Below are 134,132 nucleotides of genomic sequence, written 5' to 3' on the forward strand. Positions count from 1 at the left end.
CTGCAGTGTCTCTAGGTTTTGCTGGAATTTTGTGATAACAAATATTGATTGAAGTTGGCGCGTCGCTGGCAGGGTCTGTCAGTGTTTGATTTCTCTGTGAACTCTGACAGGCTGTAGTGGGGAGAACGGATTGGCCTCTGGCCCCAGGTCCGTTACTGACCATCGGTGTATCCTTCCATGACCTTGTGGACTCACGGCCCACCCACCCCCTTTCCACATTTGTAGAATGACTACATCCTGTGACGTAGACACAGGGCTAAAACCATCCAATGATAATTTGGACTTCAAACCCATTCAGATAAGTGTTTTCAGGCTCAGGAGGTAGCCTCAGGTGCACTTTCAAAATCCAAATTGGTCTCTTCCCTGAAGCCTAAGTCAACAGTTGGTGGCCTTTGAGAACTACTTGGCATCTTTGGGCAGGGCAGGTCGTATGGAATTTTGGTGTCATTGACAAAGTTTGCTTTATGTCTGCCTGGATCCTGCAGTAAAACCGTGTCAAGGTTTTTGTGCCCCCATTCCTAGCTAGATACGCACAGTTCAAATAGGGCTGAAAACTTCAAGTGCGAGGACAAGCACTTTAATTACAATCTCTGAGGAGCAATAAGACCCTTTTACGGGGTACTGTGACCCCCAAATCCTACTAGCACAGGGCAGTTCCAGCAATGAGATGATTCTCAAGCTGCAGACACTGGAGAGAGATACGGCAGCTTCTACACGTGAACCCTAAGAGGAAACCTGGCTGCGGCAGGGTCTGGCCCTGTCTAAACATACTCGGGCGCATAGCCCCACACCCATGTGCACGTGTGGGCAGAGCCAACCAGAGCATGAAGTGAGGGGGCAGATGGAGTGACGGTAGGGGGTGTTGAAGGAGGTTGGGTAGATGGATATGATCAAAATATTTATATAAATGCATAACACTTTCAGAGAAGAGTTTTTAAAAAATAAATGTACCCTAGGGTATTTCTCTCTTGGAACCCCTCCCATTCTCTGGAGTTCTTTCTCACCTTTCCTTAATAAATGTGTAATCACTCTTTTAAATAAATAAATAGGCATGTTTGTTCTCATCAGGTGTGTACCCCAGTTCCACTAACAACACCCACACTGTGGCACAAAACCTCTCTAGAATGCTTTCATCTTGCAAATCAGAATTCCCCCTTCACACAGCACTTCCCTGTGTCCCCTTCCCACACCAGTATCCTGTGTCCCTCCTCCCAGACACCGGATGCTGCATTCCAGCTGTTTCCATGACCATTGAGAGGTGACACTCAAAGTCTCAGAGTAAGTATAAGATGAAGTTGTTGTCATCGCCATTGTCGTCATCATCATCGTCACCGTCATCATCATCACCACCACCATCATCACCACCACCACCATCATCATCACCATCATCATCATCACCATCATCATCATTATCACCATCATCATCATCACCATTATCACCATCATCATCATCACCATTATCATCATCATCACCACCATCATCATCATCACCATCATCATCACCATCATCATCATCACCACCAACATCATCACCACCATCGCCATCATCGCCATCATCATCATCACCATCATCACCATCATCATCATCACCATCATCATCACCATCATCACCATCATTTCCATTTCACTCCTGGGCAAACTGAGGCATTAACAGCTTATTTGTCCACTAGTTAAGTAAGAGCTTGACCTTGAACCAATACCTCTAGATTCCTAGGATACAGAGTTGGCCTTTTGCTATGCTGTACTGGGTTAAAGAGCAGCAAGCACACACACACACACACACACACACACACACACACACACACACACACACCTCTACCCAGAACCTCAACATATGAAAGGCACGGGGAGTGAGGCAGGAGGCAGCGCTCCTCCATGGCTTCAGCTCCGGTTGCCGGCTTCTTGCCTGCCTCCAGGGTCTGCCCTCACTTCCTGCCCCGACTTTCTTTGATGGCAGAATATGACGGGAGGGTTGTGAGCTGGCACAAACCCTCTCCTCGCCAAGCTGCTTTTGGTCATGGTGTTTCATCACAGCAATGGGAGCCCCAACCAAGACACACAAAGGCACCTTCCCAGCTGAGCCGTCTCTCAGGCCCTTTGTTTGTGGTCGTTCACCCCAGCGTCTCCAGGAGGCTCGCACAGGTGTGCTCTCTAGTGACTATCCTCCCTAATTGCTACAGAGTGGCCTCTAATAGTGGGCCGAGATCCAGCTTTCCACTCTGCCTTAGGTTAGGGCCTCTACTTCCTGTTCCTCCAGAGGCTCCATGTAGAACTCAGTGTTTGCCCCTGACGAGCACACACCCTGCCTTCTCTAATTCTGAAGCCACAGCCAGGCCTGGGGTAAGAGAAGGGACACCGAGGAGTCGTTTCTTTGATCCCAGAAGATAAACATTGCCGGACGCAGGCTTGGTGACTTGAGGTTTTCTTTCTTATCCCACGTGGCAGGCCCACGATTAAAATCTCTCTGCCCTTCTCCCACTCGTGTTCTTGAACTTGAGTGCTCTTGAGCAGTGTGTTCTGTGTGTGTCCATGTGCGTGCGGTTTTCAGTGGTCCCTGCTGCCCATAATTGAGCTAGCTTGTAGTAAGAAGCCGAGGTCAAGGTTCAATTGGAGGAAGGGTGTGGTGGGACTTCTGCGGGACACGCCGTTCTGTGCATCCAAGTCAGCGGGTCCACGATGCTGTACAGAGAAGAGGGAGGCTAAGAGGTGCGTGCGCACATTAGTGGAGCTTTTGAAAAGCAAGGATTTCCTCTTGTGGGAGGGTGCACTCACCGGGGCCCAATAACTGAGAATCCACAATTTTGGTCCGAGGTGCTGTTGAATGGAAGGAATGTGAGGGATGTGCCCAGCACAGGCCTTGAGCTGAGTGAGAAGGTAAGCGCAGAGATTCTCTCCAGGCCTCCCCTGCACACTGCCTCACCCCAATAGACCTTCAGAGGGCTCTGCTCTGTCTGCCCCTACGTCCCCCTCTGCTCTCCTCTCCCCAAGTTGACCTCTACCTTATCCGGTCTTGACCTCACATGACCTGCACTTTAAATTGTGGGTTCCGGTAGGCTGTGACTATCAACTACCCACACATCCTTCCGTCCGCTTGCATATCAGTGATCATTCATTTTAATTGTCAGTTTGATACAACATAAAACCGACTGGGAAGAGAGTTCAATGAGGGAATCGTCAAGTTTGGGGAATTGCCCTGGTTGTATTAACTGATACAGGAAGGGAAGGCCTAGCCCACTGTGGGTGCCACCACTCCCTAGGGCACTGTGTAAGTGTTGAGAAGGGGGCTGAGCACAAGTGGACAAACGTGCATTCATTCTCTCTGCTCTTTCCTGTGGATGTGACGGGCTGCTTCGAGTTCTTACCTTGACTTCCCCACATCGGTGGACGGTTGTCTGCAACAGTCCCCTTCTTTGCTGATTTGCTTATTACAGCCACAATGTTTTATCATAGCAAGAGAAATGAAACCAGGATACTAGCTATCCGTCCCATCCTCACTGAGCAGGCAGCTTTGGGCACACCAGTACCTGTGATGGTATCTCTGATGGATGCAGAGACCATTAGGACAAGATCCTAGCTACCAGGGAAACGATAGTCGAATCAGAGAGGCAAACTATTTGTGAAATTAAAGTCACAAACCCGAGCCTACAAAGCAGTACCTCCCCATTGAGCAAAGCTAGAGAGTCCTTCCCCGTTGACAGGCTGGAGAAGCCATTGTTGGCAGAGGGAGGACACAGGCAGGTCCGTGAGCAGGGCCTGTCTACTGACCTAGATAATTGGAAAAGTTGGTGAACTCTATATTCAGCAACCGGACATCCGGAATTTTTTAAATAACTCTAACTTAAAATATTCTATTCTCTTTTTTAGTTCATGTGTCCTGGATATTACTCAGGAAATGCTGGGTGATGGGCTACAGGCAGGGCTTTTGAATACAGACTGTCTCCACGGCGCTGTTCAATACGTCAGGCAGACCGAGTCTCCTGCTCCAGTGTATCCACGCAGTGTAGTGCAGCCGTATGGTGGCTATGTCTGTATCAGTCGTTAGAAGCACAGACTTCCACAGGATGCTGAATATGAAGGGACACGAGCCAGAGAGCTCCGCACTACTGAGCTAAGCAGGAGGTGATGAATGCTGTGGGATAGGCACTAAAGAGAGCTTAGGAGCCTTTCCCACTGGGGCCTCAGGTAGATGCTGGATGCTCGGAGGGCAAGATTTCAGGGAGGTAGGGGAGACTCAGAGGGCTCTTTCCTCTTTACTATTGCTTGCCCTGGCATGAACACTGTTAGCCCAGAGCTCAAGAGATGCGGCCAGGAACCTAAAGTCATTGCAGCTCAGTTTTATTGATAAAGGAATCCCCTGTTTTCTTTCCCCAACAGTTTGGAAAGAAAAATAAGAGAACATCTTTCTTTAGTTGAAAACATCTTTTCCCCCCCTGTGTTTGGAGACGAAAAGCCCCATGTAATCAGCAAGGGATGGTCTGAGGCCACTCAGGACTTCCTCCAGCTTGCTAGCCCTACCTGTGAGGCCAACGCAGTAGCCTCACCATCATCATGGATGCTCTCATCTCCTCCAAGACTTTGCCTTTCTCGGTTCTTAACTGGAATTGTCTAAGTCACTTTGAAAGTATGTTATATGCACACTCCAGGCATAACAGACAAGTTTAGATCGGATCTGTTGAGAACAGACATTTTCCTTAAGAACACTATGTTGCCCAATCAAAGAAATATTGAGCACCAACTGTGTACCAAACACTCCTGTAGCTGGAAGACAGGACTCCTTGGAACGAGACAACAAGGAACCGTCTTCCGGGAATGAGGCCAGAAATGTGCCTCCTCCTCCCTGCTGGGGGGAGTTTCCTCCTTCAAAACAAGCCCCCTGGACCTGAAGTTAATTCCACAAATCAAATCATCAACAGACATGAGGCGAGCGCCTCTAGATTCCCCCAGGAATCCCAAGACACTGCTAAGATGCTTGTCTTGAGTAGTACTATCTGAAGAAAAGCCCAGAGGAAGCGTGAAAGCACTTGCCTGGCACACGCCTTCATCGCTCTGTAGACCATACTCCGCAGCCTGCATCACAGGAGTGTGTCAGCGGGTGATGGCACCATCTGTGCCTGAGAGAGGCTGGAAACAGCCTGCTGTGGGACAAGGCCCTGTTTCCCGCTGAGGGAGCCGAGGCCCCCAGTGGGTTATTGAGCCATGAAGCTTGAGAACGGGAGTCTGCAAGTTGGACGACAGTGCTCTAGGTCTCTGACGGAGCCACACGGGCTCAAGGGAGACACCGTTGGCCACTTTTGGAAAAAGATTCTACAGGATTTGCTTGATGCCCTTCCACTCACAGAGACGACTGAGTCCTGTTGGGCTCTTCATTCTAAGCAGAGGTGATCAACTTTCCCGTTGCGTCCATGGATGCTATGTCCCAGGGCTTCCAAAATGAAGTCTCTACAGCTCCACATCATCTCTCTACTGACTGGACCAGTGGCCCGATCTTTGCTTTTCTGAGAAATTAAATTGGTGTGTGTGTGTGTGTGTGTGTGTGTGTGTGTGTGTGTGTGAGAGAGAGAGAGAGAGAGGGGGGGGGGGAGGGAGGGAGGGAGGGGGAGGAGAGTGTGTGTATTTAATTTTTCTTTCATTCCCACCCCCTGCAAACCACCCCCCTCTATAAGTGCCAGCGTTCCTTTCCGCCTTTCCTGAGGTGTAGAAAGCTCTTATTAGAGTATCTGGAAGTTCATGGCTCTCTTCAGAATCAAGGCAAAGAAAAAAGTGGAGTGTGTTTCTCTTGACAAGACTGCTTAGCTGTAATCATAGATCTGTCACGAAATATGCAGGCTTATGAGGGGTTGTCAAAGTTTTCCTTGAAGTGGGAAATGTTTGGGGGGGGGAAATTAACTTAACTGAAAGGAACAAAGAGGAAAATGGGGACAAAGTGACTTTGTGGCTTTTATACATTGCCATGCTGCGAACCTTGCCTTGGCTAGCGATGCTGCCGAGGGCTTCAGAAAAAGAGAAAAAAATGAAGCTGTGAGCTGGGTGCCCATAGAAAAGGGTGTGGGTGCTGCCTTTCCAGGGGAGTTGAATTCTCTTAGTCCAGTGAGGAAGTTCAGGAGGGGAGTGAGAGTGTCCATTCCTCTTTGTTTCAATGAAGACATCGTTCTGACAGTGGGATATCTGAGCCCGCTGCTTCATAAACGCACAGCTTTCTTTGATGGTAACCTGCAGTGATTTACACCATGACTCCAGAGGGCTTATGGATTCTTTGGCATAAAAAACAAAAGTTCCCAGGGCTGAGAAGAAAGCCTTGACCATAAAGCGCTTGTTGGGTATGTCCGAGCCCCTGAGTTCAAGCTCCAAATCCTACGTAAAAGAGCTAAGTGTGGGGCGTGAAGTTGTAGTCCTAAGGCTGGGGAGGCAAAGACAGGTAGCTCTCTGTGGCTCCTTGGCCAGCCAGCCTGGCTTATTGGGTTCCTTCCAGGCTTGTGAGGTGCCCTGTTTCAAATAAGCAAGGTGGACTGCTTCTGAGGAGCAATACCCAAGACGGACCTCTGGCTGGCACGCAAATGCCGCACACATGCACACGCACACACACATACATGCACCAACATGACCACACACATTGTGTTTTGAAGCTATTTGGATTTACAGCTCTATAAAAAGCAGGGATATCCCCTGGGTTCTGGAGATGGGTTCCCTGGAGGAGGATCCCTCTCTGCACTGAGCCTTTAGCTGCCCCGGCGCACTGTACTGCCCAGCATTTGGGAGTAAGGCTGGTTTTGTGTGCAGGCCTGGGGTCCTGGGCCTTAAGTCTCAGAGGCCCTACATCTAAGCCTTGCTCCCTTGCTTGTTCTTCTAGGTGCTCCGCCTCCATGACTAAATGATGTTTCAAGCTCTTCCTGCCTTAAACTGTGCAGTCCTTTTCCTCCACCCATTTCTCCCAGCCCTAAGTCCCGGATGAGAAGTCTGCCAGCAGGCAAATTTGCTGAACCTCAAGTTGCCCAGATGATACGGTTCCTTCTTCGGGTTCCCCCAACGAACTCCTTCCCCTCCCTTCTTCTCACAGCCAGGCTAAATGAGAGCGCCACTTGGTAAAACCTCCTGAAAACCAGCCTCCCTCCTCTGCGTGAGAAAGCAACCCAGCCCTTTCAACTCCCGGTAATTGTAACAGGATTGTGGCAGATGCCAGTTTTCAGACAAATTCGAGCACCTTTCAAGTGCCTAATCCTATTGCAGACCGAGGCGGTGTTGTTAGGGTTGGTCTTAAAAACCAAGCTGAAGAGGAGTCCAATTAAGTTATGTTGTCCGTGCACACGTGAAAGGAAGGAACATCAAAGGACACATCCATGTGGATGGCAAACAGAAGTCAACACCGGCCACAGCTGTCTGGCTGGTCTGTGCGTCTGATGCTTCTTACTTAGGTGGAGACAGTTGTAGACTTTAATGGGAGCTGGGTGTGGCTTCTGACTCTGCTGGAAATCCAGTTCTGAAGGCTTACTTTAAAAAGAATATCGTTTTATTTTAATTATGCCTTGCAAGGGTGGGTTTGTGCGCATGCGTGAGTTGCCCAAGGAGGACGCGTAGGGCGGTGGGTCCACGGCGCTGGAGCTACAGGTGGTTATAAACGACTCCGCGAGGAATGTGGAGAACCAATCTGAGATCCCTGCAAGATCGAACGCTTTAAGAGCGGAGTCATCAGTCTGCTCTATTCATACATAAGTGCCCTCATCAGCAGAGAAGCTCCTGCAGCAGATGGGAGCAAATACGAAACCCACAGACACTCAGGCAGAGAGCGAAGACCTTGGAACACTAAATGGGATGTCTCCAGCAAACTCCTCCCCTCAGGGGTGACGGAGAACACCAAGACGCTCCTTTTAGATGCTCTGAAGGAAATACACTCTCATTACTTTCAGCCTCCAGCAATCAATAAAGAACTGTTTGGGAGAGGGAGGGATTTAGAGCTTGCTTACATGGAAAAATAACATTTGTAATTAATGTGTCATTTGTCTTTTTATGGGCTGAAATGTTTTGAGTTTGCCTCTTATGTAACTTTTACACTGTCTCTTATGGTCTTTTTATAGTCTAGTTCTATCTTTAAAAAGGCAGATGTATTGGTAATTCTTCTCTGAAAGGCTTAGGTTGCCCAGGTGAAGTGTTATCTGCCTCAGGACTAGCGGGGGTGACTCTGGGCAGCCCTCACCCTCCTTGGGAATCAGCCTTCACTTCCTGCTGCTGCTGCAGAGACAAGTCATGGTGCCCCTTACAACAGCGGTGCCTGCTGCCACCGGGGAGTTCTGAGAAAGGCCAAGGCCTGAGTCATTGGGGCCGGTGTGGAATCTGAAAAGGTCTCCGAGCTCTATACCAATTTTCCTAGGAGGAAACCAGGTGCCGGGCCACCTGCTGCTGTGCCAGCTTTAAACTCTAAGCAGCCGCTGGACTTGTTCTCAGGGGAAGCAAGGGGGTTTTGTTACGGCACAAGCACATTTTATCAGTCCTAAGACTGTAAACAGCAGACGAAAGGACACCGTCCCCACAATTCCTGAGCTGTGCTGGGGGAGAAACTGCACTGAAGTTTCCAAACAGCCTTTCAAGCACCTTCGGGGAAATGGATGCGTCTGCCTGGTGTTGCTGTCAGGGGCTTTCCGGATGCCTGGTTCTAAGTCCAACACCCCAGACCAGGTTGTATAGAAATGACAGAAAAGCATTGCTCACAATTCTAAAGACTAGGTAGTCCAAGATGTCTTGTGAGGTGCCTGGAATGACAGAAGGGGAGAGTCGCCCCACCCTGGGGGACTCTAGACTGTGCCAACTTGACAATTCACCGTCACAGCATGAACTGATTTGACATACACAGACTTTGTATATCTACTACATCCAGGCTAATTAACATAATCACTGGGTGTGTTTGTTTTGGTGGTGAGAGCACTGAGACTCTATTCCCTTGCAAGCCCCCTTACACAAGTTCTAGCTCCATCTGTGGAGATGAAATCGCAGGACTTAACCTCTTCCCGAAGCAGACCCGAGGGCCACTCACTGTAAGTTAGAGATAGTCTGGTCTACTCAGTGGATTCCAGACTAAATCTCAGCAACAGCAGCAGCCACGGCCTGCAGGTATCTGTCCCCTAAGGGATGATGTTTCTAACGTGAGCCCCATGATTTCCTGACGCCCTTGACCAGCCCTCATGGCTGTAATTTCCCACTTTGGAGTTAACAGAGGCTCTAGACTGTGGCATGCGGCCCGTCTAAGAACACCTATCTTGCAGGGGCTTGAGGCAAGCTAGGATTTCCTCTTAAGTGGTCACATCTGTGGGAAAGGCCCCTTCATCTGGCATCTGGAGTGACAGGCAGGCCAGCCACCAGCTCACAGGTCTTTGCCATGTGTCATTCATTGGGGCTGCCATCCAGCGGATGGGTTCTGTGGCTAATGAGGGTGGTGGTAGTGATGGTGGGGAGTGGGGGTGGGGGAGGGGGATTAGAGGATGGTAGGGATGGGGGTGAGGGTGGGGCGGGGACCTTGGAGGTCCTTGAAGAAACAACCCTGACTTAAGCGTCTCATGATTTCCAGATGGCCAACAAAACTTGGCATCCACTGGTTTCATGTGCCGTCTTTTAGGAGGAGTTCTGCCCATATTCAGTTCCACATGGCCGTCCTTGCATCCAGACTGCAAGCAGGGCCAGCTGCCCCTCAGGGGCAATGCATGCCACCATTGAGTTTCTCCAACACCAACCAGGTCATGCATTCTCTCCACCCAAAAGCCACACCCACTCTGTCCCAGCAAGAAAAGCTGTAGAGCCAAGTGCAGATCTCTGTTCGCTGTTAGATGCTGAAGCTGCCTTTGGAGTTAGAAGATGGCTCAACCACTGAGCAGTGAGTCTGATTGTGTTGCTTATTCGTTAAGGTATAGACGATATTTCCATGTGCATGTAGAGGATGAGCATAGTAGCAAACCAGGAGGATGAGCATAGTGGCAAACCAGGAGGATGAGCATAGTGGCAAACCAGGAGGATGAGCATAGTGACAAACCAGGAGGATGAGCATAGTGGCAAACCAGGAAACTCAACACAAAGGTTGCAAGCGCCCTGTGATTCACTCCTCACACAGCTGTCTTCCTTCTCTCTTCTTACCAGGGCTCGAAACATCTGTACCAAGGTCTCCAAGACCTTGAGTGGCTTTTTGTGCTGATGACCTTTCTTCCTGCAAAACCAGCACCCTTCCTCTTGTTCTTTTCATCTGTCTTAGGCTTTACTGGCTGCACAAAGGGCTGAGTTAAAAGAAAGGAGGCTTTATCTGTCTGTCATTTCTCCTAAGCAAAGGCTGAGATGACAAAAGGTAAATAAAAATGTCGCTATAGTAAACACTGAGTGTGGGCAACAGTGACGAGCCATCAATGACTCAGGGACCACGTCTGCCTAGGCCCCGTGTTGGGCCACAGAGTACCTGCCTGGCTTTTGGACTCAACATTGTCAGTCTCCTCCAGGGGAGCAGCCCTGTTGTAATAGTTCGGTGCTGTGAGATGCCACACATCTTAGCTGGCTAAGGACGGTGCGGCTATGAGGCCTGCCTCTCCTTCCCTCCCTGGACCACAGTCTGAAGGGCACCTGAGATTTCCTGGTTCTTGGGTCATAGTACACAGAACACAGGACATGGCCAGTTGTAGAAGTGGCAGCAGTGTCCCTGAGGGTGGACATGCTCAGGGTCCTTACTCATCTTTTCTGCAGCATCCACCTGCCGTTTCCAGTATCTGTACACTGATTTTGCATTTTGGGGAGAGTGTATTTCTGCAGTTAGTCTGTCCCTCACATGTAGCCCTGGTGGAGTCAGTCTTCCTCTCCTTAACAAGTTTTTGTTGTTTCAAACAGTCTCATTATGTAGTCCGGTCTTGCCGCAAACTTGTCATCCTCCTGCCTCAACCTACCCAGAGCTAGAACAGATCACAGGCATGATCCACTACCCCTAGCCCTCCCGTCCTTTTGTAAATCAGAACATCCCACCTATGGTAGTTTTCCAGGCTGCTGTGACAAATAACCATGAACACAGTGACTCAGAACGACACATACTTATTCCTCGTTATAGAAGTCACAAGTCCGAATGGTCCTGAGGGAACAACATCAGGATGTCAGCAGTCATGAGCCTGCCACAGGCTTCCTGGACTTTACCAGCGTCTTGTCGCTCGGCCTGTGGCCCCTGCTAGCAGCAGCTTCATTCCAACCTCTGCTTCTGCGGCTACAGTTCCTTCAAGGAACCATAGTATCTAGGGTCCTCTACCTACCTCGAGGTGTCAGAAAACAACGTCGTAGTTGCAGGTTCAAGGACGTCTTTGAGGGGCCATTGTTCTGCTTATACCACAGAACCCAGTTCCCTGAGCTCTGATGCAGTGGGAAGAGGGCAGTGACGGAAAGAACTGGGAGTCCAGCGCGTCGGCAGGACTTGGAGCCAGTCCGTCGTTTTTGCTTCTTTCGTGTGAAAACTACAGTTCACTGTTGAGTCTTACCAAACCATTAGCTGACATCACAAAGCTGTGTGTGTAACTATGTACAGACACGCATTTCAAAAGCCCCCACGTTGACGTCGGCCCGTCTGGGCCTTTGAGGAAGTGGCTCATGCTTCCACAGAGATAGAAAAACTCCATGAGTGCTTTTAAACACAAGTAAATTGAGTTTGCACCAGGCAACGGAGTGTACTCAGGGCCTGCCCGTATTTACCATTGTCTGTGTCCATTCCTTGCTCTACAGTAAATAAAACCAGGAATTTCCTGGAGTGGACACCATTGTCATATTTCCTTCTGTAAAACAAGTGGCAGCTGAGGACACCAAAACAAGAGCTGTGTAAAGATGTCGACAGAGCTCAGGACAATAAATACCATCGAGGGCCCAGGCTGAATGAGAACCCTGGGGCGGATAAATTTGGGCAGTTGTGGGCTGAGAGCCCCCTCCAGGCCTTTTTCTTTGTTGTCGGTTCTGTAGCCAATCACAGTGCATCCTTAATCTGTGTGTTTGCCCATGGGCGTTTAGGATGTTTAACAGATTCAACATGCTTTCAAGATGAAGACTCTCCACAGAGCACCTCGGTATAGAAGAAAGTATTTTTCTTCCCAGGTGTGGATTCGAGCCCATCCATATTGGATAATACTTGAGGTCAGGAAAGCCACACAGTGACAAGGTCCAATTTGATGTCATTGTTATAATCTTTTTTTTAATTACTAGTTTTCTGAGAGTTTCATAAATGTGTTTGATTGCATTCACCCCTTCATGCCTCCTCATACCTTCTTCTTGACCTTCCCCCACCACCTCTGTACCTCTCTTATTTTAATCTTTAATCTGGTTGCCATATGTTGGTCCCAAGGGATTAATAAATTAACCTTATTTGCTGAACAGGCTTGGCTAACATTAGAAAATTTCCAGAAACTAAGGAAAAATAAATACATTTCTTAGCTATATAAACACCTGAAAAAACATCCATTCTAAAGGTTTTGTTGTTGTTGTTGGATAAATTTTTACTTTATTTTGAGCTTAAATATCTTTATTATTATGTATAGTTAAGGTATACACCTCAGTTTTTTTTTCCTCCTGCTGTGATAAAATATCCTGCAAAAGCAACTCAGGGAAGGAAGTATTTATCTTAGTTTAGCGTTACAGGTGGCTGGTGACATCATTTTAGAGAAGACACTGTGGCAGAAGCTTGATACAACTTGTCACACCACATCCTTGATCAAGAATCCGAGGCAAAGAAGTTAATGCTAGAGCTCAGCTCGCTCTGCACTCAGAGAGCCCAGGGTCCCCTGGCTGGGGAACGGCACCTCCCATGCTGGGATCCTCCATCCTCAGAGTTAACAAAGTCCCCACAGAGAGACAATCCCTCAGGGGGACCTCCCCGCGGATCCTCCAACTCCCGGTGACTCTAGACTGTGCCAACTGATTTGACACTATGTACCTACCACATCCAGGCTAATTAACATAATCACCGGGGTTTTGTTTGTTTGTTTTGGTGGTGAGAGCACTTAGAGTCTATTTTCTTGTAAATCTAAAGCGGAGGGTGTGGTAATGTGTTATTTCTTACATTTTCAGAATCAACTCACACTGCACTAGTGGAGTTTTGTAGTCATGACCAACGCTAGCACTTCCTCTCCCTCTAGGACACAGTGTCTAGCATCCCACTCATGCATCTGAGTGTGATGGCTCCTCCTCCTCTTGGTACTACAAATCAAATCCAGGCCATTTTAGCTGCCACATGAATAAGACCACACAGTCTTTGTTTTTAACGCAGCTGGCACATTTCAGTATCCTTCTTGTGAAAGTCAAATACTGTTCCTTTGAATGAACATATCTCATTTTTTAAAAAGACTTTTTATTCATTCTTTGTGAGTTTTGGAGCAAGCAACCCAACCCAGTCCTGCTCATCCCTGTCCTTTGCCCTTGTAGCCTCACTTACCCCCCCCCCCCCCATTAAAAAACACAATACAAAATAAAACAGCTTGGCCACCAAGACAGGCGTCAAGCTGGGATAAAGAAGGGACTGCCACCTGGCCTGCCCTGACTGGTGTAAGAACACCACCACCACCAAGGTCCCTCTGCTCATTGCCAGAGAGACACATTGTATTTTAAATGCATGTGTTTGCCAATGGATATTTAGGTACTATAACAAAATCCAGTGTCTTTTCAAAATAAAAATGTTCAACAAATTTGGTAAAAAAGGGATGCATCCCAATATGTAAATGACTTATATGATATCTACAAATAACATTACATTCAATAATGAAAGACACATTTTTCCCCCTAAAAGCAATTCCATTCAGCACAGTATGGAGAATCGTAGCCAGAGCAATTAGGCAAGAAAAGGATATAAAAAGCATCCAAATCGGAAAGAAGTAAAGTTTCTGCACATAGTATCATCTTGTATACAGAAAACACGAAGACTCTAGCAAATATGCTAGAATTAATATGTGAACTTAGCTTAATAAAGCTCCAGTCTCTCTCTGGAATGGAAATAGAATGCAGATTTTACACTAAAGTCACCAGCATGTTGTTGTTGTTTGAGACAGGGGTTCATTATTTACCACAGTCTGGCCTAACATTCTCTGTGTGGTGCAGGCTGGCCTGGAACTCACTGCAACGTCCTTGCCTCAGCTGGGGCAATACCATTTCCCCCTTTGAGACAAGGTCTGTGGAGAGCCACAGATAACAGCGCCTCCTGCTGCTTCCCCAGCACAATGCGCCCCTTATGCGCATGCGCAATGCGCCTTTGAGCAAGCCCCTTATGCGCATGCCTGAAGGCATAGTGTGAGGTGGCTTGATCCGAACGCACCAACCAAGAGCAACAACGTGGCAGTCTCTGATAGGACCAGGCACACTATAAAGGTTCTGTGGGAGCTTTTCCCAGGGTCACTCCGGTAGTCAAGGTTCCTGAATAAACTGCTGTGAGAAGAGTTCCCGGTGTTGGTGTCTTTCCTGCTGGTGGGGGCAGCATCGGCAAAGGTCTTCCTCTGTAGCCCCAGCAGGCTAGGAATTCACAAGGTAGATCAGGCCATGAACTCAGAGATCCATCTGCCTCATACAACATGTTTTTGTTGTTGTTGTTTTGTTTTGTTTTTGTTTTTTGAGACAGGGTTTCTTTGTGTAGCCCTGGCTGTCCTGGACTCTCTTTATAGACCAAGCTGGCCTCAAACTCACAGTGATCCACCTGCTTCTGCCTAAGTGCTGGGATTACAGGCATGTGCCACCAAGACCAGCTCATAACTTGCATTTTAAAAAGTTCTTAAAAATTTAATTAAAAGGAAGTCTACTCTGTCCAACGAGACAGATTCCATTCCTCCTGCTGCTGCCAACACAAGGAATCTTTCCCAGCTCTCCATGGAGGGGAATCTTCAGCATTTGTCCTGTGGGCCTCAGCAACCTGTGTGGCTACTGGCTCATTGGCAAGGGTGGGCAAGGGGTCGGCAGTCTTTTCTGTCCAACCCTCACTGGTGGAATGGAGCTCTGCTTCAGAAAGAGCATGCCTGGGAAATGGGGTCCAATTGTCAAGGAAACAATTTCACGTCAGGAGAGGCGAATGAGTAACTAAACCGTGGTAGTTTAGGTAACAGGATTGCTATGGAAGAGCCAGAGCCATGCAAACACCTGGAGGAAGCTCGGATGCGCATTTCTAAGCTCAGGAAGCCAATTCAAAAAGGCTCCGCACCACGTCATTCTGTCCAGCTTTCTGGAAAAAAGCAAAAACAAAAGCTATGGACGCGGTGAGAAGATCAGTGCTTACAGGGCTCAGCGGGGACAGGAGGATGATGAGGTGGCACAGAAGACTTCAGGGCAGTGAAATTCTGTGTGCGCATAATGGAAGACAGCGTACCTACTGAGCTATTAAGTGTACAGCATCGAGAGTGTGCCTAACTGTGAGCCTGGTGTGCCAGCCACGTGAGCAGGATCCTGGGGGCAGGGCACTGCACGTGTCCGGTGAGAAGCACATGGAAATGCCATCGCTTTTATCCTCTGGAGATGTGTACGGAATGAGAATGCTGATGGTCTGAGCCTCTTGGCGGGGGGTGGGGGGTGGGGGGGCTAGGGGGATCGGAGGGAGGTGGGGGGGATGAGGGGTGTGGGGAGTGGGGTGGGGGTGGGGGTGGTGGGGGGCTAGGGGGATCGGAGGGAGATGGGGGGGATGAGGGGTGTGGGGAGTGGGGGGGGGACTAGATCCCTACTTGGAACTGGGCTTAGAATTTCATCCTTGTAGCACACCTGGGATGGACGTCTCGGGAGCAGGGAGTGAGCTGTGGCTGCAAGGGTACAGCCACTCAGGGATTGAAATTTGGTATGTTTGCTTGAATCAACTCATGTTGTGTTTGTTGTCTTCTACTGGAATAATTTGTAGAGAGTTTAAAGGGCTATTTAAAAATAATTTCCAACAGCTATGGTCATTTGCTAGAGAGAGAGGGAGCCCGTTCAGGAGGCACACCTACCTTTACTTCCAACACGGCTGCTCCTTTCTACAATCCCTGCGTGACTCCTGGCCTCACAGCTTCAGGCAGCTGTGAACAGATCGGGGGGCGGGGGGCTGGAAAGAGGGGGTGGGGGGCTGGAGAGAGGGGGCGGGGGGCTGGAAGGACGGCCCAGCAGGCATGCACACGGGGAGTTCCTATCAGAGGTGCCAAAATGATCAGCCTTAAACACATAATGACCTGGCATACGTGTTCACTGAACAAGAAACCAATGGGATCCATCTGACGCAGGGTAAGCCGCTGGGCTAGAACCAGGAACGTCTTCTGGTGGACTTGTTAAACAGTTGGCTGTACTTGCCAGAAGCTTCCAGGATAGCCTTTTAGAGCAGGGTAGACCCTCACCTCTCTGGGGCTAACCTCGCAGTAGCAGCAGCATGCTAGTTCCTATAGTCACTCCCATTCCAGTAGAATCTGACAGAGAGATTTGCTAATGAAATTCCTTAAATAACTGTAGAAATGTGTGTTCACATCCAACCCTAGCCTCCAGCAAAAGCACCCAAGAGTGTCTGAAAGCCAGCAATTAATACAAAATGCAAGAAAAACCAAAGGAGGCTCTGGCCATGAGGGCATTGCTCAGCTCTTCCTCAGGGTTAGATAGAAGCAGCTGTCTTTTCTTCCTTGATTTTCTGTAGGGCTGGTGTGGGCATGCTGCTTGAAGACAGGAGAACATGGCAACCAGCCCCTGGCAACACTTGGGGTTCCGAGGTCCTGTCAGCTCCCTGAACATGACTAAGCCATTGTGTTTCCATTTCCAGGATGGGGAGATAAACTACACTCTAAATATTTATTGTTCTTATCTTGTATATTCTAATAAGGGGTTTGGCTGAGGTGACATTTCAAATAAAATGCTAAATATAGAACAATTTCAATTTACACAGAGAGAAACTGTTCAACGGATGATTCTTTTCAGATTCAGATCATAAACACTCGGGAAACGGGTGCGTCTCACGGGATGGTGGGGGCACTCGGGAAACGGGTGCATCTCACGGGTTGGTGGGGTCACTTGGGAAATGGGGACATCTCACGGGTTGGTGGAGTCACAGAGCTCAGCCTTCTGCAGGGAGTCCCCTCTGCTTCGGGCAGTGCACGGACTTCTTCTATAAGAGAAGCCACCACAGACACACCACACAGCAATGCCCTCTGCTTGCTCAAGACTGAAGTTAAGGTAGCTCACAGTGCTTTACGCTTGATACTTGGAAAATTTAGTTAGGTAGCAGCTGCTTTCTAAGCTGACAGCATTGGACTGGTTGATTTGACTGGAAGCACCAACAGGAAGCCAGAAGGTGCAAACATATATACACACACATGCAAATTATACATACCTGCATACATACATGTCCACACGTGTGAAGATAATCACACAGCTTGCATGTAATTTGTGTGTCCATCACAACTGACATGGAAGCATGCTTTAAGATTCACAGAGCTGTCTTCAAACTAAAAAGCTAAACTCTACAGGAACAAGTCGACCCCAAAGTTCCTTGTTTCTGGGGTGCTGGGATTGAGCCTAGGGTCTGCACAAGTGTGGCGAGCACGTTACTGCCATGCTCCAGCTAATGCCCCTTAGACAGCAAACTGAGTGTCCCTGGTGGGACTTTTCTCTCACTTTAGTTTTATTAAATTGACTTAAAAATGGACACGAGGCAACCCCTTTGTTTATTCTAAGGGGCATCTTCTCTTTTGGAGAATAATCAGCTGGCCTCTCCACGTTCCCGGACGCTGCCGTGGTTTCACACAGGGAATAAGGTCAGTTGCCTGTTGCTCTGCGAGCCTGCCGACTGACTCTTCTCATAGCCACTGACCAGGTGAGCAGTCAGCCTACAACACGACAAAGGTCGAGACGCATCCCTGAGCCTTGCTTAAAAACCAAGCCAAAGCAAACATAAAAAGGAGCAATATGTTCTTCAGAAAGTGTTAAGACTGAAGTCACAAATCCGTTAGATAACATCATATATGTTAGAAATCACATACTTTTTAAGAAAATATTTAATTTCAGCAAACTTTTAAACTACCCTGGATAAAAGATTTTGGTACATAAAGGTATTTCAAATATTTTTATAGGTTATTCATAAAGAAAATAAAGGGAGACAACTGAATGCCTCTCAATATCCTTCTGACTTAGCTTGTTATTGAAAATACATATTCATGTATATCATACAGGATGCAAATGGAATTAGCTGGAGGATGAGGTTACACAAAACTACCTCTATTCATAAGACTTCGCTTAGTTAACAAAATGTACTTAAAATAATTCTGAGTCCTATTAAAATTCTAAGGGTAATACTTGAGGTGGTTTAAAGTGGATGATTCTGAAAAGCGGCCTCTAGGCTTGGGAGATGATGGCTCAGTGGGTGTAGTGCTTACTGTGTTAGCACAAAGCCTGGTGTGATCCCCAGCACCCGGGAGGCAGAGAAGGCTTATCCTGAGCAAGTGGCTGTCTGTACCAGCCAGTGTCAAGTGCTACCCAGTGAGACACTGCTTATAAAGTGGAGTGTGATTAAGGAAGGCCTCTGACCTATACACATACACACACACACACACACACACACACACACACACACGTGCACATGGGACCCTCCAGTCATGTGCACACACAAACCCCCACACCATGTGGACATTCATTTATACACCCATATAACCTCACATGTGCAAGCATGCATGCACTCACATATGCGTACCACACATACACAAACATAATAAAAAAATCTTACAAAATCTTATTGTATAAATAACCAACTACTCTTTTGGAATTTTGCCAAACAGGCTTGTCCTTGTATTCTGCAAAGCACACTGTTCTAACAGCTCAGAACTGAGGTTGGTTGGTTCCACTTCCCAGGTGATGTGGCAAATCCTGAGAGCAACTACAATAGGCTGATGACACTCACTGTCGGAAAGCTCAGTGTTTTGAGCCTCCTAGTTCTTAATCATTTTCTTGTGTAATCATAAGATAATTCCGGGAAGCACTAGCCTATGACAAATCCAGCTGTTGAGGCAGGAAGCTGGCTGCTGGAGAAAGATGGAGAATGGCTCAGGGCCACTCTTTTGTGGCATGGCTGTGGCATTGTGCTGGAGGCAGGTTGAAACTCATTTCATATTGTCTGCAGACATCCATTACAAGGCTGTTTCTCCCCACCACAGGCGTTTGTTCATGTTCTTCCTCACACCATTCTTGCATTATCTCTGGTCCTTTTCTAGGAGCACAGGTGAGCCATGTGACTGTGGGACACAGCAGTTCCTACTTCACTTCATGCTGAAGCCACACAAAGCCACACAGGGCAGCAAGGAATAGTTCCGTGCACTCGGCTTCACATGCTTAGTCGTTTGCTGTGACCTAATACCATTCTGGGTTTTCTATTCATACACACACACACACACACACACACACACACACACACACACACACACACACACATATTCATGCATGTACATATAAACACATACACATATACGTAAATATATGTATGCATATATATTAATTTATGTGTGCACATGTGTATTTTAGCACACTTGCCTACCTACCTCTGCAGGCACTTCTTGCTTTGCACGGCTCTCATATACACAGTTTTTGCTTCTGGGGTGTAAATGACACCCACCAGTCTCTAAGAACACAAACCAAATTTCAGTCGCACGCTCTACTGCTGTCTTTGTCCACAAACCACTCTGTAACATGTGTCCCACAGTCGCAAACTAATTTCTTTTAAATTTTGTTAGCGAGGGGGGTCCCTCCATCTTGGACTCATTTCACTCATAGACAGCACAGTGTGTAGCTGTGTCACCTGTTTTTAGCAATACCTAATAAAAAATGGTGAGTCCGAAGAGGGGATTGGTCAACCAACATAAAACACACTGCAGAGAAAGGCTCTGGTAACTGAGGTCACAGAACAGTCACAGTCCCCATGGATCGCGGAGGGTCTCTGTAGTTCAGATTGCCTGAACATTCGTGTGCTGTTTAAGCAGGGTCTCACTGTTCAGCTACAGTTGGCCTTAATCTTGTGGTTCATGTGCCTTGGCCTCCCATGATCACAGAATTCTGGTGTATGCTATGACTTCTGGCTTGCACAATCATTTTTATAGTCTCGTATAACTGCAAAGCAATGCCTGTTTATGAATATGCATATGTGCATGCATGGTTAATTTTAAAAATAAAATGAAATATTTATATGTATTCTGAAATATGTTGTTGAGTAATGTGAGCACAGACACACGGCCATAGTTATTTTTAATGGCTGTTGTCATCTATTGAATGGATGAGCTGTTGGTATTTAATATCTCACTACTGATGGATATTTAGGCTGTTTACATTGTTGTTGGTTTTTTTTTTTTTTTACCTGTTAACACATTTTAAAAAAAGATTTATTTATTATGTATACAATATTCTGCCTGCATATATGCCTGCCGGCCAGAAGAGGTCACCAGACCTTATTATAGATGGTTGTGAGCCATCATGTGGTTGCTGGGAATTGAACTCAGGACCTCTGGAAGAGGAGTCTGTGCTCTTAACCTCTGAGCCATCTCTCCAGCTCCCCTGTTAACACATTTTTTTGTGTATGTACACAAACATTCTACTGAATGCATTTCCACAAGTGGGATCACTGTATCATTCTAGCTGAGACAGAAGGGGCACTGAGTTCTAGGTCAGACTGCCCCAAAAGAATCTAGTTTTGTTGGTGGTTACAGCAACAAAATCTGCACAATGAGATAACTGAAGGTCAAGAACTCAATTTTGACAGGACAGGGGTGGAGAACTTGAGTACTCATTGGTTCCCATATATGTGGCTAGTACTGGTGTAGTTAATGGGCCCTCTGGATGCATGGCCCAGGATCTAAATGGACCACTCACTGTTCAATTGCACCTGCTGTGCCTCGATGTCCCTGTGTGTCAGGTTAAGGTTACGAGTGTTTGCTATCAAGAGGCTACTAGCAGTAGAGTAAACGTGCACATCCTGACCGTGGAGGGAGCACCACTTCACTTCTGTAAATCACTAGCAGTAGCACGCTGATGTGCCCTGATAACTTTTCAACTGGTATATCTTTATTTATAATCTGTAACTTTCACATATCCTACAATATTAATTCTAGGTCTCTCATGTCTTGAGGTTTACTTTCTTGGATGTGGTGGTTGGCATGAAAATGTCCCCCAGAGGCTCAGATGCTTGAGCACTTGGTCTCCACCTGGTGGTGCTGTTTGGAGAGTTTGTGAAACTCTTGGGAGGTGGAAGCTTGCTGGAGGAAGTGCACAGCGGGGACTTTGAGTGTTTACAGTCCTGCCTCACTTCCTGTTTGCTTCTTTGCCTGTGTTTGCAAATGAGAGTGCGCTCTTAGCTTTCTGCTCTGGCTGCCATGCGTCGTGGCTACAGCGGACTCTTCTCCTGGAACCACAATCCCAAATAAACCCTTGCACTGTTAGCTGCCTTGGCCATGCTGCTTTACCCACACAGCACAAGAGTAACTAGTACAGTTGGCTTTCCCTTGCTGCATATTTGTCACACAGATGCTTCCAGTTTGTATATGGTCATCTTTCCAATCACTCTTTTGGGTCTAAGTAATTTTCAGGAATGCCATTCTCCACCCTAACACTATATTCTTCATCTTCTGCCCTGTTGGTAGTTCCTTTAAACCATTAATTCCTTTCTAATTCTTATACATAGTTTAGGTAGAGATCAAACTCCCCCATACTCCAAGTTTTCCAGTTATCATTTAGGGACTGGATTCCTCTTTCCCAGTTCAGTGTATACAAATCTGCAACTAAAACTGAATGACTTGATTATTAAATATTTGCCTACAGTGGATGGAGATGGCTCAGTGGTAAGAAATGCTTCCTCAGGACAGGAGGTTGGTTCATAGCAACTATGTGGCAGCTCACAGCTGTCTGTAACTGTAGGTCCAGGGGACCAGGCCCCCTCCACTGGTCTTTTGTAGGCACTGCATACACATTGTATACATACTTATGTAGGCACAGCACTCATATACATAAATAAAAACAAGTAATAGTTTCAGGTTTTTTTTTTTAAACTTAGTATTGTCTTTTTTATACTCTCCAAGGTTCAAATAAGTCATGTCTTATAGTTTCTTTTTTCTGCATGTGTGTGTGCATGTATGGACACACATCTGTGTCTGTGTATGGAGGGCAGAGATGGATGTCAGATGTGATGCTTTGAGGGAGAATGGCCCCCTTAGGCTCATATATTTGCATGCTTAGTCATCAGGGAGTATCACTACTTGAGGGTTAGAAGTGTGGCCTTGTTGAAGAGTTGTCACTGGGAGTGGGATCTGAAGTTTCAAAACCCCAAGCCAGGCTCGGTGTCTCTTCCTGCTGCCTGTGGATCCAGATGTTGGACTCTCGGCTCCTTCCTTGTCCAGCACCATGTCTGCCTGCACTCTGCCACGCTTCCCACCATGATGACAATGGACTGACTGTCTGAACTGTAAGCCAGCCCAATGGGGCACTCTTCTCTATTTGAGTTGCTGTGGTCACGATGTCTCTTCAGTAGTAACACTAAGTAAGATATCAGTTACTTACTGAGGAAAGGTCTCTCCCTAAACCAAGAACACCCCAGTTCAGTTACTCAGTTACCTGTTGGCTTGTTCACTAGATCCCCTATCTCTTCCTTAGGATTATAGGCAGGCCACCATGTTAAAAGTACGGGGAAAACAACAACAACAACAGAAAACAAAACCCTAGTTAAGAGAATGGACTCTTGGACTTGGGTAGAGATCTAGCTGGTTCCAACCACTCTAAGGGACCACTCCCAGGAAGGGGCTCACCTTGAGCCATGCTGACAAGATGGACAGGCTAACTAGCTTTTTAATGAGACGCTGTACTGTTTTCTTCCCAGAATTCCTGCACCTACTGCAGCAGCTTATGAGCCACAGCCTTGCAAAGGTCCAAAGTTGGCTTGTTTTGTTTTTGTTTTTAATTACCCAGAAAGGCTAACTTTTGCTTTCCTTCTCCCTTCCTTCACACTTCCCCCAACATTTTGGGCATCCTTGCTTTCTCTAAAGCTCCCCTGCCTCTATTTGGCCTCTTGTGCACCTGTCTGCCTTCCATGCTCCCTCCGTCAGGCAGCCACTGAGATTCACAGCTTGCCTGCCCTGGGGTTTCTCTTAAATGTTAATGAACTTGTCTTTATCCATTTGAGTCAGCTTCAAATTCTTAGACTAAGGAGACTAAGAAGTGCAAGAGAGGACACTGACTTCTGCCGCCATCCACACCTGCTGTTGTTATGGAGATGTTGTGACCGAGACTCCTGCTTCTTCAGCCCCAGCTTATAGGTTTCTAAGTGATAAATTTAAACCACAGAGCATATTAAGGACAGAAACACAACTTTGGAGAGAAAATATTTAATCTATTTCATGAAGAAAAAAAGTACAGAGCTTGGGAAAAGGTTGAGGTTTCCATTTACAGTAGACACACTCACAGTCCCAAGACCCCAGGCGTCACACTTCTCTGGAGCCAGTGAAGGCCGCCATGCTTGCATCCACCTAACAGTGCACTTGGAAAAGCCACTGCAGTTTGGTTTAGAAGTAGATGTAAAGTCACAGTTGCATATTAATATACCAATCCATCCACATTAATCTCAGCAGCTATACAGAGGAAGAAAAACCCATGCATTAAAAATGCACAGCCAGTCCATCCCCTTAGGACTAAGCCGCGTCTAGAAGTATCAGTATCTGAATGTATACTGGGTTTTCATTGCGTTATTTGGCCATGAAGTCATCACAGCAGGTCACCTCTAGGCTCACAAATCAAATGACAAAATTTATCCACACAAAAGGGAAGAGTAACGTGAGCCACGTATGAGACAGATGGAAATGCTACTTACAGAGCTGACATGAAGTGCCACTAATGGTGTCTCCTGCAGAGGGATCTAAAACTACACCATCAGCCCACGTGCAATTAAAAAGCAGAGAAGCTAATTCGAAGTCACACAGTCTTGTTCCCTGTCTTTGAAAACTGAGAATTTACTAGACATTTAAAATAAACAATCATTGCAACAACACTTTCCTCCTTCCTAGTGCTCTGTGGAACCGTGGCCCCACACACTCTATAGAAACCACAGCTGCTTCTGAGGTTGATGTCAGGGGGCTCAGGGGCTCGGGCTGATATTTTGCAGGTACACTGCAAGGATGACATCACAGGCAGGCATCAACAGTATACTCCAACTTTACACAGACAAGACTGTGTTCCTGGTGGAACTGAAAACAAAGACAACTAGCTTCTAAAATTGAAGACAGCTCAACGGCTGTGTTAGGAACTTGCCTATTTTTTTTAAAAAGATAATTTATTGTTTTATTTATCTCAAAATAGAATAAAAACTCTTTTTAAACTCTCCACATCTCAGGGTTGATCTTGACCTTTCTTTTGTTTTATTTCAAGTGGAAAGCTGAAACTAAGTACCCTATGAGCACCATACTTACAGCTTTGGATTTAATATTAAAAGAAGCAATTTTGCTCAGGTCAATTTCTTGGCCAAGACAGCCACAGAATACTTTTGGTACAAGGCTGTGGGCTTGGTGTTCGTTTCTAACTTAAGGCTGATGTGGACACAGGTAGAAGTGTATTTGAAAGTGCTTGCAGAACTTGCAGTGCTTTGGGTCTGGAGGCTACCAACAGCAGAATGTCCACAGGCACACCAGAGTGGCTTGCAGGGGAAGGTAAGCAATGAGTTAGGCACACATTCCACAGGTAACAGGGTTTTAGTTTATGAACTCTAGCCCTTGACAATGATTAAACCAGAGCAGCACATAAGGCAAAAGCTACAGTAGAGAGAAGCCTGCAGGCATGGCTGTGCCCTATTCCTCTCTGGCCTGTGTGCCACAGGGCCACCTGAGAGCTGACAAGTCAGCACATGAAGGAGACAAGACTTACTAGACTGTCACGTACTGCCACGTGGCTCCATTACCCAAGCCTCTAGCTTTTATGACCTTTCTTTCAATTATCCTATTGCAGAGAAGCAGGAGAAAAGCAAGCTTTATTAAGCCAGGGTCCAACAGTGACTCAGGTGAGTGCTAAATCTTCATGTAAGCTGTGTGACGCAGGGAGAAAAGCCTGCTTGGTGGTTAGCACTAAGGTCTACCTTAGGCAGATCCGACAGGTTTTGCATGGATGCCTCACCCCACCACAGTACCGAGCCCCTTCACAAAGGCAGACCCCTGCACCGGGACGCCCCTTAAAAGCCATCACTGGAATCCAGCATTCTCCCTCACAATGCTGCACACCAGACCATTAAGGCTGGGGGAAGGCAGAGGTCTTTATTCTTCTATGCCTCACTTTGGCTCAGGAACACATTATCTCAAATACAAGCAGACTTCTCGAGGTCCCCACCAGGCCTGTTCTTCATGACAAGGCCACTCAAAACAGTTCCACAGGAACTAACTGGGATTTCTGTACATACACCTGCCAAGAAAAACTGTGGCTAATGACAAAAACTAAGGGCACAGAAACCCCTCTGGGAAACAATTACATACACCATTCCAAGGCCCAGGTGATAAGAATCAGTGAAAAGTCAGGTAGGTTAAATGGCTTTGTTTGCATTTCAGAAACAATCATTCCTAGGGATGTTGGAGTTCTCTGGATTGGTAAGTTACTACATGAAGGCACTAAAGGCGGGAAGCACACAAGGGACAGACCACGCAGCAGGCAGGGGGCAGACACCATGCAGATCTGCCACTTCCAGGTGCAGGGTCTGGATCGCTTGGTGACCGCCTTCATCCTCCATCGGAAGGCCGCTGTGAGGTCACCTTTGCTCCACGCACACAGAGCACTTGGGAAGGCACCAGCAGGTGGCACGAACTCTAACGGTGTCTTGACGGCCCGAGTGGTCACAGAAGTGCCCTTTCTTCAGGAGGTCCTCCACTGTGCACTTGTAGGAGCGCCTCGGTCAAGGCCGGTTGCTTGCCAGCCACACGTGCGTCAATCGAGGACACCCGGCTTCCTGACCTCCAGATGGGCCACCAGCATGCCAAAGCAGCTCCCTTCCTAGCCGCACACACCTACCTAGACTATGACACTGCTCTGAAGCCTGCCCAGGCAACACACGGGAGAGCACTTTCAAGATCTGGAGAGCACCACCCCAGGGTGCTTGGGTTACAATTCAAGGATTCTTGTACCAGTTGTAAGACTGTGGTGTGGTCTCCAGCTACGTCTGGATTCTCTATGAAAAAGGTTTATTGGTTAAAGTTTCAGAAGGTTTTTAAATAATTTAATACAATAGAGAGGTGCTTCTCTATGAACAATACTGTTTATGAGACATTAATATACTCCACCATAAAGTGTTCTTTTTTTCTTGAGCCCAGATTCTGTTGGGACTACTAACATGTCAAATGGTGGAGAAATATTTTGCTTTAGCAGCTGGAGTTGTGAAGAAAATGTGGAGCACGTGTCTATGGCCATAAATTATTGTCATTATTAGTAAGTAAACCGATAAGTAACAGTCCATAACTCACTCCGTGCTAATGCCATGTGAGCATTCCACTGGATCCTGGCAGCAAGCCCAGGAGGCAGTCCAGTAGCCTGCTTCATAGGGTCGACTCAGCTCCGGACTTCTCACTCCTGCCACTACACAACAAAAATGCGGTAGTTACCCCTGCCCTGGTGAGCTGGTGAGTCAAAGTGTCCTAGGATGGTCCGATCTTGGTAACAGAGGTGGCTCTAGAAAAGCTATTACATTAGGGCTTACAATTCAAATGATCTTAGTAGCTTTAAAAATAATTAGATTTCTCCCTAAAGTACTGATCATTGAAAAATATAGAGTTAAAATGAAACACCAAGTGATTTGCTCACTTAGAAGCATCAGTGATATAGTCCCCTCTGCAAGTACTTTTATGTCATTGTACACTACAAAATTTAGCTTCCCTCCCCCACCCCCTGAGGACTGCACCCAGGGCCTCTGCACATAACAGAGAAACATCCTCCAACTGTGTTACAGTTCTAGTCTTTGGTGCCTGCTCTTAACCATCATGCCATGGGCAACAACAGCTATGCTGAAAAGTCTTCTCAACTGACAAAGAACTAACAGTCAGCTCTGTGGATGTGGGAAAGTCAGAGTTACGCATTTTCATTATGTTCCCCAAATTTCCAACATTGCAAAAATAGGCCAAACATAACCTCTTGGTGTGAGTCCAAAAGTAGACTGGCCATAGAACAGGTGAAAGGTCCTAGGGAGACAGAAGGCAGCTGCAGACCCACAAGTGTTTGAACTACACTTCCCAGCGTCTCCTCAGAGATCTATGTCACTCACGAATCGAGGAACCAGTGTACACTGCTCAGCTGAGTTTTCTAAGTCCCTGACACCCTACTACCAGTGACACCCCAGTCTAGACAGCAGCACAGAAAGGCAGGGTGAGAGTGGGCAGTCAGACTGTGTGTTCTGAAGATCTACTTAGTCACTGAAGACTAAATTAAACTTCTACCTAAACAATAGGAAAACCAAGGAACCTAGTAAGTATTTTGGTATTTGTAAGGTACATAAAATTACATAATAGATACTTAAGTTTTTAGAGTGAAAAATAAATTACCATTATTTCACATTAGTTAAACTGTATAAACTATTTTATAGAGTGAAACTGTTTATGTTCACCTGAAAACGAGGAATACAGCAAATCAAGTGAGGTTCAGCTGCCCTGTGCGCCCTGCCCACAGATACTAGGCGCAGCCTGGAGCCACACAGCTTTTCTCTGGCTGCCTCAGGAAGCAGAGGTTTCTGTGGTAACCATTTGCCCTTTCCTTTCACATGTTCATTTCTCTTGAAAAATAGCTTCTGCAAGTTACTAATTAAAATCATGATCTATACATTCTTACTTCAGAGTTTGTTTTTTTTTTTTAGCTAACTCAGTAATAAAACAATCAAATATTACTTATCAAAACTACTTCAAAAATCAATCAAGAAATAGGTGTGGAGGAGGGGGACATGCTACACTAGACGGCCTACACACTTAGTGAATTTACAGGGGGGTGGGGTTCAGCCAATGCTTCTGAAATCTTGTAATATGAGTAAATACAAAATGTTGAGTCTGTTTTAGACTCAGAAACAAGATGGGCTTTTAAACAGTTATAATGATAACCCATGATAATTAAAATAACAATGAAAATCAAACCTCTCCAATATCTCTTTCAATGTTAAAGAAAACAAACACCAAGACAATGTCATAGTCACTATGTGATTCAGTAAACCACTGTGTGAGTTAGCCCTAATATTTTAAATGGAAGTATATTAGAACAATTATACCTGTCAATTGCATTAAAATATTTTACATTGAAAACAGAAATGTGAGAATTTACATGTGATTCTTCAAAATCACCAGAATTACTGATCATAATTTAAGTTCTAAATATGGGAACCAAAACAGTAACACAAGTCCCAGACCCAACAAACCTGTATTTAACTTTTAAAATGGAAATGTAAATTTCCAGAACAACATAACACTCATTTACATCAAGTTCAACCATTACAATAAACTGTCACACACAGCAACACAGCCCAAGCTCCGCTCCCAAGAGGCAGCACGTGTCTGGGGATCTAGGCATTGCCTACTATGAATATGTTTATCAAAAAATAGCTAAGAGTGGGTCTGTATGCCCCTAGAAATTCTATATTTATTTTTATAAAGTTATAAAGTATTAATAACGGAAAGTTAAAACAAATAATTTATAATAAAAATAGATTATTAAAACTCTCTTTTAAAAATATCTCACGTGATAAAAACCACAGAGGAGATGAGAAGCCTCCCCCGCACCTCGCTCAGCTGCCGCTGCCTGAACACCTTCGCCCTGGCTTTGGACAGACCTCAGGCGCCGCCAGCTCAGGCTGATCTAACATTACCGTGAAGCTTACACACGAAACGGGCTGATTGCTACTGAGAAAAGGAGAAGAAGTTATTTAAGATACTTGGCCTTAAAATTAGTATTGACTGGAAAGGGTAGTGCTCTCAACACAGCAGGGCCTGCAGCCTTGTGCTGAATAGCACCAACACTCACAGCACTGTGGTTCACATGATGGTTGATGACTTGGCTAGTGCAGAGCTAAAATGAAGGAATTGGTTTAGAATTATAATGTTAATAAGGAGCACAACTTTATTTTTGGTATCAGTTATTACAACTGAGCAATGGGTTTCTATAATGCTTTTGTCCCTAAGTGACAGACAGCAGGATGGACAGGGGCTGTGGTGAGGGGCTGCTGGCTGGCTTTCTAGAATACATGTGCGAGCTCTACAGGAGCTACACAGCCTGGCTGGGTACTGGTTATCTGCAAAGGCTGCCTGAACAGAATCCCCTTCATCATGCAGGCACTGCTGTCTGCACTACAGTAATACAGAAACACAGTGACAGATAGCACAGCTTCAAGTGACAAGCACTCGGGAGGAATCTGTAGGGAAATTGTTGGTTGACTGGAAATATTCTCTATGTTTCCAGATGGGACCTGTTCTTGAAGAAGCCACTCATTGCCTAGAAAATAAGAGAAAGTATTAGTAAGACTATGAAAATACACGAGGCTGGGGCATGGCTCTGGGCAAAGCGCTTGCTACACAAGTGTGAGAGCCAGAGTTCAGATTCCTAGAACCCACGGAAATGCTGCGTGTGTGTGTGTGTGTGTGTGTGTGTGTGTGTGTGTGTGTGTGTGTGTGTGTATGTGTGTGTCACCACCTGTTATCCCAGGACATAGGAGGTGGGGACAGGGCATCCCCACAATGCGCTGTCCAGTCAAACTAGTCACAACGGTGAGCCTGAGGCTAGTAAGAGACCCTATCTCGATATTTAAGGGAGAGAGAGTCTGAAGAAGACACATGGCACAAGCACGTGCATGTATACTAGATGCTCACACATGTGGACACACTCGCATGCACACTATGTACACATATATTTGAATAAAATCCAAGTAGGGAACTAGAAAACTCTAAGAAAAGACGCCCTCAGTCAGCAAGTATTACTGCGAGCCGTGAGTGCCAGGCATCTTGCTGACATCATGAGCGACATGAGATCACCCAGCCTGAGGCCCCTGCACGTCATAGTGCACTCCCTCCTCTAAAACAGCACACACGACTCCAGCTGATCTGAAGCTGCGCACTGCAACCACGGCTCTTTAGATCCACTGCACCCAGCTCAGAGTGAGGCCGACTGTGAATAAATAAGCACAGGGCCTGTGAGACACCGACCACGCGTCACCACAGGGAAACAGTCTCAACACTACGAGATGGGCTCTGGAGGGCACAATGTACACACGACTGCCGTGATGTCCAAGTCCAGACAAGGCGACAAGGGGCGATTTTCATATTCAAATCTAGAAATAACGCCAACTATTTCTTTGTATACTTTTCACAGAGATTACAATTATGACTTAGGACATGTCTTGAAAACATCACAAGTGCTGATCACTCTAACTATTTCTACAGAACCAGTTCCAAAAAAGAAGTGTTCTTTGTCTCCAAGTGTAGACATGGGCTCTGTAATACTTTCAGAATCTCTGCATTACTAGGATTCTTGCCTAAAAATTTATTTGTCCTAGAGTCCTAGAGAGTAAAAACAGAGGCAATGTTTTAGACAAACAGTGACACATCTAAGTATCTGACTACTTCTCTTCAAGGTCATTTTCACTTTACAGGACAATCAGTCAGCAGACAATCAGTCAGCATTCAATAGTTTGCATGTTTAAGAATGCAGAGTTACAAAGGTTAATTGTCAGTATCTTATTTTAAAAACAAATATCTTGGCCTTTACACAGAGAGAAATTAAGTATGTGATCCCCAATTAAAGGGTTGCTTTCATATGGACAGACACAAGCAGAAGAGCTGAAGTCTTTCTAGGACCCCAGGAAGCCAGAGAGGAGTTGTGGGATAGCCGGGGGTGCACAGGCTCAGGGACTCTCCTTGGTCTGGACATCACACTGACAGCTGCAGATCAGCAGCTTCTGTGTAGAGAATGTAAAAAGGTAAGTAGGCACGCGGCCAGGATTAGGGGAATATTGAAAAATATGTGTGTGAAAGGGTATGAGAGAAGGAACTAAGGAAACGGAAGATTGAGTGAGAACGTGTGAAAGAGCGTGGGACACTGGGACAGAGGAGCTCCTCTGAGACAAGACATCCCGCGCTGAGGGTTCTGGACTGCAGTGCTGCTCTTTAGACTTGCTGTCCACGGGACGACAATGCCGGGCAGCACTAAGCAGCAGCGCCCGACTCCTCTCTGTCAACTGTACGAGGAGGAGTCATGTCCACAGGGCCCAGAGGGAAGCTATAGAAAAAAGGCTTAAATAAAGAAGTGCTACTTTATTTCTCCTCTTCAGACCTTTTTTACTTAATTAATTTTGGGTTTTCTGGCAGGCTCCCACTCTGCAGCCCAGATGGTTGGAATTCACTGTGCAGCTCACTAGCCTGGAACCTGTGGCTCTCTACTGCAGTCTCCAGTGCTGGGGTTACAGGGGCCGTTTCAACTTTAAGTGGTTCTGTTAGGGACACAACGACGACGGTAGAATGAGGTGGCCGCGCAGGCAAGCCTACTCCACAGAGGCTGCACTGCTCAGAGCTGCCAGGGGTCTCAGGCGCCTCAGGCTTCAGTGGAAGAGAAGAGGGCGAGGAAAGGCCAAGAGACAACTCCCTGAGTGGGTTCTAGTCACACGCCTTCACAGCATTTCCCTCTAATCTTGCCCAAACATGCAGTAAAATACATAACAGATAGAAAACAGACTAACAGCGGTGATTTACCAACTGTCTATGGCACACACTCCTACCTTCAGCTGTCAGGAACCAGCAGCTGGGCACACCTTCCGTCAGCTTTGTCCCTGAGGGAAGGGCTAGCTTAAGCTGGAGCTGCAGAGTCTGGCCAGGATGCACAGTCACAGGAGGCAGGCTAATGTTTGGGGCAGACTTCGGCACTTTGGGCACAGTCTTCTGTTTTTCTCCAGAGAAGGGGCCGTCTACCACAGCACTGCTAGAGTTGAAGACTGGCAGCTAGAAGACCAGACGATGTGCATTAAAGCAGAAGAACTTTTAGGAGAGGGAGAGGGGGAGAGGGGGAGAAGGGAAAGGAGAGGGGGAGGGAGAGAGGGGGAGGGAGGGAGGGGGAGGGAGGGAGGAAGAGAAGAAATGGAGAGGGAGGGAGAGGGAGGAAGAGAGGGGGAGGGAGGGAGGGACAGAGGGAGGGAGAGAGGGGGAAGAAGGGAGAGAGGGAGGGAGAGAGGGGGAGGGAGGGAGAGACCCCTGAGCCTTAGATTTGGGAAGAAACATGAAGTTCTCCATCAATGAAATCAGCTGCCAGTTAGTCTAAAGACTGTTTGCAGAGTAGAGAGAAAACAGTCGCCTCAGTAGTCAGACCACCTAAGGACACAGAATTAGACTGATTGTCCGAAGGACTATAAATAGCAGGAAGTTAAAGTAAAGCTTTACAAATTTAAGGACACCGGGTATAATACATAGTCATAACTCCAAGAAAAATCTATGCAAGAGATGACACTTTTGATGATATTTGGTGGTTATTTTAAAATAATTACCTTGCAAACACTACTTAGAAAAAAAAAAGCCACCCCTCACAACCAGGCAGCTAGGATACATTAAAAGGCAGTGGGCAACAGACTTTCTACTGATTTGAACTTGGTCAGGTTTTCCCAGACCATTTCCTTTCCAGAGTTTGTGGATCTGGAACTTCTGAAGATGATTTGGTAGTGGATTCACCACAGGAAACAGACAGTAGGCAGTGATCTAAGGATCACAATAAAACAACCAGTCCACACGGCTCATAAATGAAGTGTGTGTCATGACTTCCACACATTTAAAAGCAGACTTGACCTCTATTTTTAGTAAAGGTTCATCCAATTTTCTCTGAATTCCAGCATTTTCCTTAAATGCTCAGAACAGATGGAACTTATATTTTAAGACTAACAGAAGCTCCTCAAAGCAAGCCTGCTGGTCTAGTTATCCTAGAACACAGCAGGGGCACCCACTTCCTCAGACCCAAACGCATACCAGAGAGGCAGCCAATCAAACATGCCTCAAGGCTCAGTGTCACTCTGAAAACCCACATCCTTTGAGCTGTTTTAAGAGAACTCACCACAGAAACTGTTCTTGTTTCTAAATCCATCACTTTGATCTGGTGATTGTTAGTGTCTGCTACATATAACAGCCGACCACTCTCAGCGATGCACAAGCCTCCGGGCTCATTAAAGGCTGACTCTGCAAAACTGGAACTGACGTCCTTTGCATCTCCAGTCCCTGCTAAGGTTGTACAGCCTTTTGTTTTTGGATCCACAACTTTAATCTAAACAAACAAACAAACAAACAAACATTTCCCCTGAGGCCATCCCTATCCATAGCAGTGCCAGGGAAGCCAGGGGTCCCAACTGCCATTAGTAGTCTCAGTAAATCAATCTCAAAACAGTAGATATTTTCATATTTTCCTAAAAACCTCAATATTCAAATTACATCACCAAAGGAGAGAACATTTTTATCCTAAGAGTATAACTATTATAAAATCTTAGTTATACCATGGGCTTTTGTTTTGTTTTGTTTTTTTGGTTTTTGTTTCCAGAATTTTTTTTTTCTGAAATTAAAGGTTTTCCTGCATTACAGAGCACATTTCCACAGTTAACCTGCTTTCCTGAGAGCACTGTCTGAGGACAGCTACTGGTGATGTCACAAGCTTAGTGGGCTGCTCATCACACTGCAGAGAACTCGCAGCAAGAACAAAACAATTGGGCTGGAGAGATGGCTCAGAGGTTAAGAGCACTGACTGTTCCTCCAGAGGTCCTGAGTTCAATTCCCAGCAACCACATGGTGGCTCACAACCATCTATAATGTGATCTGATTGCTTCCTTCTGGCCTGCAGGTGTACATGCAGCCAGAGTAATGTATACATAATATATATATTTTGTATACAGCACGGCCTTTTGCTCGTGCTCACTGACACTAACAGCTCACGAACAGCTAACAGCTCACTAACAGCTCAAAGGTCTTCTGCTAGTGTCCCAGCAAGTTCTAACTCTTAACCTGACACAATCTGGAGCCAACAGAAAAGGGAGTCTCAGGTGAGGAGTTGCCCAGATCAGATTGCCAGTGGGCCTGCCTGTGAGGGACTGTCTTGTTAATTAATGTGGGGAGGCTCACCCTACTGTGGGTGGCACCAATCCCTGGACTGGGTCCTGGGTGACAAAAGAAAGCTAGCTAAGCCTGGGGCTCTGAGTGAGCCAGCAAGCAAGCCAGGCCTAAGTGTCAGCTGTGACTTTCCTCAGTGAAGGACTTACCTGGGAGGGCGAGCCAAACAGACCCTTCGCCTCCTACGTTGCTTCTGGCCAGTTTTGTCACAACAGAATGAAACCTGACCAGCCGGCTCACACTCTCTCCCTAACATGGCTCCTTATTTCCTGAGTCATTACGGAGCAGCTCTCATAGGTCACAGTTCATACATTTAGGTCAGTTCAAATATAAATCTCTGGCAAGCAAGGCCCCGAGTGAGCTGCACACATTGAGCCGTGGTCGCTCTGTTCTTTGCAGTGGTGCTGGGCGGAGCCCACAGTGAAGAGTAGGAGTGTCTTCAGAGAGCCTCACCTTGTGATTGTAGGAGTCCGCCACATACAGCACGCTCCTCTTCTCATCCCATGCGACCCCCAGTGGATGCTGGAGCTTTGCACCGATGCCTACTCCATCAACATCACCAAAAGCAAATAGATTCTTTTATTTTATTTTTTTGAAGAGAAAGAAACAGCAGTTATTAAAATTGTTCAGTGTTTTGTCAGGAGATAATTAGGTCACAGGGTTGCTAAAGCAGAAGCTAACGCTCTGACTTCACGGTAGAGCTGGGCATGTGAACACACTGGAGCCAAGCAGACAGTCTGCGCCCCGGCACTTGCTGCCTTGCTGTTCCACTCACAGCAGTCCCACATCTGGTCTGCACGTCTAGTGCTCATTTTAACCCTGTTGCCAACCCAGCACACTCTCTTCTGGCCAAAAGCAGACACTTCATTTCTCCCTTCCTCTGGAGCCTAAGCTCTGTGGGCGGGGCCAGCGTTTCTTCCTAGAGGCTTCCCCTGTGTTTCCTTCTAGTCACACGTTCTTTGACCTGCCTGCACCTTGTCACAGACAGCCAAGAGAGAACCTCCTAAACTTCACATGTGGCTCCCACCCCAGGGAACTGCTCCCTGCGCACAGTGGTGTCTTTACCGTGGGATCTCGTTCTCCTCCTACAAGGTGCTTCACAGCTCCATCTTTGAGCGAGACGGTTCTCACTGTGCTGCTCTCACTGTCCGCCACAAAGAGGCAGCTCCAGGGCTCTGCGGAGGCGAGAGAGAGACCAGAAGGTTGGGCGAAACCCGCCTTGTGGGGATACGCATTGTTTCGATTCTCTTCATTTCCACTTCCAGCAAAACGAAGACAGGTTCCTTTTTTCAGCTCGCTGAAAGACAAGTTCATAGGTGGATACACACGTTACTAAAGGAGGGTAAATGACCAAACAGACGGTGACAGCACAGCTCAGCAGACGCACAGGGCCACTGCCTGCCCCTGGGCCAACAGTCCAGTCATTCATTCTCCAGGTGACGCTCCTCACAGGGCCCCTCACTTCTCTTTAGCACACTGACTACAGAGGGCAGTCTCATACCAGATAGGAAATCCCTGAGTTACAACAACAACCATCAGGTATTAGGAGATAATAACGAAATGATTTCCTTTTCATTTTAACTTCTTAGTTTTGTACAAAATCGGGAGTTTATCTAGTTTTTGATCATTTAAAGTTTTAATTTGCTTTAAAAACATCCATGTCCTCTGTAAAGCAGAGACTAGATTTAAGGAAGCCAGGTCTCTGAGCATGACCATTTAAGAAAATGACATAATAACTATAGTGCATTAAATGATCAATTATACAAACACCATCTCTTCTATATCCTGGGAAATGTCTACTTAATGCACTGCAGCACAGGACATGGTCACACACAGCTGTCTCAAGTCCAGGGCAGCTACAGATGCAGCAGATTGTGTCTCAAAATGCTGCAAAGGACCACTGCTGATTTCCTTTGTAATGCAGAGAAAGTTTACACCTTGATTTCTAAATTTATGCTAAAAGGATAATAAAGGGGACATGGTACTGAGACACGGTACAGCGGATGCTGACTTCAAGTGCAAAGTGAGAGACGACATGTACACCATCTCCAAAACAGCAGCTCACACGGAAGTGCAGCGCCACCAGCCCTTAGACTGGTACCTTCCCAATGCTAAAGCGGGCTGGAAGTAGGGCACAGAAGGCAAGGACACAGAATGAATGGCCATTTATTCACAGAATCACACAAATTTGATGGCCAGAGAAGTATGTGCAAAACTTACACTGCAAGCGAAGAAGTTAAACCCATTAGAAAGGAATCCTGTGGTAACAGAGCGGGAGATCCGTGACACTAAAGCACTAGGGGTCACCACTGCCTACAGTCTGTATCAGACACTACCTTTGTAGCAATGCACCCACAAAATTAAGATGCAGATCAATGTAACTTGAGCAACCATTTTCCTATTACAAATAGTGACAACCTTTCTTACAATAGACTTAGGCAGCCCTGACAACATATTCTGGCTGCTGCTGTAACTATGCCTTAAGTGTGTGACTGGCAATCTTCCTGCTCACGTCACTGCTGTCCCATGCCTGCACGGCAGCTGCAGCCTCCAGGAGCGTGTCTTGCTCCACTATGAGTGCTGGGAGAGCTCCTTCAGGAACACATGCAATCAAGCCACTTCCCAGCTTAAGATTTTCTCTTGGAGGTGGGGGAAGGAGGAGGAAAGGGTTTATTTGGCTCACACTTCCACATCACTGTTCATCACTGAAGGAAGTCAAGACAGGAACTCAAGCAGGGCAGGAACCTGGAGGCAGGAGCTGGAGCAGAGGCCATGGAGGGTGCTGCTCACTAGCTTGCTTCCCATGGCTTGCTCAGTCTGCTTTCTTTCTTTCTTTTTTAAAAAATTTATTTATTCACTTTACATCCTTCCCTCCTCTCCTCCCGCTCCCTCCCTCCCACCCTCTTACACCCCCACCTGCCTTGTCCTCAGAAAAGGAGAGCCTCCCCCAACAACCCACCCCAGCACATCAAGCTGTATCAGGACTGAGCTCCTTTTCAACCACTGAGGCCAGGCAAGGCAGCCTGGCTAGGGCGAAATGAGGGAAAGCAGGCAAGAGAGTCTATGTCATAAACAGCATCTGTTCAACTCACTAGGGGACTCATGTGAAGATCAAGCTGCCCATTGGTTACATATGTGTAGGGCCTAGGTCACTTCTGTCTCTGTGAGCCCCATGGGTCTAGGATAGTTGACTCTATTGGTCTTGCAGTGTCCCTGTCCCCTCCGGGTCCTCCTGTCCTTCCCTCCTTTCTGTAACAGCTTCTGGAATGCCCAAATCTCTTAAAAGGACTAAAGGTGCGGCATGACCTGATTACTGACAACACTAGCATCAGTTCTGCTTGAAAGACTTCTGCCGCACGAATCCTCCATGACACTTCCAACCCCTTCCATGGAAAGCTCAGCTAAGGACACCGCACAGCCTCTGCTGACACCCGATTCCTCTACTTCCCAGTTTGCTGATCTGATTCTTCTGAGGGTAGGTGTTATCTTTAACACAGAGAGCATTCCATTTCATCCCTACTGTCTAACACTGTGCCTAGTAAAAGAATATTTAACAAATGTTTTAGAGCAGCGGTTCTCAACTTTCCTAACACTGTGACCCTTTAATATATCTCCTCCTTTTGTGATGACTCCCAACCCTGCAATTATTTCCATTGTTATTTCATAACTGTAATGTTACTACTGTTATGAGTCATAATGTAAATATCTGTATTTTCCAATGGTCTTAAAAATGACCCCTGTGAAAGGATCATTTGGCCCCAAAGGAGTCACAGCCCACAGGCTGAGAACCACTGTTTTAGACACATGATTATCATAAAAGACTTGACAACTGTGTCCCACGCCCACCCTGGACATCTGAGATCTTGGACTTGCTGGACAGCTGTCCTTTACTACTGATGAAGATAACTGTGGTAGTACTAGGCCAGGCAGGAGTGGCACACACCTGCAACCCCAGGACTCAGGAGGTAGAGGCATGCAGAGCTCTGAGTTTGAGTCTAGTCTGGAGACACAGTGAGTTCCAGAACAGCCAAGGCTACATAGAGAAACCCTGCACAAAAAATGAAACGCAAACAAAACAGAAAATAACAGTGAAGGCTAGCACGTACTTTCTGTGTTACATAACAATTTTCTGGTCTATGATTCTGTCCTGGTCAGTTTTTTTTTTTTTTGTCAACTTTACATAAACTGGAGTCATCTGAGAAGAGGAAATGTCAACTGAGAAAATGCCTCCATGAGATCGACCTGTGGACAAACCTGTGGTCATTTTCTTTAGTGATGATTAACATAAGGGCCCCGCCCACTGTGGGTGGCATCACCCTGGACATACAAGGAAGCAAATGTGGCCAGTCAGTCAGCAGCACTAAGGGCCCTTCCTCAGGCTCCTTGAGGATGGACAATAAGCTGTAAGTTGAAATAAACCCCACCCCCAGGCTGCTATTGGTCACTGTGCTTATCACAGCGCAGAAGGCTCAGGACAGACCTTCACCTATTTGCTACTCTGTAAGCTTTTACTGAGCTCGTATATCCCAAGCATAGTACAAGGAAGAGGACACAAGACATAAACGGCTGAGGCTCCCTTCTTTAAGAGGTAGTTTAGTAGGAAGGAATAGGTAAACACAGGTGTGACCTAAGACACAGAGAGAAGACAGGAAGAGAGAGAGGAGGTGGGCACATGGAGAATGACAAGCTCTGCCTGAGGCAGAGGGAGAAGGCAGGTGTCAGGAGACCCTGTGGAGAGGCACTCTCCAGCCTCATGTGCCAGTGCTGGGCTAGACTCCTAACACAGCTGCGGGACACTGCCCGCTAAGGCTGAAGTCTGACTTCTCCAGATAGCTTGGCCTATGAGGCTGGACTCCCTGTTCTTAGTGGGGTTCTCACTCCACCTGATCTGGTAACCCCAGATTTTGTAAGGAATGTCACAGCCCTCAGGGAAGATTACAAGTCCACCCTCTCCTGATAAGGAACTTGATAAGCAAATACAGGGAATTCCTGAAAGTACCCTTCCCTATGCTGAGTAGATCCTAGCCCCAGCAAATGGCCTTTAACTGTACCTAGAGGTCATCCCCTCACACATAGGATAATTAAGCACGGCTTCCTCCTTCTTGCCTGGGATGCCCCTCCCCTCCATGACTACTGTATGTAGAATAAACACCCTGGCACCCTTAGCCATATTCACCCTCAAAACTCCTCCCCACTGCCCAAGGTTTATAAAGTCTGGCTAACTTGTGGGGGTGCTCAAGCTCTCTTGCTTGCCACTCCTCCACCAAGACCACCTGAGACCCCCTTTATTCTAGGGGAGGGGGTAACCACTGCTGGACACCTGGTGGCCAGGCAGCAGGGGTGGAACTGCGTTTGCAGCTGCTGGGGCCTGCTCCACCACTGCTGCAGGCTCGGTGCTGACCTCTGGCTATGCCTCAGGGCACCAGCCTGCCGGTGGGTTTCGGATATCTGCCTGCTTCTGCTGCTATGCTTGACACAGTGGCTCAAACAAGGAGCTGTAACACTTGGTATCATCACAGGCTTTGTGGAGTCTCCATTGCCTTTTGAGACCTGCAGTCTCATGCTAAAAAGAGCTAAGCCGTGACTCAATTTCCACTCTCCTCAAGAGGCCGGGAACCTGGCCTAGTGCCCAAGCTATGAGCCTCACCCTAAAGTGCCTTAGCTGCACCTGCATGGGACCTTTAATCTCAAGGTCCATCCATTCTAGTCTGGAAGCAAGCAGTGCCTGGACTGACCCTTTAGACATGGAAAGCCACCTGTGGGATGCTGAACAACACACAGCAATCCCTTGAGGTGACACAAACACGGATAGTGATGGGAAATGGAAGTGAGGGAAAGGAGCTTGCTCTTCTATGCTCACACAGTAAGAAGCAGCTGGGACTGCTAGCCGCTGTGCCATGCAGCACTCAAGCACCTGAAGGAGTGGCCGCAGACACTGCACTATGCTCTTCTGAAGGACTGAAGCCCACCTGGCCTCTGAGTCCTGTCTGGGTGCTCCTCCCTGCCTTAGACAATAGGTGCAGCCACAATACTTAACCAAGGCTGTGGAACACAAATCCAAGTGAGGAGGAACGTCTTCTGAGTGGCAGCCCTGAGAGCCAGCCAGTGAGCCAGCATCTCCTCCTCCCTATCTCTGCCAGAAGGGCTGGCCCAGCACTCCCCAGTGAGTCTACAGGAGTGAGCAAGAAGAAACCAGTTCCATGCTTTTGCAGGGCTGTGAACATGGTGACTTCTGAAAGGGAACTCTGGGGACTCAGAGGAGCACAGGCCTCCCAGGGCACCGCCACGTACCTTTTCTTTGGCAGTGTGCCAGACTCCAGGAGGAGCGCCCATATCTGATGAGTTCCTGCCATGGCTATCCACAGGATGTCATTTCTTTGGACCTCTGAACCTTTATGAAAATAAATAGCATGTATTATATGCATGTCTGAAGTCCACAGATGACACTGCTTTTTATAAATCGACTGTTTTGAAGATGATTCCTAGCAGATTTGTTCCTACAGATGTAGCTCCTCACCTGCAACAGTTTCACGAGAACCTGAAATTGACGATTTTTTAAAAAATTAAATGCAGTGCTGTTCAGGGTGATAATTCAGTACATGTTTACAATGTGTAATGACAAAATTAAAGCAATTAACATTTCCATTTCCTTAAACCAAATCCACACACTCTTAATAGCAATATGTCAATCTGTATCTCTGGAAATAATGTTTTAAATAGTGATTTAAAAAAATTATGTGGCACAAAAAATGGGCTGACATTCTCTAAGAAACCTCTGGTGATTTCCATCAAAGAAATGATGCTTGTAAGAGCAGTGTGGTGGCACATGCCTGCAGTCCCAGGCTGGGAGGCAGAGGCAGGTGGATGGCTGTGAGTTCAAGGCCAGCCTGGTTTACAAATTGAGTCCAGGACAACCAAGGCTACACAGAGAAACCCTGTCTCGGAAAAAAAAAAAAGAGTACAATATATTGTAATATAGCTGTTTGCCACCATAATTTTACCATTCTACTTTTAGACATTGAATGATGTCACACTTACTATACAGGAACAAAGCTATATTTCTCAGATTAATTCTGTTAACATATTTAATTAGGAGGTATTCTGAAATGACTAAGAAATTTTAACAAAAGTTGTCTGGTGAGACATTATCTTATAGAAAGTTATTTTATTTGTAATTTCTTTAACTTCAAGACTTCTGTGATGAGAAGGGTATTTCTTCCTTAATTAGTAATAGTTTTTAAGTGCCTTTCAATTTATTAACAACAGAAACAACCTATAGTGATGATGGTTCTGAAGTAATTATGGATGCTGTTATTCCAAGCGCTTTCCAAAAGCTCACTACAGTTTTCTCAAAGGCCCACAAGAGGCCTAATGAGCACTGTTAGAAGGTCTAATTCCAGAAGTGACCAGGTGCAGGGAAGTCAGCATGCAAGGTCACCAGCGAGCAAAGGGAGGAACTGGACTCTGGGCCCAAGCTAGCCAAGAAAAAACACACCACCTCAGCCTTGGAGGTGCTGGCCCTTTCTCTGCTCTTTGTTGTTGCTGTTGTCTCTGTGTGGCCCTGGCTGTCCTGGGCTCACTTTGTAGACCAGGCTGGCCTTGAGTTCACAGTGGTCTGCCTGGCTCTGCCTCCCAAGTGCTGTGATTTAAGGTATGCACCCCGACCCCTGGTCCTTTCTCTGCTCTTAACTGCTACACAGTAGAAAATATTTCAGTGTATCCTTCATACACAACCATGCCTGCAGATGCCGGAGGTGCTAGAGGGGACTCTGCTGTCTGTGTATTCTGAGGACTCAGCCTCTGCTTTATCACTTTAAGCCCAGATCAAAAGACCTGTACAATTAATTTTTCAACACACATTGCTTCATCAGTTACTCTAGGGCTAGTCTCTGGGACTATGAAAATGACTAAGTCATCTAAGCTAATAGAATATTCCATTGTTTCAGATGTAATGACTCTCAGATGGAAGCACCCACAGGCAGTGATGCTCCGATGCTAGCCATGAGCAGTAGTTCATGGATCTGGTTCTGACCTTCATAGCCTGTGCATGAGGCAAGCAACAACATGTCTACAAACTCAACAGTCTGGAGACAGTGGCGCTGAGGGTAAGGACTATGACAATGTCTCCCACAGGTCTCCCAATTCAGTAATAAGCATTGACTACGCATGTGCTACAACACAAGACAGCCAACAATGTACTCTGTTTACAGCTGCTCACTTGTGTTAAGGCTGTCACAAATCTAGAGTATAAACTCCTCATATCAAACAATGAAAATGAGTTCAAGTTCCTGATTAGATAGTGGTATCATTAACTAAGGAAATAACAACAAAATAAGACAAAAGCTCCAGTGAGTAATATAAACAAAAGGCACAAATGAATAATGCTCACTTTTACAACATCTGGAATGTTCCCACTCACAATATTCCAAGGCCTGTATTTATCCAGTGGCATGTTTGGACTAAGGCTGAGACTGTAGACAATTATAGTTTGAAGCCCACTACTAAACACTCCTAATTCTCCCTGATGGGACTAAATTATGCACCCGGTGTGCTGACAGGCTCTGAAACAAGAGGACTTGAGGAACAGCCCTTCCATGGCCAAGGAGCCTAACAGTTCAGGGTTTGAATCCTGGCTCCAATTTCTGCCCAGTTTGCTCACCTGTCAAATGAGGCTATGACTGCCCATCTCAAAAGTGGCCAATGGCCAAAGGGTGAGCACCAACTCTGGAGGTGAAGCCACTGCTGTCCCTGCCTATGCAGGGTCCTAGACAACACCTGCAGGCCTTCGCTCCCTCCTTCCTTCCCCTAGGACTCACACCCTCAGCCCCTGGCCCAGGACTCCACTTAGACTTCTTTATTACTTCCGACAACACGGCAAACCTGTGCCACTATCCTCCCAAGTCACCACACTGAAGGGAGCAGAATCTCGCCGCTAATCAGCTTTGCACACGCAACTGACATTGCCTTGCATGTACTCAAGGCCAGGCCAGAACGAATCCTTAATTATTAGTGACTTCTTTTTTCCCCTCTATTTTAAAGACATGTAAGTGTAGTTGGATTATACATCTGTGGATTTCACTTTGATTTTTTTTTCAGATAATTTACAACGGGGTTGGGCTTGAGGGTGGTCTAACAGGGCTAAGAATTCACAAGTTACATATGAAAATACAGCCTTTTAATGTTTCTAGTCATTAGATAACTGATCTATTTTGATAAGGAATACTTTCAAAAGTATTGATGGCAAACGTCATATTTAATGATGAAACACACAACATGAATGAGATAAAAGCGCTATCATTACCTCTCTATAGTATCACATGAAGGTCCCAGCTTGTGGAGTAAAAGCAAAAATAAATGCAAATATTATCAGTGAAACTGCAAGTACCAGCAGGTACAGGATTGTATGTGAGAAATTGCTCCAGAAGGATTGGAATTCACATGTGGAAACGTTTAGGGTGCTGTAAACTCTATCTGCAGACAGATGGTGCATGCCTGTGACAGAGCCAGACAACACCACACCACTAAGTGCACATCTACCCAGGGACGCACGTGTCCTCTTCACCAGCCACCACTATGGAGCACTATCAATGGCCTAGCTTCAATGTTTGTTTCTTGGGTTATAAACCCTGCTGTTCCCCTTACCGATGCTTTCTCTCATGGACCACATACAGTTTACTAGCAAATGCTGTTGGCTGCTCGTCTCAAATGGATGAAGAATTTGATCAGTTTGAACCATTTCCACCTTGATCTGAGGTGCCAATCAGGGGTGACTGGAGAATTATATCTTAACTGTGTTACTCTGTTCACATTTAAAATGAGCCTCTGTCCCTTTTGCTGGGTATGTGGCACACACTTGTATTCCCAGCACTCAGGAAAGTCACAGAGTTAGCTCCACCCAGTCAGTTCCATATGCCAGGCTATGCCACACAAGCAAGACCCTGACTCCAAATAAACAAAAAGAAAAGACAGACAGACAGACACGGCACAGGACAGATGAGACGCTCACTTCCAGCTTCAGGAGTCTTTAGAGCCTGCCCTTAGAGGGAAAGCTTTGCTGCTGCACACCTGATTGAGAGGTCAGCGAGGCCTCTGCTTCTCTACACAGGTCAGGATAGCTGTCTCCTGCACGTGCAAAGGTAAAGTGCGCACATGTCTCTTCTTGGCCTTTGTGCACTGATTTCCTTTAGAACCACAAGTTTAGTGCAGATGCACAGGCTGTGCCCGCTCAGGGTCTCGTCTTGTGGAGCTTTTAAGACCTGAACAGTGGTGAGAGACATAAAAAACCCTCCAGACGACACCCTGTTGAGTACGGTGAGCTTGGGAGTCCTACCATGACCTTCATTTTATAAAACAGAGCTTAAGTATTAACATCTGCACAGCTAGGCCTGAAACTGAGCTCCTCTGTAGTGCACTGTGGGGAGAGCTTGTGTGTCTAGTTCTTTGCTCAGCCCTTTCCCTCTTCCCTCCACTGGCCTCTGACCCTTGTACTAGCCCTAGTCAGGGAACCTGGGTTCATTTAATGCTGAAATGCTCAGACGCACTTGCAGCCTCCAACTCCAGGAAGAGAAACTAGTCTACCCTTTCTAATGTCCAAAAAGTTTTAAAAGGTGAAACATAATTATCAACAAAGATTACTAAAATAAATTTAAAAATAGGAATAAACTCAATAAAAGACATCTGAAAAACACCTTAAATCCCGCTTTGAAAAACCTGACCAGCACCCTCCTGCTGGCCACTGTGAGATCTGCAGGGATAACAGGTCAGCTCCATGGTTCTGAAAGAGCCTATAAAGCTGCCTTCAGCCTCCAGGGAAAGTAGCCAACTGGCACCCTAGGGCACAGGAAAAGACCAATTGCAGCTGTGGGAGGGCATCAGGGAGGCTCCTCACAGTAGGGGAGGTCCTCTGTTAGAGGGGCAGGACAGCAGAGCTGTGGGGGAGGGCAGGACAGCAGGGCTGTGGGGGAGGGCAGGACAGCAGAGCTGTGGGGGAGGGCAGGACAGCAGGGCTGTGGGGGAGGGCAGGACAGCGGAGCTGTGGGGGAGGGCGGGACAGCAGAGCTGTGGGGGAGGGCAGGACAGCAGAGCTGTGGGGGAGGGCAGGACAGCGGAGGACTCTTCTTTTGCCACTGGGCTGCTGGTCTCCCCAGGACTTTGGAGCACCTATGACAGCCAAGCACAAAGTAACAAACAGCAAAGGTCTGTCCTGGAGAGGCAAGCACAGAGAGAATCACCATGTGGCCTCTGGGGAGTGGGATGACAGGACAGAACCCCAAAGGATAAGAATGCCACCAAGAAGAACCCCAGGCAGCGAGACCCCACTTCCTACCTTGGAACCACGGCACCAGCCCAGCTAGAGGAACTAGAAGGCGTCTCTGCACACAATCATCTTAGCAGTGATTAAACCAGTCAAGCAGTGCATCCATCCAAAATGACAGTGACCCACGGCAGCCCAGGAGGATAACTCAGGACCAGCAGCCAACCTGCTGAAAGCCAAGGCAAAGGCTTGACAGCTGCTGGGAGAAAAGCACTTTCCACAGAGAAGACCAAGAGCAAGGGCAGGGAAGACTGCTCAGGAAATGCAGCAGGCCCAGCCTTCCTATCAAGGGAAAATGTCTCCTGAAATGAAGGCTGAACATTTTCTCAGCTCAGGAAAAGGCAAGAAATCAGCATAGTTTAAAAAGAAATTTGGCTTAAAATTTTTTGAAGCAAAATCTGGTAGGCAGGGGCAATGATTTCAAGCCCATGCTTGGTCCCAAAGAAGACTGCCTCTTGGGGAAAATGTCATCAATTTCACTCCTAGGCATTTACCCAGAGAAGTGAGTGAGTTACTACCACAAACAATACAAACTACGAATGTTGATGGAGGCATTCTGTCTTTGTAACTTTTGGCAACTAGAGGCCCCTGAATGCAGTGTGCTGAGCCACAGAGTGGCTGCTTCTCTACAAGAAGCAGGAAACTAGAACCAGGATCTTGACAGTGCCATCCCCGCCATCCACAGTGGAGGAAGGCAGACAGGAAGAGCTGCTGTGAGGAAGCACAAATGGCTGCTGCCAGTGGCTAGAGTGGGGGCGCCACAGAACGATCTGGGGTGAGCCTGACTGCTGTCATAGTTATGTGATTGTATACATCTATCAAAAATCACAGACCTACATAGTGAGAATAAAATTTTCTTTGTGTAAATTTTACCTCATTAACTTGAAACAAGACAATTTACCATATTATGACCGAGAAGCTTCCTCCTGCAGTGGAACTAACATAGAACCCCACAAGTGGCTAACATGTAGAGTGAGAGACTTTGGAGCACTCAGCCCTAAATAGATGTCTTCATAAATCCCTCCCTCAGGCCTCAGGGATTTCTGCAGAAGAGAGTGTGGGAAGACTCTAAGAGCCAGAGGGCTGGATGACTACAAAGAGCAGCATCCTCCAGACGCGACAGGGCTGATGCACATAGGAACCCAGAGACGATGGCTGCCTAGGGCCTGCACAGATTCAAACCAGATGGGGAAGTGCACAGAGCCTCCACCCCTAACCAAGAAGCTACCTGCAACTGGCACTTACTTGCCAAAGAAAACTTAGTGTTCTTCAATGGAGCCTCACTGGGTATACAGGCCAAACTTCAGGATGGCCATGCCCAGCAGTAGACGACCAACACAAAGCAAACTCAATGGGACTTCTGTAGACTTTCTGTGTCTTGTTTTGCTCTGTCGGGGAATTTTTTAATCTTTTGGTCTTATTGGTCTTTTGCTTATAGAATATGGTTTCTGATTTTGTGTATTATTAGTAGTAGTAGTATGTAAGTCTATTAGTGTATGTGTGTACAGTCTGTGTCTGTCTGCCTGTGTATGTATATGTGTGTTGTCTGTGTCTGTGTGAATGTGTATGTACATGAGTGTTGTCTGTGTATGTGTGAGTGTGTATGTATATGTGTGCTGTGTGTGTATGTATGTGTGTTGTCTGTGTCTGTGTGAATGTGTATGTATATGTGTGTTGTCTGTGTATGTGTGAGTGTGTATGTAATGTGTGTTGTCTGTGTGAGTGTGAGTGTGTATGTATGTGTGTTGTCTGTGTCTGTGTGAATGTCTATGTATATATGTGCTGTCTGTGTATGTGTGAGTGTGTATGTACATGTGTGTTGTCTGTGTGAGTGTGAGTGTGTATGTATATGTGTGTTGTCTGTGTCTGTGTGAATGTGTATGTATATGTGTGTTGTCTGTGTATGTGTGAGTGTGTATGTATGTGTGTTGTCTGTGTCTGTGTGAATGTCTATGTATATATGTGTTGTCTGTGTATGTGTGAGTGTGTATGTACATGTGTGTTGTCTGTGTGAGTGTGTATGTATATGTGTGTTGTCTGTGTATGTGTGAATGTGTATGTATATGTGTGTTGTCTGTGTATGTGTGAGTGTGTATGTATATGTGTGTTGTCTGTGTATGTGTGAGTGTGTATGTATATGTGTGTTGTCTGTGTCTGTGTGAGTGTGTATGTACATGTGTGTTGTCTGTGTATGTGTGAATGTGTATGTACATGTGTGCTGCCTGTGTCTGTGTGAGTGTGTATGTATATGTGTGTTGTCTGTGTATGTGTGAGTGTGTATGTACATGTGTGTTGTCTGTGTATGTGTGTGTGTATGTATATGTGTGTTGTCTGTGTATGTGTGAGTGTGTATGTACATGTGTGTTGTCTGTGTATGTGTGAATGTGTATGTACATGTGTGCTGTCTGTGTCTGTGTGAATGTGTATGTATATGTGTGTTGTCTGTGTATGTGTGAGTGTGTATGTACATGTGTGTTGTCTGTGTATGTGTGTGTGTATGTATATGTGTGTTGTCTGTGTCTGTGTGAGTGTGTATGTACATGTGTGTTGTCTGTGTATGTGTGAATGTGTATGTACATGTGTGCTGTCTGTGTCTGTGTGAGTGTGTATGTATATGTGTGTTGTCTGTGTATGTGTGAGTGTGTATGTACATGTGTGTTGTCTGTGTATGTGTGTGTGTATGTATATGTGTGTTGTCTGTGTCTGTGTGAGTGTGTATGTACATGTGTGTTGTCTGTGTATGTGTGAATGTGTATGTACATGTGTGCTGTCTGTGTCTGTGTGAGTGTGTATGTATATGTGTGTTGTCTGTGTATGTGTGAGTGTGTATGTACATGTGTGTTGTCTGTGTATGTGTGTGTGTATGTATATGTGTGTTGTCTGTGTATGTGTGAGTGTGTATGTACATGTGTGTTGTCTGTGTATGTGTGAGTGTGTATGTATATGTGTGTTGTCTGTGTATGTGTGAGTGTGTATGTAGTCTGTGTCTGTGTGAGTGTGTATGTACATGTGTGTTGTCTGTGTATGTGTGAATGTGTATGTACATGTGTGCTGTCTGTGTCTGTGTGAGTGTGTATGTATATGTGTGTTGTCTGTGTATGTGTGAGTGTGTATGTACATGTGTGTTGTCTGTGTATGTGTGTGTGTATGTATATGTGTGTTGTCTGTGTATGTGTGAGTGTGTATGTACATGTGTGTTGTCTGTGTATGTGTGAGTGTGTATGTACATGTGTGTTGTGTGTGTATGTGTGAGTGTGTATGTACATGTGTGTTGTCTGTGTATGTGTGAGTGTGTATGTATATGTGTGTTGTTTGTTTTTTCAAGAGAGAGAAAAAGAAAGGGAGTGGAGTTGTGAGGTGGGGAGACCCTAGGAGTTGCGGAAAGGGGAAGCATAATCAAAGGATACTGTATGGAAAAAAGTCAGTAAAATTATTATATAGAAAAAGATTCTTCTGCCAAATTTTAGATATAAAGATACAGCTATTTTTTAAAATGAAAGTGCACAGGCCACAATGCATGAAATTGATCCCTTTAAACATGCCTACATCATTGGATTACACTTATTTATTTATTTATTTATGGCTGTCCTGGACTTGCTTTGTAGACCAGGCTGGCCTCAAACTCACAATGATCTGCCTGCCTCTGCCTCTCGAGTGCTGGGACTACAGGATGTGCCACCATGCCCACCCCCAGCTTGGATTAGAGTATTAATGGCTGTCATGTAACATATCTAAGCATGTAAGAGCCCAAATACATTTTGTTTATTTACAGACTATCAGCTGGACCATTCCTGCTGGATCCTAAGCGTTAAAGGTGATATAGGAAAAGTGGAGTTTGTATCTAGAAAAATGCTGATTAAAGAGTCAAGGAAGGCTAATTGGATTCAGCACAGTACCCTTTCTATAAATTATTCTGAGCCATAGACCATCTGAAACACTCAGCACTCGAAGGGCTGTGGCCTCTACGAGGAAACACTTTACAGGCATGAGTAGAATCAAGAGAGAACCAAAACACATTCAGGAAATGTGGTAAAACAGCTGCTAAAAGATGAATGCATCATAAATATCAGTATCACACACTGACATTATTATCATATTTAAAGTGATAAGGTGAACTTTACTTTTGTAAATTAACTGTTAATTATTTTTACTTTACTGTAGCAATTGTATAATTAGGTGAAGCTGTGGCACTATTTATAAATACACATATTTAAAAATTACATATATATTTAGAATAACCAATCACTTTAAGTCAATTACTTTGTATGAGTGTTCAGTCTACATGTACACTTGCATGCCAGAAGATGGTATCAGATCACTTTATAGATGGTCATGAGCCACCACTTGGTTGCTGGGAATTGACTCAGGACCTTTGGAAAAGCAGCCAGGCTCTTAACCTCTGAGCCAGCTCTCTACCCCCTGAAGTCTATTTCTGCATGTTGTTACTTAGGCTGAGTTCAGGTACTTATTCAAGCTATCTGTCTTTGTTACTTGACATTTTTTAATGTACCTATTTTTTCTTTAATTTTGTATATATTAATTTAACTTTTAATACATTAATACATATGTAATATAGAAAGTTTACCTAACTAAATCCTATATGCACATGTATGTTCAACCCCAAGAAAGAGCATCATTTGAAGATTCTCAGCATTGCTCTGTGATCACATGTCCTCTTCTTCTGTGATCACATGTCTCTCTTCCTCTGTGATCACATGTTCCCCTTCCTCTGTGATCACATGTTCCCCTTCCTCTGTGATCACATGTCCTTCTTCCACTGTGATCACATGTTCCCCTTCCTCTGTGATCACATGTTCCCCTTCCTCTGTGATCACATGTCCTTCTTCCACTGTGATCACATGTCCCCCTTCCTGTGATCACATGTTCTCTCCCTCTGTGATCATATGTCCCCCTTCCTCTGTGATCACATGTCCCTTTCCTCTGTGATCACATGTCCCCCTTCCTCTGTGATCACATGTCCTCTCCCTCTGTGATCACATGTCCTCTTCCTCCGTGATCACATGTCCCCCTTCCTCTGTGATCACATGTCCTCTTCCTCTGTGATCAAATGTCCTCTTCCTCTGTGATCACATGTCCTCTTCCTCTGTGATCACATGTCCTCTCCCTCTGTGATCACATGTCCTCTTCCTCTGTGATCACATGTCCTCTTCCTCTGTGATCACATGTCCCCTTCTTCTGTGATCACATGTCCTCTTCCTCTGTGATCACGTCCTCTTCCTCTGTGATCACATGTCCTCTTCCTCTGTGATCACATGTCCCCCTTCCTCTGTGATCACATGTCCTCTCCCTCTGTGATCACATGTTCCCTCTTCCTCTGTGATCACATGTCCCCTTCCTCTGTGATCACATGTCCCCCTTCCTCTGTGATCACATGTCCTCTCCCTCTGTGATCACATGTCCTCTTCCTCTGTGATCACATGTCCTCTTCCTCTGTGATCACATGTCCCCTTCTTCTGTGATCACATGTCCTCTTCCTCTGTGATCACATGTCCTCTTCCTCTGTGATCACATGTCCTCTTCCTCTGTGATCACATGTCCCCCTTCCTCTGTGATCACATGTCCTCTCCCTCTGTGATCACATGTTCCCTCTTCCTCTGTGATCACATGTCCCCTTCCTCTGTGATCACATGTCCCCCTTCCTCTGTGATCACATGTCCTCTCCCTCTGTGATCACATGTCCTCTTCCTCGGTGATCACATGTCCCCCTTCCTCTGTGATCACATGTCCTCTCCCTCTGTGATCACATGTCCTCTTCCTCTGTGATCACATGTCCTCTTCCTCTGTGATCACATGTCCTCTTCCTCTGTGATCACATGTCCTCTTCTTCTGTGATCACATGTCCTCTTCCTCTGTGATCACATGTCCCCCTTCCTCTGTGATCACATGTCCTCTTCCTCTGTGATCACATGTTCCCTCTTCCTCTGTGATCACATGTCCTCTTCCTCTGTGATCACATGTCCTCTCCCTCTGTGATCACATGTCCTCTTCCTCTGTGATCACATGTCCCCCTTCCTCTGTGATCACATGTCCTCTCCCTCTGTGATCACATGTCCTCTCCCTCTGTCATCACATGTCCTCTTCCTCTGTGATCACATGTCCCCCTTCCTCTGTGATCACATGTCCTCTCCCTCTGTGATCACATGTCCTCTTCCTCTGTGATCACATGTCCCCCTTCCTCTGTGATCACATGTCCTCTCCCTCTGTGATCACATGTCCTCTCCCTCTGTGATCACATGTCCTCTCCCTCTGTGATCACATGTCCTCTTCCTCTGTCATCACATGTCCTCTTCCTCTGTGATCACATGTCCCCCTTCCTCTGTGATCACATGTCCTCTCCCTCTGTGATCACATGTCCTCTCCCTCTGTGATCACATGTCCTCTCCCTCTGTGATCACATGTCCCCTTCCTCGGTGATCACATGTCCCCTTCCTCGGCGATCACATGTCCTCTTCCTCTGTGATCACATGTCCTCTTCCTCTGTGATCATATGTCCCTCTTCCTCTGTGATCATATGTCCCTCTTCCTCTGTGATCACATGTCCCTCTTCCTCTGTGATCATATGTCCCTCTTCCTCTGTGATCACATGGCCTCTCCCTCTGTGATCACATGCTCTCTTCCTCTGTGATCACATGTCCTCTCCCTCTGTGATCACATGTCCCTCTTCCTCTGTGATCACATGCCCTCTTCCTCTGTGATCACATGTCCTCTTCCTCTGTGATCACATGTTCCCTCTTCCTCTGTGATCACATGTCCTCTTCCTCTGTGATCACATGTCCTCTTCCTCTGTGATCACATGTCCTCTTCCTCTGTGATCACATGTCCCCTTCTTCTGTGATCACATGTCCTCTTCCTCTGTGATCACATGTCCTCTTCCTCTGTGATCACATGTCCTCTTCCTCTGTGATCACATGTCCCCCTTCCTCTGTGATCACATGTCCTCTTCCTCTGTGATCACATGTCCTCTTCCTCTGTGATCACATGTCCTCTTCCTCTGTGATCACATGTCCTCTTCCTCTGTGATCACATGTCCTCTTCCTCTGTGATCACATGTCCCTCTTCCTCTGTGATCACATGTCCCCTTCCTCTGTGATCACATGTCCCCCTTCCTCTGTGATCACATGTCCTCTTCCTCTGTGATCACATGTCCTCTTCCTCTGTCATCACATGTCCTCTTCCTCTGTGATCACATGTCCCCCTTCCTCTGTGATCACATGTCCTCTTCCTCTGTGATCACATGTCCCCCTTCCTCTGTGATCACATGTCCTCTTCCTCTGTGATCACATGTCCTCTTCCTCTGTGATCACATGTCCTCTTCCTCTGTGATCACATGTCCTCTTCCTCTGTGATCACATGTCCTCTTCCTCTGTGATCACATGTCCTCTTCCTCTGTGATCACATGTCCCTCTTCCTCTGTGATCACATGTCCCCTTCCTCTGTGATCACATGTCCCCCTTCCTCTGTGATCACATGTCCTCTTCCTCTGTGATCACATGTCCTCTTCCTCTGTCATCACATGTCCTCTTCCTCTGTGATCACATGTCCCCCTTCCTCTGTGATCACATGTCCTCTTCCTCTGTGATCACATGTCCCCCTTCCTCTGTGATCACATGTCCCCCTTCCTCTGTGATCACATGTCCCCTCTTCTTTTCAGAAATCACTAGTGTAGGGTTTTGTCTTTTCCTTCCTTCTTTTTAGGTTTAGGTGTGTGTGGGTGGATCTCCCAATGTCTCACCTGTCCTAACTTTTCCAGGGAGCTCACTGAGTTCCTTCCTCACACTCTGTCCTGTCCACACTGTTGAATGTCTGTGTTCCATTGATACACACTAGACAGAAGCTACTGCTTAAGAATACGACAAAACAACCCCTTTTCAAGTTTTCTTCCTGATAGTTCGGTCTTCTCCCACTTCTTGAGTTAGGGTAGAATTTAAGGAAGTTTTATAAAATTTTGGAGACATTAGAAAAGAACTTAAGGGCTGGAGAGATGGCTCAGAGAATAAGAGCACTGACTGCTCTTCCAAAGGTCATGAGTTCAATTCCCAGCAACCACATGTTGGCTCACAACCATCTATAATGCAATCTGTATACATAACAAATGAATAAATTTTTAAAAAGAAAAGAAAAGAACTTAAGAGGAACCACGTCCCTGGGCTTTCCAGAGTTTCCACTGTCATCTGTTGGGGCCAGTTACATAAGCTTATGATGCAAACACACCCACACTGATCTGGATGGCAAGGCTGCGCATGCTCTGATAGAAGACTACTGTAAAGGAAGACACAATAAAAAGGCAAGTAGCTCAGTCAATGGTTCAATGTATGGACAATATAATTTTTTCAGCCCTCATTTTTATTTCTTTATACCATGGTTTGAGAAAATAAAAGCAATTTATCTGAGGTGGTTAACAAACAAACAAACAAACAAACAGGCCAGTAGGAGCTGCTTAAAGAAAAAGCTCTATTCTTAACCGGGAGACTGGCTAGCTGGCTGTGGTGGTACACATCTACAGACACAAGCACCCTATGCTTAGGTAGCCTAGGCTACATATAAGTATCTGGTGACTGTGTCTTAAAAACTACCAACAACAGAACAGAGAAACTGACTTTGAAATATACATTTATATTTCTTAAAATTATACAAACATGTGCCATCATTTTATTTCTTTCTATCAGCAGTTCTGAACCTGTGGGTTGTGACCCCAAAGGGGTCACTTATCAGACATCCTGCATATCAGATATTTACATATTTACTCATACTGCAAAAGATGTGGACTTGAGACACAGCTCCGGGCAAGTCCAGGCCAGCTCAGGCTGGGCTGACTCCTCCCCAACACCACTTGTGTGTAAGAGACAGAGGCTTAGGTTTGATGAGTCTGCCTAACATGGCATCACTGTGATAATTACTAATAGATACAGAAGACACAGCAGCAAATGTGAACATCAGAAACTCCATCACTATATTAACTACTGGCTATGAATCTGACATAGAACGCATAAAGTTTTCCTTCTCTTGAGAGACAACACTAGCATAGCAAAGCAAGAATTCCAAATGTGCAGCCATTCAAATGAGCCAAGATCACAGAACCATTTAGTTTCAAGTTCCACTTCCCGTGTATCCTGCTTTCTCTATGTCTGACACCGTCAACCATGTCAGCGCTGCTCAGCACCAACGACAAGAACACCAGTGTTTCTCTTAGAATGCACACACGGGCAATAGAGTCCACAGAGACAGCAAGTCTCATTTATTACCAGCATCTGCCTCACTCAGTAGGGTGAGATTCTGTAATTAAGCAAAAGATGCTATCCTATTTGAAAAGTTTTTTAAAAATGAAAAAGATAGGGTGGCTTCCTCTTCGACATCTACTAGAGTAAGCAAGGGCACTGTGAAGCAGTAAGTAGCTCCAGATAATCTCTGCAGTTCCTGAAATCACAATCCTATCTGTCTACAAATAGTTAGTTAGAGCTACATCAATTGAAGATGCAGGTCAGATGAGATTGTTTAAATTAGAACTCTCATCCAAGAGCGGGCCAGCTAACCAGCCATCACTGTCTTTTCTGAAAAGTATAGGATAACGGTATACATAACATGTATTTTATTTGTCTATATTATGGTTCCCTTTGTTTTACACAATCAGGATACTTCAAGCCATTAAGTACAAATATATAAAACAAGTTACATATTACATAATTAATCCAAATAAAAATTTCAAGACTATTTTTCATTTAAAAAAAATTAGAAAAGACTGGGTTTTGGGGGAGGAGGGTTCAAGACAAGATTTCTTTCTATAGCCCTGGCTGTCCTGAAACTTGTTTGGTAGACCAGGCTGACCCCAGACTTAGATCTGCCTGCCTCTGTCTTTCAAGTGGGATTAAAGGCATGCACCACCTTCTGTTGCACCACTGTCATAGAAAGGGATTTTTAAAAATTATTTTATTTTTTTGGCATTTTGCCTGTAAGTGTGTCCGTGTGAGGTTGTCAGATCTTGGGAGAGAACGTTGTAATCTGCCATGTGGGTGCTGGGAATTGAAGGTACTGTGGAAGAGAAGTCAGTGCTCTTAACCTCTGAGCCATCTCTCCAGCCAAGAAAGGCCTTTCTCATACCTGAGACTCCAAGCACGACGTCCCAAGGGGAGCTGAGAGGCTGCTTTTCGCCCTCTTCTCCGCCTTCCGTATCTGTTCCTTGAATGCCGACGCCAGCGACAGTGCTCACCTTCTCAGTGTCCAGGTCAATCTATAAAAATTCAGTACATCTTTTCTTCAACGCCTGTTACTTCTGTTTTCAATATGTGCATAATTCCAATGGAGCATCCAGCATTCTGAAGCAGTGCTTTAGAAGGCTGACGGTGGAGGACTTGTCACTCACATGTATACAACTCTCCCTCTCAGCTCCTAGTCCTGGGAAGGAAGGGTGAGCACACCTTACCCCGCAGAGCAGCCGTGGAGAGCCAAGCAGAGTGAATGCAGATAAGCATATTAAAATGGTTATCTACAGTTTGCTCACGTGAGGGAATAGCTAGGGGAGTTAGGAAAGCGAGCCATAAAGAATCTATACATTAATAAAGAAATTATTCTGAACAAAAGAAGGTGAGTGTGGAACAGCGATGCCTGTGAGTGTGGCTGTAAGAGGTGATGAGCTTAGACCTGGGCGAGTGAGGTCTTCAAAATAACATACAGTGACTATTTCTGTGAAAAGCGAAAGAAAGCTGCAGCTACACTTCCTGCCTCCACAGTCACGAAGTCACGTCACACAGAGGGATACTATACTGCCTTCTATGATTACTTTGACATGGCAGCTTGTCCAGTACAGGGCCGCATAGACTGTGATGCAGGGGAGTGGACACAGCTAGCAAGGGGTAAGTGCTGCCCGTGGTGTCTCAGTGAGTGATCAGATGTCCATGACACGGTGACAGTATTAAGGAGCAGCTCCCAGAGAAAATTACTCAGAAGCACTGACTTTTGAGTTCACTAATTAAAATCACATCATTTTTCTGTACCCTACACACATTAAAGAAGCACTGCCTTAAAAAGGGGGTTCATAATCAATAACTATGCCCCAGCTGTGTCAACAACATATTTGCACATTGAAGTATATAGGAAGAGCTTCCAAGACTCAAGAAACACACACACACACAAAAACACATCCTCTTTATTTCCTTAAGTAACAATATATAATTATAAAAATAAATTCATAAATGTTTCATTAAACATATATAATTCATTAATAAACTTACTTAACAAATATCTATTAAACATTTTAACAGACCAGCTCCTACTCAGCAGCAAAGAAAAAACATTGCTTTACTAAGCTACAGTGCAGTGGATACCAGCACATATATTATGTGATAACTCTGTCGAATGAATGAAGATAAATGTCAATGCTGAATGAAAGTCAACTATCAGAAACATTGTGTTTACATAACAAGGTGCACTACAGGCACTTATTTTCCAAATTGACAACAGCTTAGTGATCAATAGACCATATCAAAATCACTACTGGTAGAAAATGTTTAAAATAACTGTGTTTATCTATAATGAAATATGACAGTCATATCATTTCTGTGATTAATATGGAATAAAACCTGCAAAACACTGTTTTAAAAATTCTATTTGTTTAAAAAAATTATCTAGAAATAGTTTTTGAAGTCCAAAATTGCAAAAGTATACTGATAGAGAATTTTCCTGAAACCTTGCATGTTTTCCTTTCCCTTTCTTTCTCTCTCCCTCCTTCCCTCCTACGCTTTCTTCTTTCTTAGTATTTAGGGCCTGTGTAGGCCAGCCTGGGCCTGTGTAGGCCAGCCTGGGCCTGTGTAGGCCAGCCTTGGCTCCAACTTACTATATGACCAAGGACGACCCTGGAAGTATTAAAACTTTAACTTAAAATGGAAAATTACCTTTCTTATGAGGTGGTTTTCAGTGTCGGCCACATAGATGACATTATTCACTATAGCTACACCCTGTGGAGAATTAAAAGACGATTCTGAAAACATTCCATCTTTCCTTCCAGGATTAGGTCCTAAAAGACAAGATAGTTGTGAGATATTTCTTTCTTTCTTTCTTTTCACATTAAAAAAGCAACTTCAAAGTAATATCCTCCAAATAAATAATTTAGAAACTTGCATTTAAGCTAGGTGGTGGTGTCTCATGCTTTTAATCCTAGCACTTGGGAGGCAGAGGCAGGAGGATCTCTGTGAGTTCGAGGCCAGTCTGGTCTACAAAGTGATTCCAGGACAGCCAGGGCCACACAGAGAATCCCTGCCTAGAAAAACAACAACAAAAAGAAAAAAATTAGTGATGCTGGCATTTAAAAAATAAATAACATAGTAATTCAGTACTTCTATCTGAAATTCAAAATGTGGGGCAGGAGAGACGGGTCAGCTGTTAAGAGTGCTGGCTACTTTTCTGGAGGACTGGATTCAACCCCCAGCACCCTCATGGCAGCTCACAACTAGCTGTAACACCAGTCCTAGGGGGATATGATGACCTCTTCTGGCCTTGGAGGGTACTGCACACACATGGTGCACAGACACGTGCACGCAAGACATCATACACATAAAAAAAATTTAATCATTAAAAATTTTTAAATGAAACTGCTTGCCACCTTCAATTTCTGTTTCCATTGGTTTGGGGCTTATAGTGGGCTCTAGTGAAGTCCAGTAGCATATAGAACAGAGAATAATTTTAAAAGCATTTTAAATACTTGCTACCTAGACTAGAAAGATAAAAATAACTTTAACCTTTCAGCAGCTATAAAGATAATTTTTAAAAACCTGATTTATTTTATGTGTGCATGTTTGTCTATATGTATGTATAATAAGCACCATGTGTGTGCCTGGTACCCACAGAGGTCGGAAGAGGCTGTCAGATCTCCTGAAACTACAATTACAGGTGGTTGTTAACTGTCACATGGTGCTGGGAATGGAGCCCAAGCCCTCTGACAGAATAAGTGCTCTAACCACTGGACACCTCTCTAGCCCCACAGGATGATTTAAAAAACAAAAAACAATTTTGGACAATAGACTCCTGTGACAATAAAAACAAAACCACACTCTTTCTCTAGGAAAGCACTCCTACTCAGAGCTGCTGTCAGTAGCCCTAGCCTTGAGAGCCACGTCTTCTTGAGTCACGAAGCGCAGGTAACACTCCTTCCCTCCTGGGGTTTCTCTGTCATAAAGCCATGTAACATGGCAGGCTTATGGTAAGACAGGCAGACTGACTCTGGCCTAATGGCTGTCCTCTCAGGTTTTGGAACACCACAGCTCCAAGGAGGAACAGTTTGGCATGGTCCCACCCAGCTGCTGCTGCTCACAGGCTCTCAGTCAGTGCTCACAGACTCCTCTGCAGACTATACCTGGAGGCTAGGGCACGCATGCAAGTCCCAGTGCCTCCCTGCGCTTACTCCTCTAGCTGGTGGCCTGGGTACATACTTTAAGTCTTAGGTTCACTTCTGTAAAACAGAACTAACAATGCCTGGGTTCACAGCGTTACAGGAATGGAAATAAGGACATGCGGGCAGTGTGCTTAGAGTGCAGCCAGGGACACGGCTTGCCATCATTACTGTTAATACTATTATTATTTTTAACATTATGAATTTTGCAGAAAAAAATGGATGGGGGAAGAGCTCTATGGCACTTCAGATCTGAAGATATGGAGCACTGCAACCGTCTGAATGCCATGAGGCATTGCCAGAGTAAGTGCCTTAGAAACCTGACAATACTACACTACCACAGACAAACTCTGTCAGTCACATGAAATCAATACTCCTTGAAAATATGTGACCAAAGGATTCTTTTAAAAAACTTATCTGGGGCCTAGCAAGTTGGTTCTCCAAGTGAAAGAGCTTGCTCGCAAGCCTAGCTACCTGAGTCTGACCGTCTGACCCATCTGATGGAAGGAAGACCTGACTCCTGTGCGCTGCCTCCTGACCACTACGCAGGACACACAGCACCCTTGTGCTTCTCAACACACAACAAACAAATACAAGAAGTGATAACAGGAGGCAGGAAGACTGCTGTGAACTCAAGGTGAGACTGGGATACAGTGAGTTCCAGGCCCACTTGAGCTAGAGACAGACTGTCTAAAAACCATCAAGTTCAGGAATATGTCAAGAGACAGCAGTATTCTTAGAGGCATGGTGACACACGCCTTTAATCCCAGCTCAAGAGGCAGAGGCAGGTATAGCTCTGTGAGTTCCAGAGCAGTCAGAGCTACATAGAGAAAGAGTTCCAGGCCAAGCAGAGGTGCACAGTGAGACCCTGTGTCAAAAAGAAGAACACTAACCTACCCCACTTTGAATGGTATAGCATAGCAGATCTGGGTGGGAATGGCTCATCTGGTGAGGTACAGGCACATTACCATGAGGGTCTAGTTTGGACTGCCAGTGTACACCGGAAGTCAAACACGGTTGTATACACTTTAATCCCAGAAGGCAGATTTGTGTGAGCTGAGGCCGGTCTGGTCTACATAGAGAGTTCCAAGCTACCTAGGACTTTAAAACACGTAGACTCTGTCTTAAAACAGCAACAAGAGCAACGCAATGTGGTAGGCTAGAGAGGTGAAGCAAGCAAACCTCTGGAATTCAAAGGTCAGCAAACTGGCCAAACCAATAAGCTTCAGAGAAACCCTGTCTCAGAAGATAAGGCGGAGAGCAACTGAGGAAAACACACACTGTCAACCTCTGGCTTCCGTGCACATGTGCACGTAAGCATATATAGATACCACACACACCAAAACCCATAAGGACCAGTTAAATTCAAGACATTTTTCAAATAACAATTCTCCTACCTGCCTGTTACAACTAAAAATACCAAGTAGCCCAAATTAAAAAAAGCTCCACAAAAACTATATTAAAAAAAAAAAACTCCACAAAACAACACAAACGCTAATAAAAACAATAAACAATGACACAGGAGATGAGAAAATCTCGGCACTACTCCCAGGAGGCACAGGGCTGCCCTCCTCCTGTCAAGGGGGATGGGCTGCAGGAGGTGGTGGTCCTTCGCTCTGACTAACTTGCAGTGTGTCAGTTCAGCCCAGACAAGCAGATCCGGCCGATGTACTTGGGAGATGTTAGCAGTCTGCAGACGGGAGCTAGAGCATGCTCTCACCCACGGCAGGGAGATGTGCACTGAGATGGGCTGTGTGTGCACGGAAAGGAAAGGGGGCCAGAAGTGTGCTGTAGTTCTTAAGGACAAGTGAAGAAAAAAGGATATTACGTACGAGCCTTAGCCTGTTTACTTTATAGTCTGAATATCAAGTTTCTTAGTCACTGTCTTGAAAACTATATGGACATGTTTTCTCAGAGAAAAAAACATGACATTTCCATTTAAGATGAATGTCATTGACCTAAAATCTTGGTATATATTTCCAAAAACAAATAAATGTGACATTTTTTATTAAAAAACAGGATGGAACACACGAATACACCTAAAAACAATATAACTTAATGATTTGCTCCTTATACTGTGGAGCTTCTGGGCACTGTTTGTTCTGAAGAGGACAGGAGGTTAACTCAGACGCAGACTAAATAACAAAATCACTCGGTGATAGAGTCACCAGGCAATTCAGGCTGCCTTGGTGTGTTTACTTGAGCTATTTTTAAAGTGAAAAAGGTCCTGCACAGCACGATCAGAGGTGAGCCTTACCTCCAATACTGCACTCGATCTGCCCGTTCTTCTGAATGACCAAGATCCTGTGGTGCCCAGTGTCTGCCACCACCAATCTACCAGTTGCGTGGTCTGCTGCTACTTTGCCAGGGAACAGCAGCGGTGAAGGCGGCAGAGACTCTTTAAAGAGTTTTATCCCAATTGTTCCGTCTCTGATCTGTCCTCTGTCTTTGTAATACTTTAAAGCAATAGAAGTATATGAAAACAGTTTATCTTTGTGTCCCTCTCCAATCAAAGAAAACAACATGTTCCCACGAGGTCCCAGTATGACCAGTGTTGGCCAGCAGGAGACTTCAAGTTCCTGCCAAAGGCTGGCGTCCCTGTCATTGACCACAGGGTGAGTGATGTCGTATCGAAGGACAGCACTCTTGATATTGTCCAGGACCTTTTCATTTGGAAACTTAGCTGAGTGAACACCGACAATCAGAAGGCCATCTGAAAAGAGAAGGTATATGTTAACCATCACGGATTACAAATCATAATCCACATAATAGAGTTTGTTCATCAGTACAAACCACCTACAGATTAAAGAAAGAGCTGCAATGGCGTATTTAACTGTATTTAAGCATGTGCATACAAAACTAAACCTCAGACATCATTGACTTCTACACATAAACACAGGTGCAGAGTTAGAACTCCATGTTTTTCAGGAAAGCTATTTAAATACGTGTAAGGAGTGAACCATAGATGCCCACTGTCACCAAGCCACAAGCTCTGGTGTCAGCTGAAGCCACATGGGTAGCTAACACTCCAACTGAAACCCCACTGCACTCTAGCCAGGGAGGCTAGAGAGTGTGGGGAAGCAGTGAAAATACGCATGTCTCAACTTACACGTCTCTAAACTATGCACACATAAGGCAAGACCAGCGAAGCGTTGAGAACTGAATTCCTGAGAGGAGAGGAAAGACAGCTAAGGAGGAGCAGAGGCCGGGGAGGTGGCTCGGTGGCTAGGAGCTGGCTCCTCCCAGAGGGTGAAGGTTGGGCTCCCGGCACCCAGTGCTGGCTCACAGCCACCTGTGACTCCAGGTTCACAGGATTCAGTGTCCTCTTTTGGTCTTGTAACCACTGCATGCATGTAATGCACACACATATATGCAGGCAAAACACTCATACACATAAATTAAAAATATTTTTTAAAAGATAAGAAGAACTTATAACTGGAAGTAACTGCACTGAATGTCTACTAAAACAAAGCTAAAAATATCTATCAGACTTCAGTAGAACCCAAGTTCTATATATCACAAAATTCCAATGTCTTGCATAAAATCCCAAACTACTGTTTCACAAAGAATGGTAAACCAGTTCCTGGTCAGCCAGAGCCACAGTGAGATCCCGCCTCAAACAAACACCATAAAGATGGGTATATGGCTTAGCATCAAAGGAAATAAAAAAATAAACAAGATATTGATGCCAAAATAGAATAATTTTAATCAGCAGAGACTTGAAGCAGCTATGAAATTGTGTTCCATGAAGTAAACGAAAAGGTAAAATGAAATGAATGAAAAGACAGGAAACAAACAGACAAGGCTGTAAAAGAAAAACTAAATAAAAATGTTAGAGCTGAAAGTATACTCGGAACAAACACGCTGAATGAGGTCACTGTCGAGCAGTGGCGGAAGACAAGGCCAGGAGCCTCCAGGTGAGAGAAAGGACCCAGCCAAGGAAAGCTGAATGAAAACAAACACAACATCTTCAGGCAACTTGGGGTCAGTTTCATGGTCAGTAAACAACCTATGACCCAAGAGAAGAAAACTATGTCTAGATAGATCATAACCAAATTGCTGAAAAGCAATGACTAGACAACCAAAGGATATCTTGGAAAAAACTTTAAAAAACGTTGTGGAGTAGTTGCCTAGGAACTAATAGGGTGGGAGTGGGCAGGAAGAAGTGGGAAAGACTTGATACTTTGGACAAATTATTTACCCTTTATCGGTTTTCTCATTTGTGAGGTGAGGAAAATATAAGTGAATTAAGAGATAATCTGTGTAGAGAATTTAACCTAGTACTTGGTATACAGTGAAATATCACTTACTTTAACTACTATTTTTTAAATTACAAGAACCACTCTAAATTTTCAAAAGAAATTAGCAAAATCAAACTTCAAAAGTACGTCATGTTGAGAAATGAGAGGGATGCTTCCTAATATACATAATATATATACTCGCATGAGTAAACATGCAGGAAGACTGGACTGCATCCTGTAGGAGGCACAGGCGAAAGGAGTGAGTGAGTGAGGCTAAAACCAAAGGGGACCACCAGAGCCTGCAGCCCAGGCCCCAGCTTCTCTACCCTACAGCAGGCCAGGAGTGAGTTAGTCCCGGAATAAAGGGCACCTGCTAGTCACTTGTTAAAGAAAGCAGAGCCGTCTTCCCTTTGTCTTTCTGTATCCACTGCTCCATCTGCCACTAAGACACTAAGCAGAAGCAAGGGCCCCACGCAGATGGGTCAAGCAGCTCTGCAGTTACGTGCGCAGGTCAGGTCCTACAGTAATCCTCATTCTGCCGTACCCCAGTGGTTCTGGTGTTTCCAGAACAAACCCTGACCATAACATAAGTCTCTATTTACACTACTGTTTTGATCTCAGCTCTGCATCTTTATGTACAGCAGCTTCATCAACCCTGGCAGCTTTCTTACTCACCCAGACTTAGAGGAAAGCTCCTTGTAAGACACTCAGCAGAAAGGCTCACGTGCACACACTCTCTGAACCCTCGGCCTACCTCACTGTTTACTGCAGCCTTGACGCTCGAAGGGCAAATGGATCCCATACCTTGCTTTGTACTCCATAGGAGTGCTGAAAGGTGCTCGACCTTGCCCTGGCTTTGCAATCTATTCTGGGCAGTTTCCACCAATTTAATGCCCATGTTCTTGTAACTGATCTTTTTGTCTGGAGCTCTTTCGGACTTTTTTTTCCCCCCGGTCTGTAAAATTTAAGAGTTTTATTAAGTTGTTCCTTGGACTTTTCTGGGTTAATATTCCCTGGCACCTGATAGGTCCTTTCACGATGAAAAGACAAGATATTCTCTGTCTCTCTAATAGCTCAGGTTTTTTTTTTCTATTTTAATTTCAGGTATTAGTTTGGGTTGGTTGTTTAGCGTTTCTTGAGGTTCTCTGTGAAGTCATGTTGCTCCTTCTTTGCTGGTCTTCTGATTCCATCCCTTTCTCCCTAAGTGTAGTTTCACTCTGCAGTTAGCTTAGTCACATCTCCTGGCGCTCCCCCACCCTGTGCTACACTTCAATGTCACCCACCCTATTACTATATATTTATTTTCCCTCAGTTATCTTAAAATTTAGATTTCTAATATAATCTTGATTTTTTTTTGTTTCTCTAATTCAATCAATATCCATTTTTTCTTTTTAGTTTTAATATTTCTGATCCAGGTTGGTTTTCATTGGTCTTAAATGCTGTTCGAAGATATTACTACAGTAAGGAACACAGGTGTCAACTCTGTGACTATTAATGAGGATTTCCATACACTCTCCTTACTGTAGTTTTATATGGGCATGATCACCTTACCGGTTTGTAAACAAGGTTCCTAGCTTGAGAGCGCCATCTTCTGACAGCTCTGTTTCCAGTGCAGTTTCACTTAGGGACATCACTTGTGGAGGGGATGCTAACTAACTGTGATTGCCCTAAGCCTTCCCTTTTATGTTCTTCCTTCCCTTTGGGGACCCATCCAAAGGGAAGCACACCCTCCCTGCCTGTATATTTGATGCTTGTCCCAAACTTCCCATCCTCACCCATCCTGACCACTCAGGAGCTGTGATACAACGAGGCACCCACATCCATCTATTTTGCACTTTGTATTGGGTGTTTCTTACTAGAGCCAAAGGGGCTGTTCTGTCTGTATTTTATAAGTCTTCAGAATTATTGTATTTTTTCTTTCTTTTTCCCTCAAAACGGTTGTATTTTGTTTTTTCTTTAAACTTTTTATGCCATGTCTACTTATTATGTTTTCCTTCCAAACTCCTCTCACAGCCCCGCCTGCCCCCACTTCATACTCTCATTCCCAAAAAACAGAACCCACAGACAATAATGGAACAACAACAACAACAAAGAATACTAAAAAACAGAACCCCACAAACAATAATGGAACAACAACAACAACAAAGAATACTAAAAAACAGAAAACCATAAGGCAAAGAGAGGGACAAGTAAAGTAAAAACAAGCAAAATAAAACAAAAAGCCCACAAACAAGTGCACGGGGTTTGCTCTGTCTGCCAAGCACTTCTACTTTTCTGGTGCTTAGGCATCTGCTGTCCTTGTCCTCAGCTTGCGCCAGCAGCACTTTTAACCAGAATTTAGTTTATTTCTTGATGGTCATGTGATGTGAAGGCCATGACACCCTCTGTCTAGTAGTATTGTGAAATGTAGGGTCAAATATTTGCTTTCCTTATTATTTTTATTTTTGAGAGGCCAAGTAGAAAGATTTAAGGCGTAGGCGTGTCAGCTACCTTTCTCGTTGCTATGACAAAATACTCAACAAGAAGAGCCCCAAGGGAGGGCTCATTCCGGCTCACAGTTGAGGGCTTAGTCTATCGAGGCGAGAAAGTCCTGGTGACAGGAGGGTGAGGTATCCAGCCAGGAGGCAAAGAGCACTGAACACTAGAATTCTGCACGTTTCTCCTTTTAGTTCAGTCCAGGAAGCAAGCCTTGTGGAACGCTGCCTGTCAAAGTTAAGGTGGGTTTCCACACGTCACTTATGCTAGTATGGATAATCCCTCAGGTGTGCCCAGAGACTGGCCTTCCAGATAATCCTGGTCCTGTCAAGCTGACAGTCTTAACTATCACAGATGCCTACCACTCTCCTTCAAACCTGGAAACAACACAGAAAGATCTTATTTAACATCATGTTTATAACTTACATAAAGGAAGTCTCATTTTCCATATTTTGTTAGTCAATTAAGTAAATGTAATTAAGTCTAATGAGTCTTTAAATGAAGAATGCCGTATAGGACACAGGCAAAGGTGCCTGTTTGCTCTGTTTGATTTCTGTTTGTATTATTGGACAAAAAACTGAGGTACAGACGGGCAGATGGCAAACATGACTACACGAGAGAATCAGTTAAAGACATAAGCACAGCAAAAACATTTGCATGCATGTGCTAGAATCAGTGCACAAGAATACCCTTGAGACTCAATTAAAAAGATTTAGCAATTTTGAATGTAAAATTAACATATGAAAATAGCCTTTATATAGCCAAACAATAATCACTTATTAACTTATAGAAAAAACTGCATGTATGATAAACTGCCACATTAACTACATGGGATGATATTTAGGTAGGTTAAAGTTAAAGCACTTGGCTGAAGCAGCAAGGGGGATAGACACTGTCTCTGCCTCTCTTTCCTCTCTGTCTTCCTCTCTCTAACAGGAATGCAAGTGAGCATGACCCTAGGGTTGAGGACTTAGAAATATGCAACACAATGACTTTTACAATCTCATTTCTAGGAAATGACCCTTACGAGAGCCCACCAGCATATGAAAACCTATCCATCCACAATATTAGTCATTGTAACAACCTAAGAGCCAACACACAGGAAAATGGACTTACATATACATACACTGTGAAATATGATGCTTAAGTACATCACTTTCTGTTTAAGAGAAAAAGTGGTAAGAAATGAAATAAAGTACAAGGCGGAAGCAGGTAAAGAAACAGGTACATGAATGACAAACCTCTCCATTTAGTTCTCACTGTGAATACCATGTTGTTTGGACACACACACACACACACACACACACACACACACACACAGATGGCAAGGGTGCTAAAATGAAATACAAAGAGCCTTCAAATGAACACTGTAACTTCTGGGTGGAGGCAGTTAGAAAGACTAGCCTCAGTAATTGTTAAAGTCTTTGAGAGGGATTAAACTAAAAACAAAAGACAGCTTAGGAATCATGAGCTCCTTAGAGAAACAGTAACTTTGGGGACGGGCTGGGAATGCACAGGAGGAACTAGAAATATTTGGGCAAGAAAGCGAAGCACTCCAAAAATGGCACGAGCACAGGAGGCAGCTTGTAGGGCAAGGCACTGGTAAGATCTGGGACAATGCAAACACTGAAATAAAGAACAGTAATGATTCAAAATTCACCAAATTCAAATAAGAGCCTACAAGTTAAGACCATTTATGTATGAATATTATACAGTTCCCTCAATAATACTCTTCAAAGTATATCATGATACTTCCTACCTACTTCCCCTAGTTAATATAATATATCCCAGTATTTTCCCCAAGAAGAGATAGACCAGGTGACATCTCGATGATAAGAAGCTGAAATGAAGTGAAGAGAGTGGTGAAGGGGATTCAGGGAGAGAAAACAGCAGACAGAGAGGACTGATGCTCAAGATGATAAGAACAGGAAGAAATGGTCTTCAAAGTCATGGCCAGAATTTAGACCTTTATTCAAAGTGCAACTGAAGTTATATGGAAAATAAAATGCAAAAATGCTTCAAACTAACCTTGTGACCTTCCTTCCAAATCTGTATTTTGGCATTTTCTGTTACAGAATTGCATTATATACAGGCAAGAACTCAATCTAGAATGTCTCCATAACAGCCCATGAGCTGTCTTGATCCATATTTAATCCATGACCATGCCCTATTGATGTTACCCTCTACAACTGGTTTCAGCCTGTTACTCTGTCTTACAGAGCAGAACAGCCTTACCACAGACCTCCCATAGCCACATGTAGAGTGCTGAGGGCCTTGTGCTCACAGATAGACCTCCCATAGCCACATGTAGAGTGCTGAGGGCCTTGTGCTCACAGATAGACCTCCCATAGCCACATGTAGAGTGCTGAGGGCCTTGTGCTCACAGATAGACCTCCCATAGCCATCTGTAGAGTGCCGAGGGCCCTCTGCTCACCAATAGACCTCCTATAGCCATTTGTAGAGTGCCCAGGGCCCTGTGCTCACAGATAGACCTCCTATAGCTCTCTGTAGAGTGCCAAGGGCCTTGTGCTCACAGATAGCATGAAAGAAACCAGGAGAGTCACACATGCAGGACTGTCTCAACAGCGATGTAGACCTGCTTTCCAGACAGAAGGCAGGGAGCAGATGTAGGAAATAGCCTGGTGATCTGTGCTATCTGTAGGGCCAGGCCACACCTGAATCCCCCAGACTATTAAGTTTATTACAGACTTGTCCTCCCTAGACCTTTATCTTGAGCATCATTCTTCAGTCAATGATACCCAACCTTATGGGAGATGCTGCATGTATTTTATAACAAGCTTTTATCTTAGTATCCTAAACAACTACCCACCTATTATTGTAAACAGTTTGTAATAGTAGCTTTCAAAAAGACTAGAACTTAGTTTTCTTACAGCCTCAAAAAGAGAACGTTGCCCTAGACATCAGGAAGCAAATTTAAGAGGATGATGCCACATTCCCTAAAAATAGGGCGGGTGGGTTTTGGCTGTTTGGTGGGTGATGGATGTTTGTTATTGGTAAAGGGGTGTTAGTTGCAAGTTGTTAATGGTCTTCATCAGAGGGGAAACAAATTAAAGGAGGTTAGATTCAGGGATCTCTTCTCTTTCTTTTTCTTTCTCTCCTATCTAGTGTTATGGAGAAAGAGGGAGAGAAAGGAGGCAAACATAGGAACAACAGGGTAAAGGGAGTTTTGACAATGGAACATTCCAGCTCCTGGCAGCACCCCCATTCTACTTCAGAGAAGATGAGGGGCATCTAAGGACCTCCATGTGGAGCTTGCTTCAAATGTGGCAAAGCTAGCCACAGCACAGAAAACTGTCCTTGCTTCAACTGTAGACAGCATGCTGTCCAAGTGTGGACAAGCAAGACATGCAGGGAAGTCAACTGCTCAGGTTTGTCATGACAAAGTAGGCAGTCCTTCATAATTCCTGCTTCACAAAAAAAAAAGCCTGTCTTATACTGGGCCAGAAGGCTGAACTGATGTCTAACGTTGTAGAGAAACTTTGGGTAACTTTCCAGGTAGCCAGTAACCTCTGTCATTTCTATAGTTTTAGAAACTGCTTGCTCTGTACTTTGTTTACTCTGGTAATATTTATCCTTCTCAGGTCTCTGATGGGGTTAAAGACCTAAATAATTATATTCTTATAATTAAACTTAAGTTGTAAAGAATCTAAAAAATGATTTAGGTCCAAGAACATATTTTTTAGGTTGATAAAAACAAGCTATAAAAGAAAATGATTTGAGTACAAAACTTTGGACTCAGCAAGATAGGGCAGATAGTGGACTATTTTCTCCAAGTTTGCCAAATACAAATGGACTGGACATTGTGAATGTAACTCTTACCTGATAGCTTTAATGCTTGTTGTTATTGTATATAGTTTATTAATGTATGAGAAAGAGCCTTTTATTTGACTAAAAGGGGGAGACGTAGAAGATGTTTTGTGCACTGTGTATTCAAATGCTGATTTCTGTACCCAGAGATCTGGCTGCAGTCCAGACTTTGGCACTGTCGTTATGAAGCAGCTCCTGTCTTGGTGTGCTGTACACACTGTTCTCCATCCCCTTCTGATTGAGTAAATAAGGAGCTGAACAGCCAATAGCTGGGCAGCAACTGGTAAGGAGGGACTTCTGAGCCCAGGGAGTGTCTCAGGTAGGGACTAGAAAAAGGAGAGGTTGCCAGCCAGACCTGATGAAGAAGCAGGTGCAAGGATGAGACAGGAAGGGCAGGTAACGAGCCATGTGGTTGGGAGGGAAACAGGCCAGTATTGTTGGGTTAGAATAGCTAAAGCATTTGCCTAGCTCTACTGCCTGAAGCTTCTAGTAAATGTGTAAGGTCTCCATGTCATTATTCACAGGAAGGGAGGGCACAGAAAGTCTTTCCTGATGCAGAGAGCTTGAGGAGTCTTCCTGTGGCCTCATAGGCACCACCCCAACCAGGCAACAATAACACAGGGTTAAAGTAATCTGATGTAATACGGGTGGTAGTGGCCATTCCTTTAATCCCCGCACTCAGGAGGCAGAGGTAAGCAAATCTCTGTGAGTTCAAAGCCAGCCTGGTCTACAGAGCAAGTTCCAGGACAGCCATGGTGTGACACAGAGAAACTCTGCCTCAAAACAAAACAACAACAAAACCCCAAAGAACAACAATAACAACAACAAATCTGATGCAGTTAAACATCCATCACATTAAAAATGTAAAAGTTTTTTCTGAGAAAATGCTTTCGTTTAAATCAGGAACAATCTCCCTGTGATAGCAGCCATTGTCCTAAATGAGTGCTATAACAATATACTTCCCAAGCGCTAACACAAAGAAGTGAAAAATCTTAGAAAGTCTCATGTATCAAGCAGAAATCACTTGGACTCTCTGAATTACCATAAACATGTGCTGAATTACTACGAGCTGACGACCTCAGGGCACAGTTACATTTTTTAAAATGTTTAAGCATTAACATGACTCACTACAGTTAAGCATTATTTGCTTCTTGCTGAAAAGAGTTTTTCATATACTACTATAAAAACATTTGGTCACTATTGCAGACCCAGATCTGAGTTTAAACACTGTTATTTATTTATGCTGGTATTTTGACAGGGTCTTGCTACAGAGTGCAGGCTGTCTTAGAATTTATAATCTCCCAGCCTCTGCTTTCTGACTGAAAAGACTACAGACTGCACCACCATGCTGGGCAAGAGTGGGTGTGAAACAGAGCCTCTCCCAAGGTGTTTGAATTAATAAGAAATTCATCATTCTGCTAGGCATCTCCTGTGAGCTGGGATTTAAAATACACTGCTAACCATCAGGATAGGAACAGCATTGCTCCACTGTGCTCACAAATGTATCAGAGAATGGAAGACATTTAGCTGCAAGAAAGCATGTTGACTTTTGTGACAGCTTATTCAACTTCCATTTGATAATTTCTGGATATGTTCTTTTCAACATGAATTGTCTTCAGACAATATAAAAAACTTTTGAGTTACCCAGATTTTCATATAGTAGCATATTATTACAGCAATGTGTCTCTGAAATTACAAGGCTGAGAGTATTTTCCAAGGCTTAAAACTTTATTTCACAATCAATATTCAAAACAGCAAAATGCAGAAACACAGATTAGTCAGTCAATAGCAATGATTCTCAACTTCCTAGTGCTGTGACCCTTTAATACCCTCATGTTGTGGTGATCCTAGCCATAAAATTATTTTATTCCTACTTCATAATGGTAATTTTGTTACTGTTATGAATTGTTATGTAAATATCTGATCTGTGACCCTCTGGGGTCATGACCGGCAGGTTGTTACAGTCTCACAATAAGACATTTGCTAGCAAACAAGCCCTTTGACTTGATGATCAAAAATATTATTTTTAAATTTCCTGATTTGTAGCATTTGTTGACTTTCTTGGTATAAATACTTCCCCTATGGTCAGTTTTGAGTTTACGGTTGGCTCATAAAACTATCTATATACCTAACAAATGGGTCCTGCTAGTCAGTAGTAGGCTTTGGTGCTAGCGAACAGACTGAATTTCTTCTCAAGAGGCACAATTTGACTATACAATGTTAATTTTAAAATTCAAAACAGGAGTTACGTACTCCCTCCCTTGTTTGGAAATGGCATTTTACTCCTCTGCAGTTCAGACTGGCCTGAAATTCCTCAGCTCCCCAACTGCTGGCAGTACAGGCTGTACCGGCACATGCAGACATTTCTGTGTCCACATCAGTCCATGTTCTGTAAATGTTACCACCTTAACAATGTTTAAGTGTGGTTTAGAGCACTAACTACATTCATACTGTTGGACAACTACCTCTAATCACCATCCATATCTGAAAGCTTCATCTTGCAGAACTGAAAATGCCAGGTGTAAAGCCAAGGTCATCCTGGGCCACACAGTGAGCGCTAGACTAGCCTAGGCTAAGAATGAGATTCTGTCTCAAATAAAGCACCCAAGGCTACTAATTGCACAGGAAGTCCTTATTACTCTTTCCACACCAGTTCACCTATCTCATGATGTTTCACAATTCCAGATCCTTCACATAAGTGGAATGAATCCCTCTCTCTTTCTCTCTCTCTCTCTCTCTCTCTCTCTCTCTCTCTCTCTCTCTCTCTGTGTGTGTGTGTGTGTGTGTGTGTGTGTATATGTGAGGGGGGGAGAGACGGGGAGGGAGAGACAGAGAGAGACAGAGACTGGTTTATCTTACTTAGCATAATGTCACATTTCCAAGGGTCCTCAGAGTTGTCAGAATTCCTTCCGTCTTAAGGTTGAACAGTAGCCCCCAGTGCCTATGTCCATTTTCCCTTTCCACTCATCTTGAAGTAAAGTTTGGTTGTTACTGCGTCTTGGCTGCCGTGACTGAAGGTCTGTTCCTTCATGGTTTACTCTTGGTAGGTTTTCACACAGATCCATTTCATCAGTGGCACATAGTTACATACACTCATATAATCCTTAGTTCAATGGACTAAGTAGTAATAGCTTCGTTTGCATTTCTGATTTTAGTAATCTAGCTAAGATTGTCAATTATATTGATATTGTCAAGAACCAATTTTTAGCTTTCATTATTTTCCTATTATCAATTCAGTTCGTCTCTACTCAAACCTTCACTGTTTTGTTAATTTTATTGAGAGTAGTTCCTTATGCTGTTAAGTTTGGTTGGTGTATTTTTTGATGTGTTCATAAGTTTTCTTTCTTATAATATGCCATACATTTTTGTTTCGAAGTATTTTCTAATTTCCTTGTATCCTCCTTTTTTCGTCTGCTAGGTATTTAAAGATGTGTTCAATTTCCACAAACCTTTCATCATTCCAGCTTTCCTTCTATTAATTTCTAATGTTAACTGATAACAGAGAGGATACTTAGTACATTCTTTTAAAAACACACTGAAAAAAACTGACCTAACATGTGGTCTGTCGTAGGAAACGGTCCATGTGCACTTGAAGGGAATGTGTACCCTGAAAGGATTGAGGTGTTCTCACAGACTGCAGATGCAGCTGGCTTACTGTGAGGATCGAGGTGTCTCATAGACTGCAGATGCAGCTGGCTTACTGTGAGGATCGAGGTGTCTCACAGACTGCAGATGCAGCTGGCTTGCTGTGAGGATCGAGGTGTCTCATAGACTGCAGATGCAGCTGGCTTGCTGTGAGGATTGAGGTGTCTCATAGACTGCAGATGCAGCTGGCTTGCTGTGAGGATTGAGGTGTCTCATAGACTGCAGATGCAGCTGGCTTGCTGTGAGGATCGAGGTGTCTCACAGACTGCAGATGCAGCTGTCTTACTGTGAGGATCGAGGTGTCTCATAGACTGCAGATGCAGCTGGCTTACTGTGTGTTTTAGCCCTTTCTTTCCTTATCTTCCATCTGGTTGTAGTATTCATTACTGAGAATGGGTGTTGAATTCTTCCACTATCACCCCAGAATTGTCTACTTCTCTCCTCAATTCTGTCAATAACTTTTTAAAAAGATTATTTTATTTATGTATATAAGTACTCCCTCTGTTGCATGTATGCCTGCATCAGACAGAAGAGGGCATCAGATCACATTATAGATGGTTGTAAGCTACCATGTGGGTGCTGGGAATTGAACTCAGGACCCCTGGATGAGCAGTCAGTGTTCTTAATTGCTGAGCTGTCTCTCCAGCTCCTGCCAATAACTTTCAGACTAATTTTATTATGCATTGTCTACTAGTCTTGCAGGAATCAAGCTACAACATCATTGTTATAATAATGTAATTTTAATAATCATCATGTCTCAGGCTTCAAAACAGTGCCTGGCATCTGTTCCCGTCCACCTGCGAGGATTTAACGCCGGCCTCTCAGTGCTTGCCTGTGCATGTAGATGCTTTCCTTTCCCTCCCACTTGAGAAGCGTAACTTGCAACTGCAAACTCTTGCACAGTGTTCTTCTTTAGGAGTCCCAATGCACTGGCCCACTGCCCTCAGCCTCGGGTCTCACGGAAGGCCAGCCATCTGAGAAGACTGCTGACTCTCCAAGCTCTGTGAACACAACGAGCTGCTTCTCACCTAGCGCTAGCTTCTCTGTGTCCTTGTCGTAGCACTGACTCTGGTCTTGGCATGGTTCTCTAGAATCCACTCTCCTAAAGAGTTCAGTGAACTTCTTGGGTATTTATATTCATGTTTCCCATTGGGGAGGCTTTGTCCATTGCATCTTTAAAAGCACATATTCTACTTGAAGGCTTGATGGTACTTCACATGTCTCCTAGGCTCTACTCCTTTCCAACATTTTATAAAATGCTCAACCATCTCCGTAGCCTTAGCCGTAAGCCAGAGAATCTTCTCGCTGGATGTGTAAGTCTGCCTCCAAATGCTCACTTCACTTGGCATAGTCTTCAGTTCCAGTGTTTGCTTTGTGCTTTTTAAGAGGTTCTCCTATCTCTTTACTGTTTTTTGTTGTTGTTTTTATGTTTTTTCTCTAAAGTTTATTCAACACAACACATTCTCCAACTTTACTGAAGTGGCTGACCATGTCAAAACCAAAGCTGCCTCTAAACTGGAATTCCGTCGCTGAGCCAGCCCCAGCCTTGGCTTTCCGGTCAACACCAGGGGCTCAGCACTCCTTCTGTAGGTGTCTGTCTGCCTCCTCTCTTGTGAATCTCGCAGGTGGCTCACCCTCTGGACCTTTGGGCTGAGGCCTGCCAGTCTCAGGACGGCTGTGGTGCAGGGTGGTGGGCACGATCTCTGGAGGTAAGTGGAGGTAACCTCAGATATACTGGATGCCCTCATTCGTAAGGTACCAATAGAAATGTCCCTGGCAAACTGCTCCTTCATCTGACTGCATGGCCTTCATTACGTGAAGGTTGGGCACATGCTTGTCTGCCGGCTTGGAGTGTTTAGGTACATGGACATCTTCCTTGGCAACCATCACCCCTTCCTTAAAAAGGAGTTCATAGATGACGATCCGTTCTTCTTGGGCATCAACATCGCAGCAGCTGCAGGGTCTCTCTCTCTTTACTGTTATTTCCTTTTTCTTGTGTATTGTTTTATCTTCTACATCTTCCTCCTGTTCTTTAAGCATCTTTAATATCTGTTTTAGAGAGTCTTACACAACTGCCATTTGGTCATTTAAAGGGACAGTTTCTGTGGTTTATATTTTCTTTGAATAGGCTACTACTCTTCCTTGTCTTTTTTGTTCAGTTTTTAATTATTTTAATGAATTCAGCATCTCTGCCTTCAACAGAAGAGTTCCACCTCTGACAGAGTCTGTCTAGACAAGTACCTATGCAACTTCACTTCTGTTGCTTCTCACTCCTCCATCCTCCTGGGCTCCTTTCTACACTTTTCAGAGGCTTATTTATATATACATGTGCTGTAAAAGAAACTCCACATCAACTGGCAGAAGACACAGATCCCCAGGAGGAGGTGACTGAATTTGCTCTGGGCATGGGGTCAACCAATTAAGTTAACTGCATAGTCATTTAGGGGTGGCCTTAGGAAGGAAAGGGTCAGCATTGGGATTCTTAACATAGTATGTTCTAAAATACAATTCTAATATGTCTCCTTTTACCAAAGCCAAAACAAAGGGAAAAATAAAAAAACCAACTTTCAACTTTGCCACATTCTCAATGGAAGACAGTCTGAATTATCAGAAATGCCCTAAATAGCACTTTACAACATGGCCTTAAATTGTTGGGCCTTGTCTCACTTTATTAATTTATTTTTTTAAAAAAGATTTTTACATGTACACTTATAGGCCATTATAGATGGTTGTGAGACATCCTGTGGTTGCTAAGAACTGAACTCTGGAAGAGCAACCAGGGCTTTTAACCCCTGAGCCTTCTCTGCAGTCCCTGTCTCCTCTCATTTCTGTCACAAGCCCTGCCACAATAAACTCTTGGACAAGACTCCTGCTTTTTCTAGCATCTGTTCTTGCTTACCTGACATTTCTCAGCTCACTTTCTATTTTACATGCATTATTGCTTAGTTTTAGTTTTAGACCAATTCTGTTTTACTGGAAAAATCTTTTTAAAGTGTCACAGGTAAAGTGAGTTAATATTCTCTGGGGGACAGAGATCCCTAAGACTTTAAAATTTTTATACATATTAATTTTTCAAAATAATGTATGTTGCCACCTTAGTGCTTCTTACTCAGACTTGTTACATACGCCATAACATATGCTCAATAAATGTGCAGGCTTGAGTAGGAAGGCAGGCGCTCACAACCTAGGGCATAGAGACAGTTCTTACATCTATATTTGATGACTTAGTCACTAGTAAACCTTTGGTTAGTATTTTTAAAGGAGGATGTATTACAGCTAAAAAGCATGTAAACCTTTATTGCATTTTTAGGTTTTATCAACAGTCCTGTTCAACTACATTCCTAGATATCCCCCATTGTGTATACTCACAGTCTATCCCAATATCTACTCACAGAATCAGCAGCCCTACTGCCTTCATACAGATGCCAAGTATATTGATTAGCTTAAACTGAATTAAATGAAAACATTTTATCAGGTTTATTTTCTTTCATGTTGTTTTTAGAAAGAAGTAAAAAGAAAAAAAAAGAATGAATAAATAAAGACCCGATTACTTTCCAACTTGGCCAGCAAACACTAAGTATAATCTTTCCTATCTCCAGAGGCTCTAATGCTGTAAGAGGATTTCCTAGGTGCTTTGGAAACATTAACTGTAATAAATCATTTTTTAATGACACAAGGTCAAAGAAAAGTATCTGCTGTATTTTGCATTCCACTGTGGTTCACGTCAGAAGCCTAATAACATTTCCTGTTAGGAAATTTAAATCTTTGTATCATCACATCGAGAAGAGTACAAAATTGTGGCCAGATGTTTCACTTTTTCATAGAACAAATTTAGTTAAGCCTGGGATAGAAAAAGACTTTTCTAAATATCTCATCATGAAAAAAGTAAATTAGGCTCTTACCCTCAGACAAAACCTGAATCCTAAACTCTGGTTCTCAGTCAGGCAAACCATTATCACTAAGTTCAAGCCCTCAGGAAAAAGCACACGGAAGCCAGGCGCAGTGAGGCTAGCAGCACCTGGGAGGCAGCTCAGGGGATCTAGAGTTGAAGGGAAGCTGACAGCCAGGCTACATCCTGAGATCTTATCTGAAAACTAAACTGCACAGGAAGACGGGGAGGCAGGCAGGCCTTTCAGTCTCCTTCAAGGGAGGAGTCAGACCCTTCCGAGTACGTCTGGACAGCACACAGTCTGTGAGAACCAATCACCAAGCAGGTACCTTTATCAGAGAATCTGCGCTCCAGCGCGTGGAGATCCGGCAGCAGGTGGATACAGTTAATGCAGCAGTAGGTGAAGAAATCAAGGACAACCACTTTCCCACAGAGATCCTTGTAAATAGACAGGGGCTCTTCTGTGTTCAGCCATTCCAGCCCTGGAATTTACAGAAAGCAAATTACAACAATTAAAGAAAGCAACAACAACAACAACAACAAGGGGTAATTTACCCAAACAGTCCATTAACATGTAAGTCTTTTTCCCAAGACCAGCATAAGTAGTCAAGTACTTTAAGAGATGCCAGCATTTAAGTCTGTGGCAGTTGAGTTTCTTTTCTATCAATAAGTAGGGACCGTCTTCCTGACTGTAGCAACGTTAGCTCTGTATGATTTAATGAAAAGGCCAATTAGGCAACTACGTGGAGAGTAAAAGTCGAACAAGGGGTGAACAGGGAGTGGGTGAGGTGGTAGCTGAGAGTGGAAAAACCGCTAATGTGAGGCAACTGCGAACGCAGTAAAAACAAACAACCGTACTGCGTTCTTTCCAAAATAGTGTCATAGTCTAGCAGAAGTGAATTCCAGCAAAAACAAGAGAAAATAAGGTTTTAAAAATCGAGCTGCACCCATAATTAAGGATGGAGGATACTGAGAACAAAGGCCACGATCAAACGCAGTAAGACATCAAAAAGACCATGGTGCGTGTAAGAGTGAACAAAGTGCTTCAGCTAATCTTACAAAAGATGTCACTGTGTTCTAGAGTGTGTGAAACTCTAAATATAAAACATCTGAGATGTAAACTTAGAAGAAACATTATCATTGGTGAAGATCATGCTCCCTTCCCTTCAGAGAAAAACAGGAACGTAAATTTTGTAGTGTTTAATACAAAGTTTACAATTAGTTGGTGTTGATTCCAGCTTTGAATTTTCTACTATAAAGATTTTGTTAGTTAAAAGGTATAGCATCCCTATTTAACTAATTTAAGAAAACAAGGACCTTTATTTCTGTAAATAAACACAGCTCGTAAAGTATGAACTATACTTTGCAGGAGACAGAAATAGTTTTAAAAAACTAAAAGCTGAAGTTGGAGAGAAGACAGACAGCAGTCCCAGCTGCCTAGGGCAGGCTCCTCTCAGCTCTGTTCAGTGGACCCTGGGCCTTGTCAGTCGACCTTCTGCATCTCTGCACACTGAGTTCCTCAAGCCACTTTCACAGTGTGAGGTGGAGCTGCAAAGCTGTGAGTTCCCTTTTCCTCGTTCTCAGTCGCAAGGGCTGAAGTTCACCCTCACTGTAGATCTTAGAAGCACAGCATGTGGCTGCCCTTTATAGTCAAGAAATGCTGCCTTGTCACTTAAAGGAGGCTCTACGGTCCCTCCTGAGGCACATCATCAACAACATCATTATTGTTGAATGTTGGAGCCATTACTAAGTGAAATAAGGATTATTAGAACAGCAGCATCATGGGCCCACTGCATTCATCTAAAAACCACGATAACTGCTAAATGACTAACACATTCAATGTGGAGATGCAGACAACAGACAAGGCTTGATCAGCGAGGACCAGTCACATCCTGGAGAGGACACAGGAGGAAGGCACACAAGTTCATCATGCTGCTCGGAACAATTTTTTAAAACTTATGAACAGTTTATTTCTGGAATTTTCCATTTAATATTATGAGATTACCCATAGGTCCCTGAAACCAGACACAAAGGGAGACTGATGTGGTGAGGATTCCCAATATCAAAACCTCTGGTTATTCAATTATAACAAAATTCTAAAAAAGATGATTTCAGATTCCTATGTCCACTAAATACTCTAAACTAAAGGTTTCAGGCTTCAATGAACATTTAATTGGTGTTTTTGGTAAGCACTAGCTATACACCTAATCGATGACACAAAGCCATTAATTACCCACTAATTAGCATATATATCATACCTCACTTGTAAGATATATAAGAATCTGTCTCTATAAATTGTTCAGGTGACTTAGTGAGGGCATAGAGACACTTATTATATGTAAATTATTGTGACAGGTGTTTGCCAGATTTAATGATAATGTATTTTAAGCAGCAATAATTACAATGAATAAAATAAATGACCAACACTTAATGTCTGCTTGTTTTCTAAGAATTTGCCAGAATTACCTCCACATAATAAACCTAAAGGGCAAATATTAGCTCCACTTTTCGAGTGAAAAAACCAAGACCTGGAGAAATCAAGTAGCATGCTCAAAATCAAAAAGGAAGGAGCAGGGATTTAGTTTCTGGTGGCCTAGATCCCCCCACTACACTGCAGGCGGCACCTTCTGAAGTATGAGCACTTGAAGTTCCATCGGCGAAGTACAATCAAGACTGAATGTAACTTTATCTCAAAAACGGCTTTGTTCACTTTAAACATCCTGTCCTTAATAATTGGGTCCGGCAGATACCAGACTACGTAAAAAACAAGGTCTGATTATTTTCGTATGAGTAGGACTTGAGCCACAGTGGTCAATTATCATGGTACTATAGCAAACTTACTACAAACACAAACAACTCGAGAAAACGGAAGCACGCTCCTCAAATTCTAGCTGATGGCCTGCTGGTTTACAGCAGTGTGTTGCTGTTCACTACCTGCCTCATTACAACGCGTTCAGGAGGTATGTACGCATCTGTAGACATGTACTTGTCTTTCTGAAGTTTCTCTGAAGAGGTAAACCTCCATGCAGCCAATTCTTTTGGAATTCCGCAGTATTTCAATTCCAGGATCATAGAAGGGCCAGAGGGTACGCCCCTCTGGAGTGCAAAAGGGTAGGAAAGATATCCAAGACCGCCGTGGGATGGAGGAGAAACTGATCTATCCGCCTGGGAGATACCTGAACCGCGCCACAGGTAACAAATTAACTATGCATGTGGTTTCAATGTCATGCCAGGACACATGCCAACACCACCAGGCTGAACAATGACACTCCCAACCAGAGGAGGTAAAGGAGCATTGTGTTTAAACTGCCCCGTGCAGGGAGTATCCATTTCCTTCTGTCCCTACAGTTCCCACAGCCAGGATTCAAAGCCGAGTATCAAGCTAAAATTGACTCCAAACTTTAAAACTCAATCGGTCCACTACTTTGAACGTGGAAACATGTCAGGGCTCGAAAAGCATCAGATCCGAGGTCTGTAGAATGCAGTTCAACTCTAGTAGTTTACTAGGTGGACAAGTTCCCTGACCTTCCTGTGCCTCAGTTTCCCTAACCGTGAAACAAGACTAATAAGATTCACCCAGTGGGCTGTACCGGGCGTTAAGAAAGATACATCTCTAAGAGCTTAAAACCGTCTGTTGTCCGTAGAAAGTGATCAACAAATCTCAACAGGGATGAGAAAGAGGTGCTGAAGCTGTGTGAAGGACCGCGTGGGCTGGGTAGTCCAGTCAGTGGAAACTGAGGCTAGAGGTCATCGACGTCAGGACAGAGGGGCAAACACTGGTCCCCGCCCTCCAGAAACCCTTCCGAGGTGCGAGCGCCGCCACACCGCCACACCTCTGGGAAGTGGGCGGATGGGTCGCGGGGCACCCGGTCTCCAGACAGCTGGCGGGAGGGAGCCATCGCTGAGGAAGGGGAGGACCCTGGTGTGGCCCCCACCCCGACGCCAGCCCCTCACCTGCGGGAAACTCGGGCACCGCGAGGTCCTGCTCCCAGCCGTCCACCTTCTGCAGATACTGGTAGACCAGGTCATCCTTCTCCCGCTGGGTGACGGCGTCCAGCAGGGCGTACTCCAGCGAGGTCTGCGCGGGCAGCAGGCCCGAGAGGCTCGCGCCCCGCGTTCCGGGGCCCGCCATAACGTGCGGGCTCTCGAGGGCGCGGTCGGAAAAGCGCGCCGCCGCCGCCCTCTTGCCTCGGAGCCCGCCCGGCCAGCCGGGATCCGCGCCACACACGAAGCCTCCGTTCGGACGCCAAAGTCCAAAGGGCCGTGCTTGCCCTGCGCGTAATTAAACTCCAGAACTGCCCACCCCGCCCCTTCCAGGTCCCGGGCCGCCGCGAAGCCTGGACGTTCAGAGCGACAGATTCGACGCGGGAAAGGCCTCGGGGTCCGGCTCCAGAGGGGCTGGGGAACCCATTCCCTTTGAAGACCGACAGGGTTTCCAACTCAAATAAAATTCAAATAACTATGTACAACTTAAAAAGAGTCCACTTAGGGGGGGAAAAAAAACCTCCTTCGCTGTCCCCCCTCTTAGATTGGGATCAGCCGATTCGGCACGGCAGTGACAGCGAGAGACATTTCCCGCCAAGGAAGACCCAAAAGGTAAAGGCGGGTAGAGAAATCCTCAGAGAAGTTTTGTTATGTAGGGAGTGAGGCCGGTGTTTTTGTGTTAACAACAACAACAAAAAAATGTATCCTGTGACTCTGGGCGTGCTGAAAGTGCCGGCGCGAATGGAATGTCCCGCGAGCGGGGGAGGTGGCGCGGAGAGGGAGCAGCTGCAGCTGGCCCCGGGGCTGCCGGGCCAGGTGCGCCCGGGAGGGACTTCCAGAGCCTCCGAGCTGGCGTTGCTCAACCTGAGACTGATGCAGGGCCCCTCGTTGGCCTTTCCCCAGCCCAGATCCAAAGCTAAAGAGGGGGAGCCTGTAGGAATTTTCTGGTGCCTGACCTCTCTGGAGTTCTGGAAAGGTGGCTGACCACTTTCAGGACAGACAGCCCCTGTGGTGTGGAGTCCAGTGTAGCCTCAGTACAGTCTCACATGTTTCAACTTTGTTCACTTGTGCAGGATTTGATCCTATGATGGAAGAAGAAATGGAGTGACCCAGGAAACGGAAGCTGGTTGGATATCCATGAGTCACGAAAAAGGGCGGTTGTGGGTTTTGTGACTGACGCCTCTTTGATAACGGTTAGGGTTAGGTGTGACTAGTTTCAGTAGTGAACTAAAGTACCCAATTGACTAGGGTCTGTGACTGGACATTTGTCCACATGAGTGAAGCCAGGATAGCTTCCTAATGCTCAGACGGAGCCTGTGCCGCATTATTCAAGGCACTATTGATTTTTATTTTTACAAATCAAATCCTGGAAAATTAAAAACCAAAAAAGAAAGCCTGAGGAAAACAGTGTTACAATGTAAAGAGAACCATGCAAATGTTACCCTGTGGTGGGTTTTCTTAATTGAATGTGGTATAAATGGAACAGCAGGTGTTCACAGGTAATAAATCTGTTGTGTGCCATCATCATCATCACCAAAGCTTTCAATCCCAACCAGGTTAGTTGGCTTTTGGTCATTTTTTTTTCCTATTTAAAAAAAGAAAACTGTAAGAAAGAATGGACTCTGAACTTACTAAAGACTAATGCTGTACTCATAAAAAAAATCATTTTGCCATGTTAGAAGACACGTTTTGGGAAGAAGACATCTGGGAATATAAATCTAAAAGAAAACCCAAACCAGCACATCCAAGTAATTGTTCTGAAAATATTTCAGAATCTGTTGAAAAAGCAGCAGATGGAAAATACCAGCCAAAGCGAAAAGGAACCAGAGAAAGAACTACAGGGGATCAACGTGGGTCGAGGGGCCACAAAGTGAGCCCTGGGGAGACAGACAGTCGGGTTTCTGTGGGTTCCAGTCAGAATCCGAGTTGCGGAGATGAGAGTCAACAGTCTCAAAGCAAAGAGACCACTCCGAGGAAGCACTGTAGAGCTCACAGAAGCAAGCAGGTGTCCCCGAGGACACGCCCAGTTTACGAGGGACACTGCCCAAGCTGCCAGATGCCTTTCTCATCACTGCTAGGTCAGACACCCCGATGGCATGTGTTTGAGTGCTTGGATAGTCCGCCAGTCTCTGACACAGGTAAGGAGAGCCGTGGGGCTACCCCTGTCACTGTCTGCCCAGTCAATGCCTGGCTCGATTTTGTGAGGGCACAGAGCAGGTACTCTATTGACTGAGCCATCATCCCAGCTTCTCGGTTTCTATAAATGTTCACTGAACCTTTGAGGGAGCTAAGGACATTAACTCTGCATGTTATTGCTTAACTCTCACACGGGCCATGGGTAGATGGGATTAACATTTTGTAGATGAAGACTCCTACACGTTAGTTAACTGGGCCAATTCGGTATCCTATTTTAAAACTAGAAAGAAAATTACACATACATTTGGTTTCTAGCTACGGCTATTTTGTACTCAGCATGCGTGTCAGTGTGCCGGAAGAGGAAGTAGGGGTAGTCTGCAATGACTCAGGGTCTCACAAACATGTGCCAGTAACAGAACTGATGCCATGTTTTTATTATATTTTAAGATACATGTCATATTTAACACATAGAAAATCTACTTGGACTATATGGAGAATGAGTTATGACTTTTTTTTTAAAGGTCTCTCAGCAATCTGAAAGAATTTGTCTAATATACTAGTGCCTTGTAAACCTAATTTTTGATGTTTTAGTCTTGATCTTGGCAACGGCTGTGACTCAGTTAGACATAGCGTTGCTGTAGTTCTGAGAGGTGCCCCATGGCAAGCTAGGTGTGGTGGCACACACCCTGCATCCCAGCACTTGAAAGGCAGAGGTGGACACGTCTCTGTGAGTTCAAGGCCAGCCTGGCTTACATAGTGAATTCCAGAACAGCCAGAGATATGTAAAGAGACACTGTCTGAAAATGCAAAACAGAATGCTAACCATGGTTTTGTGGGTAGAGGCTGCTTTATGATGTCAGTGTAGTCAAAGTTTATTATATAAAATGCTCTTTTTTCTTTTTTCCTTTTTAAAAAAAAAACTATTTTCAGACTGTCCTGAGGGTCTTCTGTGTACCTCCACAATTCCTTCTCATTATAAGAAATACACCCACCTCCTGCTTGCTCAGAGCAGGGCTAGCAATGAACCAGCTCCATCACAGGTGTCAGCTGGGAGTCTCACCACAGCAGAGCCAGCCTCTTGTAAGCTTGAGGAGAGCCAGTCTGAGCATCTGAAAACTGAGAACTTAAGAAAAGTTTTAGACGACTCTCTGTTGACCGTCCAGTGCCTAAGAGCATCACAGCCTCCAGCAGAAGCCAGCAGGAAGCTTCCCTTTCCTGCATGTCCTCAAAGGTCCCTAGCGCCACAGTGCGCAGAGTCCGTTAAGAAAGAAAAGCTGCGGGGAGGCGGTTGGCCTCTTGCTGAGGACACGGTAAAGAGCCAGAGCAACTCACAGGGTCCGAGTTTGCCATTGCCGGAAAATGACCTCAGCAGCCGTGAGATCTCGTATTCTCCGCTGCAGAGCGACGAAGAGACTTATGACGAAGACCAAGAGCTGGATGACTCACAGCAGGAACTCTTTTTTACCCAGCGCTCTGAAGACAGCAGCCTGGGAGATGGCTCTGCCGTACCTGAGGAACTTCATGATCCCTTCCCAAAGGAGCCAGGGGGAGCCCGCCCCTCCGTGAAAAGCCGGGCAGCTCAGGCTACGTTTGGTGGCTTGGGTAAAGGCGGTGCTCTAAACGATTCATTTCAGCTTCTCTCCCACACTGAGAGCAGGCTTGCCCAAGATGACCCACCACACACAGGTTCTGGCTTTTTCTTGTTTTCACCTGCATCAGCTGGTGGCAGTCAGATCTCTATGCCGTTACTTACAAAGGCCATGGCAAAACCACTGGAAAAGGAGCGAGGTGAGGGCCTGTCTTTGCGCCCGACCCAAAGCCAGATGGAAGGATTACAGGGTAAGGGCTTGGGTGCTAACTCCACCTGCGCCTGCAGGAAGGTAGGAAAGAGTCCAAGCACGCCCCTCGCCCGGTCCCTGAGCTCGTCGCCCACCAGTCCTAAAGGCACCGCAAGCCAGCCTTCTAAGAAAGTGCTGAAACAATTGGATATCGGTGTGTTTTTTGGACTACCACCCAAAAGACAAGAAGAGACACCACCCAGGAAAGGCGCGTTAGAAAGGCCAAAAGTCAGTCCCCTCCTGAGTCCTAGTGCAAAGAGGTCCCGGCCGTGCAAGAGGAAAGCGGAGGACTCTCCAGGTGACTTAGAATTTGATGGAAGGCATTCAAATGAAAGTCAGCACCCTAGGGAGCTGTCTGGAGAGAGGACTCGGCAGCCAAGAAAGAGACAGAGAAAGTCAAGTTCACAGGCGCAAAACCAGAAGTCAGGCCCCCTTAGCAACAGTGCGGAGTTGGGGCCTGCAGGCTTAAGCAGAGGCCCAGCCTCTGTAAGAGGGACTCACAGCAGGCCGCGCAGAGGGTACACTTCCGAGCCGGCCGGGGCTGGGAAGTGGAGAAGAACATGTCCGTTCTATAAGAGAATCCCTGGTAAGTTGAAACACCAGCTTCTCTTACCAGAGAAGACACAGCAAATTGAACTTCTCACGCCTTCGTCTCTGGGTGGATGTGTTTGAAATGATTATGTACAGTGTATGTTTTCTTTGCTCCTTATGATACGTTATGAATCTTTTAATACGACTGGGGTTGGGTTGGTTTTTTTTCTTTTCTCTCCGTTATCAACACATTTTTATTATATATATTATATAATATAATATACTATATATTATATTATATAATATATATAATGATCAGGCAGCTATTACAGGTTATGGGAAGGCGAGTGGACAGTGGAGATTGCACTTTCCCTGGAAGAAGGTAGGACGTCAGTGTGAACAGATAAAAGCTAGTGTCCAAGCTCTGCTGCGGACACACAGCACTCAGCGCAGCACGTTGTCCCCACCGCAATGCCAGTTTCAACGCAGGGTGAGAACTTGGGGTTTTCTGCTTTCATATATTCCACTTGGCTATCTGCCTGTGCCTGCACAGGTGAGTTCATGGAAAACTGAGCACAGAGGTGAGCTCTGTTACCCAGGCAACCGCTGACCCTCTGCTGGGAGTGGACGTCAGAGCAGCAGGGAGAGGCTCAGCTTCTAGGCAGTGTGTGGAGGGCAGGTCTGTTTCCCACGGTTATAGCCGTTCACTTTTTACACTGTAATTCTGCTCTGTACTGAGAGCCTCAGCAGCAGTGAGGTTGAGTCTGTTTACCTGCATATCTTTTTTTGACTTTTTGAGACATTTCCGTATTTCCTTCTTCCTCTGCTACCCTGAAAGGAAATCCAAGGACTAGATCACGTTGGCTGTCTTTCATTTCGCTCTAGCCCTTTGGAGGACTGCACACTTGGACACGTTGCCAGTCTTGCGGCCTCATGGCAATTCATGTCTTTGACGCTCTACACCACTCTCCTCTCAGAGCCTGGCAAAAATAGAGATTCCGCTTGTCCAGCCCTAAGTGTCAGTGCTACAGAGTTATTCATTAGGGAAAAGACATGATTGATCCGTAACTTCATTTTTAATTAGTTTTTGTGAAACTATTCACAGGTGTCTATACTGGGTATTTAGTAGACACAAGAGTTAGTAAATCATAGTGAAATTGAGGGTTAATTGAGAGCAGCAGAGCACCGAGCCCAGGCTTCACAAGGCACAGGTGTGCGAGCGCCTGGCCCTGCTCATCCCACCTTGGCGCCTCGTTGCAGGGACTGGCTTTACTGTGGATGCTTTTCAGTACGGCGAGGTTGAAGGCTGCACTGCCTATTTCCTCACACATTTCCATTCCGATCACTATGCCGGGTTGTCGAAGGACTTCGCCATGCCGGTTTATTGTACTGAGGTAAGCTCTAGTGTCTGTCTTTGTGGAATGTTGTGACTTTGAGAAACTTTGGTCCAAAACACAATATTGAAAACTAGAAAAGCCATTGTTGTACTGGAGAAGATGGCTGCGCAGGTTCTACATTTAAGCTCAAAAATTAAACACGACGCTGCCAACAGCCACAGTCTGTTTTTATAAACATGTACTTTACTACGTGAGAGCAATAAATGGTGTTACAGTGTACTCAGTAAGCCACGTTTCACTCAGTAAACATTCTTTTGAGTGCCTAAGTGGATATAGAGGCCAAATACTTAACTTTAGGGAGCTTGTAGCTTCCAGGGGTAACATTTACAGATAAAGCTAAGGAGGAATTATTGCTGCAACAGCAGTACCTCAGACTCTGTCCCCAGATGAGTTTAGAGAAAGTTACACAGCGCAGAATTCCTTGACCTAGTTATTAGGTAGTGAGCATTTGATCCCAGTTCCCAGGGGCTTTATCTAGAATCCGAGGTAGTCAGCACTCAGGAAGCACCCTCGTCTCCTGGTGAAAAGGGATGGTTCAGATAGTTTGTGGAGAGGCCCAGGCACCTTGCAAGTATTCTGCCAGGCTTTCTGAAAGTTCAGAGTATCTAGACCATAGCACAGGAAACGTGGGCAGTAACCCCATGGTGGAGGGCAGGCACAGGTGAGGAAGGGTCTGTGCGTCCTGGGGAATGGCAGGCTTTCCCCCCGGGACCGAGCAGAAGAGGGATGCTGTATCTTACCTCTCTTTCCTGCTGTGGAGGGTTCACATGCATAGAAGTGGGAAACAGAGCTCTGACATAGCATGGTTCTAAACTGAGTATGCGACAGCACCACTAACATACGCTCTGCCTTGCAGATAACGGGCAATTTGTTGAAGAGGAAGCTGCGTGTGCAGGAACAATACATCCATCAGCTGCCCATGGACACCGAATGCATGGTGGATGGGGTCAGAGTCATTTTGCTGGATGCCAATCAGTAAGTATGAAGGGCGCCTCAGTCTCCTGTTTGGCACAGTGGGCAGCACGCAGTGTCATAAAAATGGTGGCACAGCTGTCTTGAGAGCCTGGATCTAATAAGCTTGATCCTTAACCTGGAGTAAATTCTATTTCTGCTTTTGAAAAAAATAATCTTACTATCAGATTAAATGTAGAGAGATTCTGTTGTCTAACTTATTTTATGCAGTTGACTTATGACGTTTTATATTTAAAAATACTTTATTAGTGTTCTTCAAAGATGAGGTTTTCTGTTTTCCATAACCTGATTTACATAAGGAAAAATCTTATATTCTATTTGAAAACCAGAGGATTGGTCCTCTGCACCCATCCTACTTTTAAATCTAAAAAAATCATTCCAGATTTGCAAGATTTGTTTTTCCATGGAAATAGATGGTCCCCCCTCTCTCTCTTCCTCCCCTCCCCATCTTATTTTTTCCTTCTTCTTCCCTCTGTATCTCTGCTCCTCCCCTCCACACTGTGAGGTGCTGCATCTCTGCCCCCCCACACACTGTGAGGTGCTGCATCTCTGCCCCCCCACACACTGTGAGGTGCTGCATCTCTGCCCCCCCACACACTGTGAGGTGCTGCATCTCTGCCCTCCACACACACTGTGAGGTGCTGCATCTCTGCCTCCCCAACACACACACTGTGAGGTGCTGCATCTCTGCCCTCCACACACACTGTGAGGTGCTGCATCTCTGCCTCCCCAACACACACACTGTGAGGTGCTGCATCTCTGCCTCCCCAACACACACACTGTGAGGTGCTGCATCTCTGCCTCCCCAACACACACACTGTGAGGTGCTGCATCTCTGCCTCCCCAACACACACACTGTGAGGTGCTGCATCTCTGCCCCCCCCCACATTGTGAGGTGCTGCATCTCTGCCTCCCGCACACACTGTGAGGTGCTGCATCTCTGCCTCCCGCACACACTGTGAGGTGCTGCATCTCTGCCCTCCACACACACTGTGAGGTGCTGCATCTCTGCCCCCCCACACACTGTGAGGTGCTGCATCTCTGCCCTCCCGCACACACTGTGAGGTGCTGCATCTCTGCCCCCCCCCACACACTGTGAGGTGCTGCATCTCTGCCCTCCCCAACACACACTGTGAGGTGCTGCATCTCTGCCCTCCACACACACTGTGAGGTGCTGCATCTCTGCCCCCCCACACACTGTGAGGTGCTGCATCTCTGCCCTCCCGCACACACTGTGAGGTGCTGCATCTCTGCCCTCCCGCACACACTGTGAGGTGCTGCATCTCTGCCCTCCCCAACACACACTGTGAGGTGCTGCATCTCTGCCCTCCCCAACACACACTGTGAGGTGCTGCATCTCTGCCCCCCCCACACACTGTGAGGTGCTGCATCTCTGCCTCCCCAACACACACACTGTGAGGTGCTGCATCTCTGCCCCCCTACACACTGTGAGGTGCTGCATCTCTGCCTCCCGCACACACTGTGAGGTGCTGCATCTCTGCCCTCCACACACACTGTGAGGTGCTGCATCTCTGCCCCCTCCCACACTGTGAGGTGCTGCATCTCTGCCCCCTCCCACACTGTGAGGTGCTGCATCTCTGCCCTCCCGCATACACTGTGAGGTGCTGCATCTCTGCCCTCCCCAACACACACTGTGAGGTGCTGCATCTCTGCCCTCCCCAACACACACTGTGAGGTGCTGCATCTCTGCCCCCCCCACACTGTGAGGTGCTGCATCTCTGCCTCCCGCACACACTGTGAGGTGCTGCATCTCTGCCCCCCCACACACTGTGAGGTGCTGCATCTCTGCCTCCCCAACACACACACTGTGAGGTGCTGCATCTCTGCCCCCCTACACACTGTGAGGTGCTGCATCTCTGCCCCCCTACACACTGTGAGGTGCTGCATCTCTGCCCCCCCACACACACTGTGAGGTGCTGCATCTCTGCCCCCCTACACACTGTGAGGTGCTGCATCTCTGCCCCCCTACACACTGTGAGGTGCTGCATCTCTGCCCCCCCACACACACTGTGAGGTGCTGCATCTCTGCCCTCCCCAACACACACTGTGAGGTGCTGCATCTCTGCCTCCCGCACACACTGTGAGGTGCTGCATCTCTGCCTCCCGCACACACTGTGAGGTGCTGCATCTCTGCCCCCCCCACACACTGTGAGGTGCTGCATCTCTGCCCTCCCCAACACACACTGTGAGGTGCTGCATCTCTGCCCCCTACACACTGTGAGGTGCTGCATCTCTGCCCCCCTACACACTGTGAGGTGCTGCATCTCTGCCTCCCGCACACACTGTGAGGTGCTGCATCTCTGCCCCCCCACACACACTGTGAGGTGCTGCATCTCTGCCCTCCCCAACACACACTGTGAGGTGCTGCATCTCTGCCTCCCGCACACACTGTGAGGTGCTGCATCTCTGCCTCCCGCACACACTGTGAGGTGCTGCATCTCTGCCCCCCCCACACACTGTGAGGTGCTGCATCTCTGCCCTCCCCAACACACACTGTGAGGTGCTGCATCTCTGCCCTCCCCAACACACACTGTGAGGTGCTGCATCTCTGCCCCCCCACACTGTGAGGTGCTGCATCTCTGCCCCCCCCACACACTGTGGGGTGCTGCATCTCTGCCCCCCCACACACACTGTGAGGTGCTGCATCTCTGCCCCCCCACACACACTGTGAGGTGCTGCATCTCTGCCCCCCCCCCACACACTGTGAGGTGCTGCATCTCTGCCCCCCTCTGTCCAGGCTGACACCACAATAGACTGTTGCCTTCTAGCCTTGCTAATGTCTTCTTTCACTGTCAGTTTGAGTTCTGATTTTTTTTTTTGGAGTTGTTATTGAAATATTTACTGCAGATTACATAGCACATGTAAACTGTTTGGTCAGCTAGTATCTCACCAACACTCTGATGAGACAGAAGTTGTCCCCAGGGCTCAGAGGCCAGCCAGTCCTGAAGACAGCTCTGTGTTGGAGTGTGCGCCCTGCAGGCTGGAGCCGTCTACCTGCACACTGCTGGTCGGCTGAGGAAGGCCGTTCTCCTGTTGATGCTGACAGACATGCCCTTACTCCACGAGGTCTGTGTCCTCTGCGAGCTCCTCTAAACCGTTTGTGTCCAGCTGTCCAGGTGCTGCAATGATCCTCTTCCACCTCCCTAACGGCGCCGTCGTCCTGCACACTGGAGACTTCCGCGCAGACCCCAGCATGGAGCGCTCTCTTCTTGCGGGCCGGAAAGTCCACACGCTGTACTTAGACACCACGTGAGAGACACTTGTTGAGCTCCCCCTGTCCCCACGTTAGCCACGCCCTGCAGCCAGTTATTTTAAAAGAGTGTTTAACAAAAGGATGCCGTTAGAAAAATACCTGCTAAAAGGCAAATTTAGAACTATATGTCATAATTGTTTGTTATTTTATTTTTGAAAATGTTTATAGTATAATCCTGTTACTAAAAAAAATGGGGCACAAATATTAGGACAACAGTCTTTAAGTTACTCTACTTCTGGAGGGTCCGCATAGTTAGTGGGTGTAGCTAGGAAGAGGAGACAGGCCACAGTGTAGGCTTGTTCATGAGTATTGGAATTACTTTTGTTCCTTTCTTAAAAAGGTAATTTATAAGTTACACCTTTGAATCAGTCTTCCAATGATACAAATAGAGTCACATAGATGTTTATATTTAAATTATAACGTCTCAGCTTTATTAAGGTATAATTGACAGAAAATGTGTATATTTGTGGTATATAATATAATTCCACCTATTAAAATAACTCATTGATTGGTTAGGAATTAAGTATATAAATATTTTAAGGATTTTTTGAATATGATATTTTAGTAAAAAGCAGATACGTGAAGGACAGGTCTTTTCATGCCCATTTGCTTGCAGTGACACAGTTCATTCTTTCATATGTACTTTAAATAGTAGGCAGAGAAGTAAAATTTTAAAATGTGTAGTTTTATTCCTTATACAATTCTGAATTTTTTGTGGGTTTTCATAGGAGAAAGGATTGAGAGTCTTTCCTCTTCCTGATGGTTGAGTAACAAAATCAGTTCTGAAAGTCATAAAAAATCATTTGCTCGGTATTTATAGCTTTTTACATATTGGCAAAATCACACTTTCCATCTCAAAATATATAGCTTGAGTCCAGTCTTTCACTGGGTACTTTTGAATCTGGGCCCAGCTAGATTTGTTGTATTTCTAGAAGATTTGTTTTATCTGTTTAATTATGTGTCTGTGTGAGTATGTGCACCTGAGTGCCAGTGGAGACCTAAGGGGCTGCAGTTACAGCGTGGGTTAGGATCTGACTCTTGGGGGGCTGGGAATTAACTCAGCTCCCCTGAAAAACAGTGTGCACTCTTAACCCATGAGCCATCCCCCTCGCCCCATGTCTGCTCTGTTCTTGTGGTGTATACGTTTATGTATCTGTGAAAGGTAATAACCATAAGAATATCAACTTAATTTGAAACACTGGTTTCAAATTCATATTTAGTTTCTTATTAAGTCAGAATTCTGGGCTGCAGAGATGGCTCAGCTGTTAAAGGCTAGGCTCACAACTAAAAATATAAGTCAGAATTCTTTCTTACACATATAATCTCTTTCAACTGTATTTTCTTTGATAGTGACTTGGGTTTTAAAAATAGATAATGAATTTTATCATTTTTAACTGAAGTGGGTAACTGGGTAGATACATTCTTATTGAAAAGAAAAGTGTTCTAACAGGAAGTTTCTTTGGGGATGATAAAACCATAATAAAAAGATAAGATAGAAAATTATGTTCTACCCTAAATTGGCAGTAACTGGAAACAGGCATTTCCATTCTAAGCGGTGTGGGATTGTGTGGTTCTAAGAAGCTGGCCTCCTGGTGCGTTTAATTGGCTAGTTTCTTTTCTTCTGAAGTGTTACCCAAGTAGAGCCACAGCTATCGGATCGCTCCATGAAGAACTGCGTTTCCTTCTCACAGATACTGCAGCCCGGAATATACTTTCCCGTCTCAGCAGGAGGTTGTCCGCTTTGCCATCAACACTGCCTTTGAGGCTGTAACCCTAAACCCGCGTGTTCTTGTTGTGTGTGGCACCTACTCTCTCGGGAAGGAGAAAGTCTTCCTAGGTGGGTGTAGCAGTGTCTAGTTTACATTAATATATTATAAAGGCCAGATTCTCTTGCACAAGATTCTTTCAGTTTCCACTCCTGCGTTTGACATTTATTTTCTGAAATGGTCCAGTATTTCCTTTGTAGAGGGAAAATAGATAGTTTGATACATTTAAATGAGGAAGCTAAACTTTATGAGAAGGTTTGATAAATGCATTCATCTTGACACTTCTGTCTATAGGCAAAGTCCGTGTGGCACTGTGACCTCAGTCAGTCTGGAAAGGTGCTTACTGCATAGCCGTATCCACCAGGGAACTGGCCGAACAATGGGACTTTTGCTCCAGGATGACTTTTTCTGTCTTCCTGTTGTTTGGTTAGGTGATAGATGTGTTGTTTTGTTCCTGCCCAGTGCTCCCCACTCCTTAAATATGATGACACTATGTCAGCGTCCCAGCGACGAAGCGATGAGGCCGGGCCGTTAACCTCTACTTCCTTGCCAATCTACCTCTTTCCATGCTACTTTCTTTTAAGATTAATTTTATTTTTAGTCATGTGAATATGTATGTATCTGTGTCTGTGCATGAGAGTACAGGTGCTCACAGAGGCCAGATGATGTCAGATTACCTTGGAGCTAGAGTTACAGGTTGTGAGCCACCCACTAGGATGCTGGGAACCAAACTGGGGTCTCTGCACGATCAGTGTGTGCTCTTACGCACTGCGCCATTCCAACATCTCTGCTTTCTATACTCGTTTTGTAGTTTTTAAATAATAAGTAATAGTCATTTTAAGAGAAATTCTTTGGCTTTCGTGCTGTTAATTCCGCATAGCTAATGAACAAAATAATTGGTTATTTGTGGTTATAATGTGAGTGTATGTTTTGTGAATTTGTTTTTTATTTGGTAAATTCTTATTTTAAAATTTGAGTAAGTTGTAACTTTGTTTATTTAACAAAGCATGATTTTATTGTTTTCTATCTTTTGCTTTGACTACAGCCATTGCTGATGTTCTGGGTTCAAAGGTGGGCATGACCCAAGAAAAATATAAAACTTTACAGTGCCTCAATATACCAGAAGTCAGTTCCCTCATAACTACAGACATGTGCAATTCTTTGGTTCACCTCCTTCCAATGTCACAAATTAATTTTAAGGTAAGCATTCAAGATGTGCGGCTTTTAAGATGAACCAGGATTCGTTTGACTCTTAAGAAATTCTGTTAGAATGACGATTTTCACCTGCAGTGGAAACGTGTAATAATATTTTCAGCCTTTCTGTGTGGACATCTCAGTAGAGTAGCTCACATTCCCGCCAGGGCCTGAGACACTAGAGGGTTAGCCGAAAGGAAGGGGCACGCAGAGAGCAGCGTGCATCGCGTGCTCATCCACACGTGTGTGGCCCCAGGCATGAACTAGAACATGCTGGCTGAAGTGTCTGCGGTGTCGCTGTGTTTCGGGCTGTGTCCCAGGTTTCACTGTAACATGCATCCCCTTCTCTAGCTCTGACACCTGCAGCGGGATGTCGCGAGCTGCACCGTGAACGTGGCTGAGAACAGGATGCACAAAGTATGGTTGTGCTTTTGACATCATGTTCACAAAGTAACTTTTCTGAAGCTTCTAAAACTAGGAAGCTTGCGCCTCACAGATAGCAAGATAGCAAGAAAAGGAATGCTCATTCTCAGGTGTGTGAGGTGAAAGTACAATTTCAGAACCTATTTTCCTGGGCTCATAATCCAGAAAAATTAGTTATAACCAAGGCAGGGTTTGCATGCTGGAAGTTAATTGAGTCAGCTTGTGAGCGTCTTAGGTTTGGGAGCTGCCTGCTGGTGGGGCTCCCAGGAGAGCTGCTCAGGACAGGTGCCCTGCTGTCCTGGAGAGCAGGCAGCATCACTGTGTTCCCTACTCGGTTTGTTTCATCTGAGCAGACTGTCAGGGTGGGGAGTCAGTGTTACGGACAGTAAAGGGGAGAGCTTGTCACAAGCATTCGTAATGGATGCTGTCGGCTGCGGACAAGGCCCGGCGAGGGAAGGAAGGCAGCCATGCTTGACTAACCGTGCAGTAAAGTCGTCATGGGAAGGGCCCGATGGCAGAGAGCTCAGGCCGGAGTGAGAAGACTGTTGAAAGAAGTCACACACGGATGGGCAGCCTCGAGGCAACCAAGGGGCTTTACAGGCCCTAACCCTCCTCACACACTTGCATAGCTACAGTGAGCCGGACAGAGGGCAGCTGTGGTTGGGGAGGCCATGGGGAGGTCACAGGCCTGCTCCTTGCAGTGGGATTGTGATCTCCTTATAGTCAGCTTGGTGCCGTCACCATTAAGTGGTGAATGAATGGATAACTGTGATATATCCATGAAACAGAATGTTTTTCATCTTTGAGAAGGAATGGAGTAATAGTACACACTACAGTGTCAACTATGGGAAAATATTCAAGATAAAAAGGCAAACGCAAAGCCTATATATTATGTGATTTGATTCACATGATACCCAGAGTATGTTAATCTGTAGGTCCAGAATGTGGGTTGGTGGTCACCAGAGTTTAGAAGAAGGACAGTGGACAGTGACTGCCAGTGGCAAATGGCTCCTTCTCTGCATGATGTAAATGTCCTAGACTTTGATAATGGCGATGTTGCACAGCTTTGACTTTGTAAATAGACTAAAACTGCTGAGTTGTGTCATTTTAACACTGCCAGCTGCTGCCTAGAAGTCAAGAGGAAAAACAATGAAAAGAGCAAAGGAGAGGCCAAAAGGAATGGAGGCCAGAAGGAGTGGAGGCCGGAAGGAGTGGAGGTTAGGAGTGGAGGTTAGAAGGAGTGGAGGTTAGAAGGAGTGAAGGCCAAAAGGAGTGGAGGCCAGAAGCAGAGCCCAGGCTGTCAGGGGGCAGCCATAGCACTGCAGAGGCAGGGTGCACAGATCTGTGGGTTTCCTTGTGGGTGGGACTAGGGAGGAACTGGTGACCCCTGAGGTAAGGCAGTAACTGGCGAAGTGAGGCCTCTCAGCAGCCTCACTGAGAAAGAGGAGTCAGATGGCTCCTGCACAGCCAGTAGCTTCACAGACTGCTTTCTGGGGCACGTGGCCTTCTTTTAGATTGTATTTTTATCCTTCCACACCTAAACAGAAATAAATCTTAAGGCAACTACAAACTCAAGTACAGTTTTTATGCAGGAACTCAAACTGACTTTAAGATTTGGAAGCCTTTATTCTGAGCACAATTTAGGCTGTGTCCTTGAAAAGGAGGGACGTTGTCTCTACGTTTAACCCATTGAGTATATGTTACCACTTCTGGGAGTTTGTATTAAATCAGTCCTTTATGAAAGGCTATGTTTTAGCGCTCTTGGGTGATGCTCGTCTAAGAAAGTTGAGAAAGGGCCAGCACACCTGGAAGACGAGGCTGTAAAGCTCCAGAGAGCGAGCCACGCCCTCCTGCTCTCCCAAGCCTGCTGGAGCATCCTGCCTTTAGGACTGTCCCATCCTCCCTGAAAGTGAGCAGATGGTGGTGACATTTGAGGCTTCTGTGTCTGATAAACACAGGGGTAGAAGCTGATGACTATTGTAATGCTGTGTATTAATGATTATCACTAAATTTACCAATCCCAAATATTTGTACTGCATCAGACATGATGGCTTTTTGTTAAAAGACAAACCTAAGTGTTTTCAGGGTTTTCAGGGCATCTTTAAAAAGTTTTGGAATGTGGGGGTCAGTAGTGTGCTTGCTGAACAAGGACGTGAGTTCCATCTCCAGACCCGTGTTAAAACAACAGGACATGGTGAGTGCTTTGTAGTCCCAGCACCAGGAAGCAGAGACAGCCGAACCTCTGGAACTTCCTGACCAAGCCTAGGATACTTGGCAGGCGTCAGGTAGATGGATCCTAGTGAACTACACACAAGATTGCCCTGCCCTCTGGCCAGCACATGCACACATGTACCCGAACACAGGCACAACACACACACACACACACACACACACACAGTCACATGCATTCTCATATCTAAAGTGAAGACCACATGCTACGCATGCTGCTTGGTTCCTGCTCTGGCTCATCCCGAGGTCCTGAGATGTCATCTGGCTGACGACCACCTCCCACTTTTCCCTTATTGACGATGTGTGATAAAACACAACACAGAGATGCTGTGGGGTTGTTGGCGTGCTGCAGGAAACTGGTGACATTGCCAAGGCGTTTTCCCCACAAACTGGTTCCTAATACACAGAGAGAGACAGTCATAAATCAGGGATTCCGAGCTGACTAAATTGTTTATAACTTCCCTCACGAGAACAGCCCTGCAGCTGTAGTTAATGTACAGCTTGGGCCTCTGGCCGCCCTTGCTGTAGAGTTGGCCTGTGTAACCCTTGCTGTAGAGTTGGCCTGTGTAACCCTTGCTGTGGAGTTGGCCTGTATACCCTTGCTGTGGAGTTGGCCTGTGTAACCCTTGCTGTGGAGTTGGCCTGTGTGACCCTTGCTGTGGAGTTGGCCTGTGTGACCCTTGCTGTGGAGTTGGCCTGTGTGACCCTTGCTGTGGAGTTGGCCTGTGTGACCCTTGCTGTGGAGTTGGCCTGTGTGACCCTTGCTGTGGAGTTGGCCTGTGTGACCCTTGCTGTGGAGTTGGCCTGTGTGACCCTTGCTGTAGAGTTGGCCTGTGTGACCCTTGCTGTAGAGTTGGCCTGTGTAACCCTTACTGTGGAGTTGGCCTGTGTAACCCTTGCTGTGGAGTTGGCCTATGTAACCCTTGCTGTAGAGTTGGCCTGTGTAACCCTTGCTGTAGAGTTGGCCTGTGTAACCCTTACTGTGGAGTTGGCCTGTGTAACCCTTGCTGTGGAGTTGGCCTGTGTAACCCTTGCTGTAGAGTTGGCCTGTGTAACCCTTGCTGTAGAGTTGGCCTGTGTAACCCTTGCTGTAGAGTTGGCCTGTGTAACCCTTGCTGTGGAGTTGGCCTGTGTAACCCTTACTGTAGAGTTGGCCTGTGTAACCCTTGCTGTAGAGTTGGCTTGTGTAACCATGAGTTTCTATTTGTAGCACTGGTTCACATCTCATGCTATTTTTAGGGTAACTAACTTGTCTCACAGGATCCAAAAATTGGTTCTCATTTAATGCTTTCAGGTAGCTTTGTAGAAATGGGTAAGCTGGTAATAAATGCTGTGCACTGGACCCCAGTTTATGGGAGTACAAGTATAATTATATGTATTACTATGCATAGTCTCTGTTTACTGTTATTTCCTTTCTGGCTGAGGGTAAAATGAGGAAACATAGTAATTAAGGAAGTAACCAAAACAAAAACTGGAAAACTTACAATGCCAGGGGCATGGTAATGGAAATGTCTGTAACTCCAGCTCTTAATAGCAAGGTTCAGGACTTGACTAGAAATACTGTCTTTTTGTGATTGGTATTTTTTACATTTGCTTCAAATTAATAAAATCTTTTGGTTGGTACAAAAGGAAGTCAAGGAGGAGGGCTGGCTCGGGTCCCTAGCACCCTGTAGGGAGCGGGCATGGTGCAAGTGCTTACCGTCCCAGTTCTGTGGGACAGCGACAGGAAGATGATTAGGTTCCTGGCCAGCAGCCTGCCCCAGGTCTACTGACTGAGCCTGACTCAGGGAGCAAGGCAGAGTATGTAGAGCAAGATACCCATGTCCTTGCATGCACATACACACACACACACACACACACACACACACACACACACACACATGAGATTATTTCATCAACAAAGTGAATTTTAATTCATTCTAAGCTTTTGAAATGTTAGATTTCAACCTTAAAAATCAAACTATTGGCCTTTTTAAAGGAAATCCCTTACATCACCATCACCATCCTCAGGCCACTGTTCTCGTCAGCTAAATTTCTTTCCCCTCTCAAAGATTTAACTTGGAATGGATTCCTTAACGGTTTAGAAGTGTTGTGGTTGGTTATGACTTTATTCTACTCAGTACTTACAGGAGGAGCACATGTGGTGCTTTGAACAAGATGGCCACGGTGGGCTCCCGTGCCTAGACGCAGAGTCCTCAGGGAAGGGCACTATTGAGCAGGCTTGGAAGCTGTGGCTTTCTTGGAGAACTTGTCTTGTTGGGGCTGGGATGTGAGGTTTCAAAGCCCACAGCATCCCAGCACGGCTGTGTCTGTCTGCGGATCAGGATGCAGTGGCTCAGCTACTTCCCAGCGCGGTGCCTGCCAGGCTCCAGCCTTAGTGGTAGTGACCGCGCCCCTGGGGCTGTAAGTAAGCCCCTGATTAGACGTTTCTTTTCTAAGAGCTGCATTAGTTATGGTGTCTCCTCATAGCAGCAGAACAGTGACTAAGACAGACGCTGGTACCGGGACTGGGGTGCTGCTGTGACAGTCCTAACCATGCTGTTTATTGGAGGAACATGGAAGACTTTGGAAGTTGGCACTAGAAAAGCGTTGTGTACTTTATGTAGGGCTCGCTAGGCCATTCTAGTTGGGGAGCATGGAAGACAGTGCTGAGGGTGACTTGAGCTATGGGGCCCAGCTTAAGAAGTTCCAGAGAGTAAGAATATTAGTAATGGCCTAATGACCATCCTTGTGATATTTTGGCAGAGAATATAGCCGCCTTATGCCCTTATGCTAAAAATCTGCCTGGGCTAAATTAAAGAATTTTAGATTATTGTCACTGACGGAGGACATTTTAAGACACATGGTTATCAGTGATCACTCTTATGCAGATCTATAGTGAAAAGGAGCAAACTAGACAAAGAGAAATACAAAATGTAGAGTTTGTGGGGTTAGGAGCACCAGGAAATGTAATGGAGCGAAGTTGAATACTCAAGGAGATAAAAAGTCTAAAGAAAAGTTGCTGCTGAATGGAATAAAAGGAGCGGTGGCCTCAGGGCGAGACCCACACAGCTGCTCCCAGCCTGTGAAAAGGAACTGAAGAAAGGCTTAGGCAGTGAGGAAGACCACCAGAAACAGAAAGCTGATGAAAATGTCGCTGGAGGAGGGGCCAAGCTCCAGCCCAGCAAGCAGAAGATGATTCTGGCCTTAGAGTCACAAATGGAAGAAAGGAATTGTGGACTCTCGCTCCATGGCTAAAGAACGCCACTGAGGTCAGGAGTATGACAGGGATGTCCCTGCATGCTGTCCGGAGAGGCCGCTGTGTGAAGCTGGGAAGGTGAAGCCTGGGTCACTTTGGAGACCTCAAGATGTTGGAGATGCCAGAGCCATGGGATCCCTGCCTGGAAGAGCCACAGGCCAGGTGTGGTGGAGGCTAGCCTGGTCCACATAGTGAGTTCCAGGACAGCCAAGGCTACACAGAGAAACACTGTTTTTAAAAGCCTAAATAACTTTTTCTTAAAAGGTATTCAGCCACAGCGATGGTATTACATGCCTTTAATCCCAGCACATGGGAGGCAGAGGCAGGTAGATCTCTGAGTTCGAGGCCAGCCTGGTCTACAAAGCGAGTTCTAGGACAGCCAAGGCTACACAGAGAAACCCTGTCTCAAGACACCAACAAATAAAACAAAATTTAAAAGACTGACAAGATAGCAGTTAATTCTGATCACAGTGACCTGAAGACTGAAGGTGTGTCCAGTTCACGGCTGAGGCTGAGGGGTGTAAGGCAAACGCTGCTCCGCCTCTGGGACATGTGGTCTGTCCTGAGTGCAGTGCACACCCAGCTGACTTCTCTGCCCCCGCCTCATGACCCTCAGCTTGTGCTCACAGACTTGCATTTATGTGCATTGTTATCAGTGTTAGCATCTCTGCACTCGGGTTTAGAAAGTGATGGGGCTTCTGTAGCTCGATGCCTATTATGTGGATTTCAAATGACTCGCTGTACTTCTTTCCCGGCACTACCTTAGCTTGTTCTGGAAAGTAAAAAAAGAGAAGCTTGTGTGTGTTTCCCAGAACTGTCTCCTTAGAAGCATGGCGCTGGGTTGCTGACACCAGTCTTAGCAGCAGCTGCTGTCCATGGCTGTCAGTGCTAGGTCTCTAGTCTCACCTTTAATTCCGTATGATCCCCTTTGACAGCGACCAGCAAATCAACGCACTGTTTTTATTCACCAGGGCTTACAGAGCCATTTGAAGAAGTGTGCTGGGAAATACGACCAGATTCTGGCTTTTCGACCCACAGGATGGACACACTCTAGCAACATAACTAGCATAGCGGATATTGCTCCCCAGAAGAAAGGAAATATATCAATTTATGGTAAAAGTATTCAAATGTCCTATTTCTCAGTAGTTTCCCCCCCTTTCCCCCACCTCTTTATCTGTTTGTGAATACTATACCATGTGTAGATGTAGAGGCTTCTCTATGGCCCTGTGGGTCCTGGGGAACAAGCTGGGTCATCAGGTGTGGCGACACATGTCCTAACCACTGAACCGTCTCTCTAGTCCAGATTTCTCACTTGTAATGTTTGTGTTACTTAAAGGCACTATAAAATAAACAACCAAGGAAAACAGGTGGCAAAGAATTGAGCCCCTCAAGAGTTTCAGGTCCCTCCACAACTCTGAATCCCTAGTCAGTCCATTGTGAGCCAGCACAAAAGAGCTGGTGATACCCAGATGCTGCCAGCGCACATCACTGCTGTAGACCACGGTTTCCGAGGAAAGGACAGCGTTCCCTGCTGCGGCAGTGCTGTGGTTTCACGGCACACTTAGCTGACTGAAGCAGTGAGGTTGTGGCAGGAAGAGGTGGGTTAGATGTGGTGACGGCACGGGTGGCAGCAGGTGCAGGCTGGCTTCCGTGTTTTAGGCCCTCCCCTCAGAGCTGGGTAGGAGTGTGCTGACCAGAGCGCTGACTTTCTCCACTGAGGACTCGTTCTTTCAGGGACTCTCATACCCTCCTCCATGAGGCTTTAATATAAAAAAGACAATACAGGGAGGGTTAGAATCCCCTTTTCCTTCTTCCTTACCCTAAAAACGTGGAGTCCCCGATTGTCACCCTTCCCATGGTCCTCACATTCCCTCTGACTTCCCTGAGGGTCACAGGTGAGTGAAGGGGTCAGAGCAGCGGTTCTCAGCCTTCCTTACACTGACCCGTTAGTACAGTCCCTCGTGGTGTGGTGACCCCAGCCCTGAAGTTACGTCCATTGCTACTTCATAGCTGTAACTTTGCTGCTGCTATGCATCATATGTAAATATCTGTGTTTCCTGATGATGTTTGGTGGCTCCTGTAACTCACTAGGCTCCAAAAGGGGTCGTGGGCCACAGGTTGAGAACCACTAGTTTGGCAGAGGAAAATTCTAATTAAATATTCTCTAAAAATGATTTCTAGGTATACTGAAAGGTTTTGGTTTTGGTTTTTCTGTGTACCCTGAGTTTTAAGTTTTGTTAATGTTTTTGGTTTTTTGTTTTCTTTGAAACTGGCTTTTCTGTGTAGCACTGGCTGTCCTGGAACTCAGCTCTGGACACCAGGCTGGCCTCAAACTCAGAGATCTGCCTGCCTCTGCCTCCTGTGTGCTGGGGTTGCAGGTGTGTGCCCAGCTGGACGTAAGTTTGGTTGTCGTCAGTAAAGCGCCAGAGTCTCTTTGACAGCAACAGTGAAGAGTGCTTTTCTGTCTTCTTTCACTTCATTAGTTTGGTTTGTAGTAAATAACCTCTTCCCTGTGCTCTTACAGGGATTCCGTACAGTGAACACAGCAGCTACTTAGAAATGAAGCGCTTTGTCCAGTGGCTGAAGCCGCAGAGAATCATCCCCACTGTGAACGTCGGCAGCGCTAGAGCTCGGAGCACGATGGAGAAATACTTTAAGGAGTGGAAGTTGGAAGCTGGGTACTGATGCTGCCACAGAGGTCAGCCTAGCTGTGTGCAGCAGGGCTGCAGGTTAAGGCTCATGGACGTGGAGTGTGTCCCATGACTACTGTCTCAGGACTGACTGTGGCTGTCCTTCGTCTCTGAATAATGTACCCAAGGCACTGGATGCCACTCAGAGCCCTCGGTGCCAGCCGAGGGCGGATCCTGTGGCGTCTGACGGGACAACACCAGAAGGATCCATGGTAATGGGTCTTAGACACAAAGCATTATGTATGTGATTATGAAACAAATATTTTATATGATATGAATTCTTAATAAAAGATAATATAGAACTTACTATAGCATCTTTTGGTGGGGTTTGTTATTGTTTTATATTCCTTTTAGTAGACTTTATTTATTTATTTTTGGAACAACTTTACATTCACTCCAAAACTGAATAGAAAGCACAGTTCCATCTGCCTCAAGCCTCCTAATTATCGCCCCCCCCATATAGCGCCCTCTACCAGAATATGGCACACACACTGACATTACTGAGTGTATGTCGGCACTGTAACCAGCATCCACGGCTGGTGGAGCACATCCTGTGGGATTTGATACATATTTAACCAATCGTCAGGGTGCCACACAAAAGTCTCACTACTTTAAGTATGTTTTATGTGCCCTGTGTTCTTGCTTTACTCCCCTTGACCTCTGGCCCCTGGCAGCCAGTGATCTTTATTTTCTATAATTTTTGTCTTTTCTGAAATATCACATAACTGGGATCCAGTAGTTGGCGGCGTTTTTACATCAACTTCTTCCACACAGTCGCATACACAGAAAGTTACTCATGCCGTTTCCTGGGTGGCCTGATGGCCATGAGCTGCTGAATTCTATCTCAGTAGCAACTGATTGTTCCTAAGAATAAAGCCAGCCTCCTTAACCAAGTTAGGAAACTCTTTCTACCTGGAAGAGACCGTAAGGAAGTGTGGGAGTCTGCTGTATAAGGCTGAAGTCTAACACCTTCAGATAGCCGCTTGCACTTAGCCTATAATGGTAGACTCGTCTCACTCCACCTGATCTGGTAACCCCAGATCTTGTAAGGAGCATCACAAAGCCCTCAGAAGATCACAGACCCTGCCTTTTTCTGATAAGAAAACTGGTTTAGTAACCCCTACCTTATGCTAAGGAGATCCTCCTATCCTGCAAATGACCTTTAATCATACCTAGAAGTTCTTCCCCCAATCAGAATAGGATACTTAAGTACTGTGTTTCCCTTCTTGTGATAGGACCCCTTGCTTCTGCATATGAATGAGTTATTGTACCACTGTATGTAGATGAAGAATCCTGGCACCCTTAACCCTAGCAGATCAGACACATTCACGTGCAAGCCCCCACACACACTGCCCCACTGTCCAAGGTTAATAAAGGCTGGCTGGCCTGCTCTCTCTCAAGTGCTCGTGCCATTCCTCCACCATGACCATCTGAGACTGGCAGCAGCTCCACCGCTGATCGCTCGGTGCTGACTCCCAGTAAAGTACCTCTGGGCCTGCGTCTCACCCGCCTGCCGTCGGGCTTAGGACACTCAACCGCTGCCTCCGCTGTGGTTAGCGCAGAAGCTTAAGAAAGGGCCAGGATACATACTCTGGATATCAGCATGGGCTGTGGGGCTCCTGGATCTCCACTGCCTTCTAATACCAGCACTGGCATGCTAGAAGAGCTAAATTGTAACTCTCTGGAAAATTCATTTTCCACCTCTCCCAGTGAGACCGGGAAACTGGCCTAGCAACCAGGCCACGGGCCTCACCCTGAGTGCTCTAAGCTGCCCCTGAGCAAGAAACAGGACCTTGGGACCTTTTGATTTAAAGGTCTGTCAGTTCAAGCAGCAACTGGACCAATCCACTGGACTCAGAATCCTGGCTGCCCGCAGGACTCTGAATGGCAGGAAATGGCCGCCATTCTCTGCTTAGAATTGAGAGCATGTGTGTCTGATGCTTTGTGTTTTAGCAAGTTCCTCATTGTTGGTTAAAGCTCTGTGATAGCTACAGCTCCACCACATTGCCAGTGTCCTCTCTGTCCATTTTGACAGGTTCTGTCACTCCAGGGATTGGTCTGCTGTAACTAAAGTACCCAGTTTCTTTGGCCCTTAGAATTTGCAACTGTGATAAAGAATAGCAGCTTGGGGCTGGAGAGCTGGCTCAGCGGTTAAGAGCACTGTCTGTTCTTCCAGAGGCCCTGAGTTCAATTCCCAGTAGCCACATGGTGGCTCACAACCATCTATACTGTTCAATCAAATGCCCTCTTCTGTCATGCAGGGCTACATGCTGGCAGAGCACTATACACATAATAAATAAATCTAAAAAAAAAAAAAAAAAAAAGAATAGCAGCTAAAGCAATTCCACATTGGAGTTTGGGAAGATGATTCAAACAGCAACATAATTACCAATAAGGGATGTGGGGAAGTTTGCAGCAGTGTGTTCAGCTGAACTATGGAGACATCAGGTAATTGCACGTTTACATTGCAGTGCAATTGTTTCCTAAAGAGAGGTTATGTAACTTATGAGTGTGTCTCTCTATAACATCACCTGAGTGCTTGGTCCAAAGTGAAGATCTCATGCATATTAAAAATGCCTTTATGATGCCTAGGGACATGTCAGTGGCACATATGTTATATGGATATGTGTTATTGCCTTACTCTATCACTGAGTTTAGTTGGGGGAGTTTCTTAATAAATAGTTACATAAAAGCACACAAAAATTTCAGAACTGGGTTTAACCACGAGAACGACACTCATCACAAACCTCCTTTGTGTAAGCTTGGGTTTACTTTGTTGTGGAGGTAAAAGGTCCAGGCCACACGGTGGACACAGGGCTCAGTGGAGTGAGCTAACTATATTCTCTGAGTTTAAAGAATTTTAATTGTTTTGAAGTTTTAAGCTTCTTAAGTTATTAATTAAAGGTTATGATTAGAGAAACTTCACATATATATTGAGGGTTTTTTTGAGACAGGGCTTCTCTGTGTAGCCTTAGCTGTCCTGGACTCACTTTGTAAACCAGGCTGGCCTCAAACTCACAATGATTTGCCTGCCTCTGCCTCCCAAGTGCTGGGATTACAGGTGTGCGCCACCATGCCCAGCTTTATAGGTATTCTTTTTTTTTTTTTGTAGTCTCTATTTTAAAATTTTTATTAATTTATTCAGATTACAACTCAATTATTATCCCATCACTTGTATCCTCCTATTCCTCCCTCCCTCCCACTTTCACCCTAACCACCTCCCCTAGGTCTATGACCGAGGGGAACCTCCTTCCCCACTATATGGTCATAGGCTATCAAGTCTCATCTTGGTAGCCTGCTTATTCTTTCTTTGAGTGCCACCAGGACTCCTCACCAAGGGGAGGTGGTCAAATATGGAGCACCAGAGTTCATGTCAGAGTCAGTCTCCGCTCTCCACATTACTGTGGAGAATGTCCTGTCCATTGGGTAGATAAGAGTAGGGGTTCGATGTTTACTGTTGTATTGTCCTTGGTTAGTGCAATAGTTTGAGCAGACACCCTGGGCCCTGATCCACCCATCATGATGTTCCTCTTGTAGGTTTCTAAGACCCTCTTGGGTTCTTCTATTTCCCCATCTCCTATATTTCTCTTACCTAGAGTCTCAGTAGGATGTCCTCACATCTATCCCAATCTCCTGGTAAGTGAAGACTTTTGTAGGACATGCCTTTTGGGCGAGTGCCCAATTATAAGTGAGTATATACAATGTCAGTCTTTCTGCTTCTGGGTTAACTCACTCATTATGATCATCTCTAGTCCCATCCATTTGTCCACAAATTCGAGATTTCCTTGTTTTTAATACACATTCCATAGTGTAAATGTACCAGTTTCTTTATCCATGCTTCAGTTCTCAACAGAGGAATATCGAATGGCTGAGAAACACTTAAAGAAACCCTCAGCGTCTTTAGTCATCAGAGAAATGCAAACCAAAATGACTATGAGATTCCATCTTACACCCATTAGAATGGCTAAGATCAAAAATTCAAGTGACACCACATGCTGGGGAGGAACACTCCTTCATTGCTGGTAGGAATGCAAACTGGTACACACTTTGGAAATCTATCTGGCGCCTTCTCAGAAAACTGGGAATAGGGCTTCCTCCAGACCCAGCTATTCCACTCTGGAATATAACCAGAAAATGTTCCACCACACAGCAAGGACATATGCTCAACCATATTCACATCAGCCTTATTTATAACAGCCAGAACCTGGAAACAGTCTATAGGTATTCTTAACATGGAGGATGTGGTTAAGTCATTTAAGAGTCTTTAATTAACTCCTTTGTCTTCCTTTTCTTTCTTTCTTTCTTTTTTTTTTGTCCCCCAGAGCTACAGCTTGACCCCAGGGCCTGTCACCTCCAGCCCTTCGTTTTTGAGGTAATTTTAAAAATTATTTTGAATATTTTACTTATAAAATCCAGGTTGCCATTTTATGAGCACCCCAGCCTGTAGTCCTCTACAGTAATGCACTAGTTCAGGCTCACTCGGTGGCAGCTCGGCTTGGCTTGCTTTGCTGCTATTGTTACAAATCGTGAACTAAGGAGTCACGTCAGATCGTTCTATGGCTCTGATGCTTTTGTTTGTAGAGTCGTTTTGTTCTGCAGTACTGTGGACTCAACCTATGGCTTTGGGTATGCTGGACACGTAATCTGCTGTGGAGCTACAGTCCCAACCCTTATTTATTTTTATTCTGGGAAAGGGTGCTTTGTGCTGCCCGGGCTGGCCTTGAATCCACTGCACAGCCAGGCCTCAAAACTGACAGCCTCCTACCACTGTCTCTGGAGTAGCTGGGGTTGCAGGATGAGCCACCATATTGGCTCTCAGAGTCTTATCTGATCTCCGTCAGTTTGGTAAAGTGAAATGAAAGAAGAAATCCACTCAGAAGAGATGATGATAACGCCTGACATTCAGGAACGGGCAGGGAGGCGGTACTTTGGAGCCGACCTAGAGGAAAGTGTTCTTTTTATGTGCTTGGGCTTCTCAGGCAGCTTCTTCCCAGTGCCTTCTGGCCTAGGACATTCCATGGCCCTTGAAAGGATGGTTTCTAGTCCTGAGGATTTGCTATGATATAGAACCTTTCTCCCTTAGTGTCAATGCCTTTTACGTCGAAGCTACCCTTGCTCAGGCGTGCGTCTGGGAAGGAGACTGCCTTTAGGACATCTGGTTTAGACCGAGCCCCCTCCTGTTGCCGAGTTCTGTCCCCGTGGACTAAGTGCACCCTGAACGTCCCTGCTTCACCGAGTACCCGTCAGTAACACACAAAACTAGGTAGAGAATCACTTCCGGTGTTGATTCCCAAAACGACGCAGCCTAAAAGGACTGATGCGGTCACAGCTCGTCTGCCTGCCGTACCCCTGCTCACTCGGTCCATTTGATGAGCGCTTTAGGAAGACGCTAATAAAGATCATTTGGATGCCAGCAAAAGCGTCCATTAATTACTGAATAATGGGAAGGGTTGGCAGCCACAGGGATTTCTGGTCTGAGTAACTGAACGCATTTACCTGGCAGTCCTGTAAGTGTGGTAATTGTGTTTCTTCTCACTTCCTCTAGTACCGGCCCTTTCTGCCCAAAAGATATTCTCTTTGCATAGTGACATGCTCCCCTCAGGGTTTCACACCTAACTCTTTTACAAACCAGAAGTAATTCATAAAACATTTGTCGTGGAGTGTCCGGAATATATGCAGGCTAGGATGGCAGAGAATTGAATTATTTCCCCCTCACTCTTAAATCTCCACAGCTGGGCTGTTAAGGTAGAGCAATACCCTGAGCCCAGGGTTCAAAGCTGACTATCTAGCGGCCACTGAGCAGGAGTGACCCTGTGGAGTTGCATACTAAGGAGCCCCTCTCGCCTCACGCAGTGCCGGGTCCACAGCATCTAGTTAGGCTAGCTCGTTCCCTGAGGGCTGGAGACGGACCCAGTGGCTCTGCTCTTAGCCTATCTGAGAACAGCAGAGCTGTAACCTGGAGTTGAGAGAGAGAGAGAGAGAGAGAGAGAGAGAGAGAGAGAGAGAGAGAGACAGACAGACAGACAGACAGACAGACAGACAGACAGACACAGAGAGAGAGAGAGGGAGAGAGAGAGAGAGAGAGAGAGAGAGAGAGAGAGAGAGAGAGAGAGAGAGGGAGAGACAGTTTTACTTCCAGAACAACCAGTGTTATTCCTGCTAACGAGTAGCAAGTTTTCCTGGAGCACCGAAAACCCAGATTCTTTTAAGGTCTGTCCCATGGTGCACTGCATATACCTTACAGCCAGGGCTTATATTTTATTCATCTTATGATACAGTACCTTTTGGTGTCTGGCCCAGAGACAGTTCTCGTAAATTATAAATGCTTGGCTGGACCTTGAATAGACAGTGACAAAAATCCATCTACGTTTTAAGAATCGATTCTCAACATTCTCTTAGAGGTTTCCCTTCTGTGAAAATAGGTTTGTTCCAGAATAACCACTGGAAATAAAAATGTACAATGAACTATTTCAGTACATTCAAGTATGTATTCTCCAAATTGATTTCAGCAGAGGAACAATTCAGAAAATGAACATTTAAAAGAGGGAAATCAGTTCAGTCAGGTGGCATAGACTTGAACCCTCACCTACTCTAGAGTCAGGAAGATGAGGTTGAGCCTGTCTCCGAAGCCGGAACTCAAGCTTCGGGACATTTACTGCTCAGCAGCTAACCAGGAAAGGATAAGTCGGTGTGACTTCCTGTCCCAAGGGAGGCGAGGCTGCGCTTGCCGAGGTTGATCATGTTCCGAAGAAAATATATGTGAAACGAATTTAGAAACCTAATGACAGGCCGTGGGTGAGGGTGACCAGGCCAGCCTTTAAGCAGATTGCTTGATTTAAACCAAACTTGATTTTATGTAAATACTACTCTTATGTTTTGGAATGAATGTTGAGATTTAGACTGTGGTAGACACATAGCAGTTTACATAAGGACTTAAGGCGACTGAGAACACTGTGTGCTTTGTCCCAAATGTGAATGACATTTTTAAAGAAAAAAAATTTTAGTAAAGTCAGGTTTTTTTTTTAAATCAGTTTAAGCCCTTCTGATATTTCAAAGTGGAAAGCAAAGGCTTAAGGTCACAGAGTGGCACCAGAGCAGGGTTTTAATTCACTGTTGGTCGATATTAAACTGTTTAAAAGTTCTTATGAAAGAACTGTTGCAGACTTCCTATTGAGGTCTGAACTGTGATTATGTATCATATGGGATGAGCAGACATATGTGCAAATGAGCTAAAAGCAACAGTGTCTGTCTGCAAGGGGGTTAAAGGTCAAAGGTCCCTGTTGTGCAAGGTCAGCCAAAGATGATGGGGATAATGGAGCTGATATCTTTCATCCGTGGAAGGAGTGTCATGCCCTATTTTTATGGTCCGTTCTCAACAGCTTTATCCAAGTCGATTTCACATGCAATACTAGTCACTCATTAAAGTGTACAATGGTTCTTAAATTTGGCACCCAGTGCCACCAGTGAGTTAACGTCATGCTAAGAGCATCTGTCTTTGGCGGTCGCGCTCAGTTCTTCTCTTGCCTTCCCTTTGCCATCGGTGCCTATTGTGGCCTGTCGTCACAGACTTCCGGTATGTAGCCTTCTGTTTTCTACTTTCTTTAGCATGATGCTTTCAAGACTTTGTAGACCATACTAAACGTCATTCTTTGCAGGGCAGGTAAAATGTCACTATTTGGAAACACCACGTGTTGTTCACACTTTCCTTCTTGAGTTGTTTCCATGCTTTGGCCAACACGGAACATGGGACTACTTGTGTGTGGGTTGTTGTGTGGACACACATGTTCATGTCTCTTGGATGCGCACGTATAAGTAAAGCCTCAGCCATGTGGTGGCTATGTTTAAACTTTGAGGAACAGCCGAAAGGTTTTCCAAAATGCAGCAACACTTTGCACCAACAATGTGTGAGCGTCCGCATTTTGCTCACGTCTCCGCCGACCCTGCTGTGCATGATGACAGTATCTAGCTATGGCTGTTGTCAGCTTTCCGCTGATGAGTAAGACTGAGTGTTCGTCTCATTAACTCGACCGTGGAGGAAAGCAGTGCACAGAAAGCTAATTAAGTGGATATGCCGCGTGCTATTTAAAGTCTAAGCAGAATGGTTAGTTTTAGACTTTGGCCTTGATTTGTTTGAAAAACGATGTTTAACAAAGAAAAGCCTACAATTTTGGTTCAATAAGAATAAGTTAAATTAGCTGGGTGTGGTGATGCCGAGGCAGATGGATCTCTGTGAGTTTGAGGCCAGCCTAGTCTACAGAGTGAGTTCCAGGACAGCCAGGGCCACATGAAAAACCCTGTCTTGAAAACAACAAGAACAACAACAACGTGGGTGTGGTGGCGCACTCTTTTAATACCAGCACTCAGGAGGCAGAGACAGGTGGATCGCTGTGAGTTCACGGCCAGCCTGGTCTACAAATCGAGTCCAGGACGGCCATGGCTGCACAGAGAAACCCTGTCTTGGAAGAAAAACAAAAACAAAAACAAAAACAAAACAAAACAAAACCAAAACCCAAACAAACAACAAAAAAGAATAAGCTAAATTAATAATAGAATACATTTTATTTATGTTAAAGACACTTATTTTATGTGTATGAGTGTCTGCCTACATATATATGTATATACTGCAGTATTGTTGATATAAATATATAAATCACAATGGGAAGACCAGCCTACCTGGAATAAGAAAAGTCACTTTTAAAAAATGACCCATGATGTTGCTGTAAATATATAAAAACTAAGTGTCCAGTTTTTATACCTTAAAACTGCCGCATGCTACCAAAATAGTATCTGGAAGCGGCATAATTCAATAGCTGCATAATTAAACACATGGCACAGTTAGCTCCCCTTTAGCCCTAAATCATATAGTTCCTGGCTAAGATCAGGTTTTCAGACATAGGTAATAAAAGTCCCTTGTTTTAAACAATGCAGCATGTTTCATGTCCTGAGAAAGAGCAGCCAAGAACAGCGTCTTGTTCCGAGCGACAACTCTGAAACTGTTTACACAGGACTCTAGACCCAGTCCGCAGTGTGGCCTGGTAATTCACCCCACATATTAAATTTTCTAACAAGTTTGATGAAGAGCAGGTAAGAAAAGCCCTGTAGGAGTCATCAGAAGTTCAGCGTTTGAAGCCCTGGACCCGGCAGCGGGTGGCGAGGCAGGTGGACTTGGTTCTTTCTCCTTGGCGCATTCCTCCAGGGTCTGTCCAGCTGCGGGTCTGTCCAGCTGCGGGTCTGTCCCTAGGCTGGGAACGCGTGAACAGCACTTCCAGCCTCTTCAGCTGTTCGATTCTCAATGGCAGACGCTGAAACACTAACACAGCACAAGAGCAGTGAACTGGCATCCTCGCTGAGTGGCTCGGCCTGGTCATTTAGGAAGCGCTTACCAAGTGCTGGTTACATTAAGGCACACTGTGGCGGCACACTGCAGTCAGTCAGGGGACAGATTCCTTAGGGAGAGCCCCAGGAGCAAGAGTCCAGCTAAGACACCCACGAGGGAGAAAAGAGCAAAGAGTGATGATCAGCTCTGAAAAAGAAAACAAAGGGGGATGTGAATGAAACCTTTCAAGGAAACGGTAGGACCGCATCATGTGTCCTGGGGTAGTGAAGTGTCTGCTAAGGTTCTTCAGGCAGTATAGTGAGACACTGGAAGCCAGATGCCAGCCTCTAAGGGGCCAATAGAATACACAAGGAAGTAAAGTGAAATCTCAACACACAGGAGAAGACTGTTGCAAGGGGGAGGTGCTGTCCAAGCTAAGAGAAGGTGGTGGGAGAGGGTGGAGCCACCTCATGGTCCCCTGCTGGTGTGGAGTCACATCCTTGGAGAATGAGACTTGAGGAAGATATATTGAAAGTAATTTTCATCTTTTCTGTCGCTTCTCAAAAATGTCGAATGCGAGGTGCATTTCCAATTTACATAAAGGTCAAAGTTACTGTCAAAGGTCAAACGGGGAGGTGCACTTCAACATATATTACAAGGTCAAAGTCGCTATCAAAGATTCTCCTGGACACATGCTAATGGAATTCCAGTTACAGTGTTGGAGAGATTAGATAAATTCTCTCCATTCTATCCTAGATTTGTTAGTGTGATAGTAACAACGAGCAGGCCCACAAGGACCAGATGATTAATAGTTACAATCATTGGCTGAGAACGACAACTAAATTTTGAAAGGAAAAAAAGAACAAAAGGCAAAATGGTTAGAGTAGGTGGTTTATAGATGGCATGGTGGGAAATCTGGAACGAACAGTAGCTGCGTGTTCGTGTGTGTAACTATGTAAGTGAAAACCAACAGATGCTCACTCGAGGCGACCCTCACATAGTGCTTGGTCTTGACTCATGATGACGTAAGCAGTGAGGCATTTAATTATTTAATAATAAGAGTTGGTTACTAATGCTAATAAGGAACAGAGAAAGGGGGCAGATACAGAGAAGATCCAATTAGTTCCATGTTGAACATTCTTTCACGGCTTCCAGTTGCAACTGAAATAAAAGTAAAGTCCCCTGGGCTGGGGGATGGCTCAGTGGGTAGCACACATGCCGTGTAAATGAGTTCAGCTCTCCAGAGCCCGTGTGAAACTGGAAGCTATAGCATGTCTGTAGTCCCAGCACTTCCACAGTGTGATGGAGGCAGGAGAATCCTCAGAGGCTGTGGGCCAGCTTGGTGTTTACCATGGGGATGAGACCGTGCTTGGTCCCAAACAAAGTAGAGAGAGAGAACTGACTTCTGAGTTTTCTCTCCAACCTGTACATGCACTCTGTAGCACAAATGTGCCTTCATACGGGCCCAGGAACATGCACACATGTACACATACACAAGTATGCCCTGCTCATATCCCCCACTTTCTCCTTTGTCCCCCCTTCTTGGTGACACTGGTGTGCATGCTCTCTCTCCCTCTCTCTCTCTCCCCCTCCCTCCCTCTCCTTCCTTCTTCTCCCTTTCTCTCCTCCTTTCCCTCTCCTCCCGACCACGCCCATGTGTTAGGTCTTAAGCAACTCAGCTGGGTTTGACGTCATTAGGTGAGGTTGGCCTTCAGTTCGGGTCTCTTTGCTGCTGCCTCCCAAGTGCTGCAACTACCAACAAGCCCAGAATATTTCTCTTATTTAAAATACTTAAAAAAAAATTCATCAAGGATTTTATCACTAATCTCTCCTCTACATAAATGTTATATTGATAGAAAATGAATTGGCCCCTGATATCTCTTCTCCTTTCACAGGAAGAGAATTTTAGCTTAGTGCCCAGAATAGAAGCTACATTTCAATTTTCTCTTGCAGCTTGGTGCGTCAATGTGACTAAGGTCTGACCAAAAAGACATGAGCAGAAGAGCTGAGACATTTCAGAGTTGGCATCACACAGAAAAAGCACATCCTGCTTGTCTCCATCCTTGCTGTCTGGACCTTCATGCTAAGGCATCTAGGCTTTTCCAACAGGGCGCTCAATTGGATAGGCTGTCCTGAGGCTACTGTAAGAAGAAAGCACAAATGTTTGCTTGTAATCCGTTCTTGTAAGAGCGTTGTTAGCCAGAGCTAGACCCCAGGGCACAGAGCTGCCTCCAACCCAGGCGTTCACAGTGCAGGCCTTTCTCAGCATGGAGGGCTCCAGTCAGGCGCCACCTCAGAAGAACGTTTTTCTGCTACTCTATTGAAAGTCAGGTTTTCTCTCACTGTTCAGTGTGTGTGTGTGTGTGTGTGTGTGTGTGTGTGTGTGTGTGTGTGTGTGTTACTCAGGCACTCGCCTGCCACTTTCCTTTTCTCCTAGAGTTCAAGTTCCAGGACTGAGTGACCTTGTCTACCTCACTCACTGTTAGAGCTGTAATTCCTAGAACAGTGTCTGGCACATGGTCAGGGAGCTGTTTTTATTTGTTGGATGATTAATTACATCATACTGTGAAGTTAACAAAGTATAAGTTAATCTTAAGGGCCAACATGGACATGCTGTTTGGAAACAGAGATAAATTAGAAGAAACAGTTTTTAAAATGTTCCTAAATGGCTACTTCTGGGAACCAGGATGAAGTGGGCAGGTGTCGGGGGTCACACTGGTTTTTGTTATATGGCCTTTGATTATACTTGATTTTTAACCTGTACGTATATGACTTTGGAAAATATCATGCTTAAAAATAGACAGTGTGTCATTTGAATGATATGTTAGACTACTTAAAAAGACAGAAAGAATAACCACAATATGAAAATTAAAAGAGGCTACATGACATACTGTTATGTAGAGCAAAATATCATTTTATAAAATGTGGAGTACATGCTTAAAAATAGTTAATACACAGCACGGGTTCACGTGTGTGATCTAAACGGATATTCCAGTTTTGAAAACAGAATGAGTGCTTCTTGATTTAATTACGAAGAATAGAAATCTGAAGTCCGAGTTTGAAGGGCAGCTGGTGCTTGCTCCCCAGGGTCTCCCTAGGCCTTGGGCCACACCTGCCTTTGAGCCGTTTAGTGGGGATAGTGAGGAGCTCCTGAAATACGTTAAGCAGAGATGGTGTGATGAAACTGGCTCCAGGTAGAGGCGAAACGGTGAGACGCTGACAAAGTACCGAGGAAGCCGCTCAGGTAACGGGTGTTAGACCCTGGAGACCTGAAGTAGAGGCAGCAACAGGAAAGGGGGATGCTGTCTCAAAACAGCACATGGAGTTAGCAGGATTGGCCAGAGCCAGGAAGTGACCGGGACCCCAGCCGCACGAGGGTGAGGACAGCTCGACCTTGTTTCCTGTCCGCCCTAGCTGATCACATTTAGTAACGGTTGAGTGAAGGTTGAGGCTTGCAGGGCCTGCTAATCTGCCTGTGCAAACTCTACGGTGTTCTCTGCACGGTGGAGGGCTGAGGTGGCGGGAGGCCAGTGAGCTTGGCTTGGATGTGTTGGGTCATGACACGGGTACTGCTCAAAAGCGAAGGTTCTGGCAACATGCAGGCTCCTGGACCATCATCACACAAATGGGCCTTGGTCAGACAGTGGACAGTATTCGACCGGGAAGCTGAGGAAAGAAACAGCACAGGAAAAAGACATCTCTAGGCACCTCCCAAGCTCCAGAGGGGGTGGTGGGGCTACTGTTGGTGGGCGGTCACAGGAGCAGAGGGGACAGCAAGGAGCATTGTCAGCACATCTTTAAGATTAGTTCAGGAAATAACTATGAATTCAGAAGAAGCAGTTGTTGATGGTGACGCACAGCAAGGGACACAGGGACACTGGAGACGGGGGTGGGAGGGTGGGAGGGAGTGGGGGGGCTATTTTATTGTCTTAGGGCCACTGATTGGCTGATATAACCACAGTTTCTCTAGAAATTTTTTTAATCCCTTCTAACTTTAAAAGTTCTCTGACTTGTACCCACCACTAAATTATCACCTTCTTATCAAAGTCTCAGTGGCTATTTTGGCAGTGGGGAGGTGTTTCCACTTGGTCACATTTGTACTCAGTTTGCTATCTGTGAGCAGACAGAGGCAGCTCTGTTGCTTCCATGAAGCCAGGGCTCCTCACGCTAGCTTTCCTGCCTTAAGGTCACACCACAGGCCCTGTGTGTCCTGTCTGTACTCCCTGGAGCAAACACACACGTTTCCTCTCAATGGAGAAAATGGTTAAAGGTTTCATAATGTTAACAATTACGCTTCCACCATGCTCCACATTAGTGATTGATTGATATGTAGATCACGTAGTTTTTCAAATATTCTTTGCCAAGGATGTTCTCAGCACAGAGTTACTTCCTGAGTACAGATTTTATTTTCTTTCTCTTTTCTTCTTTCAATTTGTTATATTTTGAAAATGACCGTGCATGCGCTCTTGTATGCATGTGTGTGTGTGTGTGTGTGTGTGTGTGTGTGTAAGAATGTGTTTCTGTATGTGTCAACATGCATGTCCAAGTTCATGTATGGAGGCCTGAAGTTAATGTCAGCTGTCTTCCGATATCACTCTCCACCTTTTTTTTTTAAAAGTTTTTCTTTCTTTCTTTCTTTCTTTTTTCTTTTTTTTTTTTTTGAGACAGGGTTTCTCTGTGTATCCCTGGCTGTCCTGGACTCCAGACTAGGCTGGCCTCGAACTCACAGCAATTCCATTGCCTCTGCCTCCCGAGTGCTGGTATTAAAGGTGCATGCCACCACACCCGGCATTCCATCTTATTTTTTGAGACAGAGTCTCTCACAGAACTTGGAGCTTAGCACTCAGCTAGACTAGCTGACTAGCAAGTACCAGCACCTGTTTGTCCCTGTTCCCAGTGCTAAGGTGCCACACATGCACCACGGTATCTGGCTTTACATGGGAGCTGGGAGTTGCCCAGTGTGGATCCTGCTAACACACTTGGGTAGTTTGGAAGAGCGGCAAGCCCTCTGGCCACTGAGCATCCGTCCCATCCAAGAACCAAATATTTTACTTTGTTGTTTCATATTTGTTTATCTAATTGTTCTTGTACCACGGAGAGTGGAACTTTCCCTTAGGTTTGGAGTCTTGGAGGTAAAGTAACGGAAGAATTTCCTTCCTCATACTGGTGCTAAGGTCAATATGGCTGTACCAACCGTAACATTGTGGGGAGGCCATTGCAGTGGAGCCGCCCTTTGGAAAATGCATGAGTGGTTGAGCGAGAGTTCTTCAGCGTCTCCATCACACCATGAGCACACAAGAGCAGAACAAATCCATACGTGCAAGCCAGGCAAATCCCAGCACTTAGGAGGCAGAGGCAGGAAGCTCTCATGTGTTAAAGGCCAGCCACCGCTACATCATGAGACATACAGATTATTCAACCATTCATTAGCACAAATAGATGGCAAGTCCTATACATCATGGTAATAGGCAAACACTAGCATATGGTTTAAAACTTCAGTTTGTTTGTGCCAAACGTGGCCTGACTTTGGCAGCTCTGCCAAGAACCACCTGTTGATTTCTGAAGCACCAGTCCCTTGCCTGAATGTAGAACTAATCAATGACCAACCTTAAAAAGGTTTCTTAAAGGTGGGAAGGAAGAAATGATAGTTAAAAGCTGAGGATACTATGTTACCCTAAGTAAGAACTGCTCACTCCTGCTCATAGGAGTGAGTCTTTTGTGTGCCTTAAGCTCCTTTGCAGTCTTAGTATAGCCACTCTTCCCAACGGCAATGGTCAATCCCCTCCACAGCAGCAATAGATAGATCCAGCACCCCATGGGAGCACCCATATCCAGCACCCAGTGGGAGCACTCAGATCCAGCACCCTGTTGGAGCACTCAGATCCGGCACCAACTGGGAGCACTCAGATCCAGCATCCATAGGATCACTCAAATCCAGTACTCACTGAGAGCACCCAGATCCAGCACCCACTGGGAGCACTCAGCGCTGCTTGGTTTTGGAAAAAAAGAGTAGTTTTAAAAAATTTTCATCTTCTCACCCAGGATCCTTTCAGGATTGCACTGTCAACAGCAAGTAACTGTGGCCGGCTCATTTGTTTCTGTAACTCCACTTTTTCCACTCAACAGCTAAATGCCTAAGGACAATAAGTATTTTCCTTTGTTTGTTTCTAAAGGGCCTGTGGAGACTCTTCATCATATCCTGGCTTGCCTCATGAGAGGATGTTGCTAACCCATCCCCACCACACAGCAGATCTCAGCGTCAAGACTAAGAGGGCAGCTGGTTTGTTTCTCTGATAAAAGAATGAAATACTGTGCTTGTAAATACTTTCACTGTGCTCACAAGTCCAAAACCGTCTTCCTGCCCTCACATTCCCCAAACATGGCTTCAAAGCCTGGGTCCTCCCTGGGGTAGGACCTGCCCCCTTGCTGATATTGATAATCAATTCCTGCAGCTTTCCTCTCTGGCTCCCCTGGTCTGGTGGCAGCTTCTTCCCTGTGCTGGGGACTTTGAAGTTGGGAGGACTTCAGTCTGCGTGCCTGTTCCTGCCACGGGGGCGGAGTGGGATGAGGAGAAATGCTTCCTTGCCAGGATCTGAGCCGTGCTGCAGTACTGGATTTTTCCACTGTTTCACATCACGTGTGCCACAGCCATCCTTAAAAATAAGAAGGATAATGTATCCCCAGCCTATGCTAGGGCTGGAGATGGTGGTCCCTCGGCTTTTCTGAAGTTCTGCCAGCACCTGCTACATGGCTGCCTCGTCTTACAAATAGCTTGTAAAGCGATGTGCATGGCACATCAGCCCAGGAAAAAGGGTGTGTAGTGAGAGGGAAAGAAAAAAATGTACGTGAATGAATGAAATGAGAGGAGAAGAGAGAGGAGGGGAAGGAGGAAGGAGAGACTAGAGAGAAGAAGGGAAAAATGAAGAGGAAAAAATGGGGAAGGGGCAGGAAAGAGAGCAAATGGCAGCCATGTGATGAACTAAGGCCTTAAATCAAAACACAGCCTTTAGCTGGTCCCCAGGCAGCAGCAGCCCTGGCAGGATCTGCCCATTCAAAAAGGACTCTCAAATTCCTCAGGAGCTTTCCCCCAAAGCAGCTTGATAAGTAGAAAGAGTTTGTATCTCAGAGTTACCAAGGGCTCAAAATGAGAAGGAGTGGAGGCGGGGAGGGAGAGGGAAGGGGAGGGAGGGGGAGGGGAGGGAGAGGGAAGGGGAGGGAGGGGGAGGGGGAGGGAAGGGGAGGGGAGGGAGGGGCACGAGAGAACAGTAACCAAGTCAGTATTGCAGAAGCAAGATTAGAAATTTGCGGTCCTCAGGCATTTTCCTTTTTGTTTTTAAATTGGAAGAGCCTCAGGTGATTCTAGTGGAGGGAAAAAGTCCATAGGACTCACAGCTTCCCTTTCTCTGAAAAAGGTAAAGTGCAGCCATTTTGTAGAGCTTGAATCATCAGGAAGGGAATGTGGGCGTTCTGCCTGGCTCTAAGCAACTGGAAACAACGTGGGTGCAGCCACACCAGGACAGAAAGGAGAGTCTGCCGCGCAGGGGTGGACAGCGCAGCAGGTGGGTCGCAGGGGTGGACAGCACAGCGGGTGGTCACTGAAGACCATGCAGGGACCAGCCTTCAGCATCCACGTGAGGATCAGGAAAGTGATGTTTAAGAACTTGATTTTTTTTTTCCGAGACAGGGTTTCTCTATGTAGCCTTGGCTGTCCTGGACTCGCAGTGTAGCTGGCCTTGAACTCATAGGGATCCACTTGCCTCTGCCTCCCAAGTGCTGGGATTAAAGGCATGCACTACCACGCCCAGCAAGAACTTGAATGTTTAATGGAAATAAATTATAAAATAAACTCTGTTCTTAATAAACTTTGCATTGATTAATTAGGGAGTTTCCCAGTACAGTTAAGCCTAGGGTTTGATAAATACAGCTTGTGTATTGACCCCATACTCTTACTGTTTTACATTTTGTTTTTTCTTAAGAGCTGGCAGATGAAAAAGACCCAGGGGGCAAAGGGAGAGGAAAAGAATGCTGGTTGTAAGGAAGAAACACCATATGCAGAGATCTTGCTGAAGGCTTGGAGCCTTTGAGGTAGAGTATAGGGCACTCAGGATACAGATGCTGTCAGAGGGCCTGGCTGAGTAAGGAAGGGAAAGTGGGCTGTATGCTGAAGGGATGGACCAACGCTGCAGGGTCCTGGCAGTGGCCCAAATGTATTCACTAAAATTTGCAATGAACAAAGACAGAAAAGAAAATAATAATCCACATTTTATTTTTTATTTTTTGATTTTTGGTTTGACTTTTATGATGCCAATTAGTTGATTAGCTAATGTATTATTTTGAAAGATATAACTATTCAAAACAATAACCACACATAGAGGCTAACTATAAATGTAGCCATCTTCCAGAACAGGAAGGACCCCATCATCACAGATGCTTAATGGTTGCATGGTACCGATGGGAAGGACCACAGTGCCGGCTGCCCATCAGCCGAGGGCCACACAAGGAAAAGGATACACAACAGTGGGTGGAAACAGCAGTGAAAAACTCCTACAACAGCTGAACGCTTTGCATTCAGAGACCTAAAAAAAGACATAGTTTTCTCAATATGGCTAGCCTGTAGCCAGCCAGTATGGAGGTGCACTTGAGTCTTAACATCAACGGATGCGATTTCAAGGCTGTATCAGAGCTGTCCCTCAGACACGGCCAGTGACCTCACTGCCCTTGTCCATTCAGAGGTACCAGAGAAGGCAGCTTTCCTGAACTCACTTGTGGTTTCAGCCTACATATCTCCTGGCAGGATGAAGAATCTCTAGTTTTATAAGACATTAAGAAGTGGGTTTGTCTTCAATTTTATTCTTTTGAATTCTGCTGTCAAATTATTACCACTTCTTACTCTCGGTCTCTATCTGAGCTTGTAGCTTGTTCTTTCTTTCCAGGAGACATTATAAGTAAAGAGGAGAGCAACCTCAGAACTTCGGTAATCCTAAGAGGGAGGGGGAGGGAGGGGAGAGTGCAGGGAGGCAGGCATTACTCAGGCACAAAGTGAAAATGAGCCACCGATGACAATGGCTGCAAGGAGGACACCCCCTGCCCCCCACCCTCAACCCCACTCCCTCCCCCACCCCCACCCCCCATCCCCTCACATCCCCACCCCACCCCGGCCAGGAGAAACAACAGCGAAATGTTATAAAATTTGAAAGGGAAGCTTGGGTATCCAACAGCCTTTGTGGGGCCCTTGCCTTTCAGGAGCTTGACGTTTACCCTCCCCAAGCCTCCGCTCCTTCTGTGAGTAGATTAATAGTCTTCATTTCTTGGGGTGACAGTGGATGATAAGTGAGAAATTCCTCATGCAGAGCAGGTGCAGGCAGTACCCCAGGTCGTTGCTCGTCCCTTCTCTGACTATGCTCTTCCCAGACTACCATGTCAAAACCCCCGTGAGTCTCACCATGATGAACCACATAGCAGCGTTAGGCCTTCTCCCATGGGTCTGGGAGTGTGACAATTGGACAGGGCCTGTTACAGTTTGAGAGACTGGTTTGCTCGGCCCTTCCTGAGCACACTTGACACTTGTTTTTTGGCTTTTAGTTGTAGTACCTTGAGTTCACGCTTTCAGAAACCCTCACTGAGACGATGCAGTCTAAGCATCATGATTTTTCAAGTGTGGCTTCCTTCGTTCTCTGGCCTCCATGGAACTTGGCAAGCTCAGCTGCAGCTTATTTTAATTATGTTGACATGGGCGCCTAGGAAGGAGACCTAGCTTGCTCTTGACGCTTGAAGAGTTCAGTTCTGGACCACTTAACCTAATTCTAGTCCAGCTGCTCAACAGCCATTCAGATTTGAAGTTTCCACTCAGAAAAAAACCATCCATATGTCCCTAATCTCTGACCAAATTCTCAGATCTTCTGGTCTGCATTGGCTCTTTTCTCAAGGTATAAAACCACGGGGCTGAGATAATGTGCGTGTTAGCTTTGGATGGCCATTCCGACTTTATCTAATCAATAATAAGCATTTGGCTCTTGAGACCCATTACTAGGGCTCAGCACAGTCCTCAATATAGAGGAACTGCTCACTCTGACCCCCAAGGGGACACCACGTCAGCTGTTGCACCGACTGTCCTCCTGGGTGTGGGGCCAGTGCACACGTGCAGAGACCTCTGTAGGGAGACGTGAGTTGCAATCCTAACTGCTTTACTGACTTCATTACTTCAGAGACTGCTTATCATGAATCAAACTCGTGGCTGGAATAGTTAGCTAACTCTGGAAACTTCCAGATGCCCCCAAGTAGCTGCCTCCTACAGACTCACTAAAAAGCTGTCCCTCTGTTTACTGTTCTCCTCAGCCTATGAGTTATTAACTCTGGAGAGTTGAACCAGTAAGAGCCGTGCTTCCTACGTACCCTAAAGTGGTGAAACAGTAGGGGTATTTTACTTCTAGCCAATTCTTTCCCAGACAAGTGGAACGAATTGTGGCCATTCTGCATTTTAATAGCCAAGAGCAAATTTTGTAGCATCCTTGTTACTGTTTTGACTCTAAATTCCAACAACCCCAAGGCCAAGACTTTCTCAGATCATGATAAATGAGGGGCAGTCCCCCTCCTGATGCTCTGTTATTTATTAACACATCCTGTGCATCTCCCTCAGTCAAACCTAGACCTGGGGTCATCTTGCTGCTTTGGTGAACCAGTTCATCATCTTCCCTAAGCCAGGTCTGGACTACACGGAAACTACTGGCGCCAGGTTAAAGTATAAGAACTGTCACAAACACACGCACACATGTGTGTGCGTTCGGTCACTTGCATTCATGTATGTACACTTGCATGCATGCAAATGCTTATAACTGCACAAATGCTATAGCTAGTACTTTCATGGCTTTTGCTCAGACTTGTCACCCAGTGACCTTCCTTCATCAGGAACCTGTCTGGGGACAGGGAGAGAAGAATGCTCTTTCATGCCTTTCAACACTCGCGGCCATTCAGACTGATCTGTGAGCTCTCTCCTTAATGTTTCCTTCTGACCTATTCAACAGACCTGGGAGCTAGAAGTCCTAGGAAAGCGTTCCTCTTCTCTATGGTGCAACCTCGGGCAAGTCTGTGCTGGAGTCTTTAGGCTCACTCCACACCTGAGAACATCAGTCGCACGACCCCCAATACACCTTCCCACCCCAACACTTCTCATATCACAAAGTAAGTGTGTGTGTGTGTGTGTGTGTGTGTGTGTGTGTGAGAGAGAGAGAGAGAGAGAGAGAGAGAGAGAGAGAGAGAGAGAGAGAGACAGAGAGACAGAGAGACAGAGAGAGACAGAGACAGAGAGGGAGGGAGGGAGACAGGAAGAGAGAGGAGAGGGAGAGAGAGGGAAGGAGAGAGAGCGGGAGGGAGAGGAGAGAGGGAGAGAAGGAGGGAGAGATGGGGAGAGAAAGGGAGGGAGACAGGGAGAGAGGGGGAGGGAGAGAGAAAGGAGAGAGAGAGAGAAAGAGAGAGAGACTGAGAGAGAGACTGAGAGAGAGACTGAGAGAGAGAGAGAGAGAGAGAGAGAGAGAGAGAGAGAGAGAGAGAGGAGTATCTTCCTCAACTGCCTCTCCACCTTATTTTTTGAAATGGGGTCTCACTGAACCCAGGCAGCACTGCTCTGCCTGGACTGCCTGTGGCAAGCTGACCAGCAATCTAGGGCATCTCCCTGCCTTGGCTTCCAGAGCACTGGGATTACAGGTGCAGGGCGCTGTGCCTGCTTTTCACGTGGGCGTGGAGGACCCACACTTGGGCCTCCTGCCTGCACAGCAAGCATTCTTCCAATCCGCCTCCCCCAGCCTCAGCATTATATAATCTTTGATAGTTTTTGAGATGTGCTGCTGCCTGCCCTTCAGTCACACTGGTACAGTTGTGGAGCTAACACACACACACAAGAGTCAAGTGTTAGTAGTATAAGTATGTGTGATGAAACGCCCTGGCAACCGACTGTTGGGGCTCACAATTTTGATGGCAAAGCTTTAAAAATAACACTGAACATAGTTGATAAACAAATCTGTGCGCTCTCGGGAGGCCAAATATCATCAACAAGCTTTTGCGATTTGTTGGCATGGGGACAGACATCTGAAAATTGCTGATATTTACATAGATGAAACACAGTGCTCTAAGGGGATTATACTGGTAAAAATAAAATGTCTAGTCACCATATTGTAAATTTAATTCCAACCAAAATTCATATTAGGCCTCCTGGAAAAAGAAGACACAGTACATAAACATTTTAAGATTCGGCTACTTTCCAGAGGCCAGACTCCAAAATACAGTCTCCTTCCAGCTGCTGGAAAGATAATGTCCCATTTGAGTCACATTTATGTAAGTTTAGATAAACCATTAACTCCTTAGGAGCTAATAACCGAGACACTCAGGAAAATCCTTCAAGGTGGAGCTGCAGGTATTTAGTCTGATGGCCACAGCTTGGGCATGTGTTCTTAACTTTGTTTGACAGCGAAGCCCCAGGTCCTTAACTTCTACTCAACATAGTGTAGACCTTCTAAAAGCTGCTGAAAGCTTGGTCTTCAAATTCAAATATACCCCAAAGCAAACCTTATTATTTTTTTTAGAATTTCATATAAATTTACATTATTTTTATCATATGGATTTACATTATTTTTTACCCTTCTATCTCCCCCTCAAACTCCTCCCATGCCCCGTTCCCTCTCACATCTATGACTTCTTCTATAATTATTATTTACGCATGCAATTGTGCATGCGCACATACACACGCACACAGACAGACAGACAGACAGATAGATACACACACACACATACACACACACACAAGCTGACCACTTGCTATTGGGGACTCATCCCTGGAAAACGCTGATGCTTGAGAACATTTTCCCGTTCATACCAGCATGTCAACTGGTGTTGTCGTTGTGCAGGTCTTGGCTGGGCAACCATGTTGTTGGGATTTCATGACTGCTGTATCCCTGCCGTGTCATGAAGATGTTGTCTAGCATCAGGAATCCTGGTTCTCTGGCTCTCTGGTTCTCTTCAGTCCCTCCTTCCCTTCTTCCGTGGTGTTCTCTGAGCCTAAGCTGCAGAGCCTGGGCTGCCGGTGTCCCACTGGGGCTGAGTATCCCACGATCTCTTATTCTCTGCATTTGGCCAGTTGTAGATCTGTAATAGCCTTTGCTGCAAACGTGCATCTTTGATAAAGAACAGGGGCTCCTCTGGTCCACGGTGTAAGGATAAAGACTTAGGATACAGTAGGAACTGCACTGATTTAAGATGAGAGAGGAGCTTCCAACACGGACTTTAAAGACGATAGGACTGTGCATCTGGACATTTTGAAAGAGATTTGGATCCCCATTTTCTTTCTCTCTTAATCCCCCTGAGGCTGATGGGGTCACCTTCAAGGTCATACACTTTATGCATTAACTGCACTATATTTTGGGGTTTTTTTTTTTCAGCTTACACGCATGTGCCTATTTCTGTATGAGTGAATATCACATGTGTGCAGTACTCACGGAGGACAGAAGAGGGTGTCAAGTTTCCTGAAGCTGGGGTTTTACACACTTAAGTGACAGGCGCAGGCGCCGAGAACTGAGCAAGTGTCCTCTGGAAAAGCCACAAGTGCTCTTAACCACTGAGCCGTCTCTCCAGACACAGGATTCGTCTAACTTTCGACCCAATGATTCTTTTAACCTCATGATGATCAAAGCATAAAGAAGTGAGACAGACGAGACGTAGGTAAATCTTAATGTTCTATAGGACTCAAAGGTTTAGATAGACAAGACCAGCAAACTCGGAGGTTGGCGACGAGACACGACTGTCGTTGATAATGCACAGCAGACTAGGAAATGGACCAAAGTTGGCTGTAAACATTCTTATCACAGAAATGACAGCTATGTGTGGTGGTGGGCATGTTAATTAGCTTGAACAATTCGCTGCATATATCAAAATATCATGTACACATAAAGCAAATGAAGGAAGGAGGTTAGACAGACAGATAATGGACAAATGAACTGATGTTTTCTTAGTATTTTTGCATGCTTTGGAGGTAAAGGAAGTTGTTGAGGAGGAATGGCCTTTTATTCTGGGACTTTCCCCTCCCTTGTCCTCTTCCAGGCTTTCAAACACTTCACTTTGGTTGCAGTCACTGAGCTTTCCAAATACCAGACCTAAATATGAATCTTAGGAGAGAGCCAAATACCACATTGTTTGAGAATAACTTTAACAAAGTCTTTAACCTGTAAGGATTCTTTGGACTGTTCACTGAGTGTTGGGCGGGCTTCTGCACCTGGTACCTGGCCTGGTCCCCGACCCCTGCCATCTGCTGCTGACAAATATGCAATGTCGGTTTCCAGAATGGGCCATGTGATCAATCGTGTGTGTGTGTGTGTGTGTGTGTGTGTGTGTACATGCTTGTGTGAGTTTACATGAATATGAGTGCCGCATACGGAGGCCAGAGGTCTTCCTCAATCGCTCTCTACCTCACCATCTTTTGAGACAGTCTCTGGCTGAACATGGAACTCATTGAGTGGGTAAGCTAGGTGGCCTTCCAGCCTCGAGGCTCTGTTTCGCTAGCTCTGGGATTGCACACTTGCATGGATGAACCCAGGGCTTTTAATAAAATGGCTGCTGGGGATCCACACTCAGGCCCCCATGCTCACCCAGCATTCACATCAACTGAGCTGTCTCTGTAGCCTCTGCTCAGTTACATCTTTGAAGTAGGACTCTGCTAAGTGAGTCCCAACCCAGACTGCGCACGAGGATCACATGGGACACTGCAAGTGTCGATGGCTAAGTCCCACTCTGGAGGTCCAGCTGGTTTTGGTCTGGGGAGGGTCACCGTGTTACTTTGAAAAGCTCATGAGAGGACCCCGATATGCAGCTAAGCTTGAAGCCACTGGCCCCAATAATCAAATCTCACCGGAACACACATTGTGAAGGCAAATGCAACTGAGAAAAAAAAATCTGCATTCAAATTTTCCATATCTAGACCAGGCCTCCAATTCATTTCATGCTCTTAATACAAGCTGTTTCAACTCTATGTGATTTTTATGGCTTAAGAAAAAAATGAAATCAATTATTTTCTCTGCATGCTTCCAGGATTTTCCTTCTGAGTAACCAGGAATCCAGCCTAAACTAAGTCAAGGCTATTATTTTATCCCATTTTACACTATAAGCTATTATATAAACAAATCCCCAAAATAAAATGAGCTATAAAAATTTATAATTCAAAAGGTGGGTTTTCATTTCACATTAATGTTCTTATAAACTTAGCATTCCTTTGCCATGAGTTTAACATAGACTAAGAGACCAGAGATCTGCTTTCTTAGCAGGTGGAATGAAAAGGCAATTTGTTTGAGATTTGATTTCTGTCCAGTTATGAGGAAAACAGAAAGTTCTCAGAATAAGAAAATAATAAAGCTTTGCATACATACACACACACACACACACACACACACACACACACACACACACACACACACGAGAGAGGGAGAGAGAGAGAGAGAGAGAGAGAGAGAGAGAGAGAGAGGGAGAGACGTGCTCTCACACACTTTGTTATGTGTAAATTGTATGCATTTCACATACATTATTACAAATGAATGGGGGAAGGGGGTTACTTTTCTTAGAAGTGAGTTTTAAAAGATGGTCCAAAGAACATCAACCAAAGAGGTAAGCATTAATTTAATGTTACCAGTAGATTTCCCACAAATCTCTAGGTCAAGAAGCCTACCCTGGCAAACGCCAATCAAACGAGAAGTGCTGTGTTCATGGCTGTTGCCATGCTTCTTGTCCTGCTGTCACCGATGCCGGAGTCTCTTTGTCAACAGATGCAGCCGAGAGGCCCTGGCTCTGTAATCTTCTGGAGTTCTCAGTTTTAAAGAAACTATGATCTTTCTTGGGAAAAAAAAATCCAAAACAAACCTCACCAAAATCCAAAACAAATAAGCAGAAGATATACCTACTGTCTGTTTCTGTTGTTAGTGTTGCCTCTTCTTTTGAATCCAAAAAATGTTATTGACACATACAAAAAAATTCACTTGCAGGAGAAGGAGGAATGATTCCTCAGAGTTATGAATGATGAAGGAGTGTTGTTGCTTTCTAATAAGGGGAAAAAAACAACCTTTTAAATAATGGACTATAATCCACTTCTTGAGGTCATAGACCTAAAATTTACCAACCTTAAAAAGACTTTTCATATATACAGCTCTTTTTTTTTTTTTTTAAAGAGGAAATGTATTCTTTAAAAGTTAAAAATGGAACTACCGAATAACCTAGACATCCTGGTGCTGGGCCTACAGTCAACAGAAAGTCACGTGTCAGAGAGACACCTGTGGGTCCATGAGCATTGACACACTATTCACAGCTGCCAAGAAATGGAAACACCTAGGTGTGCGTCCGTCGGTGAGGGTGGACAAAAAAATGTGTTGATGCTATTTTTATAAAACTGTTTTCGTTTCTCATAGTTTATTTTTTTTAACTCACTATCACTCAAATAATTGAGGCTCTTTCATAATACAAGGCTCCACAACCCAATCTTGAGCAGTTTACGTCGGTTACTAACCCTCTGTGCTATCTTGTCTTACTCCCAGCAAACATCCCAGAGATACTTGCACTCTGTAGCTTTCCTCAGCTCCAGCTCCTTCCTCCTGATCTTCCCTGGACCTCTACCCATCATTAAATCCCCTGGCTGAATCCTCTACTTCTCCTAACTCCTCCCCTGGTTGACAGGAAGTCCAGCCCCATTCTCTCCCCTGCTCATTGATTGGCTATAAGCTGCCTTATTGACAGAACAGGGGGACAGTTGGGGACATTTAGACAGGAAATCAGAATTTAAACTACACAATAACCTTATGCCTACAAATGTGGTTTAAAATGGAATACTTATTCAGATGCCCCTCAGAAAGAAACTGTTTGTGGCAACAAGGATGGAACTGGAATCATTGCGTTAAGTGAAATAAGCCAGACACAGAAAGATAGACACTGCACCATCTCACTCATGTTAAGTCAGAAAAAGCAGACCTCGTGGAAGTTGAGATTAGAATGGTGGTAACCAGACTTGGGGGGGGGAGGGGCGAGATGGAGGAGAGGGGGCTGGGGGGCTGGGCCACAGTCAGGTAGGAGCAGGAAGCTCCTGGGTACCACGTACTGAACATTCCAAACAGCTGGAAGAAAGGATTTTGACAAAGCAAATTATCACAAAGAGTTGACAAATGTTTGGGAAGATAACTACATTGACTTAAACATTATACAAGATATCTTGTATGTGTGTTACGTCACACACATTAGTCATTACCTGGTTCCTTAGTAGTATGCACAACGTCTATAACTTCGTGTGTCAATCAAAAGCCTAAATACAAAGAAACATGAGAAGAAGAAATGCAGGTTCAGTTTTTATTTATTTTATTCCTTTTGCTCAATTTCTAGTCAGAAAAGGCTGTGCACTAATTTATTTCCATAGCTCAAGAAATGCATTGCAAAACTGGGGGAGATGTGATCTTGAAATCATTTGCAAACACCCGCACTCACTCACTCACTCACTCAGTCTCTTGCCCTTGTTTGACCAGGACGATTAAATCATTGTCCTGTGAAATTAGAAATGTGGTAATGTTGAATTTAACCAGCATTCCAGTTCTGATCACTCAGAGCAGAGCTAGGAAGGGAGGAATGACGTGATTTACATATTCCTGTTAGCATTATGTTGTGCATGCAAGGGGTCGTTTTAGGGCCCTCTGATTATTGAAGAGTAAACACCTGGCGCACAATTCCTGATTGGTGTTGGTATCAACCAAAAAGGGCATCACAAAAATGCATCGCTGCACCTGGGCTCTATTTAAGACTAAGCAGGATTACTCACGGAGACCCAGTGTACCGAATTTAAGTATCGCCAAATTGTTTGAGAGGGGAAGCTAAATTTGGAGAGCAGGATTAAAGCTCAGAGAGAGAGAGAGAGAGAGAGAGGGTGATTTAGAGAACCTGCTTCATAGAGCCTGCAGTGAGTCACCCAGGAGGGCTGGGCTAAATCTAGATGTTGGCTTGCTGGTTGCCAGGACCGCGTTAGATGGAGCTCACATTAACTTTTCACAGTGCTTCTCACACATGTTATCCTCTGCAATTTCCCCCAGTGTCTTTCCTTTTCTAAGCAGCGCACTCTAATTATTTGAATGTTAAATTCCAGAGCTATTGACACCCAAAAGACGTTGCTAGGAAATGTCTAATCCACTCCAGTTACCTTGCAGACATGAAACAAAATTATGAAGTGAAAAATATTTGGGTCCTTTGTAAGGGTTACACATATGGGACTGCGATTTCTCGAGACAAAAACAAGTTTTTCAAGAGCTTACGTTTGTCAGAAAATGAAAGCCAAGATTATTCTGGCAACAGCATGGGTCAGCAAGACACCAGAGCTCAGAAGCAACAGCAAATTCTCAAAAGGTTGTGATGTTGTCTGTTTGTTCAATGCATCTAAAATTGTCATTTTGTTTTGTGATAGTGTCACATTTAGTTCAGGCTAGCTTCAAACTTGCTATGTAGCCAAGGCTGGCCTTGAACCCCTCTTCCTCTTACCTCCACCTTCTTTTTTTTTCTTCTCAGCTCAATATTTATTTTTTTTATTATTTTTTTACTTTATTAATTTATTCTTGTTACATCTCAATGGTTATCCCATCCCTTGTATCCTCCCATTCTTCCCTCCCTCCCATTTTCCCCTTATTCCCCTCCCCTATGACTGTTCCTGAGGGGAATTACCTCCCCCTGTATATGTTCATAGGGTATCAAGTCTCTTCTTGGTAACCTGCTGTCCTTCCTCTGAGTGCCACCAGGTCTCCCCCTCCAGGGGACATGGTCAAAGTTGAGGCACCAGAGTATGTGAGAAAGTCATATCCCACTCTCCACTCTACTGTGGAGAGTGTTCTGTCCATTGGCTAGATCTGGGTAGGGGTTTTACCTCCACCTTCTATGTGCTGGGATTATAGGACATGCCCCCATACCCTGCACATTTAAATGTTGGGGGTCATTAATTAAAGTATCTGCATCTAACCCAGGGTACAGCTGATTTCCATATTAGTACATGAATAACTTTCAGAATAATGATATGTTAAGCAGTAAGTAGTATGCAAGTTATTGAAAAATTATTTTCAACTCAGAAGGTCACTCAATAAAAGTTTGATAAAATTTTGACAGAAAACATAATCATGAAGAGAAATGTGGAAAATAGACCTATTGTAATTCTATGTCAGTATTGATATTACTAGCACAAGAGCTCCATGAAGGCAGAAATGTTTGCTCCTTTCACCCATTGCTAATTGCTATGATGCTCTGGCTAGCACCAGAGGAAGCAACAGAATCAGCTGATGTGGAGTGAATGGTTTTTCTCAGGTATCAGACATCACCTCCTAAAGGTGCGAAGGATTCATCCTGGATAAACAGTGAGCAATTAGAGCTTAGATTTTATTTCCAACTCCAGGTAGAGGTTGGTCACCAATTTGGAAGTCAGAAAGGGACAGTTTGTTATCCTTTTACGAGAGAGAGAGAGAGAGAGAGAGAGAGAGAGAGAGAGAGAGAGAGAGAGAGAGAGAGAGAGAGAGAGAGTGTGTGACAGTGTGTGTGTGTGTGTGTGTGTGTGTGTGTGTCTGTGCATGTGTGTATGTGCGCATGTGCATGCGTGCGTGAAGGGCTCTTGTGAGTCCAGCGTAGGTACTGGAAGGCAAGCTCAGATCCTCTTCAGGAGCAGCAAGCATTCTTAGCCACTGAGGCACCTCTCCAACCCTAGGGAGGGATTTTTGATTTCATGTTGATTTATATCTTCCAAATCTTCAGAGCACGTTTGCAGCCAGGCGCTTGCTCTTCTCGATGACTTTCAAATCCAGAAGTGACAATAGGCAGAAGGCACATGCCTCTGTGTGGCTCCAGTGTGGCCCCTGTGCAGCAGGTATGCATTTGAACTGGGAGCTGACAACTTGGCTTTTTATCTTTCTGGGACTCTGTGCATCTGGGCAAGAAGTGAGTAAGGACTGAAGAGATAGACACACTGTTATTCAGTCCTGTTGCAGCGATTAAGTTTGGTTTTATTTCTAGACCTGAGGAAAAGCAGTTAGCATATGGAAAAAATTCTTGGCAATTCCTCCCGGCCTCCAGACAGTTTCCAGTGAATCACTAGCTGCAGCGCAATGCCTCCTATGGTTTTATGCTAGCTTCTTGTATGCTGTATCAAGATCCAAAGGCTGCTGAGCATTTAGTACAAGGACCTTGAAGGGCCATGTAGCTTGACGGTGACTTGCTAAACTTGCGCCGTGCTGCCACCTCATAGGCAGGAAGTATACCACAGGGCTGAAGTCTCACTGGAGGCGGCAGAGTTGGCAGTCAGGGAGAGGGAAAGGCTGCAGGGAGGGCACTTCCAGATTCTTCACCACCTCTTCCTCAGACACACTCTTCATAGTTCAGGCTTTCACCGTGTCTAGAGCCTTGGGATCCAGAATGTTCCTATCAAAGAAGACGTGTGCTGTTGCTGAGTACAATCTAAGTAGCTTGGTTCCCACTACTACCACCTAACGAAGGATCTAGTTCTGACCAATCTCATAGGGCCAACCCTTGAAAGTCTATTTATGCTTTAAAACTGGGTGACATCTTGACCTACTTGCCATTGCTAATAAGCAAAAGTAGCTGTGGATATGCCAAGAAATGGTGGTTGGGCCAGGAAGTGGCACGGTAAGTAAAGCGCTTGCCTCGCAGGCATGAAGACTTGAGGTCATATCTCTAGAATCCATGTAAAGCCGGGTGGAACCCATGCGTCTGCAATGCCAGTGCTTTTCCAGTGAGGCGGGAGGTGGAGACGAGAGAAGCCTTGGAAGCTTGCCATGCAGTGGCAGCATTTGATTGTCCCACTTCATGGAAGGCAGTACAGGATGGATTATGCAATTTCTATATTAGAGGTCTAGCTTTTAATTCTCAAATTGCTCAGGGGCATAAGGGTGACTAATGATAAGATAAATTCAAAGCCTCTCTCCTAGAATGTTCTGATATAATAATAGATTACATTGTATTATTAAAGGGATCGAAGAAATCATCAAAGGATTAAAAATCTTTGAGAAAGAAGCAGGAGGAAAAAATCAATAAGTACATGAGAGAATGAGTCAAAAATAGCAACAGAATTTGGAACTGTGTGAATGAAGTTAAAATAAAATTTCCCTATAAAACAAACAAGCAAAGAATCTGGAACTGTCTTTCCCTAAAGACCCTGGGGAAACGTATTTCTAGAAACCTTACCTGCAGGTGCTCTCCCGCTCCCATCATCAGTTGAATTAAGAAATAACCCTCCCTGTTCAGTCACAAGCCGTCTTCTGGTTCTTTCCCACATGTCACAATAGGTAGATTATTCATTTTAAGAGTTATTATAGGTTAACCTAGGAAGAAGAAGAAAAGGTAACTTTCAAGAGGGAAGCGATGCAGGGCCTGGAAACCACCTTGATTTTATGCTGACATCAGAGTGAAACAAAGAAAGTGTGACCTCTACCGATGTCGGCAGAAACGGGAAAAAGCGGTAACTACCCAGAAAAGACTGAAAGAATGTGAGCCAGATTTGCTCTTGTGTGTAGGGGGAAGGGCGGGGTTTGGGGCGGGGAGCTTTCTAAGATTGAGGGACGTAGCCTTTAGATACTTCCTCTCACTGCTCAGTTGGCCCTGCTTGCCTCTCGCATGTGCCGAGGTGTGGACTCAGCTCAGATGTTCAGCCGCGGGTCCTAGGCAACGCATTCTGTTTCTTTCAAACTTGGATTTACCTACAGTAAAACGCAGACAGCTTCACTCACCCCAACCTCATATAAATGAATGGGAGCTGTACAGAAACGGTACTCAGCGTGTTGCATGCATCCTGTGTGTCTTTCTGTGCCCCCGCGTGTGCTCCATCTTCTTCGTTCCAAGTGCAGGCCTCCTCTGCATCACGTGGTGTGGGTGTCTTAGCTAATAGGCAAGTGCTTACTCTCCCAGGTTCCAAGCTGGTTGTGGTTTACAGGACTTAGCTAAGCACTTGAAGGTATTGTTTCTTGTTAAGTGATGTTTGTCTCCTAATTAGTGATGTCTCTCTGAGTGGAGAGGGAAAGAAAGGGCTCAGACTGACCAGGACTCCTTAAAAGAATATGATACTGCTAGTCACAAAAGGAAGTCCTGTCTTCTACCCCAACCCCACCCCCATTTGCCAGTGCACTAATTGGGCCCAAACTGTGAGCTTTCCGGGTCAGGAAGCAACTAAGTGGCAGGTCAGTGGAACCCTCAAAGGTTGCTGTGTCAAACAGTACATGAACTTGACAGGTAAGTCAAGGATTGATTCTGTGGCCTGGAAA

At 45.5% G+C, this 134,132-nt stretch overlaps 3 protein-coding genes and 1 pseudogene across 4 annotated transcripts; 2 read left to right on the top strand and 2 right to left on the bottom strand.

Moving 5' to 3' along the window:
* Nucleotides 1-23,299: 23,299 nt before the first annotated feature.
* Nucleotides 23,300-81,322, bottom strand: NHLRC2 (NHL repeat containing 2). Its single transcript, XM_084774048.1, has 11 exons — nt 80,795-81,322; nt 77,170-77,322; nt 61,020-61,475; nt 57,270-57,391; nt 55,480-55,609; nt 40,341-40,440; nt 35,115-35,346; nt 34,503-34,625; nt 33,010-33,216; nt 31,694-31,913; nt 23,300-29,418 (listed from the first exon to the last, which is right to left on the bottom strand). The coding sequence occupies exons 1-11, from the start codon at nt 80,970-80,972 to the stop codon at nt 29,162-29,164; spliced, it is 2,178 nt and encodes a 725-aa protein (XP_084630174.1). The 5' UTR covers nt 80,973-81,322; the 3' UTR covers nt 23,300-29,161.
* Nucleotides 73,215-75,596, bottom strand: LOC311593033 (small ribosomal subunit protein eS10-like; annotated as a pseudogene). The gene has a single exon. The product of its transcript is annotated as a small ribosomal subunit protein eS10-like (transcript).
* A 216-nt stretch (nt 81,323-81,538) lies between the features above and the next one.
* On the top strand, nt 81,539-84,696 carry LOC311592061 (DNA cross-link repair 1A protein-like; the record flags this gene model as incomplete). The annotated part of the gene is made up of 2 exons (XM_084772020.1): nt 81,539-82,962; nt 83,891-84,696. Coding segments are annotated over exons 1-2 (1,272 nt in total), but the record flags the coding sequence as incomplete, so codon positions are not given.
* LOC311593032 (DNA cross-link repair 1A protein-like) lies at nt 84,680-102,818 on the top strand. The gene is made up of 8 exons (XM_084774049.1): nt 84,680-85,384; nt 86,590-86,723; nt 87,583-87,701; nt 90,828-90,968; nt 92,664-92,809; nt 93,784-93,938; nt 100,794-100,935; nt 102,347-102,818. Exons 1-8 carry the CDS (start codon nt 84,700-84,702, stop codon nt 102,505-102,507), a joined length of 1,683 nt encoding a protein of 560 aa, XP_084630175.1. The 5' UTR covers nt 84,680-84,699; the 3' UTR covers nt 102,508-102,818.
* The last annotated feature ends 31,314 nt before the right edge of the window (nt 102,819-134,132 follow it).

The sequence above is a fragment of the Acomys minous genome (genome assembly GCF_964271855.1).
Source record: "Acomys minous genome assembly, chromosome: 2".
Taxonomy (NCBI): Eukaryota; Metazoa; Chordata; class Mammalia; order Rodentia; family Muridae; genus Acomys; species Acomys minous.

Coding starts and splice junctions, on each gene's coding strand:
- NHLRC2 (XM_084774048.1), bottom strand. CDS start 80,972: ATGGCGGGCCCCGGAACGCGGGGCGCGAGCCTCTCGGGCCTGCTGCCC. Junction 61,476..77,169: donor GCGCAGATTCTCTGATAAAG/GTACCTGCTTGG, acceptor TTCTCTTTTCAG/ATGGCCTTCTGATTGTCGGT. Junction 34,626..35,114: donor GAGGAGAACGAGATCCCACG/GTAAAGACACCA, acceptor ATAAAATAAAAG/AATCTATTTGCTTTTGGTGA.
- LOC311593032 (XM_084774049.1), top strand. CDS start 84,700: ATGCCGTTACTTACAAAGGCCATGGCAAAACCACTGGAAAAGGAGCGA. Junction 92,810..93,783: donor GAAGGAGAAAGTCTTCCTAG/GTGGGTGTAGCA, acceptor CTTTGACTACAG/CCATTGCTGATGTTCTGGGT. Junction 100,936..102,346: donor AGGAAATATATCAATTTATG/GTAAAAGTATTC, acceptor GTGCTCTTACAG/GGATTCCGTACAGTGAACAC.